Source organism: Salvelinus sp. IW2-2015, linkage group LG5 (genome assembly GCF_002910315.2).
Source record: "Salvelinus sp. IW2-2015 linkage group LG5, ASM291031v2, whole genome shotgun sequence".
Classification (NCBI taxonomy): domain Eukaryota; kingdom Metazoa; phylum Chordata; class Actinopteri; order Salmoniformes; family Salmonidae; genus Salvelinus; species Salvelinus sp. IW2-2015.
Window position 1 is genome coordinate 5,346,226 of NC_036844.1, and position 144,179 is coordinate 5,490,404.

Below are 144,179 nucleotides of genomic sequence, written 5' to 3' on the forward strand. Positions count from 1 at the left end.
TTATGTAGCCTGTGTATGCATAGAGTACAATAACTCTTTCGTGAAAAGATTCATATTTCAACCTGTTCATGATAAGTATATAGCCTAAAAATGATATGAAATGCATATTTGTATACCATTCCTATGGCCCATTGCCACAGCCATATCCATAGCGTTGAAGCCAGAGTCGGACTCAATGGTGGGGTCGGCTCCACTTTCTGTGACAGTAAAGGTTTAAATTCATCAGATGACAGACCTGTCTACACAAATACAGCCTACATCTAAACATAATTTACCTAAACATTAAAAAAGTCAGTTTCAGAACCGACACTGCTGTTGATAAGTACAGTATGTCTGCTAAGTGGAAGGTCAGTCAGCCAGTCAGTCCTTACCCAGGAGCATTTCCACACAGGGCACATGGTTCCCATGGACAGCGTAGAGCACGGGAGCCCCGCCGTTCTGAAACCAACCCACAAACACTGCGTCACATTCGGGCAAACACCTTGGGTAGCCTCCAGAAAGGTAAGCTCACCACATTCACATCACTGATTTGGGGGATGCATATCCATTTGTTTACATAAGCCAGACACAAGAATACAGTTTAAAATCCTGAATCGGCTAACTTTCCTACCCAGTCATATTCATTGACGTCCACCCCACAGTCGATCAGCATCTTCACGATGTCTGTGTATCCCTTACTGCATGCCAGAGACAGAGCACTCTCTCTGCCTTTAGCCAACAGGTTGGGGTTCGCTCCCTAAAGGAAGAGAACATGGAGACCATAAGTGAGAAAAGAGTCAGGTCTAAGCGGCCCATTTATTAGTCAAAACGTGATTTCAACAATGTATTTTGCTGTTTTATGTAGTATGTGCATTTTGTAACAATATCGGACTATTTTGCTGCATATTTCTGTACCATGTTCAAATGAATTTAGTAATTTGCTGAGTTATTGGTCTCAACATGTCATTGTGCTTACGTTCTGAAGCAGGAACTCTACGACTGCAATCTGTCCATGTGCTGCAGCCCACATCAGGGGGGTGAAGCCTTCCTCATCCTGCAGGTTAATCACGGTCTCTACAGCCATACAAACACCAAAGCAATCAGTAACATGTTCCACATCTTTCAAGTCAACCAGTGAGAGCCCTATTATAGACATTATTGAGTGCATATTGTTCTTACCAACTGTTAATTATGTGACTCTGCATGGTTCTAAGGAGCCCGACAACATCAATATAACAACACATATAACTCCACCTTGAGGACATCCTCACCTTGTTCAATCCTGCTGGCCAGGAAAACCATTTCACCCTGTGCTGCTAGCTGGTGAATGGACAGAGCTGGAAAGACATCATAGGTCAGAGGTCAAGCAGCCATCATTCAATGTTTGATTCAGGTATGTTTTGTGTTGTAGTCATGTTTGAGGCTAAGTGATGTGTGACAAATCTAGGACGAACGCAGTCATATAGCTGCACACTGTTCCGACCTCTATCTTTCAGAGGGGTTGGAAGTCTGTGTACATTGGACAAAGAAACCACCTTTAGTTTAAGATGAGCTCAGGTACTTACAGTGGACCAGAAGAGGTGTGGAGGACACCTCGTTACCACGGTGCTTGTTGGTGAGTGTTGTCGACTGTTTGATGGGAGAGAAGTGTTTGGTGGTGGACGGGGTATAAACATGACGCACTTGTATCCCAGGTGAGGGTGACGTCTGAATATTACACTCGGCTGAAAGAGGGAAAGGAGACAGCATCAACCATTAGCTTAGTTCAATTGAGCAGCAAAATACCTCCTGATTTATCTGGGATAAAATTTGCCTAAGATCATGGCTCTCAGTTCCACTACATTACACWTAACTAAGTCATTGGACGAAGGCGTCTTCTAAGACCCCCAACGCTCGGACTGAACATTAACACGCATCCCTTGGCTAAGGGTTTGTAAGCATATCAGTGAGAAAAAATATATATTTTAAACTTTTATAGGGTTAGTGTTCCTACGTGGCCATTTCTCCATGTTACAGCGCGTGTTTTGAGGAAGACCGAAGGACCACCTGTTCTAATTCGTTATCTAGCATGCCTTGAACACCTGTGTGAAACGCTAACGGAAGAAGGCCGCCAAAATCATGTCAGTGAAAATACTGTCGGCTTGCAACTGTAAGAAAGCCGGTTATATTTAGCGTTTGTGAAATTATTTTCATGTGATATGAAATTCCTTTGTTTCTAGAACCATTTCGTGATTGAGAGTCGATTCACGTTTAAATTGATATTTTGTGCTGCCAGTCTACCTCGGAAAATAACACAAGGTCCTTGGACCTTGACTGAGGAGTAACGGTAGGCACCTTAAGAGTACTGGGATAGGGTGAAATATGGAAATTGCATTGTAATACCAATGAGTGCTTCAACCGTTGGTAGTTAGTTGGTACCTTTAAATAAAACAGAAGCCACCTCCAAATCGGAGTTGACCTGGTCCTGGATGTTTTTGCTGTCCTCCTCGTTGAGTGACTTGACGAATCTTGAGCACACGTTCATATCGAAGCGGTTGGGCAGAATGAACTTGATCCCCATGGCCACGTTCTGTGCACCTGTGTTGTCCGCACTCCCACCCGGGTGTTCCAACTTGATGCCACTCATATCTGGCATCACACATATCCCCTCCATCTCCTCTGAGACCGAACTGGTCCTACCTGGTACCAAACCTTTGTCCATGACTGATTAGTCATAGGGTCGACTCAGTGCTAGGTGGATGTGATGGCGACTGTCTGGTTAATAAAGGCTTTGTATACCACATCGGGTGTGCCATAAGAGAAGTCAGTGAAAGCCTAGAATGAATTAAAACGTAACATCAGCATTGGGTAGGCCGAGGGTTAGTGCTAATATGCATAAACCCACAGGAGAGTGGTTGCAAGAAAACAGACAAGGATCATTCCTAATTAACAACATAGGATCAAATCAGTCCAGAGGCTTACATCGTTCAATTCTAGGGCCTAGCTAGCTACTACCAAATGCAGTCTGACTTACCATTACTGGTAGTTAGCTAATACTTTGAAATAGACGAAACCAAACTGACTGACTAGTGTTAGCTAGCCCAAGATGGGCCAACTCGTTGAACGTTAGCTAGCTAAGTGTTAGCAAGCTAGCTAACAGACCCAGTATAATCCATTGCATGCAACCTAACGTACTGATTAGAAGCACAACTAACACCGTTGTTAGTGATTTACATTTATTAATAATAATTTCTTACTAAGTAGCTAACACATTTTGTGTAATGTCCACCGATGGTGCAAGGATTTGATAGCTGGCTTTTCACTTGTTTCTCGCGCATGAGCACTAATAATGTTGTTTTTATTTTTTTCATAATGTGCCAGACTGTAAAACCAGGTATATGAACACTAAAACAGTCGAAAACATGCTTTATTCTAGCGCGACACCTACAATTATTGAAAACATACAGAAAAATATTTTATATTATATTAAATTTGACAATGAATAATAACCAAGCCTCTTTTTTTTTCTTTTTTTTCTCTCCATATTCTGGTTGTGGAGGCCTATCGCATGCAAATCTTTGAGGCCTTGGGGACCTGTGTTTTACTTGTGTGTCAGCTCCAAAAACCTAACCTGGGTGAATTAAAGTTTTACCATGAAATTTTGCAATGTTTTTGTTAATCCATTTTAATACGAAAGCTTGGATAATAGATTAGGCTACACTGGTTACTCTGCTGTGAGATTACCTTCGGAAGCACAAAGATCACAGTTTTGGTCAAATGCTAAAAATTGGTTTATGGAATGTAAAAAAAATTTGACCACAGGTTCTTTAGAACAATTGCTAAATTTTCCTTGAATATTTCCGTTGAATGAAATGTCTCATTGTAAACCGAAGACAAAGGAGCTGATCGTGGACTACGGGAAAAAGAGGGCCGAACAGGCCCCCATTAACATCGACGGGGCTGTAGTGGAGCGGGTCCCCCTCAGGAGACTGAAAAGATTTGGCATGTGTCTCCAGATCCTCAAAGTTCTACAGCTGCACCATCGAGAGCATCCTGACCGGTTGCATCACCGCCTGGTATGGCCACTGTTCGGCAGCCGACTGTAAGGGGCTACAGAGGGTAGTACGAACGCCCCAGTACATCACTGGGGCCAAGCTTCCTGCCATCCAGGACCTATATACTAGGCGGTGTCAGAGGAAGGGCCAAGTCACCCAAGTCATAATAAACTGTTATCTCTGCTACCACACGACAAGCAGTACAGGAACGCCAAGTAGATCCAAAATGCTCCTTAACAGCTTCTACCCCTGAAGCCATAAGACTGCTGAAGCCATAAGACTGCTGAACAATTAATCAAATGCCTCCCCCTTGTTTTTACACTGCTGCTACTCGCTGTTTCTTATCTATGCATAGTCACCTTACACCTACCTACAGGTACAAATTACCTTGACTAACCTGTACCCCCGCACATTGACTCAGTACCGGTACCCCCTGTATATAGCCTTGTTAGTGTTATTTTATTGTTACTTTTATTTTATTTTTTAAATACTTTAGTTTTATAGAGTAAATATTTTCTTAACCGACAATGCAGTTCAAGAAATAGAGTTAAGGGCTTGTAAATAAGCATTTCATGGTAAGGTCTACATCTTTTGTATTCAGCGCATGTGACAAATAAAATTAGATTGGATTTTAATCAAAGAAGATGGAAACAGGCAAGTGTTTCTCTCATAAGCATGTTTTAAGTTACTCTTTTCATTCTCAACTTAAAGTAATAGAGCAGTAGAGTGTACGTTTGTAGAAATGTATATAGTACCATTCAGATCAAATTAAAAACATTTATTGACCCAGCTAGCTATCTTAAGTGTTTCCTTTGTGCTGCAAAGTCTCTACATGTCACCATTTGAAGCATGTTACTTCTGCTTGAATAATCTGGAATTACTCATTCGTTTGAGCAGTCAGAGGTTTTCCCCTTCACTGGTCAAAGTTGCAACATACTAATCTGATTTAGGGGGATATGCCAAATATTTCTCCCTAATCTGTCAAGTCCTGCCATAGACGAGTGTAGTCCTAAATTAAGCGCCATTCGTTTTTGTCTGCGTGTTTCACAGCTAAACCCCTGTCCAGATCAGGAAATTAGGAGTCACCTCTCTTAACCGCTAGTATTTATGTGGCTAGGGCATTTTCAAATGCTGCTAACTTCGCTCATAAAACGGTTTAATATTTTGGTTAGGGATCAATTGGCCAAGCAATAGATATTATTCGATTTCTGTCTGTGGAAATCTGATCTTGTACAAGGATCAAAAGCAAAATCAACCTGCTATCATCATTTGTCTCACCACAGCTTTCTTTCCTTTGGTGGTTTATACCTGAGTAATAGGGACGTTTTTGTGTGGTCATGGTAACTAGTTTAGTTTTTGAATTGGTGACAATAGTTTGTGAACAGAGACCCATTCCAGTCAGGTCTTTCGTGACATCACAACAATTTCAGGGAATTACGCCTTCGTGAAACTAACTGTATGTGATGCAAACCATAAGACATGTGAATGTGACATTCATTACGCTACATAAGTTCCTCTTTACCAGAACATCCCCTGTAGGAAAGTATCCTAGAGTGTGGCGTTGGTAGATTTAATAGATCCGTTTCACCTTCTATCGCGTGTTGGTTGACTTTACTTTCTTACGTGGCCTTGGCTTTCAAAGTTTGTTTATTTTGAGGTGACTGTGAGGCTAATCAACACATGTCTACAAATCTGCTGCAAAGTGGGGATTATCTAACTACGTGATTAGGCTTATGTTGCCTGGATGAAAACAGTTTTTCAGCCCCTGCCCTGTAGTATTTATGCAGTTCATTACTCCCATAACCTCTGCTAGTGACATACACTTTGGCAGCGTTTAGACAGGCAGCCCAATTCTCATCTTTTTTTCACTAATTGATCTTTTGACCAATCAGATCAGCTCTGAAAAAGATATGATGTGATTGGTCAAAAGACCAATTAGTGGAACAAATATCAGAATGGGCTGCCTGTGTGAATGCAGCCTAAATAACCTCTGACCTGTTTGCTGTGTGTGCATAATCTCTCCCTCTGCATGCTTACACACAAATAAAGCAAATATGATGTTTTCATAATCATGCATCATTGTGTATCAAAGTGAATAACACTATTCAGCCAAGGCATATCGTGCATGTCTACAGTTGGGATTACCACCACTTGAGGGGCATGAATGAAACACGTGCCCTTTAGGTCAGAAGTCAACTGGTTGCCATCAATATATTTCATACACTTATCATGCTGTCTGATCAAAGAGAAAAGCCTTATAGGTCAATAAGTCTGAACAAGAAAAGTTGAGTAGGGAAATGTTTTATTTTCCCTCTTCTATTAATACAAATGTACAGCACCCCAAGAGAGACGGGGATAGCTTTTACAGTCTTTTAGTTGAGGTAATGAATCAACTTAAATAGCAGACCATCTCAAACCAAACACGTTTTGTGTGACTTTCCAGCCATGTGTTTTTGAGAGGTTAAGAAGAGCTTTAGGAACTGAATTTGCTCGAGTAAAACTAACCATAAGCTGTTGTTCTTGGAAGGCAAAGGTAATACCCTTGCAGTGATATCGAGGAGAGAGGCTGGGGTAGGGGGGGTTGTTCAGGGGCTAGCCTAGCTGTGCCGGTAAAGGGGGCTTTTAGCTTACAAAGGGGTTGGAGAGGGGGCTGGAGTAGGATGGGTAACAAGGGAGTGAACAGGCAGGAACAAGGGGTGACCATGGTATTTTTTATCTTTTCTTATTTTTGTTGCATTGTCGAGAAGGCACCTGCAAGTAATCATTTTGTTGGACGATGTATCAAATCAAATGTAATTTATCACGTGCCGAATACAACAGTGAAATGCTTACTTACAAGCCCTTAACCAACAGTGCAGTTTTAAGAAAATAGAGTTAGGAAAATATTTACTAAATAAACTAAAGTAAAAAAATGATTGATAATAAAAGTTACACAAAATAACAATAACGAGGCTATATACAGAGGTACTGAGTCAATGTGCGGGTGTACAGGTTAGAAGTTTACTATGCGTATACTATACATACGACTAATAAAACTTGAAACTAGTCATAGACCATGCAATGGTGCATGGAATGATCTGGGATGCTGCTGGTCGGTACACCTGCTTCTTCCAGTCCATAAAACCTTATGAGCAGGCTTCTCTGGGGCCTTGTTGCCAGCAGCGCCAACAGGCCTGCTCACAGCGCCTGGGTCCTTTGTGCCTCCCGTGCCTGGTCCTCTGCCTCCTGCTGTTTGGTGCTGGACTACTGTAGCCCATGACGTGATTTCACACAACACAACCAGCCATGGCAGAAAGAGAGGGGGTTTTGTCCCGGGACACTCTTTTGTGCTGTTGTTTAGTTTGTTTGTTTTCAGAGTTTCTAATGAAGAAGGCCACGAGTTGTAGTCCGTCACTGCCACAGTAGGGACACCAGGGGGTCTGGAGAATAAAAAGCTTCCAGGTCAATAGCATGGAGCAAATCGCCTCGCTCTAATATCTATGTCAGTTATCACACGCAACTCCGGCCTCAGTCGCCTTGTTCCCCCAGCGTGTGAAGGGCACTCGCGTGATAAGTCTGCGCTCTTGCTGTGACCACAACTCATACTCCTCACGGCATCTACAGGATAGCCTACTGAGTTGACTGTTAACTCGACTAACACTCGGCCGTTGAAAGAATGATGCTGAGCTGACCTCAACCCTCTAGCAGGCTGAACTATGTTAAATCTGATTATTGGTGCATATTCATTTATGCCTGTAAAATGCCACAACCACAATTTATTCTAATGTCTTTCACATGTAATCTATGTGAGTAAATGTAATCAGAATGATAATATATCATCATACATTCTTGACTTTATAACAAAAATTGGATGTGGCAACCAGTCCCAAAATGTTGCTGAAACAGACTGGCAACCGGGCTAATAGAGAACCATAGTGTTTTTTAAACTGCTTGTATGACAAATATATGTTGATAACATTAAAAAATAAATGTCAATGGATGTGTAAGAGGAAGTTAAACAGATCTAGTCCCAGATACCAAACACCAATTGAGTAAAGAGCTTGGGTAAAACCTGAAACTTAGATCTGCACCTAGGGGCTACCTACCCCAATCTTGTTATAATTTTTCCCCAGTATGTGATGACATCTAATGAACACATGGTGGCAGTATAGACCAATCTGACACACCGGCACTTGACTTGCAACGAATCAAGTTCATGATGAGTAAGTGAACTGAAATTGCTGCTATTGAATGTGACATCAAACAATGAGTTGGCGAGTCTGATTGTACTTAAAGCATCAGAAAGTGTTTTTTTATTGTCTTTATGAAATAATAATATTTAAAAGTGTATTTTTCCTGTACTGTGAGTATAAGAGATGCATTTGAGATACAGTATATGCAGTCATGTACTCTCATGTCATCTATTGTGTCCAGTTGCACATGTGGGATTAGTGATTTTGACTGCAGATGGCAGAACTGGTTCAGTCCAATAACAACGATGAATGAAGTGTTGTCATCCGAGGGGCCGAGTCCTCTGGTTTTCATTTCACACATTTCTCCATTCATTCAATAATTGCTGCAGGCAATTTGGGTTACAAGCTGTACTCAATGGTACAACTGTAGTGGTCTCTGCCTGGTATTTGACTGTTTCCCCAGAACCTGCACGCATTATAGGCCTACTCATAGCTTTATATTTGTTTATGGTTGTACTGCTGCTACTGCTGTTGTTGCTGCCAATGAGCTGTAGCCTTAACTGATTCTCCAGTCCATGTTTGCTCAATTTGAGTTAATGGGTTAAGCAGGAAGGGCGGTAACTCCATTTGGACTCCCTCTCATTTCCTCCCGTTGCTATGGGCACTAGTATGAGTAATGACCTTGTATACATGAGTGCAGCAATAAGTTAGTGGATAACAGCAAGATATGTTTTCAGTATGGGAGGGGGTTGGGCTCACTTATGGTAGACCATATGGGAGGGCAAGCAGTGCAATAGAAAGTGCAACAGTCACTAGCCTTCCCATGCAAATGAAGTGTTTTGGATGGCATACAAATATAACTCCCCATGGAAATAAATTCCGTACAAATTCATTCTTATGTTATTAGTTTGTATTTAGGCTACCTTTCTACCATGTAATGGGCTACTGTAAAAATAAATGTTGGAAACATTTTCAAAAGACTAGGCCTACTGTCTCTTCAGGAGGCACTGATAAGGGAACATTTTATTTTCTATTATTTTCTACAGTGCCTTCAGAAACTATTCCTACTCTGACGTATTCCACATTTTGTTGTGTTACAGCCTGAATTCAAAATGGATTAAATCATTTTTTCTCTCACCCATCTACACACAATACCTCATAATGACGAAGTGAAGACATGTTTTGAGAAATGTTTGCAAAGGTATTGAAATACAGATATATCATGTACATAAGTATTCACATCCCTTTGCTATGTGCTTCTACAAAGTATTGACTCAGGGGTGCTAATACTTATTTAACCCTTGTGTAGTCTTAACATTCTGTATACTACCCTTGTCCTAAGGGTAAAAAATGACCCGCCTTAACTAAACCCCTAAAATAAACTAACTTAATTGAATTCTAAACCCCAAATCTATTTTGCATGAAGAAAGAACCTGTCATTCATCACAAACTTTGAATATCTGGGTTTTCCATTTTCACAATGCAGAAAGACTGCATTTAATCAGAAGACACCACTCGTTTTTATTACAACATATCTGTCATAATTGTTTACTTTATTATTATTATTATTGCTAAATGTACTGCATAGGTGTAATCATAAGATCTGAAGATAATGCATCGTGCTCTGGGTTCTTCCCCATCTTCTTCTTCAGATACCTCCTCTTCTAAATCATTGTTCCCTTATTCCTCCTGGACATCTTAATAAATCAGGTCTACGACCTGTTGGGCACTGAAAAGTGCACTCATGGCTTCAGCAAAGAGAGAACTGGGGGGACTGTCATCTGCAGAACCTTTATAGCCTCTGACTGCATTCCCCGTTAGTAAACGATGCTTTCAAGAAATGTTTATTTTGCCTGAAATGGTTTTTATTTTGTCTGTGAACTTGAGTCATGTGTTGGGTTGTGGAGGGGAGATGCTGCACGTGCACAAGAACGTTTTTGTGTGCTACTGATTGAACTCAGACAAAACTATCTCAATTTCTCATTCTGTGTGTCTTTGGTTTTTGTGTTGTGTAAATTATTTTAGAACTGCCAGGTCAAAAATGACCCTAAGACAATCTTTGTACCCTGGTGGTGTACAGCTTTCATGGAAATATGAACAAAGACGATGTTTCACTTTATCTAATGTTGGGGTCACTCTAGGAAAAGTCATCAAAATTCAAGTTGAAAAAATATAATTTAGGGGGTTTTCTCTGCTGTTAACATAGCGGCGGGTCTTTTTTTTTTTTTTTACCCTTAAGACAACACAAGGGTTAAATGAGATTTATATATTTCATTTTCAACAAATTAGCAAAAATGTCTAAAAACATGTTTTCACTTTGTCATTAAGGGTTTGTGATTTACAAAAAAACAACGATTTAATATATTTTGAAATAAGGCTGTAACACAACAAAATGTGGAATAAGTCAAGGGGCATGAATACTTTCTGAAGGCACTGTACGTACATAGCAAACCGAGTCCCACTCACCACGACCCCACCTGTGCATTAAATGTGTAAATCAAGTGGCGTCATGTCTCCCATCTTGTCCAGGTCCGTGGACACGTGACGGTGTTATTGACCCGTAGAAGGGAGACCTGCAGCTTCACTGATCAACCCTGTCAACACAGAAAATATTAGATTATTATTCATTTCTTAACCGAGAATGTCACTGTAAAATAGCTAGCTACGTCCAAATCAGCAGCAAACCCCGAGATCGCAGCGCGTTAAGGGATTCAGAAGGGGCGTGACATTGATGGCGTTCGATGCGCCATGATTTTTGTGTTATTAGCACATAAAACATGGTGCTTATTTCTACATATAGTACATAATTAATGACTGGGTTGTCACTGATGGAGGAGGGGCTGGACCACCACGCACCGTGGAGGAGAGGGCCGGCAGAACGAACCTGGCAGCGGTGCTTAGGGAAACCCAGTTCTCCAAAAATAAAGTTTGCCTACACTCTTCGTACCGAACTGAAGACTTCACGGAATAGATTCGCAAACTGTCGTGTTATTGCTCGTTTTTTACTATTGCCTATTGGGGGAATTAGTAAACGTTAAGACTTTTAGGAGATAGATAGGACGTTGGAAAGTGATCGCTCAACTTTCTACACAGGAAGCGCTTTCAACAAGTCTAGCGAACAGAGCGCGGACGACTCAGGTAAAGTCAAATCCGACAACACAATGTAGCGCTTTGCATCTAGTCTAGCAAACAAAATATAGACAGACAATTTGTAATATATAACCCCACTCAATATTCAAGCAGTTGTATGCCAACGCTCTTCCAATAGTACATTGGCATAGGCTAGCTGACTGCAGGCAGATGTTACAACGCGTTATAAATACGTATAACACGGTGTACTGCTGAGCTTGGGCTCTCTAGAGAACAGTTCCTCTCAAGGTTTCTTCCATACCTTTGCAATTATTTGCCACTGACACCCAGAGCTTTTCTTTCTAGACACTTGGGTCCAGCCAGGTTTTTGTTAAACACTTTGTGACAAATGCAATACAATGACAAAATGTGCTGCAGTGTTAGTTCCTAATGTATTGTTAGAGGGAGGTCATTTGTTCCATAAGGTCTTGGATAAGGATCTATGTTTTGGACTCTAGTGAGAGTGTTGATAATGCATTGCGTATAGAGCTGTTTCACTTTCTTGTACACTTAGGAACAAAAGGTGCTATCAAGAACCTAAAAGGGCTCTTTGTCTGTCGCCATAGGAGAACCCTTTTTGGTCCCAGGTAGAACCCGTTTGGTTCCAGGTAGAACCCTTTTTGGTTTCAATGTAAAAACCCTTTTCACTGAGGGTTCTACATGGAATCCAAAAGGGTTCTTTCTACCTGGAAGTGGAACCGAAACGTTTTTTTTCTTCTTTTAACTGACCTGGCACGAGAAGGTTATTTTCCACATTATCTCAGGTTCACTGGAGAGAAAAGTAAGAACCATATTCTATTGAAACCTGCTCCTTAATAACATACAACAGAGAACGTTTCCACAACCATAAAATCAATCATATTTTCATACCAGCTATCTTCTAAAATGTTGTGAAGTGACGATAATGGAGCACTTGTCAGGATGACATCGTTTTAATAGGTTATACTGTCTGCAACTTTAATAGCATCATAAATCAGGTTGAAAAAGCCGTGTCTAGTCGTTTTCCTATCTTAGTTCACCTGCGTATCAGCCCTTACTGGAGCAGAATGATTCTGTTTCCTCGACTGAGGACTCATAATGTGCTTGTCTTGGCAGCTGTGTTACATTGTCATCATTCCAGCTTGCATCCCTTTCTCAGGGGCCATGAATCAACACATACATGAGCATTTAGCTAAATGTTCCTGAGAATCATTTCTATCTCACAACCACACCTGTGCCAAATGCACCAAAGACAATGAGCTGCTACATTTTGGAATTACCAAACGGTATGGCGAAATCAAGATTCACCGGTTCAGGTAATGTACAGTTGACGTGGGTGATGTCATGTGACAGAACACTCTCAGGACCTCTCAGGATATTGACATTTGAAAATATTTGGGTACATGACCAGATGTCAAAGCTTGTGTTCCTTCTGGTTTTGACGTGTTTGTTCTCTATTGTGTAGAGAGTGACTGGTTAGTCATTGTTCACATAAGCTAGTCTCCCAGGCCCCGTGTCTGGCTAGGGGCCAAAATCTGGTTTCTTACACGCAGACGCACTGAAGAGTAGAGCGGTCAGGGTTAGGAGGACGTCACAACACCTGAGGCTTTTTCAAGGTGATGCAGGGCACAACACCTGAGGCTTTTTCAAGGTATGCAGGGCTCCAAATGAATATTTTCCCAACGTAAAAAAAAGTTAAAAGCACAACATACAATCTAGGTGCAACAGAATATACATATTTTTTAAATTGAGATATAGCAAGAAGTCATTAATTAATTTATATGATCATTGATCTTTTGAAAAAGCTATTTCCTTATTTCTGTGCCCCCAAATGTTTAGATATACTGGTAAAGTAACCAGGTTGTTAGCTAGCTAGCTAATGAGGTAACATAACTGAACAAGGTGTAAACAAATGCCTGTGAGTGGTTTTGGAGCAACCCACAACATGGTTTATGAAGGCCTAAAAACAACCTTTTTGGTCCACCAACCACTGTGGCAGGTAGATGAAAAAATCTACCAGCCACTCATTACCTGCCACTTATAATTATTACCAGCCAATGTATTTATTTGCCATAATAACACCAACAACAAATACGGTGTCTCAGTTTTGTTTTTCCAGATTTTGGATTCCCCCCAGATTTTCTTCAGGTTTTCACACAAAAAAATCACTTATTTTAATAGAACATCCGATTTTGTTGTTTTTCTAAGTCCACAACAACCCTTAAACCACATCAGGAGACGACCTTTGAGGTCTGGGAAGAAAATAAAAAACACATTTTGGAGGGTATAGTTGCCCTTTTAATTTAATTTGCGTACCTCTAGAGACCGTTTTTTTGCATGGAGTTTTTTTTCCTGTACTGAATGCACGAAATACCACCCGATTTGATACAATTCCACATGACATTATATCATTCTGCCAGGGTATCCTGCTTTGCAGTTAATGGTGTGCAGTTACCGGGGTAACGGGGCTCTCCCGTGGTGTCTGAAAAAAGAATAGAAAAGATGAGAATCTTCAATGTCTCTTCGCTAGCAGTTCTTTCCAACTCAAACTAACATTGTTTTGTTCACATGCTAGGTTGTTTTCCAATGTAAATATCCAAGAAACACGAAGACAAAGTCACACTGAGTATGTTTACATGAGCGCTAATAATCAGATTTTATACTGATTATGGCTCTAGGCCGAGTGTGGCATTTGTCATGTGAACACTTTACTCTGCTAATCTTAATCGGTGTCACTTCAAAATCAAAGTAAGCATACACTGATTGCCCAGAAAAGCAGTTGTTTCAATCTTTTTAATTATTAAGACATGTAAACAGCTTAATTTGTGTTGTAGCAGTATATTTGATATGCGCATGTGCCAGCAATGGTATTGCAAGCCTCCCTCCTTTGTGTGAGTGAAGAAAGTGTGGGAAAATGTATAGTTTTCACATACAGACTTTATATGTACGATCTCAGAATCAAATAGGCTTTGCAAACATTTATTTAGATTGGCGATTTTCTGCGTTTATTTAAATAGGGACTATGCAGAAATTTCCATCTTTGCCTGGTTGCTAAAATTAGAATAATTCCCCTAATTTCAGTTTGTGACCAAACAACCTTTTTTTTAACTAGGCAAGTCAGTTAAGAACAAATTCTTATTTACGATGATGGCCAGGGGCAGGACGTCAGATTTTTACCTTGTCAGCTCAGGGATTCGATCCAGCAACCTTTTGGTTACTGGCCCAACACTCTAACCACTAAGCTACCTGCCGTCATAGCAAGTATAGTATAGAGAACCATTGTACCATCTAAACCGCCGTGAAATATAATTTCCATAACCAAAAATATTGTATTTTTAGCTGTTTGAAGCTGGTGTACAAACTAAAGACTAAAAAAGAAACTTAAGGGAAGCATAGAAATATTGCATATAGAACAGATCTACCGCTTCTTAGACTTGCTTTCAATGAGAATGACAGATATATGGCTCACATTTCTATGTGAATTTGGTCAGGTCACCTAAAAAGTTACATATTGCAGCTTTAAGTCCCATCAGGTAGCCTGATTTCAGATGTGTCCATTAGTGATGCGCAGGTTGATTCATAACCCACAGTCACTGTGGTTATATCCGCAGGGCGGGTAGGTTTAGGGTCATGAAATATTATTTTAGGATATCTGGCATTAGTGCGTAATTCTAGGCTATAGGGCCTAACTGTACGCGCATCAAATAATCCTACACACCAATCACCAAATGCTTTTGGGAACGAGCAAAAAAAGTTAACATCTATTAATGGAGGCAAAAAAAAAAATGTCGGAGTTTAATTCAATAAGAGAAAAGCTGCGAAATGGAGAGTAAAGAGTAAGTAAAGTAAAGAGAAGGGAGGGCCAGAAAAGTAATGTTTTGAAAAGATTTGTTGAAGTGGTGAAAGAGGATGATAGCAGTGTGATGATAGCAGTGGGATGATTGTGAGGCACTATACCATTTCGACAGTCACAAGATGGATTTCAAATAGGCTTGACCTGTAGCCTACTGGTCAGATGGGTTAAATAGAAACTAAAATCTGGACACTGACTGTAGGTCTATAACCTCTCACATAGCCTTATAAACTCCTGCAGAATTAAGCATTTCTTGCTGGTGAACAAACAGCTGACCCGCGCACCACAAGTGTCCATATAAACAGGATTATTAGGGGAAATCATTCTTGTTGCAAAGCATGCAAACGTTTTAAACAAACTATTATATTGATCTGACTATCTACAATAATCATATTATTGTGTGCATTTAACCTAGAGGGGCTATCAAGATTAACCAGTGTGAAGGAACAAACCTTGATTAGGGAGTATTAGGCAGAAATGAGGAAAAGCGTAGAGCAGCACCCTTGGCCGAGGGTGTGCCAGTGTCCACCCCTAGTGGTGCATCTCCTGCCAGGGCAAAGAACAGCGGGCAGTGTGAAATACCCATGTTCCCTCTGGACAACAAGTCCGCTCCTACATTCAGTACTCCCGGGACATCAGTCACGCGTAATGAGAGGAGTTGTGCTCTGTTCCACAGAATAATCTTGACAGCCAGTCTCTATGTAAATGCAGAGAGTGAGTGCCACCCTGGCGGTTGATGTATGCTATCACAGTCGTATTGTCTGTCCTGACCATGATGTACCGCTCTTCCCTCGTGAACTGGGCCCCATCCCGTGAGTGTTGCTTCTGTCGTCAACACCTCACTGACACTACCCCTAGGAGAGTGCCTGTAACGAAGATGAAGGGGCTCCTCCAGTGGCGGAGGACCGAGAGACAGACTGTGGTCACCTTTATCTTTCGATTTAGGTGACAAAGTACACAGGTACTGGGCAGAGACCCAATGCTGGAAGTCTCTCATCCTCAGTAGTCCCAGTGGTACTACTGAAATGGTGGAAGCCATCAACCCCAGCACTCTGAGACATGTTCTGAACAGGGCAAAACACTGATGGAACGACGTGATGCGGCTGACCGATAGTGTGGTCCAGAAGAGATAGAATCCAGTCTGACACCCAGGTGTTCTTTCTAGTCTCTGAGTGGGCACCAAACAGCTCTTTTTCTGGTTGATCTTGAACCAGGATGCCAGAGCCGCTTTCACACACTTGCTGAACGTCTGGGTGGCTAATGCAAGCCCGAAGGAGACCGCAAGGTACTCGTAGGCCGTGCCCTGGAAGGCGAACCCGAGAAACCTGGCAGAATGCTAATGTGAAAATAAGCGCCCTGCAGGTAAACTGTGGTGAAACAGTCACCTCGACGAATAGAGCGAGACAGCACGTTGAGCATAAGGAATATGAACTTCCTCAGATGGCTGTTGAGGACCCGTAGGTCCAAAATGGAGCGTTGAAAGCGGGTGGTTTCATAGCAAACTGCAGTGTCTACCCCTTTGTGACTGTGGACAGGACCCAGGGCTGGACTGTGCGTGTGTGCCAGTTCACTGCTCTTGTAGCGAGTTGCCCACAAGTTATTTTTCAAACTTATTTCATTTGCTGCTTCACATTTCTCTAGTTTAGGCTACTTACCGTAATGAACGATATCGGCAAAATGCCTGCGATAAGTGATCGGTATGGTCTGTGTCGATGTATTTTCGGTTTATCATCCCGGATCCAGAGTTGAGTGAACTCCCTCCATCTTCCCTGCGGGTGGAAACATAGGAATGAGCCGCTGCACGGGGGAATAGGGCTCTTGGAGCGCAAATGTGCCTCTCCCCCGTTTTGTTGGGGGAGCAAAGTCTGCGTTCAGCCCAAGAGAGGACAGGCCAGAACATGATGTGAACTGTTGACTGCCCCTCTCTGCCGCTGGGGACTGACCTCTTCTTCGCTCCAAGGGAATCAACGGGGCGGGGCCTCGTTGCAGGTGCAACGAAGAACCGCTTCCCCCACTGGCTGCCTCTGTTATTGGGTCTTGACTGGGGGCTCGCAGTCTGCAGCGTCACAGGGGTTTTAGTGGCCCTAGCGCCAATGTACTGCCCTCTCCCTGCCACGAAGCCATGCTGTCTTCTTGCTGGGGTTCCACGGTTCCCAGGAATGTGAGGCAAGGCGAAGTTGAAGGCTTCGCCCTCCTTCTTGTGAAGTTCGAACCTCTGCCGCATGGCGGTGGCCTGCCGCCCGCCCAAACAGTTCTTTGGGCTCAACAGGAGCATTGAGGAAGTTTGCCTTCTCCTTGTCTGATAGGCTGGACAAACTCAGCCAGAGGGGGCTCTCCCCAACCACCGCAAGGCTCATAGTGCACCCACGGCTTTAAATGCCGCCTCTGGAGACACAGAGGTTTTTATACAGTTGAAGTCGGAAGTTTACATACACCTGAGCCAACTACATTTGAATTCAGTTTTTCACAATTCCTGACATTTAATCCTAGTAAAAATTCCCTGTCTTAAAAAAATGTGAAATGTCAGAATAATAGTAGAGCGAATGATTTCTTTCAGTTTTTATTTCTTTCATCACATTCCCAGTGAGTCAGAAGTTTACATACACTAAATAGTATTTGGTAGCATAGACTTTAAATTGTTAAACTTGGGTCAAACGTTTCGGGTAGCCTTCCACAAGCTTCCCACAATAAGTTGGGTGAATTTTGGCCCATTCCTCCTGACAGAGCTGGTGTAATTGAATCAGGTTTTGTAGGCCTACTTGCTCGCACACGCTTTTTCAGTTCTGCCCACAAATTTTCTATAGGATTGAGGTCAGGGATTTGTAATGGCCACTACAATACCTTGACTTTGTTGTCCTTAAGCCATTTGCCACAACTTTGGAAGTATGCTTGGGGTCATTGTTCATTTGGAAAACCCATTTGCGACCAAGCTTTAACTTCCTGACTGATGTCTTGAGATGTTACTTCAGTATATCCACATAATTTTCCTACCTCATGATGCCATCTATTTTGTGAAGTGCACCAGTCCCTCCTGCAGCAAAGCACCCCCACAACATGATGCTGCCACCCCCGTGCTTCACGGTTGGGATGGTGTTCTTCAGCTCGCAAGCGTCCCCCTTTTTCCTCCAAACATAACAATGGTCATTATGGCCAAACAGTTATGTTTTGTTTCATCAGACCAGAGGACATTTCTCCAAAAGATAAGATCTTTGTCCCCAATGTGCAGTTGCAAACCGTAGTCTGGCTTTTTTATGGCAGTTTTGGAGCGGTGTCTTCTTCCTTGCTGAGCGGCCTTTCAGGTTATGTCGATATAGGATTCGTTTTACTGTGGATATAGATACTTGTGTACCTGTTTCCTCCAGCATCTTCACAAGGTCTTTTGCTGTTGTTCTGGGATTGATTTGCACTTTTCACATGAAATAACGTTCATCTCTAGGAGACAGAACACGTCTCCTTCCTGAGCTGTATGACGGCAGCGTGGTCCCATGGTGTTTATACTTGCTTACTATTGTTTGTACAGATGAACGTGGTAACTTCAGGCGTTTGGAAATTGCTTCCAAGGATGAACCAGACTTGTGGAGGTCTACAATTTGTTTCTGAGGTCTTGGCTGATTTCTTTTGATTTTCCCATGATATCAAGCAAAGGGGCACTGAGTTTGAAGGTAGGCCTTGAAATACATCCACAGGTACACCTCCAATTGACTCAAAATATGTCAATTAGCCTGTCAGAAGCTTTTAAAGCCATGACATAATTTTCTGGAATTTTCCAAGCTGTTTAAAGGCACAGTCAACTTAGTGTATGTCAACTTCTGACCCACTGGAATTGTGATACAGTGAATTATAAGAGAAATAATCTATCTGTAAACAATTGTTGGAAAAATTACTTGTGTCATGCACAAAGTAGATGTCCTAGACGACTTGCCAAAACGATATTTTGTTAACAAGAAATTTGTGGAGTGGATGATAAACAAGTTTTAATGACTCCAACCTAAGTGTATGTAAACTTCCGACTTCAACTGTATATGCGACAACGCAGATTTTCTCCCCGAGATCATGGTTAGCCGTCCCGATGCATAGGAGGTTGCCCATCTCCTGTAACAGGTCCGACCTGGTAGGCCATCTGTACGGATGTGTTATTAAATCAAATTTTATTGGTCACATACACATATTTATTGTGGATGTAGCAAAATGCTTGTGTTCCTAGCTCCAACAGTGCAGTAATATCTAATAATTCACAACAATACACACAAATCTAGAAGTAAAAGAATGATGTTAAGAAATATATCAATATTAGGACGAGCAATGGCGGAGTGGTATTGACTAAAATACAGTAGAATAGAAACCAGTATATACATCTGAAATTGTTAAAGCAGTGTCGTTGGCAAACTCAGTCCATACTGAAAGTGCCACAGACTTGTAGACCTTCTGGATTGAGACTGAGAAGCTTTCCATCTTTCCAGGAAGGGAAATGCTGGTCAGAGAGGAGACACAGCTGGGGTTGTGGTGGTTGGCCAAGGATTGCTCCACAACCGGAGGCTTGCTGAAACCCAGCACCTCCATGCCCTGCATGTCCAAAGCGGCAAACTCCCTAGTCAGGGCATTACTGTACAGGAGCTTTTCCTAGTTACGTTTGGCTTCCGCCAAACAGGCTGGGACCGTCGGGACGAGTTGCTTCCCCGGGATTGTGCGAGAGGGGATTCTCTTCTCATCGAACCAGTCCCTCTCGGCATTGCCGCCCCCCTCAGGTGCATTCCACCCAATATTGAGATTGGCTGCAGCCCGCTTGCAAACATCAATAAGCCAGTACTTCTTCTTGTGTTTCAATGCTCCGCTTAGGGCACTGGTGGGCCTCGAGCCCTGGGCTTGGAGTTCCTCTTCCCGATTGTCTTCGTCAGGGAAGAGACAACTAATGCTGTCATCCTCTTCGATAACGAGCTACCCCTCCCCCGCTGTGTCTTCGTCAAATAGCGGGTGGAAGTTCAGGGAGGGAGCTCAGGAGGTCTGGGGTTGGGGTTGTGGAGTTTCCTCCTCGCCCGAAGGCTATGAGGAAGAGGAGCCTCGAGGAGGGGCTGCTTTACGCAGTCTCCGTTTGAGGCCGGTCCTCGGCAGCTCCTTACAATGCACGCAGGACACCGGGTGAGCGAGAGCCGTCAGTGCATGTTCTTCCCCCAAGCAGGTGATACACGAAGTGTGTATCCTTGCCAGCTATCATAGCCCCACATGGCTAGCCGGGGCAGGGGTGTGCCGGTGCTGTGGCAGGAGCTGTGCTCGGTTCTCCTTGAGTAGGGGTAGCAGATTCCATAACTCTGAGGGACACACAATGGTTTTATCCTCGAGTTAAAGGGATACTTTGGGATTTTGGTAATGAGGCCTTTCATCTACATCCCCAGAGTCAGATGTTTGTGTCTCTGTGTCCAGTATGAAGGAAGTTAGAGGTAGTTTCACGAGCCAATGCTAACTACCGTTAGCACAATGACTGGAAGTCTATGGGTATCTACGAAGCGAATTCTACTCAAAGCAAATCTTTCCTTTCGGTCAGTACTCCCGTTCGGTAGCGTTATGCCTTGCAGTTCGCCTGAGAACAGTGAAGCAGGAAGACAAGGATCAAGTCGTGCTGAGGAAAGCTTATAGAGAGCGAGAATGACCAGAGCGCGGGGCGTGGGGAACTGATAATGAGTAGGGTCTCTCCTCATTCGCCACTCGACCTGTCTGACTTTGAAAGATGTTGTGTGATTGGACCTTCCGTAGTGATAGGCTTGTCCAACGATATCCCATAGTGAAACAAATATTTGAAAGAGAACATACAGGTTATTCTATATCAGATAGTGACACACATAAACAGCGACCCTACACACACAAACTGTTACGCTGCACCCATATTACGAAAGTTCAGTTTTCTATCCATAGTTCAAAAGTTTTTTTCTGACCCCGCAGACATGAGTGATAACACCATTATAGAATGATAATATCCTGAGTGACAATAACAGAAAATAGCAATACCTGTTACAAGATCATGAAAATCACGCCCCAGCCCGTGGCATCAGGCACCTTATCTATTGACAAGGATACATCTGACTACATTAGCAACCGTCAGTGAAAAGGACAGTGAAATGTATTTCCTGTGACATCCCTCCAGCACACCACTCAGAGTATCACCTGTCAAAATCTCTGGGTTTTGATGTCATTTGAGGGACTTTTATCATGTAACGACAGTGGAAAATGTAACTCATAAGACGAGGAAGATTTCTTGGTTGCTTTCCTCTATGATAGTTGTTTCTCATCATTCCCTTGTCTAGACTGAGCTATACCTTTATAGGGCTGACAGCATCTCTCTTTCACTTTGAAGTCATGCAGTATTCACACACACAAACAGCTGAGAGTGTATTCAGACCGGATCAGGTGTATGCAGGTGGCTAAAGTTACACTTTCAGCACAGTGTCCTCCATTCCTGCAACCTGCCACAAAATAGAAAGCGAAACACAGCAAATAATGTAGCCTGCAAAGACCGACTGCACACTAAAGCCTTCCAACGTTAGCTGATTCTCTAATTCTGGGAAAGTTAAGGTAAAATACATGTATTCTAGACACCGACAGACAGATTGGATCGCTCTTTCCCATGGAGTAAAAAAGCCAAATATGAAGGGACGGGGAGGAATGGAAGGAGAGATGGGATAATAATGAAAGGATAACGGTGTTTCATAGAAGACCTCATGTTCCGACCATACCAGGGTGGAGAGAAGATTAGGTTGTGTCTCACACGTAGAGTAGAGCCTTGTGGATGCTGTAGCTCTGACTGCCCAATTTAATAAACTGCTTCAGTACTGGAATTACTGTAGAGAGGAGTTTGGACAAAATCTGGGATATATTTTCCTGGCATGCTGATCATTGTTTTGATGATACCAGTGTGTTAATCAGATGTATGCAGGGTTGTTGTTACCTATTGGTTATTACAGTTGTACTATGGTTGTAATAATATATATGACCGTGTCACTTTTCTTCTTATTGGTTCATCAGATGCTCAGAACATGGAGTTGAACAGAGGAGAAGTGCCTCTATATGTAAGTACTGCTATACTGTTTATTCTCTGTGTGTGTATGTGACTACCTGTAATGTTTCTCCTCAGCTACCTCTCTCTCTCTATGCCCTTTCATTTTCCCTCTCTCCGTTTCCTCTCTCTCTGTTTCCTCTCTCTCCGTTCCCTGTTTCTCCCTCCGGTTGGTGGTTGACTGACTTGCGTTGTGTTGAGGTTGGGCTGCAGGTGAAATCTAACCCTGGTGTGTTACACTCCCCTGGGATAGAAACCTTCACATCCGGCCTGTTCTCCAGATGGACAAGGCCTACTGAGACCACTAAAAGCCCATTATTTTATACATACTTGTGTGTGTGTGAGAGAGAGGCGGCATGTGCGTGTTTGATAAATAGTGTGCTCAAGTGGTAAGGAAATAGGGACCAGTAAAAGGGAGAATGAGAACTATAAAAGATGAATCTACTGTTTATTGGTTCTGAGCAGGTAGGCCCAGACCTGAGTGGCTATATGTTTATTCTAAAGGTCAGTACATGTGTTTTCTATTTGAGGCGAATTAGGAGTGGGTTCTCAGAAGGTCATTTTAAAGCTTCTCATTTATTTTCATTAAATGTGTAATGACTCGCTCTCTTACTCTCTCTCTATCTCTCTCTTACTCTCTCTCTTCCCCTCACTCTCCCACTGCCCATTTTTCTCTTCCTCTCTTCTCCTGTGTGGTAGAATCCTGGGTGGGTGGGCCAGCCAGCCGGCCGGCCGGCCAGGCGCTGAAGGTTTGCCAGATATCTGGAGGACAGAGCGAGAGTAGAGTATCCGTTTGTTTTTACTAGTTTACCAGTGTTTCAGAGTTGACCTGAAGACGTTTTCTTTCTGTTATTGAGAGCCTGGTCGCCTGTTTGGTCTGTAAATCTGTCCGCAATAAGCAGTCATGGAACACGTAACGTTCATGATTCATATCCTAGTTTTCTCTCGTTGTTTAGACCGTTATCTCTGGTTGCAGAACTTAAATTCTCTAGTGAGCCGTGACATTTTTACAACAGTACAGTACTCGCTGTTACTTTGAAAGTACTCACAGACACTCACTTACTCTTACTAGAGTTGACTAGGTTTTACCATGTTTCAGTTGAACTCTCACTGGTGTATGTCTGTATGGCCAAAAATGTACCGTAAAGGTTGAACCTATACATCTGTGTTACAAGATGAAGTGTAGTCTCCACCCTGAGGTCATAGCGCTGCCTCTGCAGCACGGCTCCTCTCACCTCTGAATGAGAGCCAGACTTAAATGCTCTGCCTTGTGGATGTAGGCTGTACTATATTTCACTCATTTAAAGAGTGTTATTATAACTGGCCTGTAAAAGTGTTATGGTGTAGCGGTCCTGCACAAAGACAACATAGAGCCTTGCCTCTCACCACACCAGAAAGTCCACAATCGGTACAATGAACAAACGGTAGTATTGATAGAAGTTCTCACTGTGTAACTGCCTGTGTCTGGTCTGAAGGGGTGGTTTGTGCTGTGTGTGGAACCTTCAGACTGCGATTTACTGAGTTTGAATGAGATGAAGTGTGTGTGTGTGTGTGTGTGTGTGTTTGTGGTATGTGTGAGGTGATCTGGCAGTGCGTTTGTTGGCTGGCTATGAGAGATTACCTGGTAGACGACTGGCAGGCCGCTGGTGATTTGCGTTAGAAGGGGAGAATGTGAGGGATTCTATTTAAGTGATAATGCCAGAGAAGCCGGTGTTGGGTGGATATATTGCCACGGGTGTTGTGCGGCCCGAGATGAAGTCGAGCCAATATATCCTCCAAACACCGGCTCCAAGGGCATTAGCACTTTTATACAACATATTCAAATAATGATTTGCATATTTTCATTAAAAACGTTATTTTGATGCCATTTCATGAATATTTTCATGCCATTTCATCCTTCCACAAGATATAGTCCCGACACAAATCTAGGGTTGCTACCCAAGCCGGCTGGTCGTTCGTTCTATCGGTTCGGTTGCCAGAGACACGACCCAGTCGTTAAGTCTTTTTGTTCTGTATCTATGGATGCAACCCAGTCGTTTGTCCTAAAAGTTCTATTTCCATACAGGCTGGCAATGTTCTTATCCCTTGCTTACTAGCTAGCCAACTACGGCTAACTTAGTCATGTCAAACAGTGCAGCCAGAATAACAAAAAAGTATCTGCATTTGCATTTGTTTATGCTGTTTTCTAGTGACATTTATTTGCATACATCCATAAAAATGAGCTAATGATGCACGATTTCACCTGGCTCTCTCGTCAGGACACTGTTGTTCAGAGGAGCTAGCCAACACCACAGCTAACACAATCACTTCAAACTGAAGCTAGAATGACTGCAAACTAGCTTCATTTCGTTTCGTTTTACCAGTTTTTTTTATTGATATTTCTTTGTATATATCCATAAAAATGATGCTGATTCATGATTTCGACTGGCTGAGAAAAGCTGCCTGCCTGTCTGTCATCCTGACACTTTCATACTATGCCACAGCTGAGATCGAATTTGAATATTGAAACAATATTGCAAATGTCAGAGAGACAGACCAAGGTTTATTCAAATCTCCGCTGTTGAAAACTAAATGTTAGTCTAAAAGAAGTGTGAGATAATGTCTAGATGCTTTTTATAGTGGAGATCAAGTTTATAAACTGCCTGGCTGGGCTGATGAGACAGTGGATTTGCGCAGTCAGATGGAACAGAGTAAATAGGCCTTTTAATGTCATAGATTTCGCCAGTGGTAACTTGTGAAATAGACACCGGCTGGAATGCGGTTTTAACCAATCAGCATTCAGGATTAGACCCACCCATTGTATAAAAATAGTTAATTATGATTATTTAGAACCACTTTAACAAAGAGAAATGAAAGGTATACATATTGGTGTGTGTGTGTGTGTATATGTGTATCCCAAGTGCAATTATGCTATGATAGAGGGGGTAAGAACTGCTGGTTGAGTCAGTATTAAAACTTGGGTCTCTATCTACTGTACATACAGTTGTGGTTAACGATTACTATAACCTCTGATTCTTTTTAGCAGTGGTGGAAACGGTTGCAGAAGGGAGGGGGGGCACGGCTTAACTCTGTCCGGAATTGCGACAGGGAGAAAAATCAGCTTTAAATTTGAGCAGCTTTAAAAAAAAAAATTATCCACAGATCTGAGCGAAAATGTTGCGGTGTGAAAAAATACTCTGATTGTCTAGCTTTTATTTAGGTGATTTCTAGTTCACAAAGATGATATAAAAAAAATATATAGGTCAATTATCTTTTCTAAATACTTTGTCTGGGATTAGTCATTTAACTGTACACGGAAAGCCTTTTTCCATCCCAAAAATGGCTTAAACAAATAAATAAATGTTTTTGTTTGTTTGTTTGGTGTGGCCGCCGCTAAATTAATACAGGGGAAACGCTGAACCTTTTTGTGCGTCAGATAATGAAGTTAATGTTTTTGCCATGCCTGGTTTACCAATCTGGGAATAACAGGGAAGTCTCACCATGTCTTTCCTCTATCACTGGATGATAAGCAGCTCAAAGTAGAGCAATAGATGTCACGCCCTGATCTTTCACCTGTCTGTGATTGTCTCCACCCCCCTCCAGGTGTCACCCATCTTCCCCATTATCTCCTGTGTATTTATACCTGTGTTCTCTGTTTAAAATATTTTGTACGAACTGGCCATGACTGACTCAGCACACTTGGACCAGCTCCGCAACACCATCTCCTCCCAAGGAGCCACCATTGGTAGGCACGAGGAGTTGTGGCCAAATGTCACGACCTAGCTTTGGACAAATTGCCTACTAGGCAGTCTACCACGACGATAACCTCCGAGCCTCTCAGTAACCCGGCTGGTAGCAGAGCCGTCACCCAGGTTTCCCGGGAACCACACTTACCTCCTCCGGAGCGCTACGATGGAGATTCCAGAACCTGCCGGGCCTTTCTCTCCCAGTGCTCCCTTGTTTTCGAGTTGTAGCCTATTTCGTTCCCCTCGTACCTCTCGAGGATAGCGTACATCATTCTGCTGATGTCCAGGAGGGCATTCTCCTGGGCCACGGCGGTGTGGGAGCAACAATCCACCGTCTGCCTCAGTCTGGAGGTATTTGTGGCGGAGGTGAGAAGTTTGAGGCTCCGGTGTCCGGGAGAGAGGCTGCCCAGAGGTTACTCCAGCGTTGGCAGGACTCCCTCAGTGTGGCACTGAGGACTATGCATTGGAATTCCGCAAGCTAGCAACGGAGGGTGCCTGGAACCCTGAAGCGCTGTTCGCCACGGAGTATCGGTGGAAGTAAAGGACGAGCTTGCAACCCGGGAACTACCGACGGATCTCAACTCACGGATCGATGGGCGGCTATGGGAACACAGAAGGGAGAAGAGGTTTGATTGTGGTCCCAATCGCTCACTCAAGGATCCCACCTTGTATGTGATGGACTCCAGAAGTCCCCGGCGTCTACGTCCCCGGGAGGATCCGAGCTTACCCGAGTTCCTCCCAAGAGTCTCCGAAGACTGACGATTTACCTCTTCCCGAGCGGATGCAGCTCGGTAGGGCTAGGCTGTCTCCAGCCGAACGGGTATGCAGACTTAACACCCAGTGTTGTCTGTATTGCGGTACTGTCGGTCATTATGTGTCTACCTGTCACTTCAAGAGCCCTAACTCATTGGTAGGAATGAGTACTCTGGCGCGTCCTAAGTACAATTTAGCTTCCCCCCCTACTCCATGCCACCCTGCTGTGGGGTGACCAGTCCAAGTCTCTCCAGGTACTCATCGACTCGGGGGCCGATATGAGTCTTATGGATGTTGCCCTGCCGTCCGAGCTGGGCATCCCCACTCAACCCTTCTCCTTTCCCATGAATGTTAGAGCGCTGGACGGGCATTCTATAGGCTGGGTCACCCACCATACCACCCCCATCAACCTACGAGTGTCGGGGAACCACAGCGAGACGATCCAATTCCTCCTAATTGAGTCTCAGCAGGTTCGTATGATATTGGGATTCTCTTGGCTCCAGCGACACAATCCCCTGATTGACTGGTCTACTGGTGCCATCGTCAGCTGGAGCCCGTTCTGCCACACTCATTGCCTGAAATCAGCTCTGCCTCTCCCGGGACGTCTTCCTGAGTGCTTGGAAATTGCCCCGGATCTCTCCGCCATTCCCGTGGAGTGCCAGGAGGTACTCCGGTAGGGGTTCAATAAGGCCCGGGCCACTTCGCTTCCGCAACACCAACCAGTAAACAAGGATGTTAAGCCGGATGCTCTGACACGCCACTATAGCCCTGCGGCTACACCCCCGGAAGCCGAGACCTTTCCCCCCTGCTCCAAGATCATTAGCCCCTCTGCTGTTCATCCTCTGTTGCCCTGTACCCTCCGTATACTTCCTACTTTTCAGGTGTCTAAACCCATGTCTCACAGCCCTTTGCCAGGTGGCGTCCCTAGAGGGTGGGTACTGTCACGCCCTGATCTGTTTCACCTGTCCTTGTGATTGTCTCCACCCCCCTCCAGGTGTCGCCCATCTTCCCCATTATCCCCTGTGTATTTATACCCATGTTCTCTGTTTGTCTGTTGCCAGTTTGTCTTGTTTGTCAAGTCAACCAGTGTTTTTCTCAGCTGCTGCTTTTCCCCAGTCTCTCTTTTTCTCACCCTCCTGGTTTTGACCCTTGTCTGCCTGGACTCAGAGCCCGCCTGCCTGACCACTCTGCCTGCCCTTGACCCTGAGCCTGCCAGCCGTCCTGTACCTTGGCCCCACTGCTCTGGATTATTGACTCCTGCCTTGACCTGTTGTTTGCCTGCCCCTGTTGCTGTAATAAACATTGTTACTTCAACACAGTCTGCACTTGGGTCTTACCTGAAACGTTATAATGGAGGCCTTTTGAATGCAAGCAACTATGATAAAACACATTAAGTCTACCACATAATGTGTGTGGCTACATTGCACAGAAGACCCACTAATACAATTCTAATCTTCTGCACCAATCATTCAGTGCAATAGCCTTGGGACAAGGTTTTTAAAGACTTACGTTTAGACATGATGGTAACTTTCAATTTTGTGTATCGTTCTTCATACATGGTATCAGTAGGTTTGCACAAAAAATTCAGGTTACTTTTACAAATAAGTCCCTGTAATGCTTATGATGCCATGCGAGTTTGAGTGTCAGTCATTTTGACTTTTACATTAATGTGTCATTAGTGTGCTAGATTTGTTCAGAGGTATGTGGCTCAGGCAGTGTACTGTAACATTTCTCTGTTCCGATGCGCGCACACACACACAAAGCCACCCTGAAGACCTCAGTGTGATTCACATTCTGGAATGTACATCAATGTTCCCATTGCCTTGTCATGTGCATAGGTATAAAACACTGTTTTATATCTATCGTCATGTGTGTCTTCCTTATCGTTCTGGATTTTTTTGTTTTTGTTTGTTTGGCTTGATTGATTGTCTTTGAGTAATCTTGAAATGCTTTTGGGTGTAGGATACTCATATATATATTTTTTTAACCTTTTATTTAACTAGGCAAGTCAGTTAAGAACAAATTCCTATTTTCAATGTTGGCCTAGGAACAGTGGGTTAACTGCCTTGTCAGCTCGGGAATTCTTCGATCTTTCGGTTACTAGTCAAACGCTCTAACCACTAGGCTACCTGCCGCCCCAGTGGTAGCCTGCTGTATAGGTGCTGAAAGTTGGTATGGCAGTAGAAATGTCAGAGTTCTATGTTGGAATGGCAGAGTTCTAAGCACTATGGCCTCAGATGATCTTTGATGTAACAATGGCGCCGGAGAAGAAGGCTGATGTTTTACGTGTCCCCAACCGATTGTGTTTTTGTTCGTTTATTTGCAACAATTTTTTTTACTTATTTTGTACATAATTTTGCCGCTACCGCCTCTTATGACCGAAAATAGCTTCTGGACATCAGGACTGCGATTACTCACTACGGACTGGCAGAATCCTCTTTTCATTTAACGAGTCTGATGAGCCCGACGCGAATGATATACGACTTTCTCGGGAACAGGCCAGATCCCCATGATTTGCGTGAAGAAGAGGCGGAGAAAAGTGGCTAGAGGGCGGGCTGCCTTCTGAGAATTCGTAGACGATCGAATAAACGCCCACTTCCTTCTATTCTGCTAGCAAACGTGCAATCTTTGGAGAATAAAATCAATGACCTACGCGGAAGATTAAACTACCAACGGGACTTTCAAAAATGTAATATCTTACGCTTCACAGAGTCGTGGCTGAACGGCGTCATTTCAACATACAGCTGGCTGGTTATATGTTGTACCGGCAGGATAGAACAGTGGCATCTGGTAAGACAAGGGGTGACGGACTATGTGTTTTTGTAAATAACAGCTGGTGCACGATATCTAAGGAAATCTTGAGCTATTGCTTGCCTGAGGTAGAGTATCTCATGATAAGCTGTAGACCACACTATCTACCTAGAGTTTTCATCTGTATTTTTCGTAGCTGTTTACATACAACCACAGACTGAGGCTGTCACTAAGACAGATGAGCTGTATTCCGCCATAAGCAAATAAGAAAACGCTCACCCAGAGGCGGCGCTCCTAGTAGCCGGGGACTTTAATGCAGGGAAACTTAAATCTGTTTTACCAAATTTCTATCAGCATGTTAAATGTGCAACCAGAGGGAAAAAAACTCTGGACCACCTTTACTCCACACACAGAGACGCATACAAAGCTCTCCCTCGCCCTCCATTTGGCAAATCTGACCATAATTATATCCTCTTGATTCCTGCTTACAAGCAAAAATGAAAGCAGGAAGCACCAGTGACTAGATAAATCAAAAAGTGGTCAGATAAAGCAGATGCTAAACTACAGGACTGTTTTGCTAGCACAGACTGGAAAATGTTCCGGGATTCTTCCGATGGCATTGAGGAGTACACCACATCAGTCATTGGCTTCATTAATAAGTGCATCGATGACATCGTACCCACAGTGACTGTGAGTACATACCCCAACCAGAAGCCATGGATTACAGGCAACATCCGCACTGAGCTAAAGGCTAGAGATGCCACCTTCAAGGAGCGGTACTCTAACCTGGAAGCTTATAAGAAATCCCACTATGCCCTCCGACGAACCATCAAACAGGCAAAGCATCAATACAGGACTAAGATCGAATCGTACTACACCGGCTCTGACGCTCGTCGTATGTGGCAGGGCTTGCAAACCATTACAGACTACAAATAGAAGCACAGCCGAGAGCTGCCCAGTGACACGAGCCTACCAGACGAGCTAAATTACTTCTAAGCTCTCTTCGAGGCAAATAACACTGAAACATGCATGAGAGCACCAGCACGATGTGAGTAAGACCTTTACACAGGTCAACAATCACAAGGCCGCAGGGCCAGATGGATTACCAGGACGTGTAGTGCGAGCATGCGCTGACCAACTGGCAAGTGTCTTCACTGACATTATCAACCTCTCCCTGTCCGAGTCTGTAATACCAACATGTTTTAAGCAGACCACCATAGTGCCTGTGCCCAAGAATACTAAGGTAACCTACCTAAATGACTACCAACTCGTAGCACTCACATCTGTAGCCATGACGTGCTTTGAAAGGCTGGTCATGGCTCACATTAACACCATTATCCCAGAAACCCTAGACCCACTCCAATTTGCATACCGCCCCAACAGATCCACAGATGATGCAATCTCTATTGCACTCCACACTGCCCTTTCCCACCTGGACAAAAGGAACCCCTATTTGAGAATGCTATTCATTGACTACAGCTCAGCGTTCAACACCATAGTGCCCTCAAAGCTCATCAATAAGCTAAGGACCCTGGGACTAAACACCTCCCTCTGCAACTGGATCCTGGACTTCCTGACGGGCCGCCCCCAGGTGGTAAGGGTAGGTAACACACATCTGCCATGCTGATCCTCAACACAGGGGCCCCTCAGGGGTGTGTGCTCAGTCCCCTCCTGTATTCCCGGTTCACTCATGACTGCATGTTCAGGCACGACACCAACATCATAATTAATTTTGCCGATGACACAACAGTGGTAGGCCTGATCACCAACAACAACGAGAGCCTATAGGGAGGAGGTCAGAGACCTGGCCGTGTGGTGCCAGGACAACAACCTCTCCCTCAACGTGATCAAGACAAAGGAGATGATTGTGAACTACAGGAAAAANGAGGAGGTCAGAGACCTGGCCGTGTGGTGCCAGGACAACAACCTCTCCCTCAACGTGATCAAGACAAAGGAGATGATTGTGAACTACAGGAAAAAAAGGACCGAACACGCCCCCATTCTCATCAAAGGTGCTGCAGTGGAGCAGGTTGAGAGCTTGAAGTTCCTTGGTGTCCACATCAGCAACAAACTAACATGGTCCAAGCACACCGAGACAGTCTTGAAGAGGGAATGACAACCTATTCCCCCTCAGGAGACTGAAAAGATTTGGCATGGGTCCTCAGATCATCAAAATGTTATACAGCTGCACTATTGAGAGCATCCTGACCAGTTGCATCACTGCCTGGTATGGTAACTGCTCGGCCTCAGACCGCAAGGCACTACAGAGGGTAGTGCAAACTGCCCAGTACATCACTGGGGCCAAGTTTCCTGCCATCTGCCATCCAGGACCTCTATACCAGACGGTGTCAGAGGAAGGCCCTAAAAATTGTCAAAGACTCCAGCTACCCTAGTCATAGACTGTACTCTCTGCTACCGCACGGCAAGCGGTACCGGAGCGCCAAGTCTAAGTCTATGAGGCTTCTAAACAGCTTCTACTCCAAAGCAATAAGACTCCTGAACATCTAATCAAATGGCTACCCAGACTATTTGCACTACCCCCCCCCCCCTTTTACAACCCTGCTACTATCTGTTGTTATCGTCTATGCATTGTCACTTTAATAACTCTACCTACATGTACATATTACCTCAACTAACCGGTGCCCCCGCTCATTGACTCTGTACCAGTACCCCCTGTATATGGTCTCGCTATTTTTATTTTACTGCTGCTCTTTAATTGCTTGTTTCTTTTATTTCTTATCCTTATTTTTTTTAAACTGCATTGTTGGTTAGGGGCTCGTAAGTAAGCATTTCACTGTAAGGTCTACACCTGTTGTATTCGGCGCATGTGACTAATAAAATTTGATTTGATTTCATCAAAGCTGATCCATGAAGTAATTTGTTTTTAATAAGGGCCATTCAGATCAGTCCTATTATGATTCTGTAAGAGGATTAGAACCTGTTTCTCTACTTCGGATCTAATATGCACTTCAGTGAATAGCAGAACACAGCTCCACTAGTTGTTATTGTACATTATTRAAAGACCAGGGAAGTTAAATTAGGCGTGTGCGCTTGTTTGTGTGTGTGCATGCGTGCACTTGTATGTGTAGGTGAGTCCTGCCAGCATATCAGAAGCGTCTTCTGTTTTTCAAAATCATTCTTGTTGTGAGGCTACTAGGCTATTTATACAGGCCACTTGCTGTTGAACTTGTTGTTGCAGTAGCTCTGGCTGGCTCCCCTGACGTCACGTGTGTGTGTGTGTGTGGATCACTCAGAAAGAAGATAACGCTACAGAGCCCTGATCTAATGACTCCTGATCCCCAAGAGACCACAGATGGGTTAGCGTGACCTAGCTGTTGTTCTTTTCATCACCATCATGAGAGCGTTAAGTTAAAAGTCATGTTGGTTATAGGCTTTAGAAAAATAGGCTATAATCAGGATGTGGCAGGCCTGGAGGTTGGAGCAGGGCAAAGGCCAATGGATCCACACTGGGGATCGACCTATTCGGATATAGCTGATTCTCACGGGCAGCACTGGTTTCCGGCTCTGCTTGGCCCAATTTCGGATATGGCGTACAGTGCGTTTTCGTCAATTCCTGCGCCTACTGGGGATGATGGCTTCTATGATAGTAGTCGTTCCCCTGGGGCTATTATTAATGRAGCCTTTCCAGCGCTGGGTGCTAACCACTGGATTGGACACATCTCATCTAAATCGGTCGATTCAGGTGTCCCTGGCATGCCTTCGAGCACTGGCCCAGTGGGGAGACCCCCAGGTACTGTCGCAAGCGGTTCTCATGGGCCAGGTGTTATTCTGCAAGGTGGTCACGACAGACACATCCCCCCAAGGGTGGGGCGCGCTGTGCAATGGCTACTCGATTCTGGGGGTATGGACTGRGGCACAGAGTGCCTGGCATATCAATTACCTGGAGCTTCTAACAGTGTATTTGGCACTCAGGCTTCTCCTCCCTCGTTGTTGGGCTGGCAAGTGCTGGTCAGATCTGACATGACGACAGCGGCTTACATCAACAGGCAGGGGGGACCCGGTCTCTCCCTGTCCTCGCTTTGGTACGCTCCATGTTGCTGTGGAGCGGAGCGCACTTGCTTTTGCTCGGGTCCAGATCTGCTATCCAGGGTTGGCCCTAGGTGGCTACACACCTGGGTGGTTACCCAGATATGGGAGAGGTTCGGCAGGGCCAACCTAGACCTTTCCACATCGTGGGAAAACATGCAGTGTCGTCTGTTTTTCTCAGAGGGACCCGAGCTCTCCGTTGGGAACAGACGCCCTGGCGCTCCAGTTGCCTCGGACCCTCCTTTATGGATTTCCTCCCGTGGAGCTGATTGGAGCCCACGTCGGAGAGGGTTGCCCCAGGAGGGCTTATCATTGATTKTTTTGGCTCCCCGTTGGCCCAGACGGCCTTGGTTCGRGGAGATCATTAGCCTGTTGGGCGGGGTCCCGTGGCAACTCCCGTTGCGCAGGGACCTGTTGTCCCAGGCACATAGGCAGGTTTGGCACGCAAAGCCATAGATTTTCTGATTGCTAGAGGTTTACCTCTGAACGTTATTGTTACCATTCAGTCCACAACCTGTATGCGTAAAAGAGGTAGGCGTTTGAGGTCTGGGAGGGACATCCTTATGTTCCTACAGGAGCTTTTTTAGCAGGGTCGGGCATTCTCCAAGTGTACATGGCCGCTATCTCAGGGCGTCATGTGGGAATTGACAGAGCCACACCGGGTGGCCACCCCCTGTGCTGTTCCTGAAAGGTGTGCACAGTCTCAGACTGGTCTTTAAACCTATTACACCTACATGCGTTTTGGCTCTGGTTTTGGAGGCACCGTGTACGGCCCCCTTTGAGACTCTGGAGTCGGATCTGAAGATCCTCTCCCACAAGACCTTCCTGCTCATGGCTTTGGCCTCGGGTTAAATGTGTTGGGGACCTACACACATTCTCCGTACACCCTTCCTGTACTCAGTTTGCCCCTGGAGACTAGGGTGGCATATAGCAGGAAGGGGCAAAGGTTACCTAGCGGCGAGCGGGCCCACTCCACCAGGGGTCTGGCAGCTTTTTAAAGGGTTGACTGCAGGGGATATTTATGCTGCGTTGAGTTGGGCATCACCACACACCACACACTTTTGTGAGGTTTTATTGCTTGGATGTCACTGCACCACAGTGTAGTGTGCTTACAGCTGGGACAGGAGAGGGTCATGAGGCAGTGCGCAGGACGCGCATACCCAGGCTATTGCATCTTGCGGAGTTGAGGTCTGGGAGGTCTGCCATGAGCCATTTCATTTGGTATCCGTTGAGGCGGGACTCCATTCCCCATAGTTTCATTGGCCTTGTCAGGTGTGATTCTTCAATCGAAGTCGCGAGAGTACGACTCCCCATAGTTGTATTGTACCTTGTTTCTTTCCTTCAGAGAACAGTAGTTATAGTCCATAATGTAACGTTATTAACGGTGGCCTTGATGAACAGTCACAGGAATGTGTTGATGCGCTGTCTTCTAATTTTCTGTTCTTCTCTCTAGATAGAAAACCAATGAAACCATATCGTGATATCACACGGTAAAACCCTTTTTTATCCCCACCCCCTTTCTCTCTCTTTCTTTTGTTCTCTCGTTCTCTCTCTGTCCATCTCTCTTCTCAGGGCCAATTGGAAGTGTGTGCTCTTCTGCAGGTTCCAGATCTAGAACCAGAACAGACAGAGTTCTATGTGGTTTTAGAAGGTTCCAGACTAGCCCATGTTACTCTAGGGAAGAGAACAGAGGATGGAAAGTCTCTGTGCTTCACTGTTCCAGGTGAGTCCCACAATTCCTGGTGCCCATTGATCCCAGATCAGTCTGACAGTCACACACAGAGCTACTGACTGAGGTTCGAACAGAACCCTTAGTTTGATACAGGGTCATTGCCACCAGTTATCATTAATTCCCCTTTTATTCAAATTTTAGGTCAAAATAACTGCGATTCTAATAAAGTCAGTAGATGTATTCATAGCAGTAGTTTGCCTAACTTAATGAGGACCATGTTGGTCCAAACATTGTTGCTCGATCACAATCTTCAATAGAAATCATGTTTGGGAGCAGAAAACTATTCTTTGTGTCCACATTAGGACAGCCTCGGTGTCGGCAGGACTCTCAGACCGTATCGTTGTCATATTCCATCATCAGTCGTCTGTTCGTCTCCTCTCCTCCACAGGTCATGACCTTCAGGAGACTGTCTCTGTCACAGCGTATTGCCACACAGAGGGCAGAGCCAAGCCCTGTGGAGGCGGGGCCTCGCTGGACTACGTCTGTGATTTGCCACAGGAAGTGGCCGAGTACCTGCTAGCCAATAGCGACTGTCTGAGTCCCCAGAGCCACCTGGAGGTCCTGAGGAGGGTTTCAGCAGCTCCAGGGGAGGGGAACACGGAGGGTGACAGGAGTGCTGGCTCAGGAGAGCACGATCTGGGGAAGACAGACCAGGAGGATGGGTATGGGGGACCCAGACCTGATCCAGAGGTGGAGTGTCGTCTCAGGGAGATGGATGAGAAGATAACCCAGGCTGTGGCCAACTTGGACTACCCACTGGAGTGGAGCGGCAAGGCCAGCCAACCTAGAGAAGGTAACTAGCTCTCCTATACAATACAATATAAAACAACGTTATCCACTTAGCCAATAGGCTTATGTCATATAGATTACAATCAGTAACAGGTAAGGAAGAAATGCCCCAAGACAGTTATCCCCGTTCAGAAAGGTAAATAATTCTTGAAATTAAACAATGAAAACAATAGCTTCTGTATCGGCTACACAGACGTATTCAGATGAATACCATACGTTTTCAGTCATAACATTTCAGATAGTGCCATGTAATGTGTTCACACACAGCACAACCACACTCGCTTAACTCAGCTCGACGTGTACTTACTGTAGCTGGTGCCATGGAACCATGGTAAGGGCAATAATGCAGACTACACATACTCTCTTTCAATGTGCTAATGTCATGTTCATTGTCACATGAGCGTTTTATATGGTGTTACATTGTCTCTACAAGTAAGGGAGGAAATACTATAGACAAACACCATCTCTGGTGCCAGCCTGTTTCTGCATGCAGCACAACAACAATGCCACATGGATACCTTGCCAAACAGGTCAACAGAACAACCAGCTGGCAGAGACAGACTGGCACCGCTATGGCCAGATTCAAACGAAAGCCTACATGCACACACAAAACTCATTATCAAAACTCGTTATTTAACTTTATCAAGCTAGCGAAAGCACACGGATCGCGATGACATTAGTTTGGACTGTGTATGTCATACTGAGAAGGGAAGAGTGAAGGGGGATGGAGAAACGCGCTTCATTCTAGCCACAGACCAAGTTCACCCACAGCTTCTTACGTAAGAGGGGGGGATTGTGTTTTGTAAATTGTTCTCTTCAATGCTTGCCCGTCTCATTGGAAAGGTCGCGTATTGTCTGTGTGCCTTGAGGTAGGAGGGGTGGGAATATTTGAGGTGTCCTTTAAAAACAAGCGCAAATGTGACATTTTCATGCAGCGCTAATGGGAAGTTTTAAGGTCCACAAAAATCGGGTCTTAACGTTCACGCAGTTGATAATGTTGCAGCCTATKCAGCCATGACACACTGTGCCCATGGAACGAGAGAGGTGCCTTTTGTGCCGGTGAATCTCGTATTTAGAAACATAAAAAATAAATAGGTTTCCCGCCCATTTKGTTGAATTTGATTAAAAGCTAGCCTACCCTCCCCTTAATCAAGGCTAGCTTAGTAGCTTCACATACGTGCATAAAAAAAAATAATCCTGGCCATGTATTAGCCAAGCAGCCTATAAATAAAGGTGTTTTAAAGGGTCTACTGAGAGGTTTTTGCCCTCATGCTTTTTAATGATTCACAATTCACATACCTGCGCACTTCATTGCACTTAAGCTATCCATCCCCATTTTCAAAGAGCGTCTCTCGRCCGATTACCAAAGACACGCTCTTCCAAACTATTCAGTCCTCCTGTAATGCAATATCAACGGCAGATAAAAAATAAAAAAATGTGCCTCAAAGGTAAAGTTGATGAMACAATTGACAGGAGCGTAGTATTTTGTGCAAATATTATGCGTAAAGACATGTAGGCCTGCGTGTGCACACAGTGCGACACCGGTGTGATTTYTGATATGTTTCTGACCCCATCCTATTTAGAAATATTGCTGTTATTTTAATAAACAGATTGCTTGTTTTTCTATTTCATTTGACAGAAAAAACAAGCATAGGCTCCCCTCAATGAAGGCTGTTTTTTGTTTGTCCTGCKCAATGCATTCGCCAAATAGCAGCCTATCAGTAAAGGGTTTGGCTCATTCGACTTCTTTGAACAAAAATATAAACCACCAAATCTTTATTCAAAGATCAAGTTTGGGAGCAGCAAAACAGGGAGCTTGACATTCTTTTTATCCTTATTTTAGCCAGCTCCCGTTATAATTTTGGATGTGCGTAAAAGCCTCAAGTCGACCTTAATATTTTATGCCCACGGGGATCAATTATGGTACCTATACCTGTCTTTAGACATACTGTAGCCTATTAAAAACAAGTTGTTTTGATTTGATTAGAATTATTCACTCTTTTTTTAAACCTTATGAATAGTGAATTTTAATTTTGCTTATTGCCAATGTTCTGATAGTCCATGCCTCTGACATGGCAGATATAATGTACAGTAGGCCTCGCCCTTATATCAGTGCGAATGTTAATTTTAACAATYTATTTCCATATTGAAAGCCATGCAATGTGGACTGCAAACATGTTCAACCTATTTAGCAAAGATGGGATAGGCCTAAATACATTTTGTTATTTTGTTTCTGTAGGCTATTTAACAAGCTAGGCTATAATGGATTAACAGTCAAACTGGAGTTGATGACAACGCAATACATAAAAGACCGTAAATACACAATTTTAAGCAACCACCTATTTAGCCATGGAGCATGTTCTGATTGGCCAGTGAGGGGTCAAGCCTTGACACACCTACAACTTGTTTAGTCATTAAAACCCAGCCTTTTCGCACCACCGCCAGCTACTGCGGCCATAATTCCGGTTGTGAAAATAGCTCAAATATTTCTGGCACTCCCCCGAACCTATAGCGCTAGCGCTAAGATTTAGCATTGTGTTAGGTTTGTTAAAATATTGTCTCTAAGGACATTTTTCAATACATTTTCTTAGTTGACTGAACTTTGACCTGGAAGGGACAGCATTTTTCCCTCATTTACAGTTCTTGGTCAAGTAATTGGGTCATGGTTATGTGGTACATCGTTAAGCATTTGTGGTACAGTATGGGTAACTGTGGGAACGAACACAGTGTGAAAAAGATATGGAGAGAAAGTTCAAGTTTAGGACAGCGATTCAGAATMAAGAGATATAGGCCGATTTCCATAGCAACTATAGCTTTCTTTCTTAGTCTTGCTGGAAATTATAGAGTATAGACCTATTCACCTCCTAAAAAATGTAATTCAGTGTGTGTAATCAAACACAACAAGGATGTGTGTGTGCCCTGCTCTGGGCCGCAGCCACCTGATCCCTCCAACGCACTGGCTTCATTAACACATGCTGAGCAGGTTGAGAGGGTTACCGTATTTGTGTGTGTGTCTGYGCTCTTCTGATGCTCTCTCGCTGGCTTCTGTCAATGTCGTTATCATCCCTGTCACTCTCAATGTCTCATCTCTTCATTACGAGGAGGAGTTACTGAAGTCGCCTCTCAAATGACACCCGATTTCTGGTCATTAGTAGTGCACTAGATAGGGGAACAGGGTGCCATTTGATATGCTGCCTGAATCAAACAGGGGTGAACTTTCCCAAGGACTTGTAGCTAATGTGGTACTTAATTTTTTCTCAATACCACAGCCCTAAGATACAAGCCAGTGTAATAACTAACACCAGTGTGACATACCTGACCTGCTTTGTTGGTATGCATTGCATTCTCCATACAGTTTTATAGTCTAGATAGACTTCACACAGCATGACACCCARCTGGATTGTGTGTTAGCTACAGTAGGCCTACATACGGTACCATGTAGTTCTGTTCTTGTCTATTAATGTTCTGTATTATGTTTCGTGTTTTGTGTGGACCCCGGGAAGAGTAGCTGCTGCTTTTGCAACCGCTAACGGGGATCCTAATAAAATAGCAAATACCAAATGTATGTGTTCTAGCTACAGTGCGTACCATCTATGCGCATACCATGTGTGTGTGCGCATTCAGAGTGTATTTCGGCATTCACACCTGACCTGGAGCCAGGATATGTGTGTGTGTTTAGGTCTAGAGAGGGGAGTACAATAAGTGTGGACGGTGAAGATATCGTGTGAAGGATAACAGTGATAACAGTTGAGTGATCTATAGTGGAGATGTAAGAGGCCACAATGTTCTTATACAGAGGGCTGGTCCCCTCTGGCCTGAATACTGTCTGTATTCATCTTTTTTATGGAACACAGTGTTGTCTGTGTCTGCAATGTTATTAACATTGGCTACCATGTTATTTTACCCCCTCTTACCTTCTCAATTCAATTKAAAGGGGCTTTATTGGCATGGGAAACATGTTTACATTGCCACAGCAAATACTAAAACAATAAATGTGAAAAAAATCTTCTGAAATTAACAGTAAACATTACACTCACAAAAGTTTCAAAGGTATAAAGGCATTTCAAATGTTATATTTTTTTTAGCTATGTACAGTTTTTAAACAATGTGCACATAGTTGAAGTATGAATATCAGGGGGAAATAAATAAATAAACTCTCTGTCTCTCTCTGTCTCTCTCTCTGCAGAGCACCAGCCCAGAGACACTCTCCTCCACCTCTCCGTGCGTCTGGGTTTGCTCTGTCTCTCCCGCTTCCTGATTGGCCAGCCCAAGGGTCAGAGGGCACTGACCCTGCCAAATGAAGAGGGGGCCACACCCCTCCAGCTGGCTCAGAACGGAGGAGACCACACCCTCTTTATGGCGCTTACCACGTGAGTCTCCGCCTCTGCACCACAAAAGATTATATCATCATCATGTTTGTTTATTTATTGCCTTCATTTTACCAGGTAAGTAATTGAGGACACTGTCTCTTTTACCATAACAACCCAAGAGCAATTATTCGTGTGAGTGATGATTGTCCATAAAAAAATGGCCAARTCAATCAGATAACTAACCCATTACCTTCCTACTTCACTTCCATACAGCCCCCCTGTCCCACAGAGGTCTCCCCCTGTCGGGGTGTGCTGTGTGTGGGCAGATAGGACTTGTGTGCTAAGGGTGTGTCCTGMGTCTGGCACCCTTAACCTTACCTTCCTGGGGGGCCCTGAGAGCAGTGTTCTGGACAACATCCTGGTTCTCAGAGAGAAACTGACGGACCACAATATCCTCAGACAGGTGAGATCAGGGCTCGTATCCACAAAGCGTCTCAGAGTAGGAGTGCTGATCTAGGATCAGTTTTGCCTTTTGGATCATAATGAATACTTTTATATGGACAGATCCTAGCTCCTACCCTGCAATGATTTGTGGATACGGGCCCAGAATTCAGACCAGTGTTCAGTTTAGCTCAATGTGTTTTTCCCTTCAGGTGAGTCCAGTGGATTAGGGAGGAAAACATTGTGAAGAATTTAAGGAAAAACTAAAGCTGACTWAAACAAACTCCAAAACAAACTATTGGTGTTTGCTCTGTCTAATACATGTTTGAACTAATCCACACATGATTTGTCTAGTTTTTGGACTTGTTCATACCGGTGGATCTTACTTAGGCAGTAAAATGGCTATAATTACAGTTTGTAATGTGGATGTTACACACACTGCYTCGTAAACATGATCACAGGAAATGTGGTCACTTAACTGTTGAATGACATCGATACCACATAGTGACATTAATACGTCTGTTAAAAGATGAAGTTACATAATGTTGTTGTAGCCACCAATTGCTGCTGCTTGATTATAAAATAACTGGGAACATTCATAGGCAAATTGAAACTGTACACAGTGGCCAATTTATTAGGTACACCACCCCGTTCACAGAAATGGTTCACTCCTATAGACAGTAAGTCACATGTAGGGCTGTTACGGTGACTGTACTACCGCCACACCAGCGGTTACGASTCATGATGGCAGTCAAATTCCATGTGACCGTTTAGTCACGGTAATTAGGCTTCTTCAAGCTCTGATGCTGCTGATGGTCATTAGTAGCCTACCAAACTTGATAACTGCCTGGTACTCAGCACTCTATTGTCCCTCTAATCACTCTGACATCAATGCAAATGTAATCGAAAATCTAATCAAACACTTTATGAGAGCCAACATGACCTCATGTTGCGCAACATTTCTATAGGCTATGCAATTGTGAGAGAAAACAGAGTGATGGCCTCTATTAAAAAGTGGAGGATCCCATCAYCTTTCTATAGGCTAGGCCTACTATATTTATTTCTCAACTTTCATAATATTAAGCACATTGCTTCTCTTTACAACAGGAGTATAGRCTACCTGGSTGGRATGAAAATGAACCACGACAAAAGCGTCCTCCATTCGCTATTTAAGTGCATAGATTACATGTGCATGATTATGGTCCATTCTAAATCAAAACAAATTTCACACATARATTATTTAGTATATGTAAAGATAAGATTAAATCAAGAATAGTGGTGACAATATTAGCCTATTACTTGTGAATGATGCCCAGCTTTAGGCAAACAGCGCATGCTTTTTTTGGCGACTTTTCAAATCATAGTCGCACACCTCATGTAGCCTAGCACATAGGCCTATATGTTTTGATAAGGTTTGTATCACAGCTAAAGTGGCCAAATAACTTCTTAAAATGAAGCGCATTACAAAAGATGAAGTTACATAATGTTGTTGTAGCACAATTTGCTGCTGCTTGATTATAAAATAACTGGGACATTCATAGGCAAATTGAAACTGTACACAGTGGCCAATTTTATTAGGTACACCACCCCGTTCACAGAAATGGTTCACTCCTATAGACAGTAAGTCACATGTAGGGCTGTTAGGTGACTGTACTACGCCACACCAGCGGTTACGAGTCATGATGGCAGTCAAATTCCATGTGACCGTTTAGTCACGGTAATTAGGCTTCTTCAAGCTCTGATGCTGCTGATGGTCATTAGTAGCCTACCAAACTTGATAACTGCCTGGTACTCAGCACTCTTATTGTCCTCTAATCACTCTGACATCAATGCAAATGTAATCGAAAATCTAATCAAACACTTTATGAGAGCCAACATGACCTCATGTTGCGCAACATTTCTATAGGCTATGCAATTGTGAGAGAAAACAGAGTGATGGCCTCTATTAAAAAGTGGAGGATCCATCAGCTTTCTATAGGCTAGGCCTACTATATTTATTTCTCAACTTTCATAATATTAAGCACATTGCTTCTCTTTACAACAGGAGTATAGTCTACCTGGGTGGTATGAAAATGAACCACGACAAAAGCGTCCTCCATTCGCTATTTAAGTGCATAGATTACATGTGCATGATTATGGTCCATTCTAAATCAAAACAAATTTCACACATACATATTATTTAGTATATGTAAAGATAAGATTAAATCAAGAATAGTGGTGACATATTAGCCTATTACTTGTGAATGATGCCAGCTTTAGGCAAACAGCGCATGCTTTTTTTGGCGACTTTTCAAATCATAGTCGCACACCTCATGTAGCCTAGCACATAGGCCTATATGTTTTGATAAGGTTTGTATCACAGCTAAAGTGGCCAAATAACTTCTTAAAATGAAGCGCATTAACTTCTTGGAACTATAGGGGTGCTGTTCCGCATTAGCATATTTGGGTCTCCAAATTAAACTGCCTCGTGCTAAATTCTTGATCGTACAATATGCATATTATTGTTATTATTGGATAGAAAACACTTTCTAGTTTTCTATAGCCGTTGGAATTTTGTCTCTGAGCTGTAACAGAACATTCTACAGCACTTTTCATGACAGGGGTCAGATTTCAGAAAATTTTTACCCTGATCTGGAGTCTGTTTTTAAGGCGACAGTGAATGCTATGAAGAAACCGACACTCCTACGTCTTCCTCTGGGTGTCTGTACGTCATCCGTTTTGGAATGGAGTCTATTCGCACAATCACAGCCACTATAAAACACGAAAACGTAGAAGTACCGCTCTTCCCCTGCATGCGTCATGCGCAAAATGGACATCAGACCTGCCCTCTTCCAAATCGTTTTTTAGAAGAGTGATATTTCTCCGGTCATGTTTTCAGTCGTTATAGTTGTTAAAAACATCATAATTGTAGTTAATTTGAACCGTTTTTATAGCACTTTATATCCGTTTAGTGCGATTTTGAGGAATTTCTTTGTTGTGCACTCTGAACTTTGGACACGTTTCGGGGTCCGTTCGATCGTTAGTGGATATTTCGAAGGACAGAGGACATCTATCGACCAAAGAAGATTCGACCAAGAAAGGATTCTTTTGCCAGATTCTGATGAGAAGAACAGCTCACAGTAAGAACAACTTTATGATGATAAATCGTGTTTCTGTCGATAAATGTTAAACGTTTTATGTCCGCATCTTGTTTGCTATAGCTTCGCTTGGCGCAACCTGTATTGAAAAGTAAGGATAATTAAAAAAATGTAAATCAGCGGTTGCATTAAGAACTAATTGGTCTTTCGATTCCTGTCAACCTGTATTTTTTAGTCAAGTATATGATTAGCTTTCAGTTAAACTAGATCACTCTGATAGATGACGTCAGACATATTGAGGCTTGATTTCCTAGTATTTTTTTGTGTAACACGGTTTTGTATGGCTAAATATGCACCTTTTCGAACAAACTGTATATGTATGTTGTAAAATGAATGTTACAGGAGTGTCAATCGGAAGAATTCTGAGAAGGGTTAGTGAAAAAATTTATATATTTTGGCGTGATTACGTTATAGCGCTCTTTGGCTTGGAATCGATGCTCTGGTAACGTTTTCACATGTGGTTATGCTAACCTTATCGATTTATTGGTGTTTTCGCTTAAAACGCTTAGAAACTTGAAATATGTTCTGGAATCACAAGATTTGGGTCTTTCCATGCTATCTTGTCTATTCTTATGAATGTTTTATTAAGAGTAATTGGTCATACACGTTGCTCTCTATAGTAATTCTAGTCGTCTTGTGATGGTAGGTGCAATTGTAAACTGTGATTTCTACCTGAAATATGCACTTTTTTCTAACAAAACCTATCCTATACCCATAAATTTATGTTATCAGACTGTCATCTGAGAGGTTTTTTCTTTGTTAGGCTATCAATATCTTAGTTTAGCCGAATTGGTGATAGCACCTGAAGTAGTAAGAAACTGATGGAGTTAGAAAAGTGGTGTATTTTGCTAACGTGTTTGCTAATAGATTTACATATTTTGTCTTCCCTGTAAAACATTTTAAAAATCTGAATGGTGGCTTTTATTCACAAATCTGTATCTTTCATCTGGGTTCTTGGACTTGTGATTTAATGATATTTAGATGCTACTATCTACTTGTGAAGCTATGCTAGCTATGCCTAATCAGTGTGTGGGGGGTGAGGCGGTGATCCGGACCCGGGGTAGAGGCTCGTTCGAAGTTAATCCGCTTTACAACGGGTTTAGAGCCTAACTGGCAGACATGCACAGCGCGTGAGTTTGGGGGAGATCATTTTCACCATAAAAGTTCACCTTTTATAATAAAATAATTACATGCATAATCACATTTGTGGTCACTTTTGAGAAATMGTGTTTTCCTGCTAATGTAACATTCCCGCTTATAGCCTACTACCGTGTGCGCATAGCTGCGCTTATAATATGAAGAAATAACTCAACAGTTTATCAACATTTTAAGCTAAACGTTCTCATCTGTTGCGTCAGGCTCATTGCTTAAAACKGTTTTTTTATTCTAGTGGTTGTATTCATTTGCGATCGATCGCATCTCATAACTGTCCCGTACCATGTTTGTAATATTTATTTATRGTACAAAATGGAATAGGTCAACTTTTGTACCATGGGGGATAGTAGATTTACATAGGCTAATGCTTTTGCTGTTCATTAGGCCTACTCATCTTGTTGGCTGARGGAAAGTAAATGTGGACAGTTCTTCCCATATCTTCAAWATGCCCCTTGGAATTGGATAAGGACYCCCGCAGTTGTGTACCCAARGTGTCTGTCTTCACTTGTAGCCTGTGAGAAAGACCCGATAACGTGATGGAGAGCCAATGTGAGTGAGAGGTGCTTCGGCACGCAGCAGGGAGAAGGGAATTATAATTATTATATTCAGCCCAAGGGCACAATGGCCACTGGCCGCAAAAGGCATGGATTTMTTTTYGGGGGCATTATGGCCACACAAAGGGGATGCAGCCAGGAAATTCGAGGCATTATCAAGAGCTTGCCAAATTGTGAATGAGAGACTGATGAAGTGTGTYCAGCCTGCTCAAAAAAACAAAGCAGCGCTCATGCCTTTCCTGCGACTTTTTTCAAATCATCATTAGAGTCGCATCATGCAGCCTTYGAATGTATTACAAATCAAGACACATTTCCCAACATTTGTATCACAACTAAAGTTACATTAATAACTCTAAATTAAGCATCTTGGAGMACCTGTTTCTTTGTTAACTGCTAACACAGAAAAGCCACATGTGCGCACTCCCTCAAATAATTTGGAGAAAATATCCTTTCTATTTTATTCAGGTATGTTCAATTGTATTCTTCATACTATAAAATAATACCACTGAATTCTAAGCAAATCTTGTCTGCTAAACGAACTAGTGTAGCCCACAACCATATMGCATAGCCAGATCAGGGCCTTATATAAGGACAATGCAGAGTATGCTATTCTGTTCTTCTGAGATTTACTATATTTTCTTCATATCATGTTTCTTTAGACCAGTTTAAAATAAATAATGGATTTATTGTGATGGTGTAGGSTATATTACATGGATTTATTAACATGTGGATGTTCCAAAGGTCTGCACCGGTGGTTTGTAGGCTATGCGTGGAAGCCAGGAGATGCTAAATGTGTTCATGTTAATTAACAGTCAATTACCGTGGGACCGGCAGTTATTTGCTTGACAATCACCGGCTGACAAGATTTCATGACCGCCACAGCTCTAGTCACATGACAGTGGCTTGCTATATTAAGCAGGCAGACAGGCATCGAGGTATTCACTTACTGMTCGATTGAACGTTAGAATGGGCAAAACGAGTGACCAAAGCGACTTTGAGCGTGGTATGATTGTTGGTGCCAGGCGCGCCAGTTTCAGTATCTCAGAAACGGCCAGTTTCCTGCGCTTTCCACGCACGACATTATCTAGCGTTTACCGAGAATGGTGCGACAAACAAAAAACATCCAGTCAGTGGCAGTCCTGTGGGCGAAAACAGCTCGTTGATGAGAGGTCGAAGGAGAATGGCAAAAATCGTGCAAGCCAACAGGCGGGCRGCAAACAGGCAAATAATGGRGCAGTACAACCYTGGTGTGCAGAACGGCATCTTGGAACGCACAACTCATCGGTCCTTGTCACGGATGGGCTATTGCAGCAGTCGACCACACCAGGTTCCATTCTTATCAGCTAAAAACAAGAAGCGGCTCCAGTAGGCACGCGATCACCAACAGTGGGGTCAGGATTTGGCGTAAGCAGTCCATGGCCCAATCCTGTCTGGTGTCAACGGTACAGGCTGGTGACGGTGGTTTAATGGTTTGGGGAATGTTTTGCTGACACACATTAGGTCCATTGTTACCAACTGAACAATGTTTCCARGACCCAAAGAATTCAGGCTGTTCTGGAGGCAAAGGAGGGTCTGACACATTACTAGATTAGTGTACCTAATAAACTGGCCAATCAGTGTATATAGCTGCTACTTCAAAACATACTTAAGTAATTCATTAATTGACTATGTTRTACTGTAATAAAACCTTTATAATATAATAAATGCATTTACATTGAAATTCATAGGCTGTGTATAGTATAGTTTACCTACAGTATATATTATTATTATTATTTTTAAGAGCATGTTGTCACAGAACTCCTGTTTTTTGCACAGATCTCAGCACTGAGAGGTGATGTTGATGTTCAGATGGAGGACAGTGACAGAGTGGATGTCCATACAAGTGATACCAGTGACYGAGGTGAGGGTGAACCACCAAACTCAGGATTGTGGCTTTAACTTYGTGATGAGTCTTTCAAAAACAAACTCTGTTCAGAGAGTCATGGTGCTTTCCTTGGGTCCCCAAACAGCACTGTTTACCAGTGGACAGTCTCAGTTACCACAAATAGAACAGGAAGACCAGGCCATGAACAGTGTTTGCACATGAGACACACAGAGAGAAGGGCACAGCCCGGTCCACCCACACACACACACGCACGCACACACATACACCATGCTGACCTGTGTGTATGTGCCTCCATGACGCCACACACACCACCCAGCCAGCACACACGTGTCATGTACATGAGCGTGTTTAAATGAACTAAACAGACGATACACACTCATGACACAGATGTCAGCAAGTCGTGTGCWATACAGGATGCACACTGCACAGGGATATATATATATATATTTTTTTACCAGCCAAAATATTTTGTTTATCCATAATTGCACAAAAAACAGATGAGCATGCTTTCTAATATTTAAAAAACAAGAAATATATTACTAGTAATATAGTATATTACTTGCTTAATTTCACTTCATTTTTGTGACCTGCGTCTTTTAACCAATGTACAGTATTTAGATCCAATAATAAAAATAAACAGTTCTACAACAGAACATCAATAATCAACTAAGTGCCACAAAATGCTGAGTAATGTGCTTTATTTATTATTATAGTTCAGGGCTCTACGCTGACATTTTTTACAAGGAGTACATGATGTGCTCCTAAGTAGAAATGCAGAAGCACACAAATAAATCTAGTTGAACAATGACTAAAAGTTAATGAATCAAAGTCCATGCTCAATCAAGCACAGTCATTAGGTGTGACAAACATTTTCAGCTGGCCCTTTAATTAAGGGATGGGCTMTTACKGTGGTCATTTGGGCACTTGKTTATCTGTGACGAAAYAAATCTCACACTGTAATGTCTTCTTAGCAGCAGACAGTTGCAGAAAACTCAAACTAACATTGAAAAACAACCTAGCATGTGAACAAAACGATGTAACTGGCCAAGAAACACGAGAACAAAGTCACACTTTACGAGTCTTTCTTGTCTATTCGACCAACTTCTACATCTGGGCTTTGGATAAAAAAAAAAAACCTTTTTCCAAATGCTCCGCCAACGTGTCTGGTGAAATGTACATTCTTACCCGCCAATGACAAAATCGACCCGCATTTGGCGTGTGTTAATTTCCAACCATGGTCTGTATGAGAGAGATTAATAAGGCAGAGGAGGGAGGMAGAGAGAGGGAGAGGAAGGGAGAGAGAGAGCGGTGGTTGGCCTCACATTGTTGGTCTGAGACCCCTTCTAAGAACCAGTCGAGATGATGAAAAAGATGAAGACACTGACTTACYATGCTAAGTGTGTGGAATGTGTGTGTCTGGGGTTTGCGCGTGTGTTTCTAGGAAAAATGTCCTGCCTGGTGTGTGTCTAGATGCCTCCTTCAGTAAATACAGCTTCACGGAGCAAGTCTTGGATGACCTAATATGACTTGGCATAAAATAATAGCCATACACACACTAGACAGATGAGGTGTTGGACATGGTGTGAGTGTCTGTCAGAGCTTTGGCCTCTCCATCTAGAAGCTGTCCATATTTACTGTCTCTCACTCTGTCTGTGTCACAGTGGCTCTGTGAAAGGCTGTAAGTAAAGCTACACAGCTGCTCGGATAAAGCAGGGTTTTTTACTTCAACATCCTGATATCAATTCCAACTGTTTCTCTCTCTCTCTTCCTGTAATTAGTTTAATTTACCAAGCTTTTTGGGACACACACGCACACACACAAACGCATGCACACACACACACACACACAGAAAGCCCTTTGTGAAAACATCAGTGGTGTAGGTGAGAGGTTAGTTTGGGACTCATTCCCTCTCTCTTCTGGGTGGGCTGCGGTGGTTCCCCCCACACACACAGACAGACACAGACACACACACACACACACACACATTGCCTCAGACACACGCTGCCTCTCTCTCTCTCTTGTTTCTGGTAACCGTAGTGACGGCAGGCTTGATATCGATGCATACTTAGAGAGACAGGACAGGAAGTCTTATCTCAGTATCGACCTCACCCCTCAGCAGCCCCAGCCAGACTGGAAGGAAGCACTATAGATCTATAGACCTGTTCATAACAACCACTCTCTACCATTTTTTTTCCTGTTGCTTTAGCTCCGCTGCTCTAGACTTCTTAGTTCCTGCAGAATATTGGCAGAACAGGACATAGCTAGAGGTTCTAGAAGTCAAGCAGTGATTSCAGCATATTTAGTGGAGAGGTCACCTATCTCTTCTTGTGACCAATCACTGCTTAGGGTGTTAAAGGGTGTCGTTAAGTGTCTTTCTCTTCTGCAGGTCTAGGCAGGGGGCTGCCAGTAGAAGACCTTACACTYGTGGTTAGAGTAAGTATACTTTTCTGTTTTTCTTTTCAAATGAAATGACCTGGTACATCAATGAGTTTGGTGTGCATGTGTGGATCTGTTTTTGTGTGTGTGCGTGTGTGCTTTTGTGAAGCTGATGAGAGTTAATGTGTGCACACATTGTTTGCTCTTTCTCCGGGAAAGCTTTTTACCATATTGTGTGTGTTTCGTTATGACCGTTCTGAGCAGTGCTTTCGCTAATGGACTGCCCACATGCAGTCACCTCATCCTCTGCTCATAGGCGTGTGCGTGCGTGCGTGCYTGGCTATCTGATTCATTTTAATCAAAAGGGGACCATCGTGTTCTCCAAGAAGCTGGGCTGGTAACACCCGCAAATTCAGACAAACACAAGGCGTAATGGGTCCGCACTCTAAAAGATGTTGCATAAAGCTTACTTCATTTTGTATTTTATTGTATTCTTTTCACCGCATCAGGGACAGCAGAGGTTAGGAATAGGAGACGTTTTGGCTTTGCAGCCTTCTTCGGTGTGTTGGTGCGATTTAATTCAAATCAGCAGGTGCTTCTAATCACGGTTGCCGTTCATCTGCCAATCAGGGATGTGGCTTTTTCTGGTCTACCTGTATGCAAGTCAGTCACAAAGAAATACAGAATTCTAAGGTATGCGAGCGGGCACGAAGGGTAATTCATGAATCAATTGACTTCCGCGTCTGCTCACTTGGAGACATCATCTCAATTCATGAGATAGCGTACCAGAAAAGCCACATCCCTGATTGGCAGATGAGCGGCAACCCTGATTAGAAGCACCTGCTGCTCGTCTGTTGTTCCCTACAAATGCTGTTTCTTATGGCTTCCCCTCACGGGTGCCCATACCTTGGTTGGGTCTGAGCTATGGAACCAAGGGGTGAATTGGGGGCTTTGGTCTGCCTAGGCTAAGGCGTGCGATAGCTGCCCTTGCTCGACCATGTTGCTGTGCGCTCTGCCGCTGACTAAGGGAGGCAACTTGAAGGGAGAGGGCGGCCTTTCAGTGGGCAACTCCCTGCCGCCTTGGCCTGCCTCAGTCGAGTACCGTTTTACCTCTCTTCCCAGACTTGGTCGATGATCCGGTCTTATGTGGATGGGATCAGACTAGTTAAACAGTGCTGCATAGCCTGACTCATTAATCTGACTCGTTAAGGCAGGTATCTTAGCGGTTAAGAGCATTGTTAGAATCACGCTTGACAAGGTCAATGAACACCGTGCCTCACTGGATCATTAGAATCATCATTATTCACAATTCATTCAGGACTATCCGTAATCATGGTAGCATCCAGATTAATGTAGAAGTGTCTTATTTACAATAAAGGTGACTCCAAAATGACACACTACACTATTTACCATTCATTTCTATTGGGCACAAAATACTCTGAAACGCAACCAAAACAAACAGCAAATGCATCCAACAAGTTTGTAGAGTCACAAGCTTGATGTAACCACATACTAAACTTTTGACTTTTTTAATACACATATATGTGAATTTGCCAATACTTTTGGTCCCCTAAAATGGGGGGACTATGTACAAAAAGTGCTGTAATGTCTAAACGGTTCACCTGATATGTACCCTCAAATTAACCTCATATATATTGTATAATTTCAAATCCAAATAGGTTTTTGAAGAGCAGCTCGTTCTCTCTCTGGATGATGATGAGGAACTTCCAACATTACAAACAGGTAAGATATATTTATCTGTTTATCTCTCTCTCTCTCTCAATTTAATTTCAATTTAAGGGGCTTTATTGGCATGGGAAACACATTGCCAAAGCAAGCGAAATAGACAAGAAACAGAAGTGAAATAAACAGTAAACATTACACTCACATAAGTTCCAAAAGAATAAAGACATTTCAAATGTCATATTATGTCTATATACACAGTGTTGTAACGATGTGCAAATAGTTAAAGTACAAAAGGGAAAATAAATAAACATAAATAGGGGTTGTATTTACAATGGTGTTCGTTCTTCACTGGTTGCCCTTTTCTTGTGGCAACAGGTCACATCTTGCTGCTGTGATTGCACACTGTAGTATTTCACCCAGTAGATATGGGAATTTATCACATTTGATTTGTTTTTGAATTCTTTGGTGGTCTGTGTATTCTGAGGGAAATATGTGTTTCTAATATGGTCATACATTTGGAAGGAGGTTAGGAAGTGCAGCTCAGTTTCCAACTCATTTTCTGGGTAGTGTGCACATTTTTGTGTTAATATTATGTTATTGAACCTTTGTTTTACTAGGCAAGTCAGTTAAGAACAAATTCTTATTAACAATGACTGCCTACACCGGCCAGACCCGGACAACCCTGGGCCAATTGTGCGCCGCCCTGTGGGACTCCCAATCACGGCCGGATGTGATACAGCCTGGATTCAAACTAGGGTGTCTGTAGTGACGCCTCTAGCACTTAGATGCAGTGCCTTAGACCGCTACGRCACTCGGGAGCCATGTCTTCTCTTGAGAGCCAGGTCTGCCTACGGCAGCCTTTCTCAATAGCAAAGCTATGCTCACAGAGTCTGTACATAGTCAAAGCTTTCCTTCATTTTGGGTTAGTCACAGTGGTCAGGTATTCTGCCACTGTGTACTCTCTGTTTAGGACCAAATAGCATTCTAGTTTGCTCTGTTTTTTTGTTAAATATTTCCAATGTGTCAAGTAATTATCTTTATTTCTCATGATTTGGTTGGGTCTAATTGTGTTGCTGTCCTAGGGCTCTGTGGGGTGTGTTTGTGAACAGAGCCCCAGGACCAGCTTGCTTAAGGGACTRTTCTCCAGGTTCATCTCTCCATCAGGCTTTGTTATGAAAGTTTGGGAATCGCTTCCTTTTAGGTGGTTGTAGAATTTAACGTCTCTTTTCGGGATTTTGATAATTAGCGGGTATTGGATTAATTCTGCTCTGCATGCATTATTTGGTGTTTTATGTTGTACACTGAGGATATTATTTCCAGAATTCTGCATGCAGAGTCTGTTTGGTGTTTCTCCCATTTAGTGAATTATTGGTTGGTGAGCGGACCCCAGACCTCTCAACCATAAAGGACCATGGGTTCAATAACTGATTCAAGTATTTTTAGCCAGATCCTAATTAGTATGTCAAATTTTATGTTCCTTTTGATGGCATTGAAGACCTTCTTGCCTTGTCTCTCAGATCCTTCACAGCTTTGTGGAAGTTATCTGTGGCGCTGATGTTTAGGCCATTTCGTTTTTTTGTGTGCTCTAGGGCAACGGTGTGTAGATGGAATTTGTATTTGTAGTCCTGGCAACTGGACCTTTTTTGGAACACCATTCTTTTTTGTCTTACTGAGGTTTACTGTCAAGGCCCAGGTCTGACAGAATCTGTGCAGAAGATCTAGGTGCTGCTGTAGGCCCTCCTTGGTTGGGGACAGAAGCACCAGATCATCGGTAGACATTTGACTTCAGATTCTAGTAGGGTGAGGCCGGGTACTGCAGACTGTTCTAGTGCCCTCACCAATTCGTTGATATATATGTTGACGGTGGAGCTTAAGCTGCATCCCTGTCTCACCCCACGGCCCTTTGGAAAGAAATGTGTGTTTTTTGCCAATTTTAACCTCACACTTGTTGTATGCATTTCCCCCAACACCACTTTCCGTCAATTTGTATAGTAGACCCTCATGCCAAATTGAGTCAAAAGCTTTTTTTTTAAATCAACAAAGCATGAGAAGACTTTGACTTTGTTTTGTTTCTTTGTCATACAGTAATTTGGTAAAAAGCCAATTTGACATTTGTTCAGTACATTGTTCTCCCTGAGGAAATGTACGAGTCTGCTGTTAATGACAATGCAGAGGATTTTCCTAAGGTTGCTGTTGATGCATATGCCATGGTAGTTATTTGGCTCAAATTTGTCTCCACTTTTGTGGATTGGGGTGATCAGTCTTTGGTTCCAAATATTGGAGAAGATGCCAGAGCTGAGGATGATGTTAAAGTATAGCCAATTGGAATTTGTGGTCTGTATATTTTATTATTTAATTTAGGATACCATCAACACCACAGGACTTTTCGGGTTGGAGGGGTTTGTATTTTGTCCTGTAGTTCATTCAATGTAATTGGAGAATCCAATGGCTTCTGGTAGTCTTTAACAGTTGATTCTAAGATTTTCATTTTATCATGTATKTGTTTTTGCTGTTTGATCTTTGTTATAGGGCCAAAAATATTGGAGAAGTGGTTTATCCTCTCTCTCTCGTAGTTAAGACAGTTAGTGTGTAAGTGAGAAGGTGAGAGAGCAGATGTTGATGCTCGCAGGTGTTCTCTGTTGTCAGTAAGGAATGCAATGCAAGTAAAAGCATCCAATGTGTAACTCCGGGGTGCTGGCCTTCTAGGCAGAGTTCCTCTGTCCAGTTTCTGTGTTATTTTGCCCATCTTAATCTTTTATTTTTATTGGCCAGTCTGCGATATGTCTTTTTGTTTGCAACTCTGCCTAGAAGGCCAGCATCCCGGAGTTGCCTCTTCACTGTTGACGTTGAGACTGGTGTTTTGCGGGTACTATTTAATGAAGCTGCCAGTTTAGGACTTGTGAAGCGTCTGTTTCTCAAACTAGACACTCTAATGTACTTGTCCTCTTGCTCAGTTGTGCACCAGGGTCTCCCACTCCTCTTTCTATTCTGGTTAGKGCCAGTTTGCGCTGTTCCGTGAAGGGAGTAGTACACATCGTTGTACGAGGTCACTTTTTTTAGACATTTAATGCAACGGCTCGTCTCCTCACTCTGCTGCTGGCTCCTGCACATTGTTTTCAACACCAATATGCTGGTTAACATTGCTATTATACCTATAGCAACATGGTTTATACTTTTTTACAATTTATTTAACCTTTATTTTACTAGGCAAGTCCGTTAAGAACAAATTCTTACTTACAATGACGGCCTACCTGGGAACAGTGGGTTAACTGCCTTGTTCAGGGGCAGAACGACATATTTTTACCTTGTCAGCTCGGGGATTTGATCCAGCAACCTTTCGGTTACTGGCCCAACGCTCTAACCTCTAGGTAAGGGCGCGAATTCAACAGTGCACTGATGTACAGCGACCGCTATCCGACGAGGGAGAAAGCTCATTTGTTATAAAATGATATTATTTTTGACAGACCAGTCGACTAAACTGGGTCAGCCCTAATTCCTACACTATGGACTTCAAGGTAAATCTCAGCTTTGTTAAAAATAAAATCAATAAAATCGATGATATGTATCATAGTGATTCAGGAGTAACATTAAAACAGAATAATATACCCCACCAACATTAGACTATACAGAAAACCCTCAAATTGCTGAAAAATTCAATTAAATCAATGATGAGAGAATAGTCAGAATAACTGATAACTAAAATAGCAATGCAGAGATGTATTATAGGTAATTCATMTTTAGTGAAACACTACAGACTTTGACTTTGTGGCACAGCAGAAAGATCAGTTTACCTCAAATCCAGAGGATGTGAGTTCAAATCCCAGGTGGGGTCATATTTTAGCTGAACAGTGATACCATGTGGAATTGCACTTTTTGGAATTGCACATGTGAAATGTCACATGTAAAGTGTTCCAAAAACACATGTTTTCACATGTGACGTCATGTGTAGTGTCCCAAAGCTGCATGTTTTCACATGATTTCATATGTGAAGTTTTCCAAAAACAAAGGTTTTCACATGATTTCACATGTGAAATTTGAAATCACGTGGTTCAAAATGTGATAACATGAAACTACACTGWTAGCCATTGCTGTTAATTTTGTGTTAAGTCATTTATGGTACGTTTCTACAGTAATAAGTCAAATCAAATTTTATTTGTCAAATGCGCCGAATACAACAGGTGAAATGCTTACTTACTATACAAGCCCTTAACAAACGATGCAGTTCAAGAAATAGAGTTAAGAAAATATTTACAAAATAAACTAAAGTAAAAAAAATATAAAATAATTACATAACAATATATAGGGGGTACCGGTACCGAGTCAATGTGCGGGGGTATAGTTTAGCAGTTGCCATACCAGACGGTGATGCAACCAGTCCGGATGCTCTCGATGGTGCAGCTGTAGAACTTTTTGAGGATCTGAAGACCCATGCCAAAACTTTTCAGTCTCCTAAGGGGGAAAAGGTATTGTCGTGCCCTCTTCGACTGTCTTGGTGTGTTTGGACCATGACAGTTTGTTGTTGATGTGGACACCAAGAAACTTGAAACTCTCGACACGTTCRACTTCAGCCCTGTCTATGTTAATGGAGGCCTGTTCGGCCCTCCTTTTCCATGATCAGCTCCTTTGTCTTGCTCATATTGAGGGAGAGGTTGTTGTCCTGGCACCAGGCCTCTGATCTCCTCCCTGTAGGCTGTCTCATCGTTGTCGTGATCAGGCCTACCACTGTTGTATCATCAGCAAACTTAATGATGGTGTTGGAGTCGTGCTTGGCAATGCAGTCAGGGGTGAACAGGGAGTACAGGAGGGGACAGAGCACGCACCCTTGAGGGGCCCCAGTGTTAAGGATCAGCGTGGCATACGTGTTGTTTCCTACCCTTACCACTTGAGGGCGGCCCGTCAGGAAGTCCAGGATCCAGTTGCAGAGGGAGGTGTTTAGTCCCAGGGTCCTTAGCTTATTGATGAGCTTTGTGGGCACTATGTTGTTGAACCCTGAGCTGTAGTCAATGAACAGCATTCTCACATAGGTGTTCCTTTTGTCCAGGTGGGCACGGGGACTATGGTGGTCTGTTTTTAAAATGTTTTGGACTCGGTCAGGGAGAAGTTGAAAATGTCAGTGAAGACACTTGCCAGTTTGTCTGCGCATGCTTTCAGAACACGTCCTGGTAATCCGTCTGACCCCACGGCTTTGTGAATATTGACCTGTTCAAAAGGTCTTTCTCACATCGGCTATGGAGAGCATGATCAACTCATGCCAGACACCTGACTCAAAGAGCTTTCCTTCCCTCATTCTTCACAGTAGAAGCATCAAACAAGGTTCTAAAGACTGTTGACATCTAGTGGAAGCCTTAGGAAGTACAATATGACCCCAAAGACACTGTATATTGGATAGGCAAACCTAGAAACCTCAGATTTCCCACTTTCTGGTTTGATTTTTTTCTCAGGTTTTTGCCTGCCATATGAGTTCTGTTATACTCACAGATATCATTCAAACAGTTTTGGAAACTTCAGAGTGTTTTCTATCCAAATCCACTAATAATATGCATATCTTAGCTTCTGGGACTGAGCAGCAGGCAGTTTACTCTGGGCACCTTATTCATCCAAGCTACTCAATACTGCCCCCAGCCATACAAAGTTAACTTGGCATGCCTCACTTGCATTTGCATTTAAACTAATAGGATACTATAGATGTGCTTATGGCACAAACTGTTAAATAAAAGTCCTTTAATTTTTGTAGTAAGTTACCTGCTACTGTGCAAATAACTTTTAATGTATTTCTACAGCTGAACTATATTTTCTCATTAAATACACAACAGCAAACTATATTCAGGAAGTACARAGAAATTCCAATTCTAATTCAATTATTTCCATTCCTGGACATTTAGGAATTGGGTTTACTTTCTGAATTGACTTGAACTTAAATGGAATTGAACTCAACATTGATTAGCACACTTGGGATGCTACCACACCTGGGAATTGAACTCACAACCTCTTAGATGACAYRAACRTGAAMTTCCTACTTCGCCACCAGGTCTGTGGCRYTGACASAGATCGGCCACATATTTATTGACAWGAATACATTTARGCACTTTGCTAAAYGTTGCCTGGAWTCATGTCAGTAATTGTGCGAAAATTTGACAACTCCAACTAAAAAGTAGCATTGCTCAGGGACACTTGACATTAAGGCCTATATTCAATCAGATTAAGCCTAAACACGTGATAGCCGACACCCGCATAGCTGGTGTTTTGGCAGAGTCGCAGGTGGACCTGCGTTAGAACTGTCAAATTGTTGAACTACTGCTCGCTTTGTCATTGTCACGAAGCCACACCCATCCTACTCGCGTTAGAAGTTCAGAACGAGAAAGTATAGGCTATATAAAATAATGACACTTAAATTAGAAATCCTCATTTATTTAAAAAAATATATTTTCATCAGCCTTATCGAYGTTTAGATTACATATCACATTTCAGTGTTCTAACTTGTAAACAAGCCTGCATGGGATTTCTCTTAATGCAGATCTGTGCAGCCAATGTCAATTTTCGCTTCAGGTATAATGCCGGGAGACGCTTGTAGAAAATAACAAAATGGAGCTGAAAACAAAATGGAGCTGATCGTGGACTATAGGAGYCAGCAGAGAGAGCACGCCCCCATTCACATAGACAGGGCCGCAGTGGAGAGGTTGAAAATCTTCAAGTTCCTTMGCGTGCACATCACTGACCACCTGAAATGGTCCATTCACACAGACCGTGTGAAGAGGCAACCATGCCTCTTCAACCTCAGGAGGCTGAAGAAATTTGGCTTGGCCCCTAAGACCTTCACGAACTTCTGCAGATGCACCATTGAGGGCATCCTGACGGGGTGTATCACCGCCTGGTACGGCAAATGCACCATCCGCAACCTCCGGGCTCTCCAAAGGTTGGTGCAGTCTGCGCCATGCATCACCAGGGGCACACTACCTGCCCTCCAGGACACCTACACATCTACAGCACCCAGTGTCAAAGGAAGGCCAATAAGATCATCAAGGACCTCATTCACCCGAGCCACGGACTGTTCAAGCCCAGACCGAGTAAACTAAAAAACAGCTCATGTTACCAGGCCATCAGACTGTTGAACAGCCATCATTAGCCATCTACCAGGTGATGCACACTCACTACCACAAAACTCACACACAAGCTATCATACACACACACACCTCATACTCACGAACAAACGCACTCACAGCCAACACTGCTGTTCCATGTTATAGAGACATTGAACCACTGGTCACTCCCGTTTCACACTGTGTATTTAAATATTGTAAAAAGGAAAGTGGGATACCTAGTCAGTTGTACAACTGAATGCCTTCAACTGAAATGTGTTTTTCGCATTTAACCCAACACCTCTGAATCAGAGAGGTGCAGGGGGCTACCATAATCGACATCCACGTCTTCGATGCCCGGAAAACAGTATGTAGCTTATTCTAATATCTGTACTACTGTACATTGTATTTTAGTGACGCTGTTTATACACACCAGATATTTATTTATATACAGTGCCTTCGGAAAGTATTCAGACCCCTTGACTTTTTCCACATTTTGTTACATTATAGCCGTATTCTAAAATGGATTAAATATGATTTTTTTTCTCAGCAATCTACACACAATACCCCATAATGACGAAYCGAAAACAGGTTTTTATAAATGTTTGAACATTTTATAAAAAACTGAAATATTACATTTACATAAGTATTCAGACCCTTTACTCAGTACTTTGTTGAATCACCTTTGGCAGTGATTACAGCCTCCAGTCTTCTTAGGTATGACGCTACAAGCTTGGCACACCTCTATTTGGGGAGTTCCTCGAATTCTTCTCTGCAGATCCTCTCAATCTCTATCAGGTTGGATGGGGAGCGTCGCTAAACAGCTATTTTCAGGTCTCTCCAGAGATTTTCAAGTCCGGGCTCTGGCTGAGCCACTCAAGGACATTCAGAGATTTGTCCCYAAGCCARTCCTGCGTTGTCTTGGCTGTGTGCTTAGGGTCGTTGTCCTGTTGGAAGGTGAACCTTCGCCCCAATCTGAGGTCCTGAGTGCTCTGGAGCAGGTTTTCATCAAGGATCTCTRTGTACTTTGCTCCGTTCATCTTTCTCTCGATCCTGASTAGTCTCCCAGTCCCTGCCGCTGAKAAASWTCCCRASAGCATGATGCTGCCACCACCATGCTTCACAGTAGGGATGGTGCCAGCTTTCATCCAGACGTGACGCTTGGCATTCAGGCCAAAGAGTTCGATCTTGGTTTCATCAGACCAGAGAATCTTGTTTCTCATGTTCTGAGAGTCTTTTATGTGCCTTTGTGCAAACTCCAAATGGGCTGTCACGTGCCTTTTACTGAGGAGTGGCTTCCGTCTGACCACTCTACCATAAAGGCCTGATTGGTGGAGTGCTGCAGAGTCGGTTGTTCTTCTGGAAGGTTCTCTGATCTCCACAGAGGAATACCTCCCTGAGCAAGGCCCTTCTCCCCCGATTGCTCAGTTTGGCCGGGCGGCCAGCTCTAGAAAMAGTCTTGGTGGTTCCAAACTTSTTCCATTTAAGAATGATGGAGGCCACTGTGMTCTTGGGGACCTTCAATGCTGCAGAAATGTTTCGGTACCCTTCCCCAGATCTTTGCCTTGACACAATCCTGTCTCGGAGCTCTARGGACATTACCTTCAACGTCATGTATTGGTTTTTGAACTGACATGCACTGTCAACTGTGGGACCTTTATATAGACAGGTGTGTGCCTTTCCAAATCATGTCCAATCAACTGAATTTAACACAGGTGGACTCCAAACAAGTTGTAGAAACATCTCAAGTATGATTAATGGAAACAGTATGTACCTGAGCTCAATTTTGCGTCTCATAGCAAAGGGTCTGTATGTAAATAACGTATTTCTGTTTTATATTTTTTATACATTTGCAAAAATGTCTAATTTTTTTTTGGCATTGTCGTAATTATTGAAAAAATGTATAATTGAATACATTTTAGAATAAGGCTGAAACGTAACAAAATGTGGAAAAAGGGAAAGGGTCTGAATACTTTCCGAATGCACCATATKAGCTTAATGTTTAGGAACATAGAACATTAACTGGGATGACATTCACTCTTATGGGACACCAAAAAGAGCAAGCTGAAAGCCATGCCTAGAATTAGCCATGCCTGCAATCTGCTGATAGGCTGACCCTGTTATAGTATTCTGCCTGTCAGCGAGTGATGTGTTTGCTGTCAACAGAAGAGTCAGTGAAGCCACGGTAAGATATTGGCAAGGTTGCTAGTGGCAGCACGTGTCCTGTAGGTTACTGGCAACATTCTTCCAGTAAGTTTTGTGACTTTTAGTTTCCAGTTAAGAAATGACAAATTCACCACAACTTCTGGGAACCAGTTGCCATTAATTTACTGGGAAATGCACAATAACCTCTTCACAGTGAAGCTCATTACTGACACATTCTCTTACCGCATTTGCCGAACAGACAGTGTCAAAGGAGGTGCGCTCTACTTGCATCGGAATAACCATCAAACACTTAAACTTCTACAGCACTTCCACTGACGTTTGGCATAAATACTATTATTTCATCATGGCACCAAATATGCTAATGAGGTCAACCAGTACAACTTGACAGAGCTTGAAGAATTTTTTAAAGAATAAATTGCACATTTTGTACAATCCAGGTAGGCAAAGTTCTTAGAGACTTACCCAGAAAGACTCACAGCTGTGGAATAAGTCAAGGGGTATGAATACTTTCGGAAGGAACTGTACCGTTGACCTTTTTGTACCCCAGGTAACAATGTGGTACCCTAACCATTATGTACCCCAGGTAACAACGTGGTACCCTAACCATTTTGTACCCCAGGTAACAATGTGGTACCCTAACCATTATGTACCCCAGGTAACAACGTGGTACCCTAACCATTTTGTACCCCAGGTAACAACGTGGTACCCTAATCATTGTTTTTTTTTTATATAGAATGAATAAGTAACCAAGAGGTTGCAAGTTCAAATCCTCAAAGAATGAACTCTACGTCAAGTGTCCTTGGGCACTGCTAGTTTTACATTGACGTTATGTTGGTTGTGATTATTTGACAATTATTTACTTTATTCTGGGCAGCTTTTAGCAAAGTGCAGAAATGTATTCTTGCCAATAAGTCTATGGCCATATCTCTTTCACGCTCGCAGATCTGGTGGTGTCATTGCACTCTTGTAGGACATTTCAGGTTGCTAGCGACCAAGAGATTATTAGTTCAAATCCTGTTTAAGGCCGAGTCCCAAGTGTGGTCACAGTATGAAATTATACAAGATTCCTTACACTAATTCAAATTAGAATACAGCAGCATACTGTCATTTAATGGAAATAACACCTTCAAGTTGTTATATTTACTTTATTTTTACTGCAACTTTCGGCAAAGTACAGAAATGTGTTCTTGCCAATGGCCGTTATGTCCACAGACCTGGTGGCGCAGCAGGAACTTCAGGTAGCTTAGCAACCAAGAGGCTGTGAGGCTGAATCCCAAGTAATCAGTATACAGCAGCATACTGTCCTGTTAACATTAACACCTGCATTTAGCTGTACAAATACAAATAAATATTTAACATGAGATCGTGTTTTCATTTGCTCACATGTTGTCATGTGTAGTTTCATGTTAAATCCACATGTTGTCATGTGTAGTTTCATGTTAAATCCCCATGTTGTCATTTTATTTATTTTTTACATTAATTTCACGAGATCATGTACTCAACGTGCTTACGTGTTATCACGTGTAATTTTAAATTATCACATGTAGCTTCACATGTTATCACATTAACTTAACATTAAATCACATGTGATCACATGAGATCACACAAGATCACGTGTTCACATGTGACATTCACATGTTTCTTCTGTAAGTGCAACCAAGCAGCTGATATATGGAGAATAGGAAGGAATCTTTTCCATCATGTATTCTAGAACTACCAAGTCAACAGAAATTGATGTTTTTTTTAGCATTCCATTGTCATAAAGGCCCATTATGCTATTCTCCTCTCAACTGGTATTGGCTAATGGAATGTTCTTTTGATGATTGTGATTGATTGGAACAGACATTCATCTTTGCTGTGTTTTGATAAACATCAATTAGCATATTTTTACCATTATGTTGTGTTCTTACATAGCACTCATTATTTTGTGGTGGTCTTGGCCCCCTGTTTGACTGATGGCTCTCACCCCACACTCTTGGCTGTAGTTAGTCTCATTTTTCTTTTTTTTCTCTTTTTATTAAACTTTTGTTTAACCAGGAAAAGCCCATTGAGACACAGAGTCTCTTTTGCAAGGGAGACCTGGCCAAGAAAGCAGTAGCAGTCAATATGTAATTTAGCAACATTTATCATTCAGAGCGTGTCTCTTGTTGTGTTGTTTTCTCCAGTGAAGTCCCAGACGGCCCACCCCAGACGAACCCAGAGACAGTCCTCCCACTCTGCTGTGGCAGACAAATCAGCCTCCATGATCAATGGCAGGAGTCAGCTCTCCACAGAGGTAGACCACCTTACCATAACTCACGCGATTGATGATGTGGTATTTGAGCAAATACTTTATTGATCTATTTATCTGTTGCTCTCTCACTCACTCACTCACTCACTCACTCACTCACTCACTCACTCACTCACTCACTCACTCACTCACACACAGGTGGATGACCTCAAGGCCAAGGTTAGTGTTGCCGGGATAACGAGGGACAGCTCTGTGACTGACAGCAGGGTGTGGGACACAGTGGACTCAGAGGTCCTCCTCCAACAGGCCACCGTCACCCCTCCTCCCTTCGGACTAGAGGAGCAACAGTCCCCCTTCGTCTCTTATTCTTCTTCTCCCTTGTCCTCCCCTGCTGACCGAGCCCTCGCCCGAGTGAACAGCCTTTCCCACTCATACCTAACCAATCAGAGAGGGAGCCCACCTCTGGAGTCACCTAACCTCAGGTATCAAGCTCATTCATGCAACCCCCTGTTACTCAAGCCATTGGGTTTCTTTTTAGATCGAGAGAAGTTCTCTTTCAAATTATTTGTTTCGATATCTCACATGTGGGATATGGCCAGCTCCCGTATCGCAAACATGCTCTCCAAAGCCAGGTATTCTCAACGTATAAACCCTCAGAGGGCCCGAAACTATGATAGGGGCAGCAACCTTAAAGAGGAAAGGGTCTAAACCATCTGACCCAGATGGATTTTTGGGGTCAAGTTTAAGGAGATTCTTTAGCACTTCAGACTCAGTGACCGCCTGCAGGGAGAAACTTTGTAGCGGGGCAGGGGAAAAAGAGGGAGGAGCATTGGGGCTAGTCGCATTAGAAGGGGTGGGAGATGAGGAAATCTTGGCCGGGCAAGGAGACATGGCTAAGTCAAATAGGAATCCTGATGAAGTGGTGATTAAAGGGCTCAGCCATGTGCTCATTGTCAGTAACAACCACATCATCATCATTAAGGGACATGGGCAGCTGTGAGGAGAAGGGTTTATTCTCCAGGCGCCGGATTCACAAAACACTTCTTACACAAAAATTGAAGAAGCTTCTTAAGAAAAAAAAAAGAAGTTCGTAAGAGCAATTCCTCAACAATATCTTAAGATTGAATGATCTTCTTATGAACTCTTCAAATATCTTGAGATGTTTGTTGTTAGGCAACCAATTTAGTTAGCTGTCTAGCTAGCAATGGCATCATGTTAGCATATTTTGTACTGAGATTACTGTTCTAAAACATGTTCTTGGGTTTAAAATAATCAATACTGAAACATTCAGATTAAGTTTGAATGAATTAAACATGTTCAATTGCTTTCATGAGCTTTATCTCACTGCCCTGAGTTTAAGACGAGGGTTTATCTATCTTGGAATTAAGAACATTTCCAATAACTTTATTTTCAATAATCTAATTTCTTAACTTTTTGCTTAAAGAAAAACATAAGAAATAGCACAAGAAAATTTCCAAGAACCTTTTTGAGGAATAGCTACTTTGCTAAGAAATGACAGCTAAGAAATGCATTCTTAATACTGTATGTGCAATCCCATACTGTATGTGCTGAAGCCAATTAATTTACTTTTACCTTGCGCCAGCTGTTGGTTTCAGCACTTAGAGTATGGATATGAGAAGGCTGTAGTAATAATATAATATATGCAATTTAGCAGACACTTTTATCCAAAGCGACTTAGTCATGCGTGTACAGATTTTACGTATGGGTGGTCCTGGGAATCGAACCCACTATCCTGGCGTTGCAAGCGCCATGTTCAGAGGACCACCAGTGCGTTCAGATGAGCCTTTATGTTGACGTTCCCTCCTCTCTCTCTCTCTCCCTGACAGCACCAGTCTGGTAGCTCTAGTGATTGACAGTGAGGAGGAGGGGGTTCTGGAGAAGTCTCCCTTCTCTCCTCTTACCTTTGACCCTCGCAGCAGCGGGGACGACGCCTCCCCAGACCTCACCTGCACACGCACACACTCTGCCTCCTCGGCCGGTGACCCCACCCCCACAAAGGTACCAGGCAGAAGCTTTCTTGTCCACCCTCACAAATAGAGACTCGCATAAAGAAATGTCATAGTTTCTCTCCTCCTCCTTTGACAATCTACTGACTGTTCCACTCCAAAGGAGGTTGTAAGGACCAATATATTAGGGCCGACTGTACATCTAAAATGTATCATCGTTGTGTTGACCTCAGTGTTTGTGTTGTGTTGTATTTTTCCAGGATATGGGCGACCAGAAGATCAGACACCGCTCCTACTCCTACTCCTCCCCCAAGATCAGCCTGCTGCCCTCCCGCTTCTCCCGTGACACCTCGGCCCAGCCTGCGACATCTGACCTCAGCCCTGGTTAGTGTCCGTGGGACCTTTTACAGTTATTAACCCCCCCCACCCCCCCTATTGAGAAACACTTCCAGAGAATTTTCCCACTAGGCACACAATGGTTGAATCAATGTTGTTTCCACGTCATATCAATAAAATTACATTAAACCAACCAGGAATAGATGTTGAATTGACGTCTGTGCCCAGTGGGTTATTACTTRGATTGGAATAAAGGTGGCAGGGTTTTCTGAGAACATGATGATATTGATAGTCCCGTCACTTCCAATGCCTTGTTCGTCTTTGTATGTTTGGTCCTGTCCTTCTATGTGTAGTAACGGTCTTCAAAATGGATAAAAGGTCACAAATACAGTTCTGATAAATGTTACAGCTGCATAATGGCCTAAGACACTCAACTCTTTTTTTATAGAAAAATWATGATTGAATTATAGCACATAAAAAATTGTATAATGAGAAAGACAAAATCTATGCAATCCAGGCATTTTGGTGTGACTTCAGGTATTCAATTGAATGTCAAATATACAGTGCCTTCAGGAAAATATTCAGACCCCTTGACTTTTTCCACATTGTGTTACGTTACAGCCTTATTCTAAAATGTATTGCATTGTTTTTTCCCTCATCAATCTACATACAATACCCCATAATGACAAAGCAAAACAGTTTTTAGAAATATTAGCTAATTTATTTAAAAAAAACAACTGAAGTATCACATTTACATAAGTATTCAGACCCTTTACTRAGTACTTTGTTGAAGCACCTTTTGCATTGATTACCTCATCGAATCATCTTGGGTATGATGCTACAAGCTTGGCACACCTGTATTTGGGGAGTTTCTCCCATTCTTCTCTGCAGATCCTCTCAAGCTCTGTCAGGTTGGATGGGGAGCATTGCTGCACAGCTATTTGCAGGTCTCTCCAGAAATGTTCGATCGGGTTCAAGTTCAGCCTCTGGCTGGGCCACTCAAGGACATTCAGAGACTTGTCCTGAAGCCAATCCAGCGTTGTCTTGGCTGTGTGCTTGGGGTCGTTTTCTTGTGAACCGTCGCCCCAGTCAAGGATCTCTCTGTACTTTGCTCCGTTCATCTTTTCCTCAATCCTCACTAGTCTCCCACTCCCTGCCGCTGAAAAACATCCCCACAGCACGATGCTGCCACCACCATGCTTCACCGTAGGGATTGTGCCAGGTTTCCTCCAGATGTGATGCTTGGCATTCAGGCCAAAGAGTTCAATCTTGGTGACATCAGACCAGAGAATCTTGTTTCTCTTGGTCTGAGAGTCTTTAGGTGCCTTTRGGCAAACTCCAAGCGGGCTGTCATGTGCCTTTTACCATAAAGGCCTGATTGGTGGAGTGCTGCAGAGATGGTTGTCCTTCTGGAAGGTTCTTCCATCTCCAAAGAGGAACTCTAGAGCTCTGTCAGAGTGACAATCGGATCCTTGGTCACCTCCCTGACCAAGGCCCTTCCCCCTTGATTGCTCAATTTGGCCAGGCGGCTAGGAAGAGTCTRGGTGGTTCCTAACTTCTTCCATTTAAGAATGATGGGGGCCACTGTGTTCTTGGGGACCTTCAAAGCTGCAGAAATGTTTCGGTACCCTTCCCCAGATCTGTGCCTCGACACAATCCTGATTTAGGTATGTGGATTTGTCTGTCTGCTTTCTTTTCTGAGTGGCGACTTTGTTTACATTATCATCTAATCCAACATCTACATTTTCTATCCCACGAAGGGAAACACTTACTGTAAGTAGACCATTTTCTCTTCTCTCTGTTCACGTAGTTGCCGTGTCAGTGCGTTTAATCCCCATCGATATATCAACTTCGATAAACACGTGGGCCAAAACCTTTTAGTCCAATGTCTATGATTCCCGACGATACCCCTGTCCTTTTGAGACATCGTTTCACACTTTTCCCCGATTAGGAAAGTCCAAGAGAAAATGTGATTTGCACAGGTAACTGTATGAATATTGTCAGTTTCTATTTCGAAAACAGTCTGTGAAGTGACAGTTCATTGACAATTGGTTATCCACTTCTCCAAACACAGCCAATTGAAAGCTGAACAGAGCTGTATTCTCAGGTYGGCGTGGCTTGAGCCTTGCTARTATATGACWWGGGCRCGTATCCACAAAGTGTCTGAGAGTAGGAGTGCTGATCTAGGATCTGTCCMTATAATCTTATTRATTGTGATCTAAAAGGCAAAACTGATCATCCTAGATCAGCACTCCTACTACGCTTTGTGGACACAGGCCCTGGATTGATCTTATCTGAGCTAGTCTCTCTCTCTTCACTTATTTGGTTTGTCATGGGAGTTTGTCTGGTACAGGAAGCAGTAGGCCTACTGTCTGTTGTTGGATTATCCTGCTCTCTGTGTCGTCACTAACTAACTGTAGCCACCAGTAGATAGTCAATACTGTTTATAGCTAACATGTAACTAACGAGGGACCTTTGACCTTCTCATCCAATGGGTTTTGAGAAGGAGTCGAGAAGAGAGGTCGCAAGGAATTAAGGAAATGCAGTTGAGATTCTCCCCCTACATGGCTCTGGTCACGTCTTTTCCTCCCTCTGTTCCTTTGAGTGGCCTAGTGAGTGCTATGTCCACTCTACCCTGTAGATGGCGTGTTCCACAGTGTGAGCCACGGGCGGTGTCGCCTTCAGGCCCTCTCTCTGTCTAAATCTATGTCTCTACTCCACCCTGCTAGTAAGTACAGCTTACCTTAGATCATCTATCCTCCACCACTCGCTCTGTGCTAAAACTAGGCATGGCAGACATGTGGCTACTGTGTGTGCGTCCGACGTGCAGGTGCGTATGTATGCACAGTACCAGTCAATAGTTTGGACACACCTACTCATTCAACGTTGTTTAAAAAAATTAAAAAAACTATTTTCTACATTGTAGAATAATAGTGAAGACATCAAAACTATGAAATAACACATGGAATCATGTAGTAACCAAAGACGTGTTAAACAAATCAAAATATATTTTAGATTTGAGGTTCTTCAAAGTAGCCACCCTTTGCCTTGACGACAGCTTTTCACACTCTTGGCATTCTGTCAACCAACTTCATGAGGTAGTCACCTGGAATGCATTTCAATGAACAGGTTCATTTGTGGAATTAATTTCCTTCTTAATGCGTTTGAGCCAATCAGTTGTGTTGTGGCAAGGTAGGGGTGGTATACAGCAGATAGCTCTATTTGGTAAAAGACCAAGTCCATATTAGGGCAAGAACAGCTCAAATAAGCAAATAGAAACGACAGTCCATAATTACTTTAAGACACGAAAGTCAGTCAATCTGGATTTTTTCCCCAGAACTTTCCTTTCCTGTGCAATTGCAAAAACCATCACGCGCTATGATGAGAATGGCTCTCATGAGGACCGCCCCAGGAAAGGAAGACCCAGAGTTACCTCTGCTGCAAAGGATAAGTTAACTAGAGTTACTTCTGCTGCAGAGGATAAGTTAACTAGAGTTAACTGCATGTCAGATTGCTGCCCAAATACATGCTTCGCACAGTTCAAGTTCAAGTAACAGACATCTCAACATCAACTGTTCAGAGGAGACGGTTGAATTGAATTGCTGCAAAGAAACCACTATTAAAGGACACCAACAAAAAGAAGAGACTTGCTTGGGCCAAGAACCATGAGCAATTAGACCGGTGGAAATCTGTCCTTTTGGTCTGATGTGTCCAAATTTGAGATGTTTGGTTCCAACCGCCGTGTCTTTGTGAGACGCAGAGTAGGTGAACGGATGATCTCCGCATGTGTGGTTCCCACCGTGAAGCATGGAGGTGTGGGGGTGCTCTGCTGGTGACAGTTGTCTGTGATTTATTTAGCATTCTGCAACGATACGCCATCCCATCTGGTTTGCGCTTAGTGGGACTACCATTTGTTTTTTCAACAGGAGAATAATCCAAAACACACATCCAGGCTGTGTAAGGGCTATTTGACCAATATAGAAAATAGGAAAAATAAGTAAAACCCTTGAATGAGTAGGTGTGTCCAACCTATTGACTGGTACCGTAGATGTGCTTGTATGTCAGTGTTTATGTAGGGTGAGGGCATAGGAAAGTGCATTGGCTGGCTAGGCTACCCCACCAAATCACAGTGTAAGCTCAACATTGCTGGGTATTGGGTAGCCCCCCTACCCCCTATGGGGGTCATCCATAATGTTGCTCATGCTGTTTCATTTCACACAGAGGGTTCATGTTCTGTCTCGTCCTCCACAGAACGGAGAGAGTTCAGCCTATCAAAACAACCTCAAGAAAAAAGGTATGTATCCACTGACGTAGTGTTTGTGTAAAGTGAGTGTGACATTTTTACAGTTCCATACAGTTTTCCCCTAATTCCCAGGCTCTCCAGCCTTCAGCCAAGACTACTTGGTTGGTTGCTGGGCGACCGAGGGCTGTCTCTCTGTCGTGGAGTTCCTGGTTGTCTTCGTATCAAGAAAAGGGGTGGCAGGTAGCCTGGCACTTAGAGAGGCTAGCCAGCAACCCGAAGGGTTGCCAATTCAAATGCCGGGTCTAACTTGTAAAGTCTGGCGGGAAGTGAGCTGGTCACTGGATGGTTGCTGATATCAAAATCCTACATGCCGTTGTGCCCTTGATCAAGGCACTTAAACCCCCACAATAACAGCTCTTTGTTTAACTCTGTTGTTGTATAACTTTGTTGTTGTGCCACAGCTTGTAGGGCTGTTTTAACCCTGTGTCACAGGTAGTGGCGTAGAGATATGACACTTCTTATCAGTACCCAAACTGTTTGTGTAGACTGAACTGTAAGCCCATTGTGCTCAGTGTTTATTTCTCAATGCAAATGTGGTCCAATGCAAATTTCAAATACAAGTACTGTGCTCAGATGAAGTTAGGCTAATGCACTGTAACTTTTGTGACACGGTGAGTGTAGTAGGATTTACTGTATAGTATCCTTTGAGTAAATGGCTCCAGCAAAAGTGGGATGGACAAAGAAAAAGGTCTCTTTGTTTCCTGCTTCACTATGTCCTTCGTCGTGATGAGATGCTGCCGGGAACCATGCCAACTGCCTCTGTCCTCCCTCCATTCAGGAGTTAAAATGTCCTGAACGCACACGGTCACAGCACTATAGCTCCCTCTAGAGTATGTTTCCTGTACCTGTCAGTGTGTACCAGATCTTTGTGTGCGCATGTTAGTGTATGTGTATGTGTATGTGTATGTGTATGTGTGTGTGTGTGTGTGTGTGTGTGTGTGTGTGTGTGTGTTCATGTACTGTATGTATCAGAGCTGTGTGTGTGTTCATGTACTGTATGTATCAGAGCTGTGTGTGTGTGTGTCCCTAGGGAGTTAAAGTTCCGTAAGCGTGCCCAGTCTGCAGACGACGAGGGCAGCGTTGAGCTGGCAGAGTCCCTCCAACACCTCACCCTCTCAGAGTTCCTCAAAGAGTATGTGGGCATCGCCCCCTTCTGGGCTGGCAGCCCTGGCCCTTCCTCTCCACTGGGCAGATAGCCCATAGCTTTTAACCCTACAGTAACTCCCCTGATCTGGAAGCCAGCCATCTAGTCCCTAGCTTCAGCCGCTAACCCCTTTTAAGCCAAACATTTTAACCCTAGAACTCCCCTGTGTGCATCGTCACATTTAACATCTACGTTTGTGCCCACAATGCGCTCTGCCTAGCATGGCATCAAAAATAACCTTTCGAGATCGCACTTGTACGCTGTTGATGTCAATTAACGAACCATGTTTGATTACCATACGTGTGCTGCATGTGTCTGTAACTACCACTATGTAACCCTTAACCCATTGTGCTCTACCACTGACCTCTGACTCAGGGTGAAAATGAATCCCTTTGTAACACTAAAACGTGTGGCAAATGAGCTGCCACCAACTTTAAGTCGACGACACCTTAATGATGGAGTTTTGACCAGTCTTTTTGTTTGTCTTAATTCTGTAATAAACATCGATGGTTGGCTTTGTGTGGTGCATGTGCTCCAACTGTATACTTGATCCAGCCTGGTTATGACCGTCACAGGCTGATTGAACTACTAACCAAATACCATGTTTACTATAAGGCTTGTGCTTTCATAAGTTGTATGCAGAGTTTATATATGTTTTTGTTTCCACGTGGCCTCATTAGCTAGGTTTCCATCCAATTGGTGGCAGATTTCCATTTGAATATTCTAAATTTCAACTCTACTGAACTTTTTGACACAAAACATGTTGCGTTATGTGGCATATGTGCCCACTCTGGTCTTTGCACGTGCGCTCAAGCCAACAACTCGCACATACATGAAGAGATTCCTGTTATGGGCAAATGAGCGAGATACTTTTTTAATTGTCAAACGGAAGAAACTAATCGATCGTCGTGTCACCAGAATAAGACCCTCGATATTTATTCAAAGCAACATCAAGCTCATTACCGTACACTTTCACCACCCTGTGAAGCTCATCATAACTGATTTCATCTGTAGTAAAACGGTTGGATGGAAACCTGGTTATAGATGAAATACTAAGTCAGACAATTACTACTCGCAGAAACGACTGAGTAATAATTAATTTGAGATGACCAGGCAGAAATAAAGAAAGATCGGCAAATAAGACTGGTATGGATACCGTTTATAAAAACCAGCAACATATGGAAAGTCACATATGTTGCTGACCCCATTGCGTCTGAACAGAATTGAAGAAGAGGAGTGGGACAAGTACAACATCCCTTCCAAGGTGGCGTCAGAGAAATACAAAATGATTCGTACCTTCAGCTTCCTCAAGAGCCGGATGTCGAGCACACGCAACAAGAACAAGGTAAACACTACTTTAACACTAATCGTGAGACTAGGTCAGCGCTAATCTTGCCGCCAGACTTTACATTTAGAGCATATGCCATGTTCAGAGACGTACTCAACTGGACTAAATAATCACAGACAGAATGTACACACCGACTGACTCACATGTGATCTACACCTCAGTCTAGATCTAACGATCTACAGCTATAAGGACTGCATGACATACCCATAAAGGGCTGTAAAAACAATATAATTGACTATTATCACACAAAAAAAGAAGTTGTGCTGCTATTATCACTTAATTATCGGCTACAAAAGCCTATTATCAAGCGACTTTTGGGTCGTTGAAAAGCACTATATAAATACCATGTATTATGATAATAGTAATTATTATCGTCATCCCAACCCTTCTCCTTATACTATAGTATTCACATCAGGATCTGTGCTTCACGTGATGACAAGAAGCAGGAAATGTTTTGGGAAATAACTGTAACCCAAAACGCCACTCAAACCCTTGTGTAGCTTCCTTCCTTTTAATCATAAACCCTTTGTTGGTGGATCCGCATTTACAACCCCCCCCCCCCCCCCAGGTGTTAATGCACTGCTCCGTCTCCTTCACAGTGGACTTTAAAATGGGCTAAAATAAGGCGGGGCTCCTTCTCACTCAAACTGCTTCAATTGGAGTCGGTGCACGTGTGTGGCTATTCGTGGCTACTTCATAGTACAAGTAACCTGACTGATATTGCTTTAAGTCGAGTCTAGCCTATGGTGTTACAGAGTTACAATTACACGATATGCTTTGATGGATTGCGGCTGAAGGGTTTTGATGTAGTTACAGTATGTGGGTGTGCAATAACCAGCCTATCCATACCTCTGATGTTCACCCCTGTGAATCTGCCCTGGTTTTCCAAGGGGAAGGAGAAGGAAAGGGAGAAAGAGAAGGACAGGCAGCAGAATGGACATCGCTTCTCCACGGGGTCCTGTGCTGGACCCACTGTCTGTCTGGTCTGTGACAAACCTGCCACTGGCAAGGAACTTCTGCACTGCTCCAGTAAGTAACACGGTTAATCAATCCGTCAATCAAAATGTATTAATAACAGTTTTTTTACATCAACAATTAACCAGTAGTACATCAACTGGTCAGTCTAAACAAACGACAATTTGTCGCTCAACGTTACAAACAGACAAGCATATCTCAGTGATCTGTACACTTTTGAACAATGTAAATGAATTGAAAAATATCACATTTATGGATAATACAGTATATCAATACATATTGTATCTCAAGGAAAATATACTGCATAGGCTTTTTTTGCATTCGACAATGATAATATAATTGACAATGATGGGGAGGCAGGTAGCCCAGAGGTTAGAGCGTTGGGCCAGTAACCGAAAGGTTGCTGGATCGAATCCCCGAGCTGACAAGGTAAAAATCTGTCGTTCTGCCCCTGAACAAGGCAGTTAACCCACTGTTCCCCGGTAGGACGTCATTGTAAATAAGAATTTGTTCTTAACTGACTTGCCTAGTTAAATAAAGTTTAAAATAAATTAACTTTAATTCGCAATTTTTTTGCTAGACAATTGTAGAACTGAATTAATATACGATCCTATTCTATTTCCAGTCTTTAATTTCTTCTCTTTATGAACCTATCCCTCTCTCCCTAAGGTTGTACACTAATGGTCCATAAGGGTTGTAATGACTTTGCTCCCCCGTGTCTAAAGGTGAGTTTCAGCCTGGATACTTCTGCCTCGACCCACAACCACAACCACACACACAAACATAGACATGGCTAATCTAGTCCAGTGACACATCTACTCCTCACCTCTCTCTGTTGAACAATGTGATCTAGTTGGAATGTTTGGTTGTCTGGTATCCTACTATCCTTCTTTTTGTTAATCTTTGTTTTAAAACTATAGAAACTTGTGAAGAACCGAACGGCATCCCTCCCGCAGAGTGAGTGTTACATTGCGGAGTCACTGACTAAGGACCTTATTACTGATGAATGTTTTTTTGTTTTTTTATGACTGTTTTTCTTTCTTTCTGCTTGCATTTTGTATTTATATTTGGTGTGTGTATATTCTGTAATTCAGGGCTCGTCTGTTAAAGAGACCTTGGTCTCAGTATCACTCCGTGATAAAACAAAAAATTAAATAAAATGTCACAGCTCTTTGTTGTCATCATGTGAAGCACACAGGAAGGAATGCTGAAAGAATAACATTCCTCCCCTCCCTTCCCTCCTTCATACTTCACAGTGCGAGACAGTCCCTCTTCATGTCTGATCGCCACCTCAGCCTCTCTACCTATGATGAGCCAGAGGGACAGGAGGGAAACAGCCTCGCTCCCCAACCCCCTCTCCAGGAGCGTCCCCTCTGCCACTGACAGGTCAGCTAAGCATCCGTTCACTCACTCTCAGTATATTACAGTAAGCTTGTGATGAAGATTTTTTGCGATGATGCTTATGTCATTGACATATTGTCACTCTCCCAGCAGGCTTAGCGAGAGTCCGGAAGTGGAGTCTGACAGGAGATGGGGTCCTGGCCGATCAGAGGAGCTCCTACAGACCACGGAGTCGTCCTCCTCCACTGACTCCTCCCTCGGAGAAGGTACTGCAGGGACGGGAACCCAGAAGGGACAATTGGAAAAGTGATGATCTTAACGGTTAAAAGGGAAAAGTCACCATCGTGTTCATTTTTGTCCCCCCTCTCGTCCTGTAGACTGTGTGGACACCGGTCTCCACAGCGACCTGGCTGCTGATGCTCTGGACTACGAGGCTGAGTCTTGGAGTCTGACGGTGGAACACAAGTTTTGTAAGAAGCAGGACAAACGGGTGGTCAAGAGACAGGACGTCGTCTATGGTGAGCTAACGATGTACTCAGAACAGTTGAACCACCATATGTAACCCAACCCTGCTGTTTTGTAGTACAGTTTTGAGTTATGACTGAGGTATGACTTATGAAATGTTATGGGTCGTAGCACAGGAATGTTTACGGTTTGTTATAATGGCATGTCCAAGGGATATGTTTGTCTACCGGGACCTTTGTCATCTTCGAAATGTGGGTAGTTGGACTTGGAGGGGATCAGTTTGAGCAAGACGAGACGCGGAATCGCAAAAATGTACACGTAATGCGTGGTTGTTTGGGATGCAAGGTGATTTGTAGATCTGCGATCCTGCGCAGTCCAACTGCAATGTAGTAGATCTCAAACACGCACTGTTTTTGTGTGTGTTCCCGTCCTCTCAGAGTTGATGCAGACAGAGATGCACCACCTCCAGACTCTGTGCATCATGGCTGAGGTCTTCCGGCGAGGGATGAGGGAGGAGGTCCAGCTGGACGCCGGCGCCGTGGGGCGTGTCTTCCCCTGTTTGGACGAACTCCTCCTCCTCCACCACGACCTCTTCAACTCCATGAGGGAACGCCGCCACAGCTCCGCCCAGCCATACGGGAACAGGAACTACGTCATAGAACGCATCGGAGACGCTCTGCTGCAACAGGTGCACTGTTAAAATGAAGTGCTTGTAACAACAAGGAGACAAAACCTTAACTTTTCTGGAGTGGGGTCGGGACGGAACAGTTGCACTTTCTGTCATACGGTCAGGAATCTGTGGAGACAGAATTAACTTACAACCCCTAAAATTACATGGAAGTGCTGATTCTCCCACAAAACATGGATAAATACAGATATTTTTTTTTTTGTGTGTGTCTGAAACATTGCCAACATCCGCTCAGTCTCTCCTGTAATTCAACCTCAATAGACATGACTGTGGTATTAATGTTCTGTGACTGATTGAGTACGTTGGCTCAATATGAGTGCCTGTATAACATCTAATTTCTGGTGCAGTTTTCTGAAGAGAACGCAGAGAGGATGAAACAGGTGTATGGAGACTTTTGCAGCCATCACACTGAGGCAGTCACCTTCTTCAAAGAGCTACAGCAACACAACAAACGATTTCAGACCTTCATCAAGGTACGGGCTTGTCTGTTTATAACACCTCTATAAGCCTCGAGTTACACTACATGGCCAAAAGTATGTGGACACGCCTTCAAATGACTGGATTTGGCTATTTCAGTCACACCGTTGCTGACAAGTGTATACAATTGAGCACACAGCCATGCAATCTCCGTAGACAAACATTAGCATTAGAATGGCCCGTACTGAAGAGCTAGGTGACTTTCAACGTGGCACCGTCATAGGATGCCACCTTTCCAACAAGTCAGTCATATTTCTGCCCTGCTAAAGCTACTCCGGTCAACTATAAGTGCTGTTATTGTGAAGAGAAAACAAGTAGGAGCAACTACGGCTCAGCCATGAAGTGGTAGGCCACACAAGCTCACAGAACGGGACCGCCGAGTGCTGAAGCACGTAAAAATCGTCTGTCCTCGGATGTAACACTCACGAGTTCCAAACTGCCTCTGGAAGCAACGTCAACACAATAACTGTTTGTCGGGAGCTTCATGAAATGGGTTTCCATGGCCGAGCAGCCGCACACAAGCCTAAGATCACCAATCGCAAAGTGTTGGCTGGAGTGGTGCAAAGCTCGCCGCCATTGGACTCTGGAGCAGTGGAAAACACATTCTCTGGAATGATGAATCTTCACCATCTGGCAGTCTGACGGACAAATCTGAGTTTGTCGGATGCCAAGAGAACACTACCTGCCCCAATGCATAGTGCCAACTGTAAAGTTTGGTGGAGGAGGAATCATTTTCTGGGGCTGTTTTTCATGGTTCGGGCTAGGCCTCTTAGTTCCAGTGAAGGGAAATCTTAACGCTACAGCATACAATAACATTCTAGACGATTCTGTGCTTCCAACTTTGTGGTAACAGTTTGGGGAAGGCCCTTTCCTGTTTCAGCATGAAAATCCCCCCGTGCACAAAGCAACGTCCATACAGAAATGGTTTGTTGAGATTGGTGTGGAAGAACTTGACTGGCTGGCACAGAGCCCTGACCTCAACCCCACTGAACACCTTTGGGATGAATTGGAACGCCGACTGCGAGCAAGGCCTAATCGCCTAATATCAGTGCCCGATCTCGCTAATGCTCTTTTGGCTGAATGGAAGCGAGTCCCCGCAGCAATGTTCCAACATTTCTAGTGGAAAGCCTTCCCAGAAGAGTGGAGGCTGTTATAGCAGCAAAGGGGAGACCATATTAATGCCGATGATTTTGGAATTAGATGTTTTCAGAGCAAGTGTCCAAATAATTTAACAAAAGTGTCTTAAATATTCCACTTGTGACTAATTATTCAATGTTGATTGTGTGTTTCTATAGCAACAAAGTAATAACTATTTGGTGCGGAGGAGAGAGATCCCAGAATGCATCTTGTTGGTGACCCAGAGGATAACTAAGTACCCTGTTCTGTTGGAGAGGATTCTACAGTACACCCAGGGTCGGTCTGTCTGCCTTTCTCTGCTCTGCTGCCCACTGCTGTTAGGATCAGATAAATCAAATCAAATTGTGATAACACGACCAGGCTAGTTTTTTGTTGGACAGGTGGTTTTATCATACAGCTCAGCTATCAGTGAAAATATACAGCAGTTACAGTAAGATATTACATGAAACGTTTGTTGTGTTGTATTTGAAATGTAACTTCCATACTGATATGGGGCTGGTAACAGGATGTATAGTTTTGATCCTACTACTTCAATGTGCCTGAATATTTTCTTTCTCTCTCCTCCCTCGATCCCCCCACTCCCTCTTTCAGAGGACAGTGAGGAGCACAGGGACCTCTCCAGAGCTCTGGTTTTGATCAAAGAGGTGATCGCAGCTGTAGACCTGAGGGTCAGTGAGTTTGAGCAGGGTCAGAGGTTACAGGATGTCCTAAACCGGATGGACAACCGTAGTGTTGCCAAGCTGAAGAACGGACACACCTTTAGGAAGCAGGATGTTCTGGTGCCAGGCCGGACCCTCAAACACCAGGGCCTGTTACTGTGGAAGACCGCCACCGGACGACTCAAAGGTCTGAGGCACTGACCTATCAATCAATTAATCAACCAATCAGTCAATCAATCAACCGATCAAGAAATACATGAATCAGTCAATCAATCAGTTTCACACTAATGATAATATTGATTAGGGATTACATTGTTCACAATTGTTTTGCTGTCTCTTATCTCTGCAGATGTCCTGGCTCTCCTTCTCACAGACACACTGATCTTCCTACAGGAGAAAGACCAGAAGTTCATATTCGCTGCTGTGGTATGTCTGTGAAATGGTCTCGTGACATTTGCTGTTTATGGAGTAAGACAAAATAAACTCTACCGCTCATTTCAGTTCCTTTGGACTCGGCCTGATAGCTTTGGGCTACTGCTCTCCATGTTATTATATCGGAGGGGTTGGGAAAAAAGCATCCTGGATAAACTAATAAAGTATATCTGATCATATATGGGGGATTGAGACTCAAAAAGACATGTCAACAGACACATCAGTGAGTGTTGGCCCCCTGTATTCATTCAATTGACTAATGCTCTCTCATCCTCCCATACTGTCTGTGCTCCTCAGGACCAGAAGCCCCCGGTGATCTCTCTGCAGAAGCTGATTGTCAGAGAGGTAGCCAATGAGGAGAGAGGGATGTTTCTGATCAGTGCATCGGCTGCGGGTCCAGAGATGTACGAGGTCCACACCTCCTCGAAAGACAGACGCAACACCTGGATGAGGCACATCCGAGAGGCTGTGGAGAGGTCAGTAAGGGGTGTGGTTAGTGTGTGTGTGTGCATACGTGTGTGTGTATGCTTATCGCTGTCTGCTTGTCTGTCTGTCTATCCAGCTGTCCAGAGGATGAGGAGGAGAACACTAGCGAATCAGAGGAGGAGAGAAGAGCATCTGAAGCCAGAGCCCAGAAGATACAAAGACTACAGGGTAATATGCTACTGTATATTCTTAGCTTACAAATAGCTTGTCTGCAATGATCCTTTCACTTTGATTAGCCCACATTTTCTATAGCATGGTCACGTAGTGTGTGTTTGTGGATTGTGGGTGCATGAAGAAARTGCACATGACTTTGTGTATCGTTTCTATGTTGATTGTGTAATACTGACCGTAAAGTGCTATTTGTGTCACCGACTGCTTGATTCTGCGTGTCGATTGTACATGAATGGTTTTATGTCGCGTTGATCTATCAGAGAGCCTGTCCAGTCAGGACCATCAGATATGTTCTACTCTGGAGGAGAAGCTACAGATCTATGCTGAACTGTCTACCTTGAGGGGTGCCACCCAGGAACCACACCTTGAGCCACGCTTACTGGTCCAGCCGCACCCAGAGGAGGTTCCCCGGGCTGCAGTACTGCTCACTGCCGCGCTCCGAGAGGGTCAGACGATACACCACACTTTTAACCTCACTGACCGTTGTTAGCATCATGTACATGTTGTCCATTTCCTGTTGTAGAGTGTCCAATGTCTTTGTCTGTCTGTGGGTCTTTTTGTCTACAGTAAATTCTCTTTCTCCCTCTCTAACCACCCATCTCCTCTCTCCTTCTCCAGCTGAGAACCTGAGGACCACTCTGTCCTCCAGGACCTGTTCTCCCTCCAGCCTCTGCAGCCCTCACAGGGACCCCCTGTCTAACCCTGTGTCCTCAGCCAACCCTCCTACCCCCATGGACACCCCCACAGACGGCGAAGCCTCACATGGGGACCCTGAAACCAGGGACGGGGAGTGGTCAGCCTCCCAGGCCCTCGTACTGCAGTCCCTGACTCAACCCCACACTGGGGACACTAATAATATCAACCTTAAGGTAGGTCTTCTATACAAGGTTTTGTTTTCTACCATAGATATTGAACTCGGGTCCCTGTAACTGTCAGTCTAACATGTTAGCCATAACACCAAGTGGCTCAAATACAAATGGGATTTGTAGTTGTAGCCATAAGCTTATTGTAGTCTTTAGCTGCTGAGGTGTACTCAGTCTGTGTTCATATTGGCCTTGGCTTCTCACCTTCCTCCACCTTCTTATGGTGGTGGAACATTGTTTAAATAATTGAACACCATCTATTCGAATTTCATTTCAGCCTTAATGTGATACATTATTAATATCTTAATAATACAGGGAAAGTCAATTTAGCTCTCAAATGTACCGTCTCATTAAAAATAGATGGATAATAATATCCCAATTTCCTCGGCCACATTTGTGCTACCGTTAGCATCTTGTCCCGGCTGTGAGGTGAATGACTATGATAAAAGAGAGTAATATTGACAGAATGTAATGTAGTGTAGAGAGCAGGGGTACTCAACTTTGACCCGACGAGGTCCGGAGCCTGCTGGTTTTCTGTTCTACCTGATAATTACTTGCACACACCTGGTGTCCCAGGTCTAAATCAGTCCCTGATTAAAAAGGTCCAGAGTTGAGTTTGCGAGGTATAGAACCTTCAAATTCAAATCTGGACCTTGAGGCCAGTTCCACTTGTTTAAAAAAAAAATCTTCCCCTCTAATCAGGGACTGCTTTAGACCTGGTGGGACACCAGGTGTGCGCAATTAATTAACAGGGAAAACAGAAAACCAGTAGTCCTCCAGACCGCATAGGGTAAGATTTGAATACCCCTGGTATAGAGCAATGCAATGTACAGCACGTGTCAATCTCATTCCACGGAGGGCTTAGTGTCTGCGGGTTTCCGCTCCTCCCTTGTACTTGATTGATGAATTAAGGTCACTGATTAGTAAGGAACTCCCCTCACCTGGTTGTCTAGGTCTTAACTGAAAGGAAAAACAAAAAACCAGCAGACACTAGGGCCTCCATGGAATGAGTTTGACACCCCTGGTGTACAGATTCTGTGCACAGACACTACCAGACCACAAAGTGGCGCTATATACTTACATGACCACATAGACTTCTCAGACAAATCTCTTTCGAAAAGGTGCCATGTAATAAGAGGAGAAGATACTGTACTCTCACCACTACACTCTAGTCTAGTCCGGGAGTAAGACCGTATTGGCTGGCTTCAACTGATACGGGTATACAGTAGTAGTAGGAGACTAAAACTCCCTTGCCATCTACTGTAGAAGTGAACTATTCATCTTCAGATACCAACACACTGAAATAGAACCAGGACATGTATTCCTTAACAGTTTTTCATGGAAGGAATATCATTTGTGAAGTGATTAAGTCATCTACAGTGGTTTGCGAAAGTACTCACCCCACTTGGCATTTTTCCTATTTTGTTGCCTTACAACCTGGAATTAAAATAGATTTTTGGGGGGTTTGTATCATTTGATTTACACAACATGCCTACCACTTTAAAGATGCAAATGTTTTTTTTATTGTGAAACAAACAAGCGCGAAAACATGAGCGTGCATAACTATTCATCCCCCCCAAAGTCAATACTTTGTAGAGACACCTTTTGCAGCAATTACAGCTGCAAGTCTCTTGGGCTATGTCTCTATAAGCTTGGCAAATCTAGCCACTGGGATTTTTGCCCATTCTTCACGGCAAAACTGCTCCAGCTCCTTCAAGTTGGATGGTGTACAGCAATCTTTAAGTCATACCACAGACTCTCAATTGGAATGAGGTCTGAGCTTTGACTAGGCCATTCCAAGACATTTAAATGTTTCCCATTAAACCATTCGAGTGTTGCTTTAGCAGTATGCTTAGGGTCATGGTCCTGCTGGAAGGTGAACCTCTGTCTCAGTCTCCAATCTCTGGAAGACTGAAACAGGTTTCCCTCAAGAATTTCCCTGTATTTAGCGCCATCCATCATTCCTTCAATTCTGACCAGTTTCCCAGTCCCTTTTATTGACAAACATCCCCACAGCACCAAGGATGGAGTTCTCGGGGTGATGAGAGGTGTTGGGTATGCGCTAGACATAAGAGTTTTCCTTGATGCCAAAAAGCTCCATTTTAGTCTCATCTGACCAGAGTACTTTCTTCCATATGTTTGGGGAGTCTCCCACATGCCTTTTGGCGAACACCAAACGTGTTTTCTTATTTTTTTCTTTAAGCAATGGCTTTTTTCTGGCCACTCTTCCATAAAGCCCAGCTCTGTGGAGTGTACGGCTTAAAGTGGTCCTATGGACAGATACTCCAATCTCCGCTGTTGAGCTTTGCAGCTTCTTCAGGGTTACCTTTGGTCTCTTTGTTGCCTCTCTGATTAATGGTGGGCTGCCCTCTCTTGGCAGGTTTGTTGTGGTGCCATATTCTTTCCATTTTTTAATAATGGATTTAATGGTGCTCCGTGGGATGTTCAAAGTTTCTGATTTTTTTTTTATAACCCAACACTGATCTGTACTTCTCCACAACTTTGTCCCTGACCTGTTTGGAGAGCTCCTTGGTCTTCATGGTGCCTCTTGCTTGGTGGTGCCCCTTGCTTAGTGGTGTTGCAGACTCTGGGGCCTTTCAGAACAGGTGTATATGCCTCGTCCAAGATGGCTTAGCAGTTCAGACGTCATTTCTGTTTCGTATTGTCGTGTCCTGTATATATATATATTTACACCTTTCTTCGCATATCTTTTATATATTTTATTATCCAAGAACTCAACTACAAAAGCTTCCCTGCAAAAGCTTTCCTGCAACCCGCTTCACCAATTACAAAAAAGTATTATTTACCTCAAATCTGAAAAACCACCGTGGAAGCTAGCCAGGGGCTAATTCAGAAGCTAGCCAGAAAGCTAACCAGAAGCTATCCGATAGCTAGCCAGAAGCATAAATCTCATAGCAGCTGCCCAGAAATTAGCCGGGTCTGCTGGCTAGCAGTGTCGTGTCTGGTTGTTTCAGCTGCCAGCGTTTTTGTCGGTCATCAGCTATTCCTTTAGCTCGATAATCTACCGGCACTTTTGTGCAACGCGACTCGGACCGGAGCATTCCGGGACTTTTTCTCTCTCAGTTTCCCCGGATTTCAGCCGCAGGCTCTGGACATTTGCAGCTAGCTAGCTGCAAACCGTGTGACTACTGGCTTACGTCGATCCCGGAGCAACTCAAATCATTCCGGAGCTAGCCAGCTGAGAGTTCCATCAGCCATTCCTGGGCTACAGCCACCATCCGGACCCGGTTTTTGTTGTTTTGTTGTTGCTGCAGTACGGAGCCCCACCGGGCCTTCACGACTGTGACTGCGACGTTATCTGCCCGAGGGAGTTATCCAACTGGCACCTCCGTCCCACGTTACCTGAACGCTCATCTGGGGCCCGCTAACCGTTAGCTGTCTTATCGGCTGCTATCTGAATAAGTATATCGGACAATTTATTATTACTTTTTTCTTTTTTCTTTCTTGGTCACTATATCTACCCAATGATCCCCTCTACCACACAACCCCACTAACCTACCGACGGAAACGCAAGAGGTATCTACAAATAGACTTCCATACTATGCTATCTTGCTACCGATAGCCATCTACCCGGCCAGCTGTCTGGATCGCCGTGACCCCAACCAACCTCTACTCACTGGACCCTTATTGATCACTCGATTAAGCATGCCTCTCCTTAATGTAAATATGCCTTGTCCATTGCTGTTCTGGTTAGTGTTTATTGGCTTATTTCACTGTAGGCGCTCTAGCCCTGACCACTATACCATATCCAACCTCACAGTTCACCACCCACATATGCCATGACATCACCTGGTTTCAATGATGTTTCTAGAGACAATATCTCTCTCATCATCACTCAATACCTAGGTTTACCTCCACTGTATTCACATCCTACCATACCTTTGTCTGTACATTATTCCTTTAAGCTATTTTATCGCCCCAGGAACTTCCTTTTACTCTCTGCTCTAGAAGTTCTAGACGACCAATTCTCATAGCTTTTAGCCGTACCCTTATCCTACTCCTCCTCTGTTCCTCTGGTGATGTAGAGGTGAATCCAGGCCCTGCAGTACTAGCTCCACTCCTATTCCCCAGGCGCTTCTCTTTTGATGACTTCTGTAACCGTAATAGCCTTGGCTTCATGCATGTTAACATTAGAAGCCTCCTCCCTAAGTTTGTTTTGTTCACTGCTTTAGCACACTCTGCCAACCCGGATGTTTTAGCCGTGCTGAATCCTGGCTTAGAAAGACCACCAAAAATTCTGACATTTTCATCCCCAACTACAAGATTTTCAGACAAGAATAGAACGGCCAAAGGGGCGGTGTTGCAATCTATTGCAAAGATTGCCTGCAGAGTTCTGTTTTACTATCCAGGTCTGTTCCCAAACGATTTGAACTTCTACTTTTAAAAATCCACCTCTCTAAAAACAAGTCTCTCACCGTTGCCGCCTGCTATAGACCACCCTCTGCCCCCAGCTGTGCTCTGGACACTATATGTGAACTGATTGCCCCCATCTATCTTCAGAGCTCGTGCTGCTAGGCGACCTAAATTTAACATGCTTAAACCCCAGCACCCTACAATCTAAGCTTGATGCCCTCAATCTCACACAAATTATCAATGAACCTACCAGGTACCACCCCAATTCCGTAAACACGGGTACCCTCATAGATATCATCCTAACAAACTTGCCTCCAAATACACTCTGCTGTTTTCAACCAAGATCTCAGCGATCACTGCCTCATTGCCTGCATCCGTAATGGGTCAGCGGTCAAACGACCTCCACTCATCACTGTCAAACGCTCCCTGAAACACTTCAGCGAGCAGGCCTTTCTTCTAATCGACCTGCTCCAGCGCGCGATAACTACACTGGAAGCTCTCGTTTTCAATTATCCTGGACTGATAATTACCTGAGCCTCTGTTCTTAATGCCCCAGAATAAAAGGATTAACTATCGTTGATCTCAATGCTCTTTCTGTTCCCCTAAAACTGGCATGTCGAAGCTAATTACTAAGCTAGGATTCTTGCTTCTTATTCGCGCGGACATTTTCTCTTTAACTAGCAAAATAATAAAATGCACCTGAGCTCTTTCCTGTTTCAACCTCACCATTCTGTCTTGAATTTAAGAAGCAAATTACACACTTGACCGCTCCTCACTGGTTCAAAAGAACTATGAATTTAATTTACGAACTGAACCGCCTTCTTCTATGGATACAAGAACGTATAATCAGCCCTATGGTTCTCTACTAATACAATACGCCTCTTGACCTGACTGCCCTTGTATCAAAACCTCGAATACAGAAAAAAATACCATACTCCAGCTCTCTGTTCTAACTGTAATACACTGAGCTCTCTGGTTCAAACTGATGATTAAATGGTCACATGATGCCCTTCTCTGCTTCTAACTGCATAAATACACGGAGCTCTCGTCTACGCGTTTAATTACATGGCAATAATACACTGAGCTCTCTGTTCCTAAACGAATAATACACTGGAGCTCTCTGTTCAAACTGTATCGATAATCGTACACTAATGAGCCTACAGCCCCTGTTCCTTACAACTGATAATTAACTTACTTGAGCTCTCGTATATCGGCAACTTTTTGACATAGTCCAAGCTGGTAAGCGTAATATCCAGTTCAAAACTGACACTACACAGGCCACGTATGATAGAAAAGCCATAGACACTGGACGCGCTAGTCTCTCCTCTTCAAGCACAGGCCATCATAACTTAGAAAAATTTTAATCTCACTAGCCGGAGCATCACATCAAATTCATGTTATAAAAAGTGTCTGGTTAACTGATCTTAAAGTCCATATAATTACCGACCGGAACCTCCATCTGGAAGAACACCTCCTTCCCAACGCTCGCTCCACTAATAACACTTGAAAGCCCCTGTCTCCCTCCTGGCATTATCAATAAGGAAACACGCTGTCAGACCACCTGACAAATAAACACTGACTCTCCACCTTGTTTCAAATAACTTCAGTTGAATGAAATTTAACTCACCTTAAGGGCCTTCCATTTTTCTTGGTCTACGTCTGGCCCATAGACTTCTGATTCCACACCTGAATATCACTTGGACCGCTCTCTTCTAATTATCCACCGTACGACACTGACGCCGTCCTTACCCTTGGCTTCCTCCTACACCTCTGATAATACTAAGCTTAGCCTCTTTCTTCGTGCGCTCTATACGAAACTTGGCTTCCCACGATATTTCTCATATACACTTGGTACTGCCTCCCTGGGATATCAAATAACAGTCAGCTGCTGATAAATGTACACTGAGGGCTCCTCTGTAATCAAGAGCTATAGCACTAAAAAACTTATGTAAATTAACACCTTTAGCAGACTTCATTCATGTCTCTTAGACCCTATAAGTACACTCAGCCTCTTACTGTTATCAAATCCTGTGGACCCCCTTTATCTTATTAAACATCTCGAACCCCTTCATCATGCTTATATCTCATAGACACTGATCTAAGTAACCACTAGTCATGCTCCTGTGTTTTACCCAGACACAACTGCTTCAACTTACCACTGAGATTCCCCTCATACTGTGCCTTCATTACAACCACTTGCCCTCTCTTTCGTATGGATTCAGTCTAGAGATATACTCACAATGCAGCTCTCTGTTTCAAAAAAACCGTGAATTTTGAATACGAAAAGCAAGATGCTTCGCTTGTATTATCTTAACTCGCATCTCTTCAAAATACCACTTGAGGCGTCTGGGCTGGTATCAAAACTCTTGACCTTGATCCTAACAAGCTACAGACCTATTAATCTAACTGTGACGCCCTACCCCTGCCTCTGGTTTCTTTAAACCTGATAAGAATACGCTTCATTCTCGTGAAACTTGTCTCCACCATTTAACTGCATGATAATGTCAACAAACAGTAACAGAGCCTCTCATTACCGACCATTCGCTGTTTTACATGAACTTGACCCACACAATATACAACTCTGTAGCTCCCTCGCTCCTATTGGTTTCCAATAGACAACTCTCGGTCAGAGCTGCCGCTCATAATACACTATGGAGCCTCCCTCGCTGTTGCACCCTTACAAGCTCCTGACTGCTTCCAATACACCCTGAGATCTCTGTCTAACTGGCAAAGGTCACATAGTAGAATAATTCACAGCTATGGAGTCATCTCTCTGGATTCAAACCTATAATCACTCGACCCACTCTCGCTCCAAAACTTAATAATACCGAGAAACTGAGCTTCTAAACTGGTTACTAACTGACCAAAAATGAAAAAAAAACAAGACTGTAATACACTGAGCGGAAGCTTCCCGTCATGTTCTATCAAAACCTTTTGACCTGGCCAAGGCTTTGACATCTGTCAATCACACATCCTCATCGGGCAGAGATAACTATCCCACTTAGTCTTCTGTTCCAAAGCATGGATAAATACGACTCTGATGCTCTCTGGTCTGTCCCAAACTTCTGAATAATAATAGACTGCTCTATCCGTTTCCTCGCCTCTTTATGTAACTGTCCACCAACTACTTCTAATGATAACTACCTACTGAGACTCTCCTCGATGTTTTCCATAACGTGTGAGTTAAGTACTCCACACATAAGTCGGCCTCTGACGGTGGTTTCAAATCTGTCTTGGGTCCATGAGACACCTGGAGCGCGCTCTTTCCTGCTGGCTCTAACTGATAAAGTCTCTACACTGGATCCTAGTCAGAGCGGTCCAAGAGATGCCACTAGGAGCTGAGCTCTCGATTCAAATTCAACTTCTTGGGAGATTCTCGGACTCTCATATTACCCTACTATGTAGCTTACCAGTCCAAATAGCATGATCGCTCATATTGCTATCCGCATTTGGCCTCCTGCTCTTTATTCTTCTAACTGGCACATGATAATACACTGAGTCCCACCTCCCTTCCTGCTACGCAGACGGACTTATCTTTTCTTATTAACTGATTATTAACTTCTTAGGCCTGCCGCCTTCTTCTTTGACACTGTGGGTGATAAACTAACCCTTCCAGGATAATCACCTGAGCTCTCCGCTTTCGTGAAGCCTGATAATTCTACCAAACTTGGAAGCCATCCTTACTGCTATACCTTAACTCTGGGCTTCCATGGATGCCTAATCCCAATACCTTACTGGCGAGCTTCTCTGTCTCAATATACTGCAGAATGATAATCAAAAGTAAAATATCTTTACACCTGAGCCATCTATTTGGCTTTTCTGTACATCTTCTACATAGATAATACACCTGAGCTCTATCTCGTTCTGCTACTCGCACCTTGGGATATACCTCGGAGCGTCTCCTTCTGTTTCCCAATTTCTAATCCATCGAATCTAATACTGCAACTACTTGAGCCTTTCTGCTGCCATAACCGGGTTGACATTCCAATACAGCCTGACTCTTAAATATTTTGTGTAAAGACTCAGAACGTACAAAAATACAATGAAGTCCATCCTCTCCTGATCTCACTGTGGCTATTGGTTGAGACTATATAAATACCTACTCGGTAGCCCTCCTTTCTCCAGGACTTGTTCACACTTACAATTGAACATATCAATTACCACCTGGGAATGCCTCATTAAGCTTTTCTAAAATCTAGAAACCTTGGGATTCTAATACACTGGTCCTTCTTCCTGCTATTTCCGCTTAACAAACTTAGCAGATATCCTACACTGTGACAAGCTCGATTCTCTTTGTCGCTGCCAAACATACCCTTAACTGGAACTGCCCATGGATAGACCAGTCTTACCAACTGAGCTTTCGGTCAACACTACCCTCAGATAAATACCACTCCTCGCGACCTTTCCTTGTGCATAACTCGGATGTCATTTACAAAATTAACACTGAAGGCCTCTGGTCCTTCTCCAAAAACCCAACTGGCCTACTTCAATAAATTGGATGCAAGTCTATCAATAGGATGCCAATACCTGTACACTTTTTCAGCCTTATTCCTCGATTCCATTTAGACCTCCAGTAATAAAATACACCTGAGCCCTCCCTCCACCACTGCGCAGCCTCAAACTTGGTAACTAACATCTATCCACCTTGATGGCTGCCCTGCCCTCCTGTGCTTTCTAACCTATGATACAGTCGAACTACCACCTGGAACCACTGGTCCAGGTCATCTACAAGAACTCCTCTGTCTTAGTGTAAAGTCAACTACCCCCTCCATTTAGTATCTCAATTTGCCACTTCGAGCTTCTGGTTCAAAACTGCTTCGAGCGCCCAATAGCATAGACTATCTACAACCTGTAGTACCACCGGCCGATCCTCTGTTCTAACTGAAATACACCTAGACCTCTCAGTTCAGGTTTACTCTACATAACTCGTAGATCACCCACCTCGCCGCCTCCCTGCCAAAAAAACCAAACAATTTTATATATCTGTTTTTTTCATCTAAATTTGCCACCTCTCCCTTCCAGTTCCTCTGACGGCCCAATACTGGAACGGAACTACAAAAATCTCTGAAACTGGAAAACACTTATTCTCCCTCACTACTTTAAGCACAGGCTGTTCAGAGACAGCTACATAATTTACTCCCTGTATCCAAACTGATACGCCTCCTCTGCAAACGCCATCTATAATATAGGATCCCAAACAACATACCTTCTTTACCTACGTGTATTATTTATCTTATTTTGGCTCCTTTGCACAATACACTGGCCCAGATTATACTTTTGTTCTCTAGATCCTTGATTAACTTACAACTCATTGTCCTCGCGCGCCTTCTTCCCAACTGTCGACCAAACCAACCACTATATAATCCATTACAGTCTGGAGTGGTTAGTTTTATTCCTCTTCTGTTACTTTCTGCAATCGATTGTAATCCCGACCTTATGGTCTACTCCTATCCTGTCAAATGAGCCACCCATTGAGATCCACTTTTATATTATATTATTTTATTAACATATTTGAATTATGCCTTCTACACTCTAGCTCCTCCTTAACTTCTCACACCGCGTGCCCCAAAAAAAAAACATATATGCTCACAGAATACATGCTGACTCAATCTCATATGAGATCTTACTCTTAATTATTGATCACAAAATGACACTATATCAAATGCTTCGTACTATCATGTTTGTTTTTTTTATCTCCATAGAAGGTTCTATAAAACAGACTTGTGGATTGTTGTATATTGGTGAATTCACACTGAACGGATGGCTCTCTTATGTGCCTTATCTTAGGCCCAACACTTGGACAGCAAACATCTGTGAATCTATTCATAGAAGAACAAGTGTTCATCACCTTTGAATGCCTCTATAACTAACCTCGACAGCTCTGCCTCTGTTCAACAAGATAATACACTCAAGTTACATCTATTTACATATTCACGACTCGCATTGTAAAAAATACTAAACTGAAACACTCATACATCGTTCAATAAACTACATAACTGAGATCAGTGTGACACTCTAGAATATGACATCCCAAGCTTAGACTTTCTTTAGTAATTATGCTGGGCACATTCATACAATCGGCCTACATGTTCAAAACTGATAATACACCTGAGTCTCCTGTCAACTGACGGTGCTAATTACATCAGGCGCGACCAGCCCTCTGCGTCGTGACACTCGCCGATCCGTATTTAGGGCTTAATGACGCCCTCCCCGAGATAAAAGTGCAACCCGCTGAGCCTCCCACCACCTTTTCATAAAAAATCAAATAAAATAATTCTTTCAATCAAGTAATTTTTTATATTTCACTTCACCAATTTGGACTATTTGTGTATGTCCATTACCCATGTAATCCAAATTAAAATCAATTTAAATTACTGGTGTTATTATGCAATAAAAATAGGAAAGATGCAACGGGCGATGAATTACTTTTGCATAGGCACTGTACCAACATGGAGACTGACTGTTAGTCATGTGTTTGATGTCTCTTCTTCAATAACAGGTGACTCAGAGTGTCCAGAGCTTGACCCAGTTACTCTACCAGTCTGCAGGTGAGCTCATTCACACACCAAACACACAAACTCTCTCACACCACACACCACACACACACACATGCACGGCACACACACACACACACACACACACACACACACACACACACACACACACACACACACACACACACTTTGTCTCTATCTCAGTCACTCATTTCCATTTCCTACAAAGACCAATTGTGTTCTCAAATAAAATATCATCTAACTGTATTTGTCACATGTACCGAACTGGTGTAGACTTTACCGTGAAATGCTTGGTAAAATAGTAATAAAATAGTAACACTAGAGGAATAAAATACAGTACGGGGAGTACCAGTACCAGATCAATGTGCAGAGGTATTTGAGGTAGATATCTACATGAATGCAGGGTAAAGTGACTTGGCTTCAACATAGATAATAATAAAGAACAGAGCAGCAACAAAAGTGCGTGTGTGTTTGTGTAAGTAGTGTATGTGAATGTGTGTGGGTAGTGAATGTGTGTGGGTTGCAAACCCCCATCCCTTTTTGCCCCAATTCGTCGGGGCATGGACTTTACAAGGTGTCGAAAGCATTCCACAGGAATGCTGGCCATGTTGACTCCAAAGCTTCCCACAGTTGTGTCAAGTTGGCTGGACGGCCTTTGGGTGGTGGACCATTATTGATACACACGGGAAACTGTTGCGCGTGAAATCCAGCAGCGTTGCAGTTCTTGACATAAGCCGGTGAGCCCGGCACCTACTACCATACCCCGTTAAAGGCACTTAAATATTGTGTCTTGTCTATTCACCCTCTGGATGGCACACATCCACAAATCCAAGTCTCAATTGTCTCAAGGCTTAAAAATCCTTCTTTAACCTGTCTCCTCCCCTTCATCTACACTAATTTAAAGTGGATTTAACAAGTGGTATCAATAATGGATCATAGCCTTCACCTGGATTCACCTGGTCAGTCTATGTCATGGAAAGAGCAGGTGTTCTTAATGTTTGTATACTCGGTGTATATAAACTCAGCAAAAAAAGAAACGTCCCTTTTTCAGGACCCTGTCTTTCAAAGATAATTCGTAAAAATCAAAATAACTTCACAAATCTTCATTGTAAATGGTTTAAATATCGTTTCCCATGCTTGTTCAATGAACCATAAACAATTAATGAACATGCACCTGTGGAAAGGTCGTTAAGATACTAACAGCTCACGGACGGTAGGCAATTAAGGTCACAGTTATGAAAACTTAGGACACTAAATAGGCCTTTCTACTGACTCTTGAAAAACCCCAAAAGAAAGATGCACAGGCTCCCTGCTCTTCTGGGTGAACGTGCCTTAGGCATGCTGCAAGGAGGCATGAGGACTGCAGATGTGGCCAGGGCAATAAATTGCAATGTCCGTACTGTGAGACGCCTAAGACAGCGCTACAGGGAGACAGTACGGGCAGCTGATCGTCCTCGCAGTGGTAGACCATGTGTAACAACACCTGCACATGATCGGTACATCCGAACATCACACCTGCGGGACAGGTACAGGATGGCAACAACAACTGCCCGACTTACACCAGGAATGCACAATCCCTCCATCAGTGCTCAGACTGTCCACAATAGGCTGAGAGAGGCTGTACTGAGGGAATGTAGGCCTGTTGTAAGGCAGGTTCTTACCAGACATCACCGGCAACAACGTCGCCTATGAGCACAAACCCACCGTCGCTGGACCAGACAGGACTGGCAAAAAGTCCTCTTCTCTGACGAGTCGCGGCTTTTTCTCACCAGGGGTGATGGTCGGATTCGTGTTTATCGTCAAAGGAATGAGCGTTACACCGAGTCCTGTACTATGGAGCGGGATAGATTTGGAGGTGGAGGATCTGGGGTGGTGTGTCACAGCATCATCGGACTGAGCTTGTTGTCATTGCAGGCAATCTCAACGCTGTGCGTTACAGGGGAGACATCCTCCTCCCTTATGTGGTACCCTTCCTGCATGCTCATCCTGACATGACCCTCCAGCATGATAATGCCACCAGCCATACTGCTCGTTCTGTGCGTGATTTCCTGCAAGTCAGGAATGTCAGTGTTCTGCCATGGCCAGCAAAGAACCCGGATCTCAATCCCATTTAGCACATCTGGGACCTGTTGGATCGGAGGGTGAGGGCTAGGGCCATTCCCCCCAGAAATGTCCGGGAACTTGCAGGTGCCTTGGTAGAAGAGTGGGGTAACATCTCACAGCAATAACTGGCAAATCTGGTGCAGTCCATGAGGAGGAGATGCACTGATTTTGACCCCCCCCCTTTGTTCAGGGACACATTATTCCATTTCTGTTAGTCACATGTCTGTGGAACTTGTTCAGTTTTTGTCTCAGTTGTTGAATCTTGTTGTGTTCATACAAATAGTTACACATGTTAAGTTTGCTGAAAATAAACGCAGTTGACAGTGAGAGGACGTTTCTTTTTTTGCTGAGTTTAGTCTAGTGAGTGTGCAAGTGCAAGATGCAAGTGCAAGATAGAGTCAGTGCAGATTTTTTTGGTACCATTGATTGACTGTTTAGCAGTCTGGCTATTTAGCAGTCTTATGGCTTGGGAGTAGAAGCTGTCTTAGAGCCTGGAGGTCCGAGAGCCGATGCTACGGTACCGGTTGCCGGACAGGAGCAGAGTGAACAGTCTATGGCTTAGGTGGCTGGAGTCTTTACGGGCCTTCCTCTGACACCGCCTGATATAAAGGTCCTGGATGGCAGGGAGCTCAGCCCAATTGATGTACTGAGCTGTCCACACCACCCTCTGTAGAGCTTTTCAGTCAAGGGCGGTGCATTTGCCATACCATGCGGTGATGTACCAAGTCAAGATGCCCTCGACGGTGCAGCTGTAGAACTTTTTGAGGATCCAAGAGCCCATGCCAAATCTTTTCAGCCCCGTGAGGGGGAAGAGGCGCTGCCGTGCCCTCTTCACAACTGTGCGGGTATGAGTGGACCATGTTAGGTCCTTATTGATGTGGACGCCAAGGAACTTAAAGCTCTTGACCCGCTCCACAACAGCCTCATCGATGTGGATGGGGGCGTGCTCAGGGTGAAGTTGTTGTCCTGGTACCACACTGCTAAGTCTCTGACCTCCTCCCTGTAGGCTGACTCATCACCGTCGTCAGCAAACTTGATAATGGTGTTGGAGTCATACTTGGACACGCAGTCGTGGGTGAACAGGGAGTACAGGAGCGGACTAAGCATGCACCTCTGAGGGGCCCCAGTGTTGAGGATCAGCGGGGCAGATGTGTTGTTGCCTACTTGTAACACCTGGGGGTGGCCCGTCAGGAAGTCCAGGATCCAGTTGCAGAGGGAGGTGTTCAGTCCCAGGATCCTTAGCTTAGTGATGAGCTTTGTGGGCACTATGGTGTTGAACGCTGAGCTATAGTCAATGAATAGCATTCTCACATCGGTGTTCCTTTTGTCCAGATGGGAAAGGGCAGTGGGGCGTGCGATTGAGATTGGGTCATCTGTGGATCTCTTGGGGCGGTATGCGAATTGGAGTGGGTCTAGGGTTTCTGGCATGATGGTGTTGATGTGAGCCATGACCAGAATTTCAAAGCACTTCATGGCTACTGATGTGAGTGCTATGGGGTGGTAATCATTTAGGCAGGTTACCTTTGCTTTCTTGGGCACAGGCACTATGGTGGTTTGTTTGAAACGTTGGTATTACAGACTCGGCCAGGATGAGGTTGAAAATGTCAGTCAAGACACTTGCCAGGAGCATATACCCACGTGGGTGATTGAAAGATGAACTAAGTTCCACACTCCAATCCAGTTGGTGGTGGTAATGCACCTTAAAGTTGGTTGGCAACCTCCATTTAATGTCCAAAGAAGAAGAAGAAGCCTGAAGGAGGAGAGATTACTAGAAACAAACTCGGTTTACCCTTATATCTGTGGATTAATTGTCGGAGTAGAGGACCTTGTGCATTTCAGGTAAAAATAACAACCCAATGTTTATATCCCAGGACAAATTAGCTAGCAACAGCAAGCTAACTAGCTACATTTCCATAAATGTTTAATGCTTTTCGACCTATCCCCAAATTAATATAGTTGGTTCAGAGTTCGTTTTGACATTTCAACCTGCGRGTCGGGGACAACATCAACATGTGCGGACGCACGCACGCACTCGAGCGAGCGGTCTGGTCAGCATCTTATATTCCTTCAAGTGAGCATAAAAGGCATTTAGCTCGTTTGGGAGTTCTGGATCGCTGGGCAAATCATGGCTGGGTTTCTTTTTGTAATCTGATATCGTCTGCAAGCACTGCGACGGCGCTGGTGTAATAGGATTCCACCTTCGTCCTATATTGTCCTATTTCAGTGCCACGCTCAGGTTGAAGGCTTTGTGTTTGTGTGTGTGTGTGTGTGCGTGCGTGCGTGCGTGCTTGCTATGTGCTACTGTGTGTGTATGTTTATGTGTGTGTGTGTGTGTGTGTGTGTGTGACTGCACACCAGCTTCTATAAACAGATAGAACAATCAGCTGGATTGTCTGAATCTTGAACTTCCAGACAGTAAATAAGCGGTTAGAGAGTGGACCCCAATTATCCTTTTCTAAGTGGAAGTAAGAACAGAGGATAGGCTTTTATCTTGAACTGCACAGGGGAGCATGTGATATGTAGATGGAGTCTATTCTGTTTGGTCTGTTACAGTATGTGTTTGTAGGTTAATGTGAAGTGGGTGTGTGTGTGTTAATCTAACAACATGTAGCTAAGCCTTTCAAGTAAGTACACTAATGATCAATGTTAAACAGTGTTGACTAACCCATTTGGTATTCAAATCACCTGCTCCTATTGCCCCCCATTCACCTTGGCTTGGACCAACTCGTAGTCAGCCACAGTTGGACCAGTTTGGACTCGTTCAGTCAGCCATCCAGCCAGCTAGTCAGTTAGTCACGTTATCGTCACATTTCCGTCTCCCCTCTACAGGCAGCGGTAACCATCCAAGACAGTTTCTACGAGGTACAGAAGCTCCTCCTCCGTGAGAGTGACCGCTCCGGCCCCTGCCCACCGAGACCACACCCCCCGTGTCTCCAGGAGCAGGAGAAGCATCGTAACCAGGAGAAGCGCCGTGAGGAGGTGGCGGCGGCGGTGCGGTTACAGGGTCAGCTGCGCCAGGTAGGGATGGCTAGCGTCGATTAGCTTTTTGATTTGCGTTTTTGTCCTTGAAATGGATAAGTAAGCAAGCATCCATCTAGTATGCGCTCAATTCACTTATTATATTTGTCTTGGAAAACTTTGTGAAAAACTTTGTGAAAAATAACTATATTTGGACTATTGATCCATTAATTGGCCCTAGCAACTATCAACCAGTTGATTCTGAAAAACGAATATATTCCTGCTCTCCAGGAGAGGCAGCGGTGGGAGAGGGAGTGCCAGATGCGCCACAGCCAACAGGGGGAGCTGGAGAGCAGGCTAGAGGAGAGGGAGAGACGGTGTCACCTGGAGGCTGAGAGGCTGAAGCAGGAGTGGGAAGAGCTCGAAGAGCAGCTGGGGGAGTACCAGCAGAGCCTGGAGAGGCTGAGGGAGGGCCAGAGAAGCGTGGYGAAGGAGAGGGAGAGGCTGGAGACCCAGCAGAAGCTGCTGCAGAGCTGGAGACACAGCCGCCAGAGGAGCCTGCCTGTCATGGTCATACCGCTGGATGGTCATCAGGTGTGTGTGAGGGGGTTAGTGTGTGTGTGTGATGATGGCTTCAGGTATCTCACAGAAGGCCCCATAGCCTGTAGCTACTAACCACTGCATGAGAGTGTGAATGAGAGATCCTGAGCATGTGGTTTCCATGTGTTTTGATACCGTTCCATTCATTCCATTCCAGCCATTACAATGAGCCCGTCCTCCTATAGCTCCTCCCAACAGCCTCCTCTGGTGTACGTATACTGTAAGTGTGTGCATATGTGTGTGTGAACCAAGGGCATGTTTCACCCTGGSTAAGTAGTGCATTAATGAGAAGTGCCTTTCTCCCAGGAAAAAGTATTGCCAGCAGCCAGAGCTACGGTGGCCCACTCAGTCAAACAGACAATTCAATCCAGCCGTTGATATACGACCTGTGGTAATGAGAGGAATTTTAGCGGCATCCGTCTCGGGGCTCAGCAGGTCCGTTCGCTAATAAACATCTTAATGATTGATGATAATTAAACCGCTGTGAATAAAAGCTTCAATTACAAAATATTTAAAAGCAGAGGCACTCAAACCCTGCAAACSAATCAATCCTCTCCAGAAAAACTTTAATTATTCATATCGACGCTTTGTTTGAAAAGCAAGTTGAGCGTGCCTSCAGTGAAATATGCCCCCGAGCTGAGAGGAGAGACATAGAGAATGAGAGAGAGAGGAGAGGCAGGAAGAGAGGGAGAAGGGTAGAGACGGCGAAAGGAGAGAGAAAGAGAGAGAGGAGAATAAGGAGAGGTGTTCTTATACCCTGCCCTCTGCCTGCCTCTCTACAGGACCTTGTATGCTAAAACCGATGACCTCATGAATGCAGAGTATTTACCCTCTAGGCCTCAATGGGGTTTGAGCTTGTGTTGTGATGTTCAGCAGGTGCTATGAGTCAACGAMTAGAGCGTGGAATGGAGGGGGTCTCATATGCGTGTCACTCTCCTCTTTCTCTCTCATTTACGTACTTCTCTTCTGTATGCTATATCCAGGCTAGGTAAGATGTTCTCCTGCCCCATTCATTTGATCTGTGTCAAAGCTCCGGCGTAATTAGCAGTCCACCACTAACATGCGTGATAGGAGTAGGGAGTCACTGCATGCTGATCTATATGGAAGCAGTGCACTCTCGGGGCTACATCCCAAACAGCAACCTATTCCCTATGGTCCCTGGTCAAAAGTAGGGCACTATGAAGGGAATAGGGTGCAATTTGGGATCAGTCTTAGTGTTTCCCTGCTGCTCTGTATGGAGGCAGGGCTCACATTTTAGCCCCAGGCAGTGGGTGAGATGGTCAGGGGGTCAGAGACGGATCCAGTGACGTATCAAGACCCTCCCTCCTCAGATCCTCTCTGATGAGATGGCCTCTCTGGAAGGATGGTGTTTACACCACCTTGCCAAGAAGAGGGGACCCAGCTCCACTGCAGCAGTGATCTGGATATGATTTACTGTAAACATAATAAGAATTRGTATACTTAACAGAAATCACACTGAAAATATGGATTAAAATCTCTCAAATATGATTTTGGATGATAATGCTGTTTTTGGATAAACTGTGGATAAACCGTTATTGTAAAATAGCCACTGTAGCTACTTTACTATCCGAGATGTGTAGCAATGGTTATGCTGTTGACTCTAGCAAACTATTTTCTTCATGAAAAATCTAATCAAACTTTATTTGCCACATGTGCCGAATACAACAAGTGTAGACTTTACCGTGAAATGCTGACTTACAAACCCTTAACCAACAGTGCAGTTCAAGAAGAAGAAAATATTTACCAACTAGGCTAAAATAAAAAGTCATAATAAAAAGTAACACAATAACAATAACAAGGCTTTATACAGGGGGTACCGAGTCAGTGTGCAGGGGTACAGGCTAGTTGAGGTAATCTGTACATGTAGGTGGGGGCAAAGTGACTATGCATATGTAACAAACAAACAGTGAGTAGCAGCAGTGTACAAGAGGGGGGGCCTAAATGTAAATTGTCCATTGGCGATTTTCATGAATTGTTCAGCAGTCTAATGGCTTGGGGGTAGAAGCTGTTGAGGAGCCTTTTGGTCCTAGACTTGGTGCTCCGGTACCGCTTGCCGTGCGGTAGCAGAGAAAACAGTCTATAACTTGGGTGACTGGAGTCTCTGACAATTTTATGGGCTTTCCTTTTTATTTATTTTTTATTTAACCTTTATTTAACCAGGTAGGCCAGTTTAGAACAATTTCTCATTTACAACTGCGACCTGGCCAAGATAAAGCAAAGCAGTGCGACAAAAACAACAACACAGAGTTACACATAAACAAACGTATAGTCAATTTCAAGGAACTTTAAACTCTCAACCCACTCCACTACAGCCACGTCGATGTTAATGGGGGCCTGTTCGGCCTGCCTTTTCCTGTAGTCCACGATCAGCTCCTTTGTCTTGCTCACATTGTGGGAGAGGTTGTTGTCCTGGCACCACACTGCCAGTTCTCTGACCTCCTCACTATAGGCCGTCTCATCGTTGTCGGTGATCAGGCCTACCACTTGTGTCATCAGCAAACTTAATGATGGTGTTGGAGTCGTGTTTGGCCACGCAGTRYTGGGTGAACAGGGAYTACAGGAGGGGASTAAGTACACACCGCCGAGGGGSCCCAGTGTTSAGGATCAGCYTGGCAGACYTGTTGTTWCCTACCCTTACCACCTGGGGGCYGCCCGTCAGGAAGTCCAGGATCTAGTTGCAGAGGGAGGTGTTCAGTCCCAGGATCCTTAGCTTAGTGATGAGCTTTGGGGCACTATGGTGTTGAACGCTGAGCTGTAGTCGATGAACAGCATGCTCACATAGGTGTTCCTTTTGTCCAGGTGAGAAAGGGCGGTGTGGAGTGTGATTGTGTCATCTGTGGATCTGTTGGGGCGGTATGCGAATTGGAGTGGGTCTAGGGTGTCCGGGAGGATGSTGTTGATGTGAGCCARGACCAGGCTTTCAAAGCACTTCATGGCTACCGACGTGAGTGCCACAGGGCGGTAATCATTTAGGCAGGTTACCTTCACTTCCTTGGGCACAGGGACTGTGGTGGTCTGCTTGAAACATGTAGGTATTACAGACTCGGTCAGGGAGAAGTTTGAAAATGTCAGTGAAGACACTTGACAGTTGGTGCGTGCATGCTTTGAGTACACGTCCTGGTAATCCGTCTGGCCRAGCGTCTTTGCAAATGTTGACCTGTTTAAAGGTTTTGTTCACATCGGCTACCGAGAGCGTTATCACACAGTCATCCAGAACAGCTGGCGCTCTCGTGGGTGCTTCAGTGTTGCTTGCCTCGAAGCGAGCATAAAATGCACTTAGCTCGTCTGGTAGGCTCGGGTCACTGGGCATCTTGCGTCACTGGGCAGCTAGGTTTCCCTTTGTAGTCCGTAATAGTTTTCAAGCCCTGCCACWTCCGACGAGCATCAGAGCCAGTGTAGTAGGATTCAATCTCAATCTTTTAGGATTTTTTCCCCCCCTGGTTGCACATGTGACATGCTGGTAAAAATTTGGTAAAACTGATTTAAGTTTGCCTGCATTAAAGTCCCCGGCCACTAGGAGCGTCACTTCTGGGTGAGCATTTTCATCTTTGCTTATGGCCTTATAGAGTTGGTTGAGAGCGGTCTTAGTGCCAGCTTCGCTTTGTGGTGGTAAATAGACGGCTACGAATAATACAGATGACAACTCTCTTGGTAGATTGTGTGGTCGACAGCTTATCATAAGGTACTCTACCTCAGGCGAGCAATACCTCGAGATTTCTTTAATATTAGACATTGCGCACCAGCTGTTATTGACAAAAGGACACACACCCCCACCCCTCGTCTTATCAGAGGTAGCGTCTCTGTTCTGCCAGTGCATGGAAAATCCCGCCAGCTCTATATTATCCGTGTCTTCATTCAGCCACATTTCGGTGAAACATAAGATGTTACAGTTTGTAATGTCCCGTTGGTTGGATAATCTTAATAGTAGGTCATCAATTTTATTTTCTAATGATTGCACGTTAGCAAGAAGAATGGCAGGCATTGGGAGTTTACTCGCTCGCCTACTGATTCTCAGAAGGGTCCTCGATCTTTTCCGGCGTCTTTTCTTTCCGCAAAAGGCGTGGATTTGGGCCTGTTCCAGTGAAAGCAGCATATCCTTCTTGTCGGACTCGTTAATTAAAGGAAAACGTTTCTTCCAGTCCGCGGTGAGTAATRGCTTTTCTGATGTCCAGAAYTTKTTTTCGGTCATAAGAGACGGTAGCAGCAACATTATGTACACAATAACATAATGTTGCATAATGGTTTCCCTGTATGTTTATGTTCATGCTGTTATCATGGTCAGAGTTGTGTTAACATGGCATTCTTCTCCTTTATTCTCCCATAGGACTCACTTCCTGGTCAGTCCGGCGTCCATCTTGACAATGCCGGCTCAGTGTTTGTCAACGAGGCAGCGTTGACCACGTCAAAGGTGCTTAACAACCGCCACGTGCACCACCACATGCAGCAGCACCAGAGAGGTGGGTCCCTGGGGTACGGAGATGARCCTCGAGCCCACAACAGCCTGAACACCATACTGGCCCGCTCCAGCCAGAGACACACGCTCCAACCCCTCTCCCTCTCCAAGGCTCCCACGCTCCACCCTGAAACAAACACACCCCAGTGCTGGGCGGGGGGTGCCAGTGTCACTGGGTACCTCTACACAACCTCAGGTAGACAGGGGACAGAGCACACACCCAACGGTAAGACCCAGCTCACTAAAGTTGTGTGAATCCATGTCTGTTAAAAAGATTGTTTGTTCTCTAATCCTAAATACAGGATGAATTCAGGCTTTCTCTGCTGAATTTGACTGATAACACACAGGATGATATGATGGGATCTGTCATTGACTGCTAAATACCATATAACTAACTACATGTGGCATCAGCAATATAACAGGCTCTTTTTCTCCTGTATCACTCTCTCTCTCTCTGTCTGTCTGTGATAACACATGATATCATGAGTCCTACCTCCTACCTGTGAGAGAGTAAACACAACCTTTGTACCCACCGCACAAACACACACGCGTGAAAGCAAATGTAATTCAGCACACTACTGCATGCAGCTGTGGTGGTTGATGTATGACACACACATACACACACACACCCCACACACACACATCCCATCCTTTACAAGGCTGTCTCAGTTTCCGTAGAGATGTGAGGCCTTGTTTGTCCTTCTTTCCCAGTTAATCAGTGTCTCCTGGCAAAGAAATCCCCCACAACCCTGACCCCCACCAGTCCGGCCCCTTCTCGCCTAGGAGAGAGAGAAAAAAATCTATGTTTTCTCTYTCTATCGCGCGTCGGGGGCCGGGGCGGACAACAGCGTGTGAATCAGAGCCCATGGCTGATGGGTTGGAACATTGATCTGAAAAAATCTTTACAAAACTCATTACAGCACGATTTGTCATRGCAGGAAGAGGAGGAGGGGAGGAAGGGATGAGAGATGCACACACATATTAATCTGTGTTTAACTGCTGACGTGTCAGCCGACATCTGTCTGCGTCTCACAGGTTTCAACTGTTATACCTCACTGGTGTAATGTACATGTATACATGTACATTACACCAGTGAGGTGAAAGTATTACTAGCTYTAATGAGGGCCCACGTGTTGAATATACACTAGAAGGGATGCTACTGTTTTAATGGCCTGTTTAATGGTTTTCGCTATAGTAAATATCAGTAAAACAGGCTGCTGCATTGTTTACTAAAGATTGCGACCAGAGCACAATCTCTCTCCGTCGATCGCCTTATTATCCCCTACTGTTATTGACCACACATGAGCCACCGTAGAATCACAGTCTCTTGTCACGAAGACAGAGGTGTGGATACTTCTAACCCCATCTACCACAGGGCCTGATCATACCTGACATCTTACCCACAATGCATCCCTCTGCGACCCCAGACAGTCCCCATAATGCACTGCTCCTGTCCAGTTAGAGATGTACAGTATGTTATCTGACAGGTCAGCAGGATTGACAGGTGTTCAAATCAATCAAATAAAATGTTATTTTTCACATGCGCCGAATACAACAGGTGTAGATTTTACCATGAAATGCTTACTTACGAGCCCTTTCCTAACAATGCATAGTTAAAAAGTAAGAACATTTTTATACAATAACAAGACTATATACAAGGAGTACTGGTACCAAGTCAATGTGCAGGGGCACGAGATAATTGAGGCAATATGTGTACTGTACATGTGGGTAGGGATAAAAGTGACTAGGTAATCAGGATAGATAATAAACAGAGTAGCAGCAGTGTACAGTATGTCTATTCTATTTGTGAGTGTGTGTGTGGGGGTAGAATCCAGTGAATGTGCATAGAGCCGGTGCAAGAGAGTTGGTGCAAATAAAAATAGTCAGGGTAGCCATTTGATGAACTTTTCAGCTGTCTTATGACTTGGAGGTAGAAGCTGTTCAGGAGCCTTTGCGCTCGCCGTGCGGTAGCAGAGAGAGAATACTTTGACTTGGGTGGCTGGAGTCTTTGACTATTTTTAGGGCCTTCCTCTGACACTGCCTGGTATAGAGGTCCTGGATGGCAGGGAGCTCAGCCCCAGTGATGTACTTGGCCGGGCCATGCTCACTACCTTCCGTAGCACCTTATGGTCGGATGCCAAGCAGTTGCCATACCAAGGGGTGATACAGCCAGTCAATATGCTCTCAATGATGCAGCTGTAGAACGTTTTGAGGATCTGAGGGCCCATGCCAAGTCTTTTCAGTCTCCTGAGAGGAGGAGGCATTGTCGTGCCCTCTTCACGACTGGTTTGGTGTGTTTGGACCATGATAGGTCCTTAGTGATTTGGACACCGAGGAACTTGAAGCTCTTGACCTGCTCCACTACAGCCCCGTCCATGTGACTAACCGGTGCCCCCTCACCTTGACTCTGTACTGGTACCCCCTGTATATTGCCTTGCTTGTTATTTTACTGCTGCTGTTTAATAAATCTTTTCCCTTTTAATTTCTGTTTTTTACTTAACACTTATTTCATTTTTTTCTTAAACTTCTTAAAGCATTGTTGGTTAAGGGCTTGTAATTAAAACTTATTCGGGATCAGTGTCTCTTCCACGGGACGGTTGAGCTAACGTAGGCTAATGCGATTAGCATGAGGTTGTAAGTAACAAGAACATTTCCCAGGACATAGACATATCTGATATTGGCAGAAAGCTTAAATTCTTGTTAATCTACCTGCACTGTCCAATTTACAGTAGCTATTACAGTGAAAMAATACCATGCTARTGTTTGAGGAGAGTGCACAATTTTGAACATTAAAAGTTATTAATAAACAAATTAGGCATATTTGGGCAGTCTTGACAAAACATTTTTTTTACAGAAATGCAAAGGTTCATTGGCTCAGTATAAAACTTTGCACATACACTGCTGCCATCTAGTGGCCAAAATGTTTATTGTGCCTGGGCTGGAATAATACATTATGGCCTTTCTCTTTCTCTCATTTCAAAGATGATGGTACAAATAAAAAACAAAAGAACGGTTGGTTTTTTCTTTGTARCATCTTTTACCAGATCTATTGTGTTATATTCTCCTACATTCCTTTAACATTTCCACAAACTTCAAAGTGTTTCCTTTCAAATGGTACCAATATTATGCATATCCTTGCTTCAGGGCCTGAGCTACAGGCAGTTAGATTTGAGTATGTCATTTCAGGCGAAAATTTATATTTTAAGGTCTACTCCTGTTGTATTCGACGCATGTGACAAATAACATTTGATTTGATTTGGAATAGGGGTGTGCTCGGCCCTCCGTTTCGTGTAGTCCACGATCAGCTCCTTTGTCTTGCTGACGTTGAGGGAGAGATTGTTGTCCTGGCACCACACTTATAATTGTCGGTGGTCAGGCCTACCACTGTCGTGTCATCTGCAAACTTACCAATGACRTGCCACTGGCATTAATCAAAGCATATGTGTCCATGTATGCTGATGATTCAACCATATACGCATCGGCAACCKCAGCTAATGAAGTCACTGAAACCCGTAACAAAGAGTTGAAATCTGTTTTGGAATGGGTGGCCAGTAATAAACTGGTCCTGAACATCTCTAAAACTAAGAGCATTGCATTWGATACAAATCATTCCCTAAATTCTAGACTTCAGCTGAATCTGGTAGTGAATGGTGTGGCTGTTGAACAAATTGAGGAGACTAAATTACTTGACGTTACCTTAGATTGTAAACTGTCATGGTCAAAACATATAGATACATTGGTAGTAAAGATGGGGAGAGGTCTGTCCATAATAAAGAGATGCTCTGCTTTTTTGACACCACACTCCAAAAAGCAAGTCCTGCAGGCTCTAGTTTTGTCTAATCTGGATTATTGTTCAATCGTGTGGTCGAGTGCTGCAAGGAAAGACCTAGTTAAACTGCAGCTGGCCCAGAACAGAGCGGCACGTCTTGCTCTTCATTGTAATCAGAGGTCTGATATAATTACTATGCATGCCAGTCTCTCTAAGAGTTGAGGAGAGACTTGACTGCTTTGAAAATCCCAAATTGTTTGCGTAGTGAACTTACACACAGCTCTAACACACACACTTACCCCACCAGACATGCCACCAGGGGTCTTTTCACAGTCCCCAAATCCAGAACAAATTTATGAAAGCGTACAGTATTACGTAGAGCCATTATTGCATGGAACTCCGTTCCGTCTCATATTCATATGAGTGAACAGCAAACCTTGTTTCAAAAAACAGATAAAGCAACACCTCATGGCAAACCGCCTCTCCCCTATTTGATCAAGATAGTTTGTGTGTATCTATTGATATGTAGGCTACGTGTACCTTTTTGGTAATTTTTTCAATTTATGTAGTTCTGTCCTTGAGCTGTTCTTGTCTATTAATGTTCTGTATTGTCATGTTTTGTGTGGACCCCAAGAAGAGTAGCTGCTGCTTGTGCAACAGCTAATGGGTATCCTAATAAAATACCAAATGGTGGTGTTGGAGTCGTGTCAGCCACGCAGTCGTGGGTGAACAGGGAGTACAGGAAGGGCCCCTCTGTTGAGGGTCAGCGTGGCGGATGTGTTGTTGCCTACCCTCATCTGCTGGGGGCAGCCTGTCAGGAAGTCCAGGATCCATTTGCAGAGGGAGGTGTTCAATCCCAGGACTCTTAGCTTAGTGATGAGCTTGGAGGGCACTATGGTGTTGGTGTTCCTTTTGTCCAGGTGGGAAAGGGCAGGTTGGAGTGCGTCATCCTGTGAATCTGTTGGGGCGGTATGTGAATTGGACTGAGTCCAAGGAGTCTGGAATGATGGTGTTGATGTGAGCCATGACCAGCCTGTCAAAGCATTTCATGGCTACAGATGTGAGTTGACAGGGCGATTGTCATTTAGACAGGTTACTTTGGCATTCCCTTGGCACAGAGACTATGATGGTCAGCTTGAAACATGTCGGTATTACAGACTGGGTCAGGGAGAGTTTGAAAATGTCACTGAAGACACTTGCCAGCAGGTCAGCGTATGCTCTGAGAACGCGTCCTGGTAATCTGTCTGGACCTGCGGACTTGTGAATGTTAACCTATGTAATGGTATTACTTACATTGGCTATGGAGAGTGTGATCACACAGTCGTCCGGAACAGCTGGTGCTCTCATGCATGGTTCAGTGTTGCTAGCCTCGAAGCGTGCCTAGAAGGCATTTAGCTCTTCTGGTAGGCTCGCGCCACTGGGCAGCTTGCGGCTGGGTTTCCCTTTGTAATCTGTGATTGTTTGCAAGCCCTGCCACATCTGACGAGCGTCAGAGCTGGTATAGTAGGATTCGATCTTAGTCCTGTATTGATGCTTTGCCTGTTTGATGGGTGTAGCAGGAGTTATTATAAGCATTTAGATTTGTGTCRCACTGCMTGAATGGTGWSTGCATCCCAAATGACACCCTATTCCCTATTTAGCACACTACTTTTGACCATCCTTAGGGGTCTGTTCAAAAGTAGGACACTTTATAGGAGAATAGGGTTCCTTTTGGGACGCATATGTTGTCTTCCCTCTCAAGGAGTTCATTCTCCTCCACACTCTTCCACTCTTCCATTATAAACACTACATGACCAAAAGTATGTGGACAACTGCTTGTCGAACATCTCATTCCAAAATCATAGACATTGATATGGAGTTGGTCCCCCCMTTGCTGCTATAACAGCCTCCARTCTTCTGGGAAGGCTTTCCGCTAAATGTTGGAACATTGCTGCGGGGACTTAATACCATTCAGCTACAAGGGCATTAGTGAGGTCGAGCACTGATGTTAGGTGAGATCGGGCCTTGCTCGCAGTCGACGTTCCAATTCATCCCAAAGGTGTTTGAGGTCAGGGTCTGTGTAGGCCAGTCAAGTTCTTCCACACCGATCTCGACAAAACATTTCTGTATGGACCATGCAATGTGCATCGGAGCATTGTCATTCCCAAACAGGACCAGTCCCCAAACTGTTACCACAAAGTTGGAAGCACAGAGTCATCTAGAATGTCTAGAATAGTATGCTGTAGCGTTAAGATTTCCCTTCACTGGAACTAAGAGGCCTAGCCCGAACCATGAAAAACAGCCCCAGACCATTATTCCTCCTCCACCAAACTTTACAGTTGGCACTATGCATTGGCAACAATTTCATTACGCTTTTTTGCCAACGTTTACTGACACCGGCCATATTCAACAGGTGTTGTACACTTTAGCTTAAGACATGTAGCTAGGTGAACAATGAACCTAGCTAGGTAAATAACGTGTAAGATAACACACGTCACGTAACGTTAGCTAACGAGCCAGCCAGCTAACATTAGCTAGTTAAACAACAATGAACATAGTGCCAAATCATGTCATTACTACCCTGCATGAATCTGCTGGGAGCTAACCAACCAGGTTCACTGTTAGCTAGCTAACATTAGGCTCTAACTAGCAAAGCAAACGGCTCTGGGACACGAATGATAATGTCATACACGTAACGTTAGCTAGGGAGCTAGCTAGCTAACAGTACACTTTAGCTTGAAATGAAACTACTTTCTGTCTAAATTAGACACGTGTTATATCTGCGTTCAACAGGATTACCAACACAGACTGACCAGCACAAATGCCAGCACAGATGCCGTCTATATGGCAGACCAATCCAAACTCCTCTCTCGGCATGTTCAGCCCACTCATTATTTCAGCCAATCATGGCTAGTGGGAAGGTTGGTGTCTGTGGCTTAACCAATAAGGCTCGTAATTTAACTATTTTATTTGTATTTACAGATGGCATACAAGTTTGTTATTAAGGCACATGAAAGTTCACATGTTCCAGAAGGCATTTCTGCCTAAAAARGCATTTTGACAACAACAACAAAAAACATTCAAATAAATGGCTCTCCTGTGAAGTCGTAACTTGCGACATACGCCTTGTTTCCTGAAATGGGTCACACATAAAACATACATTATACTTACAGTGAAGCCGCTCGACCATCTACATCACATTAGTCATCTAACAGAATCCCATCCACATACTTTTGTATATACAGTGTATCTCACCTTCTTACCTTCTATTGATCTCATAGACGGTATAAGATCTAACCACGATACATAATTCATTACTATTTAATGCATTGTATTTGGTGGTATACTGTATTAGTCCACTCTGAGTCTGTATTACGATCCCACATTACAGAACTCTCACATCCCACAACTAGAATAGCTTCCAGGAAACCAATATCTCACCTTGAATATTTTTCATATAACGTTTATTTAACTAGTATTTGACCTCAAAAAGGTCTTATTTCAGATGGAAATCCTCCATCCTCCGTATCTTGCTCAGAGCTATCAGYAGTTTGATTCTATTTCTCATCCTCACCTCCAGGTGTGGACTGTTCTGCTCCCTCACACAGGGCCTTTGGGATTGTTCCCTCTCTCAGGATTTCCATAATGTCCTCCTGCACAGTGATAATGGAAAAAAACTGGAAAGATTGAATTTCCTGAAARGACTTTTGATCCAATGATTCCAATCAGATATTCTCATCTCGCCGAGCTGTTGAATAATTATGGCCTTTTGAAAATAAGTCATGTACCAGAATACTCGTTTGCTTCTGAAAAGAAAGACTTGATAAAAAGCTATGAAGATCAGTGCTCAGGATGACGATGTGGTGAGTTATTGTGCTGGACCCATAGAAATAGAATCTCATTGTAGTTATGTGAGTGTACCTTAGTGTGAAGATCATCCTGATTCACCGGCCTTTTAATGAACTGACAAGCCTCCTGACATTACATTTGGTGTTAAATTCATTCAAAATATCCCATTTGCATTTTATGCCACTGATTTGAACAGTGATCCCATTCTATTACATTTCCAAAATGGCCTCCATTTCTTGTAGACTTTCGATCAGTCTGACCCACGTCCCTGTGAGGAGTGTAGTGACTAGTGAGAAAGTCTGTGTCCTATGGCTTTACAGTACAGCCCCGTCTATCAGAACCCAGTGAAAAGCCTAAGATCGTGGCTGACAGTGGCATGCACTCACGCACGCACACACGTACACACACACCAGTGGTATTTAGACAGTCTGACACATTCTGGGGCGGCAGGTAGCCTAGTGGTTAGAACGTTCGGCCAGAAACTGAAAGGTTTGCTGGATCGAATCCCCTAGCTGACAAGGTAAAAAAAAATGTCTTTCTGCACCTGAACAAGGCACTGTTCCCCAGTAGGCTGTCATTGTAAATAACAATTTGTTCTTAACTGACTTGCCTAGTTAAATAAAGGTTCAAATAAAATAAAACAATTCCTGTTGGAACACAAAAAGGCGATATATAGACCACACCATCTTTTACCACAGCCACAACAGCACACCTGCTCTACTGCTAGACAGTTTACGTCCAGAGGGGTAGATCTCACCCCACCTAATGGTCGAACACTCCCTTCACTCACTCCAAGGCCATGGCTATGCACCTGTCCTACGCATGCACACACACACACAAGCACACACTCGCGTGTGCACGTACATGCACACATGCACAAATGCATGCACGCCACAGGTTGTTGGTGGCACCTTAATTGGGGAGGACGGCCTTGTGGTAATGGCTGGAGCGGAATAGGTGGAATGGTGTCAAATACATTGAACACCTGGTTTCCATTTCTTTGYMGTCATTCCATTTGCTCCGTTCCAGACATTATTATGAGCTGTCCTCCCCTCAGKAGCCTCCTGTGATGCACGCATCCACACAAACACAGAGACACACACACTCTCCCTCCTTCCTCATTCTGAGGGCCCCATCTGGGCTTGCAGGTGTCATTTTTGTTCCTAATGATAATGATGACAGCGCCAAAATGACAACAGTCAGTGAAACTCTTAAGTAAAAGAGAAAAGATAAGTTATCAATGGCTGAACTGAGGCTGTGTTATTCATTGAATCTCTTGTGCTGGGAGGGAACAGGACACTACTTCATGCAGCTGCAGTGGTTGGCATGTATGGACAACACACCCAACACACACACACACACAGCTGCAGGGGTTTATGTATGACACACACACACAGACCCACACACACATCCCACACACAAGCTGCGGTCGTTGATGTAGACACACCCCCCCCCCCCCCCCCACACACCCCCCTACACACAGCTGCGGTGGTTGATGTATGTAGTTAGAGAGGAGATGGATGAGGCTCAACAATTTTAGGATGAACTCATTATAGTGGGCAGTCAGCCGGGTCCATCCTGATGGGGCTATTTATCTAGCTAGCTGTTCTATTATTTTTATATTCTTTCCTGTTCGGTTTCTCTTCATCCCTCTTTCTCCTTTGTCTTCCCTCCTTCCCTTCTCTCCTCTGGCTCTGTGTGTTTCTTATTAAAATTATTATTGTTCATGTCTGGCTGTTGTATGTGAGAGAGATAGTTAAAGGTCCAATGCAGCATTTTTATCTCAATATCAAATACTTTCTGGATAACAATTAAATACCTTTGATTGTTTTCAATTAAATGGTCAAATTAACAAAAAAGCTTAAGCAACAATTGGAGCGACTGTAGCATACAATAAGGTATCAGTTAACAATTTTCACCAAAGCACGCACTGCAGTTTCTCTAGGAATGAATCAGATCATGCCCAAACTTCTGCGATGAGTAGGGATTTTCCAACAATGTTCTACATAGTTTAGGGCAGAAAACGTTATAATGAACTAAAATGACCATAATCCATCCGCGGCTACTTGTCCGGTCTTTTCTTTCACCTCATGTCCACCAGATGCATGAAACTCTTTTGGGTTCCGGCGGAAGTCAATCATTGTCAATGGAGAAGTCCGCAATGCTCGTTGGGGGTGACGCACTAGGCTAGCCGGCCTAACCGGGAGACCCATGAGCGGCGCATAATTGGCCCAGCGTTAACCCGGGTAGCGGAGGGTTCTTGTTCCCCATCGCGCTCTAGCGACTCCTTGTGGCGGGCCTGGCGCCTGCAAGCTGACTTCTGTCGCCAGTTGTACGGTGTTTCCTCCGACACATTGGTGCGGCTGGCTTCCGGGTTAAGCGAGCAGCGTGTCATGAATCAATGTTCGACACTGCTTCTTGACACACTGCTCGCTTAACCCGGAAGCCAGCCGCACCAATGTGTCGGAGGAAACAACGTACACCTGGCGACCGAAGTCTGCTTCTTGACACACAGGGTCGTGTTTCGGAGGACGCATGGCTCTCGACCTTCGCCTCTCCCGAGTCCGTACGGGAGTTGCAGCTATGGGATAAGACTGTTAACTACCAATTGGATACCACGAAATTGGGGAGAAAAAGGGGTAAAAGTACAAAAAACGACAAAAAAGTAAAGTACGTTGAATGGTTAATAAGTGATAAGCAGTTACAGCATTCAACCCACATAATACATAGTGCATTTAATGATTTAAAAAATATATTCTAACTGAAACCAACTTCAAAAAGCACTAATCGCTCAGCACTAGCTAGGACTGTCTGGGAGTGGTCTGAGTGGGGAGGGGAAAACTGAAAACAAGCTGTTATTGGCAGAGAGGTTTGGAACTCTCTTTTTTATCGGTCTATTAACTAATTTACCACCTGGGGATGTCACCAGCCAGGCCAAAACTCCATCCCGTCAATTTCAGGTGTTCTTTTCAAACCGCTCTTACTCTAAAAGGACATTATCATAATTTTCATAATTTCACAGTATTATTCCAATTTCATGGTGTGGAAATATATATAAAACACAGGAAAATCACGTACTGGGCCTTTAATGCTGGTGGTTGGTTAAGTTTGAATATCTATGATTAATTGCCTAAAGGGATACTTCATCCAAATTACATAATGGTTTCCGATTGACATGGTATGGTACAGCAATCCATGCTTTGGTTTAGTTTCCCTGGCACTGTTTCCACTTGCTAACGTTTTAGCATTTGTAGCACAAATCCCATTCATGTCATGGGATCGATATTAGCATTTTTCGCAGTATGTTCAAATCATTCATAAGTACGGTTTTTTTTTTGCTTCACAATTCATTGTAGATACTTTTGTGTAATTTTGTAATATGTGTCATTTTGTATCATGTGTGAACTATCTCTTTAATATTAATGAATATAATCATKATGTATTTKTACCCATACAGATATAAACACACACAGCTATGTGAGGGAGACGTGGTCCTCGACGGCAACTGTGGCTGGACAGTATCAGGATGTACCTCACCATGGCGACCACCAACTGGTCCTCTCCTCCTTGGTCCCCRTGGAGACGGAGAGTGGGGATGGGGAGGAGGGGGGAGAGGAGAACATTGTGTACCTCTGAGGCTGGACAGACAGACCTTAAACCCTCTGGTTCAAATCCAGGACTCAAAAGACTTGATATGAATTTAGGAAGGCTCGGAATCACAGACTGGATTGACTTTGATGGCTCAGACTGGACAGTAAATAGCTAGGCCAGGTTTAAAGAAGAACCAGATCTGGCACATATAAAGAAATCTCCCGTCCCCATCATGCTTTGCCTCTCTGCCCTCCGTGTTCTGTGCCCTCCATATGTGTCTCCAAGTGTTGTCTGTGAGAGAGACTTTTATACTGCTATATGTTTATATTTGTCCATGAATGTACAGTGTGTGTTTATCCGTCTCTGTTTAGAGTTCAGCTCCAGCTGTGCCCGAGGCCCTCCATTGACATAATCAATTTCTCTGTTTCCCCTGCCCAACCCTTCTGCAGTGCCTTCCCCCTTTTTCCTTACCCCTGTATCAGTCTCCATCTCTTTGTTTCCCTGGCCCACASWGCCCTAAGTCTGCTTCAGTCTACCTCTCTCTGTSCCTCCCTTGTCCTTTAGTCCCCATCTCTCCAGCGCTATTTATTAGGCTCTCCCCAAATGAAATGGCGTCTACTCTGTTACCACGGGGGGGGGAAAAGCGAGAGCAAGAGGGTCAGATATCACTAGAAAGGCTGAATGTCTCCAGTCGGTCAGTGGTTGATTGTCTAGTGACGGAATATACTGCCGCTCGCGCATTCATCAGACAAGCTCTATTTACAAGGCGAGCGCGATGCGGTAAACACATTAGATGTGACGGAGGAGGTGAAAGGCCATGATCAGAAGGGWTTCGGTGCGTTTCTCAGCCTGTCTGACTCTGGCGACGCCTTTGTTTTCACCTGAAGGACTTGTGATTTTTCAGGAATAATGTTGTGAACCGTAGCAATTCATCAATGATACAGTAGAGTAKACTGCACTACTACCGCCTATATGAAGTACAGATTTGATTCYGGTCAACTGCATATCGTGGTCAAAAACCATAGGGCAGAAARATTSCTGTACTGTATGTTCAATGACCTTTGAAGTATTACATCTGTGACAGAGTGCACTCTATATGTAAACAATACTTTGGATGTGAATGATACGAAATATGGCAATATGATTTGTTCTTTATGATTATAATATATATATATTTTTTTACATTGTTTTCATCAAGGCACATATTTCATAGCACGTTGTTTCTTGTAGTCGGTGTTCAGTCATTTAGGATTTTGTCTGACATATAGTTACTATATTAGCAAAGTCTGCGTGTCAGTAGTAGTTGGGTAGTCAGCCTGGGATCAGTTTATATGCACCACATTGTGACGCATCACATCTTTTTAGCAAAAGCATCACAATATGATGCACGGCAATGATATTGCAATGGGGTAGTAAGCCATGGTTGAAGGATGACTGATGAAATTAATCTTGTACGCACTCAAGAGGTGACCTTGCTTTTTACTAAGAGCTGTACCATTGCACTTGAATATTCATGTTCTACTTTAGTGCCAATATGTTTTGTTTTTTAATGACCATTGAGATATCCTGAAAGTCAGGCTAGCTGTCCTACAGCCACCATTAAAAACACAAATAAAAAGAAAACGTTAGACCTAAAGGACATTGTAGGGTGTGTCCTGAATGGTTAACTATTCCCTATATAGTGCTCCAAGTTTCACCATGGCCCATGAGGCTCTGGTCAAAAGTGTGACAAATATAGAGAATACTGTGCCATTTGGAAGTCAGTATGTKGTTATACACAAGGGTATTGTAATAGGTAGCTTCGTCCACGTACATATAAAACAGCACAATGGTTATGTTCAGATTTTGTTGTTAATACTATGTGATACAGTCGATTACTTTTATGTGTATATTTCACTGCCTTCATTTATTTATAGTCGATGAGCTTTATCGCTGTTTTATAGTACTCCTTGTTGGGTGATGTTGGATTTGTCTGTAGTGCATCATAACACGAACATGGTTATGTACATTTTATCTTGTATACATCATTACTCTGTAGTAGATATCTTGGAATATAAATGCAAATAATTTATATGTGTTTGATGTTTGTATTGTTGTTATACAGCGTCTTCTGAATCAGAATGTAACAGGAGGGTAAAACCATAGAAATAGGTTGAATTCATTCAAATTCTATGGGTAAAACCACCAAACTGACAGCCCTTTCAATTCAGTACACAGTACAGTTGACTTGACTGAGAGAGTTCTGTATACCAGTCAATGGTTTGAACGTGCCTGTTATTGGAATATGTTATATGGGGATAGATGGTGTTCATCTGGCCCAGTCATCCGCCCTATACAGACACGTACAAACACAGACACCTTGATGAATCAACACACAGGTGCCAGAGGTGGCAGGTGGCAAGCCAGCAGGTGCATGAAAGTCATCGCTTCACTCTCTGGCTCTAAGGTTAGTATGACATGCCTGCCTGTCTCCCTAAACATGAATAAGATATACAACAGCCAGCTACCTCAACCCCCCCCCCCCCCCCCTTCTCTCTCTCCCCCCTTTCTCTAACCCTCCCTCTCCCTTATTTTCTCCTCCTATAATCTCTCCTGGGAGTGAAGTTGGAGAGTAGTAGAAGAGGACTTATCTTTTTGCTGACCTTGATGGGTTTGTTTAGTCCTAGTGTTTGATCTCCTTCTATTCTCCAGGTAGCCTCTTTCGTGTTTCCACTGTTTCCATTACCCTTATTTCCCAATAGCCAGCTCTGCAGCTCAAACTGAGATTAGTCTTTGCAATATCAGCGCTTTGAGCCTCTGGTGGCATACCTAGTCTAATTGGATTTGGGTGGGTGCGTGCGGCATAGGATTGTTGTACTGTATCAGTATGTTGAAGCTGGAGCAGGAAGCGAGAGTAGCATGAAAATGAAAATGTTCCTTTGTTTTAGTTTAACTCTCCAGAACCTTCACAAAGGAACTCGCTTCCGGATGTTACCATGGCAACCTGGCAGGGCTGCCAAAGGGAGTGAAGCGGAAGGAGAGGCTGGGGTACTGTAAGTGTGTGTGTGTGTGTGTGCACATATGTGTGTGTGTGTGTGTGTGTGTGTGTGTTCACTAGAGCAGCATGCAGGTCTGAATAAAGATGAGCTCTCAATGGGGGACTGACAAACACACACAATGGAAATATTAAAGGGAAAACATTGTTAGGCTGGTAACTGGTGAGACCAAAGTTGCTAGTGGCAATACAGTATCAATCAATCAAATGTATTTATTAAGTCCTTACATCAGCTGATGTCACAAAGTGCTGTACAGAAACCCAGCCTAAAACACCAAACAGCAAGCAATGCAYGTGTAGAAMCARGGTGGCTAGGAAAAACTCCCTAGAAAGGCCYGAACCTAGGTAGAAACCTAGAGAGGAACCAGGCTATGAGGGGTGGCCAGTCCTCTTCTGGCTGTGCKGGGTGGAGATTATAACAGAGCATGGCCAAGATGTTCAAATGTTCATAAATGACCAGCAGGGTCTAATAATAATAATCACAGTGGTTGTCGAGGGTGCAACAGGTCAGCACCTCAGGAGTAAATGTCAGTTGGCTTTTCATAGCCGATCATTCAGAGCATCTCTACCGCTCCTGCTGTCTCTAGAGAGTTGAAAACAGTAGGTCTGGGACAGGTAGCACGTCCGGTGAACAGGTCAGGGTTCCATAGCCGCAGGCAGAACAGTGGGGACAGCAAGGAGTCATCAGGCCAGGTAGTCCTGAGGCATGGTCCAAGGGCTCAGGTCCTCCGATAGAGAGAAAGAGAGAGAGTATTAGAGAGAGCATATTTAAATTCACACAGGACACCGGTTAAGACAGGAGAAATACTCCAGATATAACAGACTGACCCTAGCCCCCTGACACAAACTACTGCAGCATAAATACTAGAGGCTGAGACAGCAGGGGTCGGGAGACACTGTGGCCCCATCCGACGATACCCCTGGTGAACAGGTCCAAACAGGCAGGATATAACCCCACCCACTTTGCCAAAGCACAGCCCCCACACCACTAGAGGGATATCTTCAACCACCAACTTACCATCCTGAGACAAGGCCGAGTATAGCCCACAAAGATCTCTTCCACGGCCCAACCCAAGGGGGGGCGCCAACCCGGACAGGAAGATCACGTCAGTGACTCAACCCACTCAAGTGACGCACCCCTGAGTATCTGAGTCTGACAGTTAGGTTTCTGATGGATTAGCTACTGTAGCATTACAGCGTCATGATAATATGAACAAAAATATAAACACAACATGTAAAGTGTTGGTCCCATGTTTCATGAGCTGAAATAAAAGATCCCAGAAAATGTGCATATGCACAAAAAGCGTATTTCTCTCAGATGTTGTGCAAKAATGTMTTTWCATCCCTGTTAYTGAGTATTTCTCCTTTGCCAAGATAGTCCATCTGCCTGACAGGTGTGGCATATCAAGGAACTGGTTAAACACCATGATCATTACACAGGTGCACCTTAATCTGAGGTCAACCAAAGGCCACTCTAAAATGTGCAGTTTTGTAACACAACATAATGCAATTGGCATGCTGACTGCAGCAATGTCCACCAGAGCTATTGCCAGATAATTGAATGTTAATTTCTCTACCATAAGTTGCCTCAAGTCATTTTAGAGAATTTGGCAGTACCCTCACAACGGCAGACCACATGTATGGCTTCGTGTGGGCGAGCGGTTTGCTGATGTCAACGTTGTGCATACAGTGTCCCATGGTGTTATGGTATGGTGAGGCATAAGCTACGGACAACGAACACAATTGCATTTTATCGATGGCAATTTGAATGCACAGAGATACCGTGACGAGACCCTGAGGCCCATTGTCGTGCCATTCATCCGCCGCCATCSCCTCATGTTTCAGCGTGATAATGCACAGGCCCCATGTCGCAAGGATCTGTAGACAATTCCTGGAAGCTGAAAATGTCCCAGTTCTTCCATGGCCTTCATACTCACCAGACATGTCACCCATTGAGCATGTTTGGGATTCTCTGGATTGCRGTGTACAACAGCGTGTTCCAGTTCCCGCCAATGTCCAGCACCTTTGAACAGCCATTGWAGAGGAGTGGGACAACATTCCACAGGCCACAATCAACAGCCTGATCAACTCTATGTGAAGAAGATGTGTTGCGCTTAGGGCTGTTACAGTTACCATATTACCGCCAAATCAGTGGTCACAAGTCATGACTGCGTTTTGTCACGGTAACTAGGCTTCTCCAAGCTCTAATGCTACTGATGGTCATTAGTAGCCTACTAAACTTGGTAACTGCCTGGTACTCAGCACTATTGTCCCTCTAATCACTCTGACATCAATGCAAATGTAATCGAAAATAAAATCAAACACTGCATGAGAGACCATGAGCTCATATTGCACAACATTTCTATAGGCTATGCAATTGCGTGAGAAAACAGAGTTTTGATGGCCTCTATTAAAAAGAGGAGGAGCCCATCAGCTTTCTATAGGCTAGGCCTACTATATTTATTTCTCCACTTTCTTACTATTAAGCATATTGCTTTTCTTTACAACAGGAGTATYGCCTACCTGGCTGGCATGATCCCCCATTCGCTATTTAAGTGCATAGATGACATGTATTGTTTTCCCCTGCCCCTGTTTCGAGATGGTCCTTTCTAAATCAAAACAAATTTCACACATATATTATTTAGTATACATGCATTCGGAAAGTAGTCAGACCCCTTCCCTGTGTCAATATGAGGTATTGTATGTAGATTGTTATTTTAATTTTTTAAAATCCATTTTAGAATAAGGCTGTAACGTAAAATATTTGGAAAAGTAAAGGGGTCTAAATACTTTCCGAATGCACTGTATGTAAAGACCAGATTAAATCAAGAATAGTCTGATGTGTGACTATTAGCTTATCTCTTGAATGATGCCCAGCTTGTTTGCAGTAAGGGAAGAAACAGTGCATGCCTTTTTTTGCAAATTTTTCAAATCATAGTCGCACACCTCATGTAGCCTAGCCCATAGGCCTAAATGTTTTGATAAGGTTTGAATCAACTGAAGTGGCCAAATTACTTCTTAAAATTAAGCACATTAATCCGCTTTATAACCGATGTAGAGCCTAACTGGCATACATGGGCGGTGCGTGAGTTTCAAGTTTGGGGAAGATAATGTCCACCATAAAAATGCACCTTTATAATAAAGCCTTATGTGCATAATCTCATTTTCGATCACTTTTGAGAATGTTGTTTTCCCGCTAATTGATTGCATTTTGGAACATTTGTGTGCACATTGCTGCTCTCATAATGTGAAGAAAGAGTCAAATAGTTGATCAACATTTTAAGCTAAACGTTCTGATCTGTTGCATTGGTTATAACAGGTTTTTGTTGTTGCTAGTGGTTGTATTAATGTTGGATCTATCGCATCCCACAACTGTCCCAGACTGTTTGGAATATTTATTTCTCGCACAGAAAAGGTCAAATTTTGCACAATGGGGGAGAGTTGTAGCCTACTTCGGAACTCAGATGTGAAAAAGGCCCGTTCATGTGACGGTTAATAAGAATTTAGACATCTGAGAAAACCATGTGAATGAGAGGTCCATTGGAGCATGCAGCCGGGAGAAGGGAATTACAATTATTATATTCAGCCCAACGGGCACTGGCCGCAAAGGCATGGATTTGTTTAGGGGGCATTACGGCCACACAAAGAGTAATCCGCCAGGAAATTTTAGGCATTATCAATTGCTTGTCAAACTGTGAATGAGAGACTGATGAAGTGTGCGCAGCCTGCTCAAGAAGCAAAGCAGAGCTTGTGCATTTCGTGCAACTTTTTTCAAATCATCGTTAAAGTTGCATCATTCAGCCTTACAATGTATTAAAAATCAAAACATATAGCCCAACGTTTGTATCACAACTAAAGTTGCATAAATAACTCTAAATGAAGCATATAGGATGACCTGTTTCTTTGTTAACCGCTCAGCATGTGGGCACTCCCTCAGAAATTGGAGAAAATATCCTTTCTATTTTATTCAGCTTTGTTCAATTGTATTCTTCATGCTATAAAATAATGCCACTGAATTATATTCAAATCTTGTCTGCTAAATGAAGTAGTGTAGCCCACATCCATATGGCATAGCCTGTTCTGTTCTTCTGAAATATATATTTTTTCATATCATGTTTCTTTAGACCTGTCTAAAATAAATAATGGATTTATTGTGATGGTGTAGGCTATATTTAATGGATGTATTACACTTTTTAAAATGTAGATGTTCCAAAGGTCTGAATCAGTGGCTTGTAGGATATGCATGGAAGCCAGGAGATGCTAAATGTGTTTATGTTATTTAATGGTCAATTACCGTGAGATTGGCAGTTATTTGCTTGACAATCACCGTCTGACAAAATTTTATGACCGCCACAGCCTTAGTAGCGCTTCATGAGGCAAGTGGTGGTCACACCAAATACTGACCGGTTTTCTGTTTCTGTTGTTTATTTTATTTAAAAAAATCTGTGACCAACAGATGCATATCTTTATTGCCAGTCATGTGAAATCCATAGATTAGGGCCTAATGAATTTATTTCAATTGACTGATTTCCTTATATGAACTGTAATTGTAAAATATTTGACATTTGTTTGTTTATACACTATATATACAAAAGTATGTGGACACCCCTTCAAATTAGTGGATTCGGCTATTTCGAGCACATAGCTATGCTATCTCCATAGACAAACATTGGCAGCAGAATGGCCTTACTGAAGAGCTCAGTGACTTTCAACGTTGCACCATCACCATCATGTATTCTTCTTCTGTATTACAGGAGGGAGAGAGAAGCCAAGGAGCTGCTCAAGCATGGATCGGGGTAAGGGCTGTGTGGTGTGTGTCTGTGAGTGACAAGGGGAGCAGGGCGGGGGAGAGAGATAGTAATCAAGTCGACTCGCGCTGGTCGACTAACGTACAGTAGCGGTGCGTGTGTAAAACAGTGGGGAAGCCAAGACAGAAAAAAAGCCATATTAACAACCTTTGTATTTGCGCGATAACCTGTTAGTACATACTGTTTGCTGGGGCTCCCTAGTGGCGCAGCGGTCTAAGGCACAGCATCTCAGTTGTGCACTACAGACACTCTGGTTCGAATCCAGGCTGTAACACAACTGGATGTGATTTGGAGTCCCATAGGGCGGCGCACAATTGGCCCAGCGTCGTCCGGGTTTGGCCTGTGTAGGCCGTCATTGTAAATAAGAATTTGTTCTTAACTGACTTGCCTAGTTAAATAAAGGTTGTTTCATCACAAAACTGTAGACCAACATCTGTCCGGTGAAGTCCACAACGCATATTGCATTTAACAAACAGTTACATGACCTACAGCATGGTCAAGCAAGTTAATGTTTCCAACATTTTCGGACTACTAAACAACAAACAAATTTAGAACCACGGAGAGTTACCGCAAGTTGCAAAGAAAACAGGCGCTGCCTCCACTATTCCATCACCATTTCAACTTCAACATTTCAACATCATCAAATAACCTATGCTTAGTCTAATACAGTGACAACTAAAATATACCAAAAACAATTTAGTCAAATCAAAGTAAGCTAATATGATGTGGCTGTCCATGGTACTGATTTGTGTTGGTGTGCGTGCAAAAACATGTTGACACACTAACCCTACTTGTAGAGAAACGCCAATGCCATTCTCCTCTCTTTCATGTTGACGAAACGGTCTATGACTATGTCATACAGTACACGATTTTAGTTTTTGTTGTCCTAGGCTACCTGGCTAAAATGCTTGCTTGCTAGCCTAACTTCCTTTTATGGGCAATGATGCGCCAGGACAGCTAATTAACATTAGCCTACTACAACTAGCTACATATTGAACTTTCATCCTGCCAGGGACACAATGTATGAATTTATAATCATTGGCCAGTACGGAGAATTAATAAAAATTCATTAAAAGTATAAATTCCTATCTCCATCCATGGCTAATTTAGGAAAGAGCCGATTTTAGCTAGCTAGACACCGCAGGACAATGATACAACGAGATACAACATTTAAAGTTTTTTCGGTAAATTACGTTTTGCTTTTGATGTGATTGTTGTGAAGCCAAATCCAACCTGGCTTCCCTTGACGTTTTTGTTGTTGTTTTGCTCCAGGACCATTCACAGCGTACTCAGTTTAGCTCAACGCTGATTGTTTATAATTTTTTTATGAAGGGAGACCAAATGTTCTCTGGCTCCCGATGCATTCAATGCTACCGGCGGCGACAATGTCATACTCTTTTTGAGCAGACAGCATCAGATAGATGGCCTACACATACTGAGACAGAGGGGCGCTGTTTCGCACGCTCGGATGCTTCCTCTAGTGAGAGACATTCAGCCTCTTGCGAATTGAAAGAAAATGATGAAACACAGAGGCGAAAGTTGCAATATGTTATGTATTTTTCTTCTTTTCTTGGTACATTTTTGGGGAAGCCTGACTTCCCTTGGCATCGATGAATACACAACACTGCTAACTTATTGCTAGATATTTATCGTCTCATTTAATTACACATAGTACCTGTCTTGACAGCATCAAACCGAGAGAACCTAGTTAAGCTATCTAGCTAGTGTTAGCTAGGCTAATTGAGACTACATATCTTTAACTGTGTGCTTTCTCCCCTTCCTACAGTAAATAACAACAACTCCATTCAGATTATTAAGTAGCGGCTTACCTGTTGGCTCTTAGTGTTGTAACCTGTCCTTTTTTAAATGTAACTTTTAGTTTTGTAATTTTAATTCCATCTTCCATTGATTAGCCTAGATATCTCCTAATAACTTGCCACACGCAGTCTCTAGCTCCTATGCCTGTAGCCTAGTGCGTTTTGATGTCTTGTGATTGGATGACAACAAGAAGTTACACGCGCCACTCTCGTGAAAAGCAAGAGCAGCAGCAGCATCAATGATCAAATGTTCTTTCTTTCTCTCTCTCTCTCTGCAGGAAGTGTGATGTAGACCATCTGTGTGGTGAATTCACGTGGAATTGTATACATTTTTCTTATCATTTTAACAGAAAAACTATAAAATTGGCTGTTAAGAAAAATTATCCATTTGTCACCTCCCTACTTCTGAGTCATCTGCCCCAGAGGAACGTGGAGTGTGTGTGTGCATGCGTGTGTGCTCTGTGTGTGTGTGTGCTCTGTGTGTGTGCGTGTGAGTGTGCGCATGTGCGTTCACAACCGCCGAGTGTTGAGAATGCAGAGTGCTTATGCCCTCTCCATGGGGAACTGTAATGATTTCTGTGGGCGTTCGGAATAAAGCTGTCCAGACCCAAATATAAATAACAACCATTAAAACATATCCGGCTGAGGAGGGATTTTATTAGAGATACCAACAATATACAGCATTTATGCAACTTATTGGATTCCTCTCTGGCTGATATATGGTGACACACTAGCCTCGGTATAACTACAGTCTAGTGTGTTTGGCATCAAAACAAGCTTTATGGGATGAAAAGCAACTTTAGGTGGAACAATTTTTTTCTCATTTATTTTTTGATTTTGTTTTAAGACTTCCACAAACGAGTTTTCCCCGGGCAGTAGGGCTGTGGTGGCATGCCAGGGTTACATGAGGAATGGTCACAGCAGTGGAGTATGAAGGTTGGGAATTTGAGAACGTTAGTTGCCATTGCTTAGATCTATGGATATCACATGACTGAGCAGGGCTATAGCCATGAGTGGGCATTGGAGGGCATAGGCCCACCCACTTGGCAGCCAAGCCCACCCACTGGGGAGCCAGGCCCAGCCAATCAGAAGGAGTTTTTCCCCATAAAATTACTTTATTACAGACAGAAATACTCCTCTGTACCCACCCCCCTCAGACGATCCCGAAGGTGGGAAAGCCGGATGTGGAGGTGCTGGGCTGGCGAGGTTACACGTGGTCTGCAGTTGTGAGGACTGTTGGACGTACTGCCTTATTCTATAAAACGACATTGGAGGCAGCTTATGGTAGATAAATTAACATTTAATTATCTGGCAACAGCTCTGGTGGACATTCCTGCAGTCATCATTCCAATTGCACGCTCCCACAAAACTTGAGACGTGTTGCATTGTGTTGTGTGACAAAACTGCACATTTTAAAGTGGCCTTTTATTGTCCCCAGCACAAGGTGCACTTGTGTAATGATCATGCTGTTTAATCAGCTTTTTTTTCTCCCCAATTTCGTGGTATCCAGTTGTTAGTAGTTACTGTCTTGTCTCATCGCTACAACTCCCGTACGGGCTTGAGAGAGACGAAGGTCGATAGCCATGCGTCCTCCGAAACACAACCCAAACAAGCCGCACTGCTTCTTAACACAGCGCGCATCCAACCCGGAAGCCAGCCGCACCAATGTGTCGAAGGAAACACCTGGTCAGCGCACACTGCGCCCGGCCCGCCACAGGAGTCGCTAGTGCGCGATGAGACAAGGACATCCCTACCGGCCAAACCCTCCCTAACCCGGACGACGCTAGGCCAATTGTGCGTCTCCCCATGGACCTCCCGGTCGCAGCCGGCTGCGACAGAGCCTGGGCTCGAATCCAGAGTCTCTGGTGGCACAGCTAGCACTGCGATGCAGTGCCTTAGACCACTGCACCACCCGGGAGGCGTTTAATCAGCTTTTTGATATGCCACACCTGTCAGGTGGATGTAAACAAATTTGTGCACAAAAATTTGAGAGAAATATGCTTTTTATGCGTGTGTAATATTTCTGGGATTTTTATTTCAGCCCATGAAACATGGGACCAACACTTTACATGTTGCATAAATATTTTTGTTCAGTGTATATGTATGCCTCCAGACAAGTAGTCAGTATTTGTTGTTGTTGAATTCTATTTTAATCGCATATCAAGTAATAATATGACAAATAAGCGAGGGATGTTATGTTAAAGGCCCAGTGAAGTCAAAACATTCTGTGTTTTAAATATATTTCCACACTGAGGTTTTAATAATACTGTGAAATTGTGCAAATTATAGTAATGCCCTTTTAGTGTAAAAGCTGTTTGAAATTTCTACTCTGACAGTCCTACCAAAATTCTAGCTTAAGAAGCTATTTTGTTTCTTCTTAACAATTTTAATTGAAAACAATCACAGTAAGGTACTTAATTGATACCCAAAAATGATTTGATAGAGATCAAAACATCTGCATTGGACCTTTAACCCTCTCATTCTTGACCTCTGACCTATAGGCTTTAAAGTGGCTCATATGTGCCCCCTTTAACACACATTGTCCCCAACTGTATCAAGGTGGAGTGTATGCAGCAATCTTTATCCATAAACACTGTAATACAGACACATTTGGTGGCTTTGATGCCATTAAGGACAAAAATTCTCAAAGCTATGGCATGTAATGACAAATTCTGTTGCGGAACAGATCCCAGAGGGATCCCCGTTTTCACGCACACACACACATACAGACAGACAAACATACACAAACACACACCTTTGTTTCCGACYCCCCTCTTTCATGTCAGATGACCTGTCCAACTCTCAACGTTGTGTGACGGACCTGTGTTGGACGTCATCACAACATTAAGGTTTACATGGCAGAACCAGGGGATTCATTTCGAAGCTGTCACACAGGATTAGTTTGAAAGGGGGAAACCAGATTCGCCCAAAGCTTCATCCATCGAGCGTCATGTGAAGGGGCTATTAGAGGGGGTCCCCCCCTGTTGTGTTAGATGCTGTGTGCTGAGCAGCACGTGTGACAGCCTAAGACTTGATCGCACACAAAAGCACGTTCCCACTCGCTGCTCTCTGACAGAAAGATCCACCTTCAAAAGACCATAATGGAGATTTTTTTGTTGATGATCTTTTTGAATAGTAGAAGCGGATTGTTACCTCGTCTTATTGGTTAAGATGACAGTATGTCTGAAAAGGCTTTGAGCGTATGGATAATCCACAGAGGTGCGGAACACCAAAGGGTATACCCTGGGTTCGCTTTGGTTTGACGTGAGTCACCGCAAATGACTGACCAATACTGTACCTGGGAACATATTATTAACCTGACGATTATATCTGGTACTATCCCCAAGGTTTGGAAGGTGGCCCATGTACTCCCCCCTTCACCAACGTGGTGACCTTGTGACCTAAATAATTATCGGCCTTTTTTAAAACTTTCTCGCCTAGCTATATTAGAATCCTTTATTTATTCTCAGCTAAGGTCTTTCTTGTCTTTGAAATGTATTCTAAATGTTGGGTTTTAGACCAGGTCATAGCACTGTCTCTGCTGTGTCCCTAGTTATAAATGATGTGCTTAACTGTAAGGATTAAAGGCGACATTGTGCTGCTCTCTTCATAGACCTGTCAAATGCTTTCAATAAGGTTGACCGCTCATTGCAAATTCAGAGGCTTTACTCATGCAGCCCAGACCAGGCTGCATGTAACTGGTTTAAAAATGACTTGACAGATGGAATTCAATGTGTATCTACTGATGGTGTTAAATCAGGTTTCCTGGATATTACGAAAGGTGTCCCGCAGGGGTCGATTCTCTGTCCCTTTCTTTACTTTTTACTGCTTACATGTCTGGAAAGAATTGTAACCTGGACTTGAATGCCAATGATACTGTTGTGTATGCTATTTCCACCATGGTTGACCAGGCTCTTTCTGAACTACAGTCTGCCTTCATTGTATTACGGAAAAACTGTATTAAACTGAAATTAGTATTGAATGCAGGTAAAACTATGTATATGTTATTCTCTAGAGCGCATAAAAATAACTGATGATTTAAGCATATGTACTTTGGATGGTGTCCATATTGATTGTGTCCCTGCTTATAAAAATATCTGGATAGATGAAAAGCTGAGAATACAAAATGGGCTTCTATAAAAAATTGGTCCTGCCTCTTGCTAAATAGTAGAAAGTACATTATTCAGTCTACGTTCTGATCGGTCCTAGACTGAACGCAGCTGCCACTTCATTAAAGCCGTTAGATGCAGTTTGTCATAGCGCGCTGCGCTTTATTACGGGCAACAATTGTAGTACTCATCACCTCATTCCCTACCAGAAAGTTAGTTGGCCCTCGTTGATGTCAAGTAAGTTACTACATTTGTTTTGCACCTTATTTGTGGAATCAGCTCCTGGAATTAAATGTGTTGTTTTGGTGCCTCGAGGCCAATTCAGAAAGCTGATTGAAGACCTGTTTTTTATGACTGTTTTTCTTTTTGCTTGCATTTTGTATTTATGTATTTTCTGTAATGTATGTAATTCAGGGCTCCTCTGTAAAATAGACCTTGGTCTCAGTATGTCTCCCTGCTAAAATAAAGGTTCAATGATTTAATTAATTAAAAAAAACGCCCCCAGCCTCTTTATCCTCCATCCTCACATCTCTTTTTTTCTCCTACTCTCTAACGTTTTTCCTATCCTTCTCTCTCTCTCCCTCCATCATCCTCCGTCCCCCTATTCTCCACCTGTGAGGTGTCCAGGCTCTAAGTCTTTCTAATCCTCTGAAGCCTCATCACCACCACCCCCAGACAGAACTGTGATCTTTCCCAACAGCACCCTGTCTGTCACTTCACTCTCAGCCTTAACAATGTCCTACCCTCCAGGTAACAATGGTTGACATTCTGGCGCTCAGAGAGAGAGGGATTATCTGCTATCTGCGTGTCAGTCTGCAGTGGACTTCAAAAGCAATCGTCTCAGTAATGGTGGGGTCGGGCAGTGTGTTTACCACTTTAAAAAATGTCATGATAGTTATATGGTGTTGTGATCCTACTGCTGTGATTGTGCTGGCTGGTTTTCAGACATCCCCACAGGCAATAGATGGGGATGGTTTGGGATTTTGGAGACTCAGATGAACTCGTGGATACCATTTGTATGTCTCTTCGTTCAGTATGAAGGAAGTTAGAGGTAGTTTCGCGAGCCAATGCTAACTGGAGTTAGCACAATTACTGGAAGCCTACTCCCATATACACTGAGTATCCCAAACATTAGGAACACCTTCCTAATACCAAACGATACCACTTTGCCCTCAGAACAGCCTCGATTTGTCGGGGCATGGACTCTACCAGGTGTCGAAAGCGTTCCACAGGGATGCTGACCCATGTTGACTCCAATGCTTCCCACAGTTGTGTCAAGTTGTCTGGATGTTCTTTGGGTGGTGGACCATTCTTGATACACACGGGAAACTGTTGAGCGTGAAAAACCCAGCAGCGTTGCAGTTCTTGACACAAACCGGTGCGCCTGGCACTTACTACCAGACCGCATTTAAATCTTTTGTCTTGCCTATTCACCCTCTGAATGGCGCACGCACAATCAATGTCTCAATTGTCTCAACGCTTAGAAATCCTAATTTAACCTGTCTCCTCTCATTAATCTACACTGATTTGAAGTGGATTTATCAAGTGACATCAATAAGGGATCAAAATCCAAGCTTTCGCCTGGATTCACCTGGTCAGTATGTCATGGGAAGAGCAGGTGTTCTTAATGTTTTGTATACTCAGTGTACTTCTAGTCATTGAGCTAATGCCAGTTGGCAATTGCGCTAACGCTAGTTAGCAACTTCCTTCGAACTGCACACAGAGACATAAAAGTGGTATCCACGAGTTCATCTGACTGGGGAAGAAGTTGAAGGGCTTCATTGCCAAAGTCACAAACTATCCCTTTAAGCATTGTTAAAATGTCAAATCTGTGTTCTTAAGCCCTCAGCATCACCAGACATGTCTGTCAGTGTAACAAGCAGCTTGCATGCAGTCAGATGGATAGACCGGTAGACCGATAGACAAGCTAGGACACTCAGCCATAGAGCATCTGTTTGACAGATGGAGAATAAGGAGTGAATAAGGGGGGACAGGGGAGAATAAGGGGGGGACAGGGGAGAATAAGAGTCCTAGATGACCAGGGACAGAGTGACAGTTGTGGCCAGTGAATGGACTGAACCATCTTCTCTGATGACATGGTGTTTCTGTAGTTTGTCCCCTTGGAGCACACTCCCTATCCCCCAGCTGTCATCGGCCCGATCATCATCCCGCTCTGTGCCAATGGTCTCACAGAATACGTTTTATTTGTCACGTGCCGAATACAACAGGTGTAGACCTTACCGTCAAATGCTTACTTACGAGCCCTTAACCAATAATGCAGAGTTTTTAAAAGTAAGTAAGAAAAATGTGCTAAAAAATAACAATAACACAATAAAATGACAGTACCGGGCTATATACAAGGGGTACTGGTACCGAGTCAATATGCAGGGGTACGGGTTAGTCAAGGTAATTGATGTAATATGTACAAGTAGGTAGAGGTAAAGTGACTATGCATAGATTATAAACAGAGTAGCAGCAGCAGCATATGTGGAGAGTGTGAGGGAATATGTGTGTGTGTGTGTGTGTGTGTGTGTGAGGCATCAATATGAATGTGTTTTGTGTGTATGTATGTGTCGGAGTGTCAGTGTAGCTAGTTTGGTTAGAGTCCAGTGAGTGTACATCGATAAATTATTAGACTGATTTAAATACTTGCATGGCTCACAACTTCCTCCAGCTAAATCAAGACCAGAATCAGGTACTTATTGTTGGAGCCATGGGCAATAAAGATAAAATACCAGTTAAAAACCCTAGGTTTTGTTTCAGATTCTGAACTCAATTTCTAATCACACATTTACTCCTGAGGTGCTCATTTACTCCTGAGTTGCTGACCTGTTGCACCCTCTACAACCACTGTGATTATTATTATCTGACCCTGCTGGTCATCTATGAACGTTTGAACATCTTGGCCATGTTCTGTCATAATCTCCACCCGGCACAGCCAGAAGAGGACTGGCTACCCCTCAGAGCCTGGTTCCTCTCTAGGTTTCTTCCTAGGTTCCGGCCTTTCTAGGGAGTTTTTCCTAGCCACAGTGCTTCTACATCTGCATTGCTTGCTGTTTGGGGTTTTAGGCTGGGTTTCTGTACAGCACTTTGTGACATCGGCTGATGTAAAAAGGGCTTTGTAAATACATTTGATTGATTGATTGACATTAGGAATGGAACCAAAATAGCTTTTTACCACCTGAGGAACATTGCCAAAGTGCGCCTGTTTCTCTCTCAGGCTGATACAGAGAGACTCATCCATGCTTTTATTACAAGCAGGCTTGACTACTGTAATGCTCTCCTGTCTGGTCTACCCAAGAAAGTCATTGGTCAACTGCAAAACATACAGAATGCTGCAGCATGTGTACTGACCAAGACCAGACGGAGAGCACACATTACACCGGTTTTAAGGTCTCTGCACTGGCTGCCTGTGAGTTTTAGAATTACTTTTAAGATTCTTCTATTGGTTTTTAAATCAATCCACAATTTTGTACCCCAATACGTCAGACATGCTTTTAAGTTATGTACCCAGTAGGAACCCTCAGGTCCTCTTGCACTGGCCTTTTAACTATCCCAAAGCCTAGTACCAAGAGGGATGGAGAGGCAGCCTTTAGTTATTAGTGCAAATCAATCCCAGAACAACAGCAAAGGACCTTGTGAAGATGCTGGAGGAAACGGGTACAAAAGTATCTATATCCACAGTAAAACGAGTCCAATATCGACATAACCTGAAAGGCCGCTCAGCAAGGAAGAAGCCACTGCTCCAAAACCGCCATAAAAAAAGCCAGACTAGGGTTTGCAACTGCACATGGGGACAAAGATCGTACTTTTTGGAGAAATGTCCTCTGGTCTGATGAAACAAAAATAGAACAGTGAAGCACGGGAGTGGCAGCATCATGTTGTGGGGGGGCTTTGCTGCAGGAGGGACTGGTGCACTTCACAAAATAAATGGCATCATGAGGAAGCAAAATTATGTGGATATATTGATGCAAGACTTCAAGACTTCAGTCAGGAAGTTAAAGCTTGGTCGCAAATGGGTCTTCCAAATGGACAATGACCCCAAGCAGACTTCCAAAGTTGTGGAAAATGACTTAAGGACAACAAAGTCAAGGTATTGGAGTGGCCATCACAAAGCCCTGACCTCAATCCCATAGAAAATTTGTGGGCAGAACTGAAAAAGTGTGTGCGAGCAAGGAGGCCTACTAACCTGTCTTAGTTACGCCAGCTCTGTCAGGAGGAATGTGCCAAAATGTACCCAACTAATTGTGGGAAGCTTGTGGAAGGCTACCAAAAATGTTTGACCCAAGTTAAACAATTTAAAGGCAATGCTACCAAATACTAATTGAGTGTATGTAAACTTCTGACCCACTGGGAATGTGATGAAAGAAATAAAAGCTGAAATAAATCATTCTCTCTGCTATTATTCTGACATTTCACATTCTTAAAATAAAATGGTGATTCTAACTGACCTAAGACAGGGAATTTTTACTAGGATTAAATGTCAGGAATTGTGAAAAACTGAGTTTTTAAATGCATTTGGCTAAGGTGTAATGTAAACTTCCGACTTCAACTGTAGGTGTTTCCCTCTGAAACATTGGAGATTGGTGTGTGTGAGCTCAGATGAGAGGGGATCCAGGATGTTCTATTGATGCAGGCAGAACAGAAAAGACTATCTGTCAGCACAGTGTGTGAGGGTTGTGTGTGTGTGACAGAACACTGGGTTCAAGAACTATTTGAAATCTTTCAAATCCATTGTGCGTTTGCTTTAGCTTGCCTGAAGTGCCAGGTGGGTGGGGTTTGTAATTTTGGGACTTGTTCCATCGGTTCCATTTAAACAGGGAAGGTCAGTCAAGCCCAGATAGAGTATTTGTAATGATTTCAAAATAGTAATTGAACCCAGGTCTGTTGTGTGACATGCCTGCCTGTAGCTGTGATGAGTGAGTGTGTTTCTGAGAGAAGGGAGTTTGGGTGGGGGACACTTTAGGGGTGCTCTTCCTGTGATCCTGCACTGTGACACAGGGGTAATCCTTCTCAATAGACACACTCATTAGACCGACTCACCCACCTGCCTCTCTGAAGAGCCCTCATTTTGGAGCTTTGGTCTCTTTTACATTACAGTGGGCTGGGGTGTGTGGTGGGCTGGGTGTGTGTGTGTGGGCTGGGGTGTGTGTGTGTGGGTGGGGTGTGTGGTGGGCTGGGGTGTGTGTGTGTGTGTGAGGTTTTAGCTTTATAGTGTGTATGTATCTGTCCAGTACGCATGAACAGTTTTGTGTGTGATTGAGTACATGTATACACATGTGTGACCTTACCCATTCAAGTGTGGGTTTCACAAGTTTCAGTGCTCTCCCCCCTTGGTTTTCTCCCTATTAGCAGGTTTGGGTGTCTACCAACAGCATCCCAGGTGGTATCCGGCAACAGCTTGCGTGCCGTGTAATAGTGCTAGCCCTCATAGCTTAGAGCTCACTCATTAAGGCTGGTGAAAACAAGGTCATTCCACACCTCCATCCGCCTCAGAACACAGAGGAAGTGGCAATAACAGCTTTCAGGGGTCATCTAGTGCTAGTCACGGCATAGCACAGCAGCCCTGCAGCACAGCAGTTCTGTATTACTTGCAACTATAACACCGCTCTAACACCACTGGAGAAGGTTAGGGTTTTTGTTAGGTTTAGGATTGGAATTAGGGTTAGGTTTATGTCTAAGTAGGATTGGAGTTAGATTTAGGTTTAGCGTTGGGAGGGTTAGGGTTATTTTAATGTCTGTTAGCTATCCATATGGGACTCTCCAAATAAAGTGTTAGATTTATTAGTATTTCATATCAAGAAAAACACTTAAACAAATCTATATATAATCCAACGAATAGCGGGAAATCAGACAAAGCTCACTCTCGTTTCTGACAGCATAATAAACAGTAACATATGGGAAGTACATAATACTCCTAAATGATTTCCAGGAAAAACGGCCTATAGTTTATCCCCTAATAATCTCGCATCAATCAACAGCTGTTAGCTTTGACCTGCTCTGCTCAGGGAATCGGGGAGAAGGATACCCCTCGTTTGTTGTCTTTCCAACATCCAGTTCCCATCCTGAGGAAAGGAATCATATGAATGTGAACGACAAACGTTATCTAATTCATTTACACTGTTCATGTAAGGTTGAGTGGCTCTCTCGTTGGTTCTGAGATGCAGCAGAGTAGAGGTGGGAATGTTTGAGCACGCTCAAAGTTGTGGTCAAACAATCCGAATGTAGACACACTTGGTTATTTAGAGTGCCGTTTGACCTGCTACTCTATTCTAGTCATAAACATGTCACAGAGTTAATAAGGAAATTATTTGACAAGGTTGTGGTAAACACCGTCACATTGTCAAAGACGCAGAGTGACAACACACCTCAATATCGACAGACAAACCTACTGAGGGAGTGGGCACTCAACTTCGATCTGTCAGCGATGTAGACATGGATAACGTAACATATTCACACTACTACATGTAGCATGTAACCCCTACACTGGTTGTAAAAACATTGGCCCTGCTGGCAATGTTACAATATCCACAGTAGCATGGATCATTCCACAAATAGAGTACATTTTGTGTAATGTAACTTGGTAAAAACAAAATATATATTATTTTTAATATTCTGTCATAAAGGGCACATGTTCAACTTCATAAAAAACATGTTTTCACATCTCAAGCGGTTAAATAAATAAAAAAGTTCCAATAAAGTAACAAGGTTGACCGTAACAGGGTTGAGGTTCTATTTCAAACACTTGTTTCGATGTTTCACATTGGGATTTGCTCAGCGGATCACTGGGCTCGAAGAATCAAATCCTATCACTCCTCCATCCTGGTCCTACCCACCTATAGGCAGAAGCTAAAGCAGGACGTGCCCGTGACTAGAATAGTCAACGCTGATCTAACCAATAGGAATCTATGCTTCAGGACTGTTTTGCTTCTGTGGACTGGGAAATGTTCCGGGTCGCCTCCAAGAATAACATCGACGAGTACAATGACTCTGTCACTGGATTAATCAGGAAGTGCATAGAGGATGTTGTTCCAACGGCGACGATTCAAACATACCCCAACCAAAAACTGTGAATAGATGGCAGTATTCGCGCAAAAACTGAAAGCACAAACCACCATATTTAACCAAGGTGACCGGGAATATGGACGAGTACAAACAGTCCAGCTACGACCTCCGTAAGGCAATCAAAGAGGTGAAAAGACAGCATAGGGATGAAGTGGAATTGAGTGGCCTGGTCTGTGCGTTTTTGTGGGCGGCCCTCTCTTGGCAAGGTTTGTTGTGGTGCCATATTCTAAAAAAATATATATTATGGATTTAATGGTGCTTCGTGGGATGTTGAAAGTTTCAGATATTTTTTTATAAACCAACCCCGATCTGTACTTATTCAAAGTGGTAGGCATGTTGTGTAAATGAAATGATACAAACCCCCAAAAAATGCCTTTTAATTCCAGGTTAAAATAGAAAAAATGCCAAGGGGAGTGAATACTTTCGCAAGCCACTGTATGTGACTTCTGAAGGTAATTGGTTGCATCAGATCTTATTTAGGAGCTTCATAGCAAAGGGGGTGAATACATATACATAATTTTTTGAAACTAGTTATTTTTTTCATTTCACTTCACCAATTTGGACTATTTTGTGTTTGTCCATTACATGAAATCCAAATAAAAATCAATTTATATTACAGGTTGTAATGCAACAAAATAGTAAAAACGCCAAGGGGGTGAATACTTTTGCAAGGCACTGTAAAGTAAGTGAACTAAATGACTATCGCCCCATAGCACTCACCTCTGTCATCATGAAGTGCTTTGAGAGGCTAGTCAAGGACTATATTACTTCCACCTTACCTGACACCCTAGACCCCCAACAATTTGCATAATGCCCCAACAGATCCACGGACAATGCAATTGCCATTGCACTACACACTACCCTATCCCACCTGAACAAGAGGGATACCTATATGAGAATGCTGTTCATCAACTAAAGCTCAGCTTTCCACACCATAGTTCCCCACAATCTCGTCACTAAGCTCAGGGCCCTTGGTCTGAACTCATCCCTTTGCAACTGGGTGGTTCTGGACTCCCTGTCGGCCGACCCCAGGTGGGGAGGCAAAAACCCTTCCATCACGCTGATCCTCAACACGGTTGCCCCCCAGGGCTGTGTGCTTAGCCCCCTCCTGTACTCCGTGTTCACCAAGGTGGTGCAGACCTGTTGCACCCTGTATAACCACTGATTATTATTTGAACATCTTGATGGACGATCTGGCCTTAATGGCCATGTACTCTTATAATCTTCACGTGGCAGAGCCAGAAGAGGACTGGCCACCACTCAGAGCATAGGTTCCTGCCTATCTAGGGAGTTTTTACTAGCCATCGTGCTTCTACATCTGCATTGCTTGCTTTTTGGGGTTTCAGGCTGGATTTCTGTATAAGCACTTTGTGACATCTGCTGGACTTTATACATCAATTTGATTAAACATTTTAGTGACTGCGTGGTCACGCACGACTCCAACTCAATCCTCAAGTTTGCTGACGACACGATAGTGGTGGGACTGATCACCAACAACGATGAGACAGCCTACAAGGAGGAGGTTTGAGCCCTGGCGGAGTGGTGCCAGGACGTTGTCGACAAAACCGAGCTGATCGTGGAGTACAGGAGACAGATCAGAGAGTACGCCCCCATCCACATCGACAGGGCCACAATGGGGAGGGTGAAAAGCTTCAAGTTCCTCTGTGTGCACATCACTGAAGACCTGAAATGGTCCCATCACATCGACACCGTGGTGAAGAAGGCACAACAAGGCGGCTGAAGAAATTCGGCATGACATGACCCTCACAAACTTCTACAGATGCACCATTGAAAGCATTCGGTCGGGCTGCATCACCGCCTGGTATGGCAACTGTCGTCAACCGCATGGGTCTTCAGAGGGTGGTGCGATCAGCCCAACGCACCATTGGGGGCACACTGCCTACCCTCCAGGATATATACGGCACTCGGTGTTGAAGGAAGGCCAAGAAGATCATTAAGGACCTCAGCCACACGGGCCACGGACTGTTCACTCTGCTACCATCTGGCAGGCAGTACAAGTGCATCAAAGCCAAGGTTATTATAGTTTTGTGTTTCTATATTTGTTTTTATTTCTAATCATTTTTTGATTTTTATTTTGAATTCAGTTTATTTTCAGATAGATTGCAGGTCTGATTTCCTAGTTTTTATGTAGTTTTATTTCGATTTTATATTATTTAGTTTTAGTTTTAGTGTTATGGGCAGAAAGCATGCGTGGGTGGCTAGGAGCCATTTGGGTTGTACATTTTTTGTTTCAATTTTATGTCACTTCTTTCAACTTGGGGGCAGTAATATATAAGGCGATGGGTCAGATCATAGATTAGGTTATCCCTTCCCATGACTCATTCCACATCCCATTTGATTAGCTGAGGGGATTTGGTCAAGTGTGAAACAATTGATCATTGATTGCCATACGGTTTTGGAAACCTTGAACACTCAACTGGATTATCATCCCAAAATAACTTTACAAATACAAAAGATACACTTACTGTTAGCTGTTTTACCACACATTTTCACTGAACAGCTGCAAGCCAACAATTTTTTTGTTCCCTCCCGAGTTACCATTAGCTCAGGAAGTGCAGCACAAAACACCTCCGTGGGAATCTGTGTTAAAACGGCGCACAGTAAGTGTATCTTTTGTATTTGTAAAATCATTTTGGGGTGATATGAAAGTAGAATTTCTGAGGTTTCCAAAATCATATTGCATGTGGTGACTATTAATGGTTATAAAATAGCATTGGGGCAGCTGTACAAATTGGCCCTGCTGTGGTCAATTGTTCAAACGAGAACCCTATGGCTGTATGACCTTAGGTTCTCAAAAGCTCAGGTGAGGTTAGGTTTAAATAATGAAGTCAGTTTCAATGTGACTTGGATTTAAAAGGAAAAGCGCAGCGACTGGTGCAAAACATATGGTGGAAGGAAACTCTCTTAACCATGTTCACATCAATCCATTGCTTTTTAACTTCAGTAGTACATGTAACAAGAACCTCAGCCACCTGAGCCACGGCCTGTTCACCCTGCTACCATCTAGAAGGCCGGGTCAGTACAGGTGCGTCAAAGCTGGGATCAAGAGACTGAAAAACAGCTTCTATCTCAAAGGCCATCAGACTGTTAAATAGTCACCACTAACCGGCCTCCACCCAGTACCTTGCCCTGTACTTTAGTCACTGTCATTAGCCGGCTACCACCCGGTACTCAACCCTATACCTTAGAGACTGCTCCCCTATGTACATAGTCATGGAAGGTTTACATAGTGTTTTACCCATATGTATATACTGTATTTTAGTCAAGGCCTATCCTATTTAACTATTGTTGTATATATTATTATATCCTACATATTCTACAGATATACTGCACATTCTATCCATATGCTGTCCATAATATCTAGACATCCTATCATATACATTGCCTTCAGAAAGTATTCATACCCGTTGTCTTATTCCACATTTTGTTGTGTTACAGCCTTGTGTTATAGATTAAACATATATATTTCTAACCCATCTACACACAATACTCTATAATGACAAAGTAAAAACATGTTTTTAGAAACATTTTACAAATGTATTGAAAATGAAATAGAGAAATATCTAATTTCCCTAAGTATTCACACCCCCGAGTCAATACATGTCAGATTTACCTTTGGCAGCGATTACAACTTTCTGAGTAATTCTCTAAGAGCTTTGCACAACTGGATTGTGCAAAATGTGCACATTATTATTTTCAAAATTCTTCAAGCTCTGTCAAGTTGGTTGTTTATCGTTGCTACACATCCATTTTCATGTCTTGCCATAGATTTTCAAGCCAAATTAAATAAAACTGTAACTAGGCCACTCAGGAATTATTCAATGTCGTCTTGGTAACAACTCCAGTATTTACTTGGCCTTGTGTTTTCAGTTATTGATCTGCTGAAAGGTGAATTTGTCTCCCAGTGTCTGTTGGAAAGCAGACTGAACCAGGTTTTGTTCCAGAATTTTTCCTGTGCCTAGCGCTATTCCGTTTCTTTTTATTCTAAACAAATTCCCTAGTCCTTGTGAATGACAAGAATACCCATAACATGCTTGAAAATATGAAGTGGTACTCTGATGTGCTTTGTTGGATTTCCCCCAAACATAACACTTTGTAAGAAAATAAAAAAAGGTTTTCCGACACATGTATGAACACACAGAAGTTTCACATGGATTTTTCACATGTATGGGTGAAGTACTGTTATTATCCGCACATGTGGAATTGAAAATTCTGTAATGGCATTCTATAAAAAGGTTACTTAGCCTACCTGAGTATAATAATTAAAGTGCGTTTGGACACGTGTGAAGCTTCAGATGGAACAAATCACGTGAAAGATGTAGTGAAGAAATTGACATGAGTCAGACACGTGTTTATTTTTCACATGTGATATTCTAAGTTTCACATGTGCTTTTGGAGCTGGTGGGATTAGAACCCGATGCAGGTGTTGAATAAATAGAAAACAATACATTAAAAAATGTATCGTTCTTGTGTAGTTTATATCTAAAGCCTACATTTTTTCTTTCATTCTTTTCAGGCTATCTGGCCATTAGCCAGGCTAGAAATAAAAGCCATATTACAACCTATTTGTTGTGATAATTGCAATGTTTGCTCTATAACCTGTTAGTTCGTATGCCTTGCCACCATGATACAGTATATTGGCCTAAAGGCCGAGACAATAAGAAGACAGTGGCAGAATAAATTAAACCGCACCTTTGTTTGATCATAAAACTGGAGAGCAACATCTGTCTGAAGTCCACAAAGTATATTGCATGTAACAAACAGTTACATGACCTACAGCATGATCAACAAGCAAGTTAATGTTTCAGCCATTTTTGGACTATTAAACTTGATTTAGAACCAAGGAGAGTTACTGCAAGTAGCAAAGAAAACAGGAGCTGCCTCCACTATTCCAGCACCATTTCAACTTCAACATTTCAACATCAAATCACCTATGCTTAGTGTAATACACTGACACCTAAGACACCGAGCTAAATATACTAAATATGATGTGGCTGTCCATGGTACTGATTGGTGTGTGTGTGTGTCTGTGTGTGCGCATGCGTGCCTGCAAGTAGAAAAAAGATGTTGACTCACCCTACTTGTAGAGAAACGCCAATGCCATCCTCCTCTCTTTCATGACTCTGTCATACAGTATTAGTTTTAGTTGTCCTAGGATACCTGGATAAAATGCTTGCTCGATAGCTAGCCTAACTTCCTTTCATGGGCAATGATGTGCCAGGCCAGCTAGTTAACATTAGTCTACTACATCTAGCTACATATTGAACTTCCATCCTCTCAGGCCAGGGCCACAGGGTGTGAATTTATGGTTAGATCATTATAATCATTGGCCAGTATGGAGAATTAAGTTAAACCGCAAGTCCAAATCCCTATCTCCATCCATGGCTAATTTAGAAAAGGGCCAATTTTAGCTAGCTAGCTAGCCACCAGAGGACGATACAATGAGATTCAACAATTCCATTTTTTTCTGTAAATGACATATGGTTTTGATGTGATGTGATGTGATGTGATGTGATGTGATTGGGGTGAAGCCAAATCGAAACTAACTGCCTTTGACACTTTTTTGTTGTTCCACCAGGATCATTCACAGTTGAGCTCACGAGGTTTAGCTCAACGCTGATTGGCTATTTTTTTATTATTATTATAAATGCTCTCTGGCTTCCCTTGCATTCAATGCTACGGGCGGCAACAATGTCATACTCTTCTTGACCACAGACAGCATCAGATAGATAGCCTAAACATACTGAGACAGAGGGATACTGTTTTGCTCGCTTGGATGCTCTCTCCGGTGAGATACATTCAGTCTCTTGCGAATTGAAGGAAAATGATGAAACACAGGCTTCCCCTTGGCATCCATGAATACATGTCACTGTATCTGGAATTACTGAGTAAACCTATAAGCTTTATGCATGCCAAATAGCCTACATGCCAATCGCCAAATGCTTTTGGAAATTTGCAGACAAGTTCATGTTGATCCACTGAGGCAAAAAGGACGAGTTTAATTCTTTAAGAGAAAAGCTGCAAAATAGACAGTTGAAAAGAAAGAGAAGGGACGGCCATAAAAGTAATGTTCGGGAAAGATTTGTTGAAGTGGTAAAAGAGGATGGTAGCAGTGCCGGCTATGCTACAGTATGTGTGATAATTGTGAGGTGCTATACAAATTTGACAGTGACAAGAGACTTCAAAAAGGCCTATGGCACGCCAAGGGAGCTGTAACCTACTCTTCAGATGGGTTAAATAGAAACTGAAATCTGGACACTGACTGTAGGTCTATAACCTCTCACATAACCTTCATATTAACTCCTGCAGAATTATACATTTCTTGCCGTAAAATGATACACCAAATGTATATTTTGACTTGGGAACAGGAGTGGAGAAATATGATTTCCTTCTTTGAGCATCTTGAGAGAATGTCAACGCGCAGTTAGGGACATCTGTAGAGATGCTATCTTTGTCAGCATAATCAAATCTGAAAGTATTTCAACCACATAAAATATGCATCCAAGCCGAACTGAAATCTTATTATAATCATGTTGGGTCATTTTCACATCGTTCTGTTTCCTTACAACCGGTCAAACTGTATGGAGGACCAAACCTGCCATTTAATTCGATTTTTTTAAAATAAATGCAAACATAAATGGATAAATAAATGAATAAATAAAGGAATCCACACATTATTAAATAAATGAGCAAGGAAATACAAAAATACTGACTAAAATGTATGAATTTTCTCTACATATCTGTCTTTAGTTATCTATGTATTATGTATTCATTTATATATGTATTTATTTCTGTATTTCTTCCTCCAATATTAAAATCAAATGTTATTTGTCACATGCACCGAACAGTGAAATGAACAGTTAAACAAAGGGCTACCCAGACCCCTCTTTTACACTGCTGCTACTCTCTGTTTATTACCTATGCATAGTAACTTTAACTCTACCTGCAACTCTATTACCTCAATTACCTCGAATAACCGGTGCCTCCGCACATTGACTCTGTACCGGTACCCCCTGTATATAGCCTCGCTAATGTTCTTTTACTGCTGCTGTTTAATTATTTGTTACTTTAATTTTAAATGTTTTACTTATCTATTTTAAACTTAACACTTATTATAATTTTTTTAATTAAAACGCCTTAAAGCATTGTTGGTTATTAAGAAGCCTTTTGGACCTAGACTTGGCGCTCCGGTACCGCTTGCTGTGCGGTAGCAGAGAGAACAGTCTATGACTAGGGTGGCTGGAGTCTTTGACAATTTTTAGGGCCTTCCTCTGACACCGCCTGGTATAGAGGTCCTGGATGGCAGGAAGCTTGTCCCCAGTGATGTACTGGGCCGTACGCACTACCCTCTGTAGTGCCTTGCGGTTGGAGGCCGAGCAGTTGCCATGTCAGGCAGTGATGCAACCAGTTAGGATGCTCTCTATGGTGCAGCTGTAGAACTTTGAGGATCTGAGGACCCATGCCAAATCTTTTTAGTCACTTAAGGGGGAAGAGGCTTTGTCATGCCCTCTTCATGACTGTCTTAGTGTGTTTGGAACATAATAATGTGTTGGTGATGTGGATGCCAAGGAACTTGAAGCTCTCAACCTGCTCTACTGCAGCCTTGTCGATGAGAATGGGGGCGTGCTCGGTCCTCCTTTTCCTATAGTCCAGAATCATCTCCTTTGTCTTGATTACGTTGAGGGAGAGGTTGTTGTCCTGGCACCACACGGCCAGGTCTTTGACCTCCCCCCTATATGCTGTCTCATCTTTGTTGGTGATCAGGCCTACCACTGTTGTGTCATTGGAAAACTTGATGATGGTGTTGGAGTCGTGCCTGGCCATGCAGTCATGAGTGAACAGGGAGTACAGGAGGGGACTGAGRACGCACCCCTGAGGGGCCCCCGTGTTGAGGATCAGTGTGGCGGATATGTTGTTACTTACCCTTACCACCTGGAGGCGGCCCGTCAGGAAGTCCAGGATCCAGTTGCAGAGGGAGATGTTTAGTCCCAGGGTCCTTAACTTAGTGGTGAGCTTTGAGGACACTATGGTGTTGAACGCTGAGCTGTAGTCAATGAATAGCATTCTCACATAGGTGTTCCTTTTGTCCAAGTGGGAAAGGACAGTGTTGAGTGCAATAGAGATTGCATCAGCTGCGGATCTGTTGTGGCGGTATGCAAATTGGAGTGGGTCTAGGGTTTCTGGGATAATGGTGTTGATGTGAGCCATGACCACCCTTTCAAAGCACAACATGGCTACAGACGTGAGTGCTACGGATCGATAGTCATTTAAGCAGATTACCTTGGTGTTCTTGGGCACAGGGACTATGGTGGTCTGCTTGAAACATGTTGGTATTACAGACTCAGTCAGGGACATTTTGAAAATGTCAGTGAAAACACTTGCCAATTGGTCAGCGCATGCTCGGAATACACATCCTGGTAATCCGTTTGGTCCTGCGGTCTTGTGAATGTTGACCTGTTTAAAAGTCTTACTCACATCGGCTACGGAGAGCGTGATCACACAGTCTACCCAGAACAGGTGATGCTCTCATGCATGCTTCGGTGTTACTTGCCTCGAAGCGAGCATAGAAGTAATTTAGTTTGTCTGGTCGGCTCGCGGCTGTGCTTCCATTTGTAGTCTGTGGTAGTTTACAAGCCCTGCCACATCCGACAAGCGTCGGAGCCGGTGTAGTACGATTCAATCTTAGTCCTATATTGATGCTTTGCCTGTTTGATGGTTCGTCGGAGGGCATAGTGGGATTTCTTATCAGCTTCTGGGTTAGAGTCGGCTCCTTGAAAGCGGCAGCTCTAGCCTTTAGCTCAGTGTGGATGTTGCCTGTAATCTATGGCTTCTGGTTGGGGTACGTACGGTCACTGTGGGGACGACGTCATCGATGCACTTATTGATGAAGCCAGTGACTGATGTAATATACTCCTCAATGCCATCGGAAGAATCCCGGAACATATTCCAGTCTGTGCTAGCAAAACAGTCCTGTTGCTTAGCGTCTGATTCATCGGACCACTTTTTTATTGGCCAAGTCACTGGTGCTTCCTGCGTTAGTTTTTGCTTGTGAGCATGAATCAGGAGGATATAATTATGTTCAGATTTGCCAAATGGAGGGCGAGGGAGATCTTTTTACGCGTCTCTGTGTGTGGAGTACAGGTGGTCTAGAATTTTTTCCCTCTGGTTGCACATTTAACATGCTGGTAGAAATGAGGTAAAACGGATTTGAGTTTCCCTGCATTTGAAGTCCCCGGCCACTAGGAGCGTCGCCACTGGATGAGCGTTTTCCTGTTTGCTTATGGCCGTATACAGCTCATTGAGTGCGGTCTTAGTGCCAGCATCAGTTTGTGGTGGTATATAGGCAGCTACGAAAAATACAGATGAAAACTCTCTTGGTAAATAGTGTGGTCTACAGCTTATCATGAGATACTCTACCTCAGGCAAGCAAAACCTTGAGACTTCCTTAGATTTCATGCACCAGCTGGATTACCCGTTTCAGGAAACTAGGCGTATGTCGCAGGTCACTTAGTTCACAGGAGAGCAGTTTGAATGTAAACTTTTTGGGGGGGGAGTAATGCCTTCTCGAACATGTGAACTTCCATGTGCCTTAATAACAAACTTGTATGCCATCTATAAATACAAATAACATTGCTAAATCACGAAACTAGTTGATTTAACCATATAAAAATAAACCAACCTAGCTAAGGTGATGGAGAAAACACCTGTCTCCGGATTACATCTTCAAACTAAGGGCAAACATGGCATCTAACAGGAGACACGTCCATCCATGAATGATGTATACACTAACTATCTACATTTTCAGATATTACAAGTTTCTAATTTTGACAGAAAGAGCCATTTGCTTGGCTAGCAATAGCCTAATGTTAGCTAGCCTTCATTGAGCCTGGTTGGTTAGCTACCTGCAGATTCATGCAGGGTAGTAACATCATGAGATGTGATTATGGTTCATTGTTTACCTAGCTAGCTAGCTAACGTTAGCTGGCTGGCTCACTAGCTAACGTTACGTGTATGACCTTATTATTCGTATCTCTGAGCCATTTGCTTAGCTAGCTATAGCCTAATGTTAGCTAGCTAACATTGAACCTGGTTGATTAGCTACCTGCAGATTCATGGAGGGTTGTAATGTCATGAGTTGGGATTATGGTTCATTGTTTACCTACCTAGTTAGCTACATGTCTTAACAAAAGACTCCACTATGCAAGTAACCCTTTCGGATATGTAAATGTTTTTCTGATACAGTGGTGCAGTTAGCGTATAAGCTGCCTCAAGTTCTCAGTTGTGTGTGTGTGTCACATGTATAGGATGTTTTGAAACAAATCGATTCTAAAAGCTTTAACAAGAGCAAGGTATTGTGTTTCATTTGAAAACAGCATCACATTTTGTAAAAGCAGAATATTTCAGGTCATCCTAACCCCCTAACCTTTGACCCCCTGACAGCTAATTCCATGGGTGAAAGCACATGATAATTGTTTTTAGACAGACAACAGAGGAAATAAAAAAAGCATAACAAAAATAAATCTAACTATATAAATAAATAGACATGCGTCTCTCCATCTTAAAACTGAAAATAAATACAAGCTCTTTAAAAGAACTCTAGCAAATACCTCTTCAGAGCACCGAAGGTTGGTAAATTCAGTCTGCCCATCTACTCCGATTTCAGAGCGCAGAATAACTGATGAATTTACGAACCCCCAACACCCGTTGAATATAGCCGGTGTCAGTAAACGTCGGCAAAAAGTGTAATTAAATTATTGCCAGCAGCACAGTTACAGTCACCAATGCTCTGGATAACATGAAAACAGCCTAGCCAGCTCTGCTAGGGTGAGTAAAATAGTCCGAGTGGGGTGTTCTCTCATTATGTGTCTGGAAGTAGCTAGCAAGCTAGCCAATGTTAGTCAGTTGTTTTGGGTGCTTGACTGCCGTTGTGAGGTCAGAACGTTCGGATCAACCCTACTCATCGGCCAGAGGGTCTGGTGTGCGCTCTGAATGCTCCGAGAGCGACACGTTTTGAATTTACGAACTGACAATGACAGCACAGTTGCAGTCACCAACGCTCTGGAAGCTGTTCTGTTCATTTGTGTCTGGATGTAGCTAGCAAGTTAGCTTGGGTTCTTGACTTCTGTTGTTAGTACAGAATGCTCAGGTCAACCATTAAAGAGATTGGGGAGCTAAAGTTTAAGAGGGTGTGAACGATGCTGAATGGGTGTAGACAAAGTACTCTCCAGTAGTAGTACCAAAAGATTCAAAGCCCATTTTCAAAAAAAAATATCAAAGCAAAATTACTTTCCCATTGTTCCTCAACTATAGTGTATGA

The 144,179-nt window shown here is 43.5% G+C and overlaps 2 protein-coding genes across 3 annotated transcripts in view; one reads left to right on the forward strand and one right to left on the reverse strand.

Annotated features, from left to right (window-relative positions):
- The window catches only part of LOC111963829 (ankyrin repeat family A protein 2), a 5,166-nt gene extending 1,864 nt beyond the window's left edge, over nucleotides 1–3,302 (reverse strand). The window contains exons 1-8 of one of the 2 annotated variants that reach the window (XM_023987373.2): nucleotides 3,216–3,302; nucleotides 2,398–2,793; nucleotides 1,545–1,703; nucleotides 1,251–1,316; nucleotides 956–1,053; nucleotides 611–736; nucleotides 372–438; nucleotides 117–197 (exon numbers count right to left, since the gene is read on the reverse strand). In XM_023987373.2, the coding sequence (XP_023843141.1) occupies nucleotides 117–197; nucleotides 372–438; nucleotides 611–736; nucleotides 956–1,053; nucleotides 1,251–1,316; nucleotides 1,545–1,703; nucleotides 2,398–2,680 (880 nt within the window). In that variant the 5' untranslated portion in view covers nucleotides 2,681–2,793; nucleotides 3,216–3,302. Of the gene's footprint in view, nucleotides 1–116; nucleotides 198–371; nucleotides 439–610; nucleotides 737–955; nucleotides 1,054–1,250; nucleotides 1,317–1,544; nucleotides 1,704–2,397; nucleotides 2,794–2,992 lie in introns of both variants that reach the window. The other variant, XM_023987374.2, reaches the window with a different exon arrangement.
- A 7,642-nt stretch (nucleotides 3,303–10,944) lies between these two features.
- Nucleotides 10,945–114,079, forward strand: LOC111964473 (rho guanine nucleotide exchange factor 28-like). The gene is made up of 37 exons (XM_070443539.1): nucleotides 10,945–11,323; nucleotides 22,161–22,204; nucleotides 35,040–35,190; nucleotides 35,588–35,992; nucleotides 40,175–40,358; nucleotides 40,572–40,761; nucleotides 47,401–47,485; nucleotides 49,857–49,903; nucleotides 51,526–51,589; nucleotides 62,940–63,049; nucleotides 63,203–63,486; nucleotides 64,852–65,023; nucleotides 65,232–65,355; nucleotides 67,949–68,035; nucleotides 69,559–69,601; nucleotides 70,641–70,742; nucleotides 71,976–72,099; nucleotides 72,993–73,131; nucleotides 73,747–73,802; nucleotides 73,998–74,034; nucleotides 74,334–74,463; nucleotides 74,572–74,684; nucleotides 74,796–74,936; nucleotides 75,321–75,571; nucleotides 75,919–76,044; nucleotides 77,344–77,461; nucleotides 77,777–78,031; nucleotides 78,194–78,270; nucleotides 78,574–78,752; nucleotides 78,839–78,930; nucleotides 79,194–79,379; nucleotides 79,552–79,802; nucleotides 90,670–90,711; nucleotides 95,612–95,806; nucleotides 96,038–96,340; nucleotides 100,692–101,046; nucleotides 111,875–114,079. The coding sequence occupies exons 2-37, from the start codon at nucleotides 22,172–22,174 to the stop codon at nucleotides 112,051–112,053; spliced, it is 5,430 nt and encodes a 1,809-aa protein (XP_070299640.1). The 5' UTR covers nucleotides 10,945–11,323; nucleotides 22,161–22,171; the 3' UTR covers nucleotides 112,054–114,079.
- The last annotated feature ends 30,100 nt before the right edge of the window (nucleotides 114,080–144,179 follow it).